A 144,179-nucleotide genomic window follows, 5' to 3' on the forward strand; every position below is an offset into this window, starting at 1 on the left:
TACACTTTGCTACATTGTAAAGTAGTGAGTGTACACCCCTAGGTGAAAATGTCCAAATTGGGCACAATTAGCCATTTTCCCTCCCTGGTGTCATGTGACTCATTAGTGTTACAAGGTCTCAGGTGTGAATGAGGAGCAGGTGTGTTAAATTTGGTGTCATCGCTCACACTCCCTCAAACTGGTCACTGGAAGTTCAACATGGCACCTCATGGCAAATAACTCTCTGAGGATCTAAAAAAAAGAATTGTTGCTCTACATAAAGATGGCCTAGGCTATAAGAAGATTGCCAAGACCCTGACACTGAGCAGCATCGGTGGCCAAGACCATACAGCGGTTTAACAGGACAGTTTCCACTTAGAACAGGCCTTGCCATGGTCGACCAAAGAAGATGAGTACACGTGCTCAGCGTCATATCCAGAGGTTGTCTTTGGGAAATAGACGTATGAGTGCTGCCAGCATTACTGCTTCTAAAGATGATGCACAAGAAAGCCTGCAAACAGTTTGCTGAAGACAAGCAGACTAAGGACATGGATTACTGGAACCATGTCCCATGGTCTGATGAGACAAAGATAATACTTTTTTGGTTCAGGTGGTGTCAAGCATGTGTGGCGGAAACCAGGTGAGGAGTACACAGACAAGTTTGACTTGCCTACAGTCAAGCATGGTGGTGGGAGTGTCATGGTCTGGGGCTGCATGAGTGCTACCGGCACTAGGGTGCTACAGTTCATTGAGGGAACCATGAATGCCAACATGTACTGCCAATGGCGACTGGGCCACAGGGCAGTATTCCAGCACGATGACGACCCCAAACACACCTCCAAGACGACCACTGCCTTCCTAAAGAAGCTGAGGGTGAAGGTGATGAACTGGCCAAGCATGTCTCCAGACCTAAACCCTATTGAGCATCTGTGGGGCATCCTCAAATGAAAGGTGGAGGAGCACAAGGTCTCTAACATCCACCAGCTCTGTGATGTCATCATGAAGGAGTGGAAGAGGACTCCAGTGACAACATGTGAAGCTCTGTTGAACTCCATGCCCAAGAGGGTTTAAGCAGTGCTGGAAAGTAATGGTGGCCACACAAAATATTGACACTTTGGGCCCAATTTGGACATTTTCACTTAGGGGTGTACTCACTTTTGTTGCCAGAGGTTTAGACATGAATGTTATTTTGTTATCAGTTATTTTGAGGGGACAGCAAATTTACACTTATACAAGCTGTACACTCACTACTTTACATTGTAGCAAAGTGTCATTTCTTCAGTGTTGTCACATGAAAAGAAATAATCAAATATTTACAAAAATGTGAGGGGTGTACTCAGAAGATACTGTATATAAAAAAAAGGTAAAAGTCTGAAAGGACCATTTTTATATTTTCCTTAAAGTGAGAATCTACTAACAAACAAACAATATACATAACAGTGAAGCATTACAATACTGTTTGCTTAATTTACGTGTAAATAGGCTTTCCTTGCCACTCATGCCACAAGATTATTTTCACAAAATAAGAACAAAAATTCTGCGACCCAAATAATATATGAGGTAATATTAACGACAACCGCGAAAATAATCTACTCTGGTTTTGTTAAACAAGCACCATTTAAGCACAAGGAACAACTTTCTCAGTATACATCACTAACAGTGGAAAAGAGACGTCCGACCTGAGGAACTAATTTTTTTTAACATAACGTCTACTCAGCTCCTGTGGGATTATGGGACAGTAAAGTGTCGATCCGCACTTCAGAATCTCACCTGAAATAGTAGATCATCTGGGTATTTCTCACTTACTGTTTTATGAATACTAAAGGATGGCACATTTATAACATTAAACCCATGGGAACCCTATGTGTATGCATGATAATTGGACCACAATTTGCCTCTGCGTTGTGCACATGCAACGAGAGAGAGGTGACTCATATATTTAACCTGCTTAAAATATTTGATTACGCAATGTGACATGTATACAGAAAGATGATGAATATAGCTTGACTAACTGAACATATAAACATACTGACTGTCATCAGCAAATGCCAATCATCTCAAAATGGCCAAATATCTTCTAATTCTTTATTTCTTTCCTTTTTAACGTCATGCCAGCTTCTACGGCTATATTCATGGCGAGAGCCAGTTTAGTTATTCAAGAGTAAAACTACAAAAGGTGTTTAAGATTAATTTTTTCTAAATACCTTAAAACTAAATTTGGATTTACTTGGTTAAAAACCTTTTCAAAAGTGTCAACAGAATAATACCGGTTCCTCAAGTGTGTAGAGGCGTTACAGTCCAGTAAGACATGTTTAACGGATAGTGGGTTCTGACAGGATGGGCACTATGGTGAATTTTCTCCAGATAGTAAAATTGGTGTGTGGGCCTCGAGTGTCCTATCTGGCATCAAATGTAAGTGGCTTGATCCCAACGATTATTAAAAAGGAATACGTGTCTTGTCCAAACAACATGACTTATTTCCCTTAATTTGTTGTTTAAACACTGATACCATTACGACTGCCATTTGTTTTTAGTGTATATGTTTAATTTTGGTTTTAAGTCTGAATGGAATAAAGCATTTTACTGGTTCTGAGGATAATGCTTCTTTGGCAGCTCCATCTGCTTGTTCATTAACAGAAATTATCAGCTAATTTATTGGCTTGACTGATTTACTGCTCGATATATTGTTGCAAACTAGTGCACTGCAGTAAAAGCTAATACTCACTGCTCCAGTTAACATGTCATACATCAAAGCTCCAAGACTCCACCAGTCAACAGCTCGATTGTGTCCGCTTCGCATGAGGATCTCTGGAGCCCTGAAACAAAGGAACATCTTACGATTTTGCAGAATTTGTGCAAATGCATGTCACAAGGTTATGACAGGAAATGTGATGTGCAAAACAGGGCATTGGCCACAAGTCACACGCCAAAGATGGACAAGGCCTGTCATGATTATTAAATAACCGTTTGATCACGGTTATTTGATCTAACCACGGTTATTTGAGATAATTATTGGGCATTCAAATTCCAATCACATTTTAATACCCAAAAAAAGGGAATTTTAAGCATATGTATTGTAGAAATGTCATGAACGGCGTGTTTTTGTGTCATTCAGTTGCACTTGAAGCGTAAATGAGCTGTACCACGGATCTCAACCAGAGCAGCTCCTGTCCGGAAGAGTGCGAATAGCCTCTTAAGTGCACTCTTCCGGGCAGGAGCTGCTCTGCTTAGTGAACACAAAGCGCCCCGGCTTCACTTACGCAGTGACGCAGAAGAAGAGACGCATGCCTACTCTATTTCTGTGGAGTGATTAAATGATGAAACAAAATGTGTAAATTATTTTTTAGATAAAAAAATATTATATAAAATATAAGTTAAAAAAAACCAACACTGTAAATGTAAAGTTGACTAAAACAAAAGTTGACAAAAAAAATAAAAATGTAAGTCTTTAAAAATATTTTTAAAATGTAAAATATTTTCCATGTCATTCATAACTTTTTAAAGCCTTAAAAGGAAATCATATATCCCCATTTTATTATTTGATTTATACATTTGAATTTAAATATGTTAAAATTACTTTAAGGTTTATGAAACACGCATGCAGAAAAAAGCATGTCTTAAGAATTAATCGTGAAAGCCATCAAACAGGCAGTTAATTGTCATAATTGCAGTTATTTGTTAGACAAATAATCATCAGCCAAATTACATAAACATGACAGCCCTAAGATGGACCATCCAGGTTTTTCTTTAAATGTAACTCACATGTACTCAATAGTGCCACAGAAAGTGTGGGTCACTGTGCCGTCATGGATAGACTCTTTACACAGTCCAAAGTCAGTCAGTTTGACATGTCCTGCAACAGGAAAAAGACAGAACAACACTAAGAAACTGAACTAAATCAATTCTACAGATTACTTGCTTTATTTTCTATAAAGTGTCCAAACCTTGGCTATTGAGCATGATGTTCTCAGGTTTGAGGTCTCTGTAGATGATGCCTTTCTGATGCAGGTGTCCGAGAGCCATTGAGATTTCAGCCAAGTAAAAGCTGCGTGTAAAAAGCCCTGAGCATCATTCTGATTATCTTCGTTCATCTCATGTTGAATGTTAGGCTTATAGTATTGCATGTGTCGGTGTTCAGATTTGTCCTTGAAAATTGTTTGAAAATTCAATAAATCACTGTATGTGATATGTAATGACCATATTTAACTATATATCTAGCTCTTCACTTAATGAAAGGAGCTGATGCAAAACACTGCAACAGTTTATATTTTAAGAGTCACAGAGTTGACCAAAACATCTTCGCTTACCAGGCCGTGTCCTCCATGAAAATCCCCTCTCTCTCAAGCTGCATGAAAAGCTCCCCACCTGCAAATTGAATATGTTTTTAACACACATGCAACAGTTAAAATAAAACACAAAGAAAGACGGGCGAATAATAAAGCTTTGCCACATTACAATTCAAAACGTAAAAAGTGAAAATGTTTTGACACATTCTATTTCAATAGAAAACAAGACATTCAAAGAAGGAATGCAAATGATCCTTTAGTAACTCCACAGCAACTGCAGGAGACTGGAAAGAATGACAAGTTATCCATCTCTAGCAGACAAAGGTTGATCTTGAATCACAAACCACTTAGGTATTCAAGGATGAGGTAAAGCTTGCCGCCTGTCTGAAAGGCATAGATCAGATCGACTATGAAAGGATGCTTGACTTCCTCCAAGATGTTCCGCTCTGCTTTAGTATGCGCTGTGTCCTTGGCATTGCGTACAATCATCGCCTAAAAGAGGTAAAACAAGGTGACTTTGAGCAGGCCTATTTACATTTCAAATGTAAATTATTTCATCCAAATTTAAGGGATTTGTTGAACCTTTTTCAAGACTTTCATGGCAAATATTTTTCCTGAAGCTGCACCGCTTACTTTCCGAACCTGGAAAACCTGCAAAGAAAATAATTTTTCCCCAAAATGTTCTTAAAAACAGTCCAGTCATGTTAAAAGAAATAGTCATTTACATCAAACCTTATTGGTTCTAGGGCTGTAACTAACGATTATTTTGATAATCGATTCATCTAACGATTATTAGAACGATTATTGCAAAGGTTAACCATTAGATCTTAACCGATTATTCAGCTTGTGTCCCGACTTAAAAGGTTGGATTAAACATGCTTACTAACAATAAAGAGGACAAAATCATATTTTAAAAATATTTATAATTGATATTCACTGAATTAATGGGAAAAACACTTTTTAATAAATTTAATTCAGTAAAGAAATTCACTGCAAAACATGCTATTGTTATCAAGTGTTTTTGTCTTGTTTTCCATTTAAAAATATCTGAAAATCCTTAAAACAAGATAGATTTACTTGAGAAGCAACATATACGATATTTAGACTTGCTTTAAAGGGTAACTAAACACCTGCTCAGAGTCTGACTCCACCCACTAGAAATATTTGAAAATGCAGGAAAAGTGGGCAGACCCCGGCGGGGATAGAGGGAACGAACCGAGTGCGGGGCTGAGCGGGGGGGGGGTCACCTGAAACTCGTAGTGACGGATTAATTGACAGCTGCTGTCAGACTCTATGTTATTATTATTCCTCACACGTTCGAGAGACGACATGTACATGAATCTGGCGTGGTGAGCTGGAACCTGCTTACGTCAGCTGTCACCGCTTACGTCAAGAAGTACCGCAACAGCCAATAGGAAAATTCAACTGCAGTAGCCACCGTTCAACCTGAAGAGGGCAGCACTCAGACGTTTTTACACCATATATTGTAGAATTAAAACACTTTATACACAAATGTCAAAAAAATTACTTGAATCAATGACCAGTACTAATAAAGCCCCATGCTTACAGATCATTAACTAAAAAAAGTTGGTTTAGGGTTTAGTTACCCTTTAAGATAATTTTTCTTAAATATACAGTAAGTGTATTTTGTATATAAGTGAATTTTTTCACTTGGTTATACTTTTGTTAGTGCAGTAAACACAAAATATACTTATATTCAAGATCTATTCTCTAAAAGCAAATCTAAAAATCGTATGTGCTGCTTCTCAGGTGAATGCATCTTTTTAAAGATTTTTAGGTATTTTAAAATATTAGCATTTTTAATATTATATTCAACATTCTTCTTCTGCAGTATAGCTGCTAAAGTAGCTATGTTATTTTAAAGGAGTTTTAGATATTTAAGATATTTATAGTGGAAAACAAGTCAAAACAAAACAAATCAAAAACGTATTTTGTTGCAGTGTATAATGGGGCGAAGACTTCCTCACCTTTCTGTTCACTTCAATCCATCACAAAAAAAAAAAAAAAAATCTCTCATTAATAAAGCTGCATATTGCCAATTTTCTTCACGATAAGAAATGCACAGTGACATATATTACGATTCAATAAGTCGCGAGCCAATACGTTATAATCTAGCCACGCTTGAGGGACGAGCGTCCCCGCGACAGAGTATGTATCATCCGGGTGCAGTTTCAATCTCTCCCCCTCAGATCGGGACATTTGCGTAATTCATAGAAGAGGCGCTGACTGCACTGAGAAATGCCAGTTTTGGAGTTTGTAGTTATTTACATGATCTGCTTTCGTATTATTTGATCTTTAATAAAGCTATAACACAATAAATTCAACTGTATTTAAGATGTAATGCCGGGGTGTTTCCTTTAAAGGGCTCCGGCTTATTCCACAATGAGAGTGCTTCTGTATTTACTTGTTTGGTATTTTTGCATTATAATTCCCTCATACTTTGCAATCTACATCACCTGAATCTGTTTGGAAAGTTTAGAGTGCATCTGGACTGTGAGCTGTGTTTTCTTCCTCTCCTCAGTCAGGCGCGATCTGCAGCGCTGCTCTCGTGCGTCATCATAAGAGTTCAATGTGATCTCATGTTACGTTAAATGAGATCAAACGACTATTCGACAACGAAAATTTTTGTCGACAATTTTTTATTGTCAACGTTGTCAATAATGTCGAATAATCATTTCAGCCCTAATTGTTCTTACACATCTTGTGACCAAACTTAATACTCCAAGTCTTCTGAAGGCATTTTACTCTAAAATCAAATCATTACATCAACAGAGCTGAAATCAAATAAGGCAGCTGGGTCAATAACATCAAACCTTATTGTATGACATTTGGTCAACCAATGCGGTTTGATGTTATCAACTTAACTGCCTTAATGTATTTTAGCACTGTTTATGGACCAAAGTAATGATTTGTGTAAATAACGACTTATATTGTGGTCTGTTCTTCATACAATGTGATTGTATGTCTTCAGAAGACTTGGAATATTTTTTACAAGTCACATCAACTAACTTCATGATACTTTTGGGTGCTTTATTATGCATGTGAGTGAAACGATCTCGAATCTAAATACTTGTAAATAGTAGATTTTTTTTGTAGAATGTACAATTTTAACAAACTAAAATGTGACCAAAATGATAAAAAACTAATAATAAAATAGAATTTGTCAAATTAATATGTACGTAACATAACTAATCCTTGAAGGTCCCCTGTATAATTAACAGCATTGGCTGAGAGAGAATTTCATTCATATGTATGCAAAATGGACATTATAAATGAAATATACCAATAAGAATCAGAGTCTAATTGAATCGGGAAAACTGTATCAATACGCAGCCCTGATTGAATTATTTCCTATTGTGTTGCACAGAAGAAAGTCAAATGGTTTGGAACGACATGAGGGTGATTAAATAATGCCAGATTGTTTTCTTTTTGGATTAAATATTCCTTTTATTGAACTACTGTTCCAGATTCTAACTATCAGTGAACACAATAACAACAATTAGCATTAAATCATACCTTTCCATAACCTCCTTTACCCAAAACACGGAGCAGCTCAAAGCACTCAGGCCGGATGTTCTCAGTGCCCTGGTTCACATTGTCCTCCGATATCTCAATCTTCTCACAATCGTCCATGTTGCTATAAGAATAAACCATAAATGACCATATGACAGTTACACAAAACCATCTGTAATAACGGTTCAGTCTTCAAACACACTAAATATACGTACAATTCAAAGCCACTGCACTGATCCATGAAGTCATTGATCTGAGCCTGCAGAACAGAAATGTTAAACGCATAATCAATCAGAGATCAATTCACTGCACAGTGTAGAACAAAGTATGCGGTGTGTAGAGATGATCAGTGCGGCACGAGATAACCTTACGAGCCAACAGTTGGCAGAAGTTCCAGTCTGAACATGAAAACTAAGGGGTCGGATTTCGCACTACTATTCCCAGAGATCCCATAACATGACATGGACCATCTATGGTATTGCAAACTTCTAATTGACTGATCCTTACAGTAAGTGTTCAGGCAATGACATCTGACCAAGCCTTTCACATTAACAAAGTATCACACTCACGGCAGCCCATAATAATACTGCAAACTAGACGCATATATAAAAGGCGTTTTAGTTATCAAGTAAAACAGAGCAGTTTCAAAGGAGACGTCGCCAAATGAATGTTGCATTGCAAAGCGAACAACAGCATGCTTCCAGCCCTTTAAACGGCCAGAGTAGCAAGCCTATAACACCATTTCCAACTTATGTCTTTAATTAGTACAAACAAGAGAGATTGTAGGCGAGAAAATTCCACTATCTATGTCACATATGTTGACTAACGGAGTATCATAATCACGAATGTCCATAAAAACTGTAAAGCAGTCGTGTTAGCCTGCTAGCATAACATACAGCAGCCTGATGCTGATTAATCGGGCCTGCACTCTGCTCTGGCAACACCCGCATGTCCGTTACCTCCTCCAGCTCATCATCGGAGACATTTTCCTCTGGCTGGTCCAGATCGATGTCGAAAACACCAGCCATCGTTAATTTCGCCGACTTGGGTCGCTTCAAACCGCGTGAGGAGCTCGCGCTTCCCGCCTCATGGACATGAACGCACTGTCGCCATGACCGGCATGCGCGACACACTGACACCCCGCGCGGAGAAATGCGGGAAAATGCTGACGCCAGACTAATGCAAACTAATGTACCTAGCTAATGTAAAAGTAAAACATTTTGTTGATAAATACATATGTAGATACATGTCTTGTTTTGTTAAATTAATATCTGGTAATCACATATGTGGATAAATCACTCTGCGAACTCAATATTTATTGTTTTCTGACACTTTTGAATATATTATAAATATGAATGGGAATATAGATATATTTACAAGGGTGCCAATATGTATGTCTACTACTGTACATACACTGGCAGACAAAAGTTTGTAATAATGTTCAGATTTTGCTCTTATGGAAAGAAATTTGTACTTTAATTCACCAAAGTGGCATTCAACTGATCACAATGTATAGTCAGGACATTAATAACGTGAAAATTACTATTACAATTTGAATTAAATGTATAACTTCTTAAACTACTTCAAAGAGTTCTCATTTAAAAATCCTCCACGTGCAGCAATAACAGCTTTGCAGATCCTTGACAATTTTTTTGCAATTTTTGACCCAATATTGACCTTAAGACACACCTGTCTATTGCATACTCAAAAACAAACACAAAGACGATGTTAAGCTTCATTTCATGAAACAAAATGATTTCAACTGTGTTTGATATAATGGCAAGGGATTTTCTAGTACCAAATTAGCAATTTATCATGATTACTCTAAGATAAGGTGTTAAGGCTGCTGGAAATGTGGCCTGTCTAGACTTGATCAAAGATAACTTTTTTCAAATAGTGATGGTGCTGATTTTTACATCAGTAATGTCCTGACTATATTTTGTGATCAGTTGAATGCCACTTTGGTGAAAATAAAGTACCAGTTTCCTTCCGAAACAGCAAAATCTGAACATTATTCCAAACTTTTGGCCGCCAGTGTATACAAAGAAATACAAGAAAACAAAATCTACAGCTATGAAGAAATACAAGATACTAAATAGAAAAATAAAGAAGGACATAAAAGACAAAACCAAATAAGGTGAGACCGAAGAGAATTAAACTGAGGAAAGGGCCCTGTCAAGTGTGCTATGAAATACCACAAATATTTTAGAGAATGGTTCTTATCTATAAAACTGTTAATATCAAAGCGGTTTCAAAACGTAACTTGTTAACATTATTTCTAAATTAATTAGATAATAAAATCACAAGATTTTTGCCATTAGGGCGGTGTAGTTCCCGCATCTACAAGCAGGTGCCAACAGGGACCTGCTAACCGGAGCCATATATGTCCTTCTTTATTTTTCTATTTAGTATCTTGTATTTCTTCATAGCTGTAGATTTTGTTTTCTTGTATTTCTTTGTATACACTGGCGGCCAAAAGTTTGGAATAATGTTCAGATTTTGCTGTTTCGGAAGGAAATTGGTACTTTATTAAACGTCTCGATGACGTATGCGGCCGACAAATGCGACCTCCGGAGGACGCAGACTTCCAAACGAGACACAGCCCAAGTATGTAGAAAACATGTGGTCAGGAATTGTTTGGTTAGCAGCAGAGCCATATAGAGATGAGCACTCACGGCCGACGCTACAGAGGCCGATCCTTCCGATGGGTGAACATTAGTAAAGCCGCGGGTCCAGACGGCATTGCGGGCCGTGTCATCAGAGCATGCGCGAACCAACTGCTGGTGTTTTTATGGACATTTTCAACCTGTCCCTCTCCCTGTCTGTTGTCCCCACATGCTTTAAAACATCCACCATTGTGCCTGTACAAAAGCAATAAAAAATCACTTGTTTAAATGACTGGCATCCTGTTGCTCTGACCCCCATCATCAGAAAATGCTTTGAGAGGCTAATCAGAGATCACATCTGCTCTGTGCTGCCCACCTCACTGGCCCATTGCAGTTTGCCTACCGCAACAACTGCTCCACTGATGATGCCATTGCATCTACAATACACACTGCTCTCTACCACCTGAAAAAAGGAACACATATATGAGAATACAGTTTGTAGACTACAGCTCAGCATTCAACACCATAGTGCCCTCCAAGCTTGATGAGAAACTCCGGGCTCTGGGCTTAAACAGCTCGCTGTGCAGCTGGATGGTTAGAATGGGCAGCAACATTTCCTCATCACTGACCTTCAACACTGGAGCCCCGCAGGGCTGTGTTCTCAGCCCACTCCTGTATTCCCTGTACACACATGACTGTGTGGCAACACATAGTTCCAATGCCATCATTAAGTTTGCTGACGATATGATGGTGGTAGGTCTGATCACTGACAATGATGAAACAGCCTACAGAGAGGAGGTGGACACTCTGACATGCTGGTGTCAAGAGCACAACCTCTCCCTCAACGTCAGTAAAACCAAGGAGCTTGTAGTGGACTTCAGGAGGAAAGACCCATCACCATTAATGGAGCACCGGTGGAGAGAGTCAGCAGCTTCAAGTTTCTCTGTGTCAACATCACTGAGGAACTCACATAGTCTGTCCACACTGAGGCCGTTGTGAAGAAGGCTCAGTGCCTCTTCTTCCTGAGACGGCTGAGGAAGATTGGAATGAACCACCACATCCTCACCTGGTTCTACACCAGTACTATAGAGAGCATCCTGACTGGCTGCATCACCGCCTGGTACGGCAATAGCACCGCCCACAACCGCAAAGCCCTGCAAAGGGTGGTGTGAACTGCCAGAAACATCATCGGAGGTGAGCTTCCCTCACAGGCAGGCGGAATCGCAGCATCAGGACCCGCACCAGCCGACTACATGACAGCTTCTTCCCCCAAGCAATCAGACTTTTGAACACTTGATCTATCACGATCAACAATCAGCACTGCACTTTATCAATCTTATTATCTCACACTGGACCATCATAATTATATTCTCAACAATACAACTACTGTATATATATTTTTTTTATATACTCTTTATTTTTACTGTATGTGTATTCTATTATTGTGTTGTGTAATTATGTGTACATTTGATATGTAAATTGTGTTTTGTAAATATGTTGTTTATTGTAATTGGTATATGTCTCATCACTGTCATGACTGCTATGTTGCTCGGAACTGCACACAAGACTTTCACCTACTGTTGCACTTGTGTATATGGTCGTGTGACAAAGTGATTTTTATTTGATTTGAGTAAACAGACCATGGTTGGGGTGAGAGGTGTCTTTGATAATGCTTCTCACCCTCCTTAGGCAGCGTTTGGGGTGAATGCCTTTGATGGAGGGTAGCTGAACACCAGTGATGTATTGGGTAGTATTCACCACCTGCTGGAGGGCCTTCTGGTCTGAGACAGTGCAGTTGACATACCAAACTGTGATGCAGTTTGTTTAGATACTTTCAATAGCGCAGCGGTAAAGTTCAGCAGGATGTTGGGGGACTGGTGAGCTTTCCTTAGCTTCCTAAGGATGTAAAGGTGCTATTGCACCTTTTTGATCAGAGTGGAAGTGTTGTAGGTACAGGAAAGATCCTCAGAGATATGGACCCCAGGAACTTGAACCTAGTCACACGCTCCACTTTGTCCCCATCAATGTACGTAGATGAGAGTGTATGTGTGGCCCTTCCTAGTCTGCCGGTATTCCACAATCAGCTCCTTGGTCTTCTGGGTGTTGAGTGTGAGATTGTTGCTGGTACACCACACTGGCAGGTGCTGTAGCTCTTCCCTGTAGGCCATCTCATTGTCGCCGCTGTTCAGGCCTACAACAGTGATGTCATCTGGAAACTTGATTATGGAGTTGGAGCCATGCTCAGGTATGCAGTCGTGGGTGAAGAGGGAGTAGAGGATTGGACTCAGCACACAGCCCTGTGGTTCACCAGTGTTCAAAGTGAGGGTGGAGGAGTTGTGGTTGCTGATCCTAAGAGACTGTGGTCTGTTGGTGAGAAAGTCTAAGGTCCAGTTGCAGAGAGAGTGGCTGATGCCAAGATCAGTGAGCTTGGAGGTCAGCTGGGATGGGATCACAGTATTGAAGGCAGAAATTTCAGAATCAATGAATAGCATCCTGACATATGTGTTGTTTTTGTCTCGAGTGAAGAACAGAGGTGATAGCATCCTCAGTTGACCTGTTGGGTTTGTAGGCTAACTGATATGGGTCCAGTGTTGGGGCAGGCATGTTTTCAGGTGGGAGATGGCCAGCCTCTTAAAATACTTAGCGATGATGAGAATAAGAGCAATGGGGCGGAAGTCGTTGAGGGCCACTGCAGCAGCATGTTTTGGTACTGGTATAATGGCGGCTGTTATGAAGCAATGGCTTGGGCCAAGGGTTGAAAATGTTGGTGAAGACTTCAGCCAGCTGTTCTGCGCTGGCCCTGAGCACTTGTCCAGGGATGTCATCAGGGCCAGCAGCTTTATGTGCATTCACTCTGCTCAGGGTGGAGCACACGTCACTGGTGGAAAATGTGAGTGGCTGATCATCAGGTGGGAGCTCAGTTTTTATGGGGTGGTTCTGTGTTTCCACGATCAAAGCAAGCATAAAATGTGTTCAGTTTGTCTGCAGAGGGTGGCATTACTGGTTGGGGAGAGGGGGGGTGGGGGTGCTGTTCACTGGTTTGTAATCTGTTAGGGCATGGATGCCTGTCCACAAGTCGGGGGTCTTGTTCTAAAATTTGTCCTCAATCCGCAGTTTGTAATTGTGTTTGGCTGCTTTAATTCACCTCTTCAGATTGGCCCTGGATAAATTGTAGGCTTTCTGGTTGCCAGATCTGAAAGCAGCATCATGTGCCTTCAGCAGGAGTCGGACTTCCTTGTTCATCCAGGGTTTCACATTTGGTATGTTTAAATTGTTTTATGGCTGGTTACCTTGTCGACTCACCTGTTGATGTGTTCCAGAACAGAATTTGTATAGTTATTAATGTCCGTGTGTGAGAACAGGTTGGCCTGAGAAGCAAACACATTCCAGTCTGTGTTCTGGAACTCATGCTGTAGTAAAGAGTCTGCTCCTTCCAGCCACATTTTTTACAATCCTCACTGGGGGTTTCACACGGTTGATGATGGGGGTGTATTTGGGGAGTAGGAACAGGGATAAGTTATCAGATTGTCCAACATGGGGGAGGGGTGGCTTTGTAGGCATCAGAGATGTTTGTAAAAACATGATCAAGAGTGTTGTCTCCTCTTGTAGGGCAAGAAAATTGTAAAGAAAAAAAAAAAAAGATTTATAGAATGTAAAAATTATGTATTTTCTTACTATGATGGGCACAGACATAGAGGCTACAAGAGTTTAAAGAAAAAAAACAAACAATAAAAACAAATACACTTTATTGTGCAACCAAAACACCATAATTATTAAGAAATTACAATTTGGTGCATAACGCGGGACTTATTAAATATACATTGCAAAATACACCTGGGACTCATATTTTGAAATCACAGAGACTATTTTACAATGCTCTGTATGCAAGTATTGACCAAGTTAAGCTTTTTAAAGCCTATATATTCAACTTAAGAAGGGTTTTGTAAATATATAGTGTATAGTTCACCAGATGATGTAAAATAAGATATAAGGTTTATTATTATTCACAAGAAATGAAGTTGGAGTTTTTTTCAGAATAAAAACTTCTTGGTTAATTATGTAGTTACAATAGTCAAGATCTAACTGATGTCCATCTAAAATGCCCATTAATGTTGACCTGAAGCGTTCCAGTAGGTGCATGATCCCTGTAAGAAAACAGACCATTTGAATCCTCTTAATGACATCTGATAAACAATGATATACAAGTAGACAATCAACTACAAGAGGCAGAGCTGTAAATCCAAAAATGTAAATTCTCTCATAATTTACTCACCCCATTCCATCCCATATGTGTAAGTCTTTCATTGTTCAGCTGAACACAAATGAAGTAAACGGCAACCAACACTTTCAAGGTCCAAACGTCACATTGATCCATGAAAGTCATACACATCTGGGATGGAATGGAGGTGAGTAAATTATGAGAGAATTTGAATTTTTAGGGGAAATATCCCTTTTAATACATGTTGTAAGTAGTGGAGATGGAGTGACAGCACTAATGGAAAGGATTCAAAAGCAAACACTTTCAGAATTTTTTTTAAAATTACATATTTTTTTTTAAACTAAAACATTGTAAAAGTAAACTTACCAAGTGTTTACCAAGCAAAAGTCATAACCCCTGACATAAAATGTTGAAACAAAAATAATGTTCCACCATAAGTGCTGCTGCTGTGCAGTGATTTGGTGAACGGGTGTTTGACATGAAAGCGGCAACAAAGTGTATTATACTGTGTAGTACCCTACTGTGTCAAAATATGAGAGCTGTGAATCTATGCAGCGAAGTGCATGACAGTTTAATCGTGACCAGAATCAGTATAATAACAGCCCTTCTTGATCATGCTACAATTTTCCTTAATGTGAATAAGTGTAATTATACATTGATTAATTTAAAATCAACTACACTAACAGACGTTTCCATTGGCCTGCCTCTATATGCCAAGAAATGCGACAGTGCGCTTTTTTAACACAAAATAACACGATTAAAGATCGATAGAAGTAAAACATTGCATAGTAATAATAACAGTAAAAAAAAAACTTACCTGAGTGGGTGTGTGAGAGCGTCCTTGTTTGTCTGCCATTTTGCCGCGATGAGGTTCAAATGGCTGCCCATCCCCCACTAGGTGAGATTCAGAGGCGCGCATGCGCACTTTGACAGATCGATTTATCTTCCAGTTTTTTTTTTTTTTTTTTTTTTTATTTGCAACAATAACAAATACAAAAACCAATACAATAATATACAATACTAAAGAGTACAGTACAGAGGGTTACATTACAAAAACAACAAAGAATATCAAGCTAGCTTAAATGATTGACACCATTGCAGAGTCTTACATGCAGTAGAGTTTTTAGAGCTCTTCAACGAATTTAGATATAAATCAAGATCTTTCTTAAAAATAAAAAAGGAAGGAGTTTTCTTTGAAAATTTACACTTGTGAATATAAAATTTGGCAAGAAAAAGTAGCAAATTAAGAACAAATTTAAAATGATAAGGGTCTAATTTCAAAGAGTCACCAAAAAACACAATTCTTTGGCTTAAATAGAAGTTCAAAGATAGATACCTTTTAACAAAGTTTGAAAAGTCAATCCAAAAAATTTTACAGTACACACATTCCAAAAATAAGTGAATAATTGTCTCATCAAATTGATGACAGAATGAGCACAAAGGAGAAATACTGTTATTAAATTTAGCAAATGTATAATTAACTGGGTAGCAATTGTGAACAATTTTAACAGAGACTTCAACCACTTTATTAGTTAAAAAGAATTTCAGCTGAAGAAACCAAAAATCTTCCCATACTATATCATTAAATTTGTTATTCCAAAAGCTTACACAAGCAGGCAAAGAAATCTGATCTCTGCTAAGAATTGAGCTGAATTTTCTTATTTGACAAGCTGTTGAGAGGACATTGATCAACAAATAAATTAGAGCTGTCAAATACAGGTGGAGAGCATAAAGGACCTTTAGGGCCAGGTCTGACTAAAGATTTCACACAATCAGGAATTGCACCAAAAACAATGGCATACTCTCTTGGGGGGACTGGAAAAGAGAATTCTTGCATAAAGTGTTCATAAGAGAGCAAGACACCCCTTTCATCTAAAAGCTGACTTACTAACAGTATATTTTTATCAAACCAATTAAAAAAAAAAAAGAGATTTATTTTTATATTTAATATTTTGGTTGTTCCAGATAAAAAATCTATGTGGAGAAAAATTATAATTATATATTAAGGACCAGCAAATTAGAGCCTGTTTATGAAAACCAGAAAGAGTTAAAGGTAATTTAGAAATGCTATAGTTGCAGCGCAATAAAAAATGCAAACCACCAACTGAATTGAAAATATGATTTGGGATAACATTCCAAAAAGATGTAGGATTGTTCAAAAAGATTTTATCCACTTAATCTTGAAAGAGTTATTAAGAGTGGAAAAGTCCACCAAGTCAAAACCACCCATTGTCCGATCAGCTATCATAACACTCTTTTTAATTAAGTGCTTTTTAGATTTCCAAACAAAGTTCAATATAATTTTGTCCAGCTTTCTACAAATCTCCACAGGAACATCCAGAGCCATTGCAGGATAGATAACCCGAGATAACCCATCTGCTTTGGAAAGCAACACTCTACCAGTTACAGACAGATCACGCTGTAACCAAGAATTAAATTTGCGTTGAATAGAGAGAATAAGAGGTTCAAAGTTAAGTTTTGATCTTTTTCCTGATCTTTACATATGATTATACCCAAGTATTTAACTTCGGATTTGACTGGAATGTCACAGACTTTAACATCAGTGGAATGTTTAATAGCTAAGAGTTCACATTTGTGAACATTAAGAAATAAGCCAGAAGCAGATGAGAAGAGATCAATTATATTTAAGGCTACAGAAACTTGATCCTTATCCTTCAAGAACAGAGTGGTGTCATCAGCCAACTGGCTTATTAATATTGATTGGTTTATAACAGAGATACCTTTCAAATTACTATTTTGAATGTGGATGGCTAATAATTGCATAGGAAGCAGAAAAAGATATGGTGATATTGGGCAGCCTTAACGGATGCCTCTTTCTATATCAAATCTGTGAGTAGTACCATGCTGTAATTTAATTGAAGCATTTGCGTTATTGTACAGAGTTTGAATTACTTTGATAAAGTTGGGGCCAAAACCAAAAATATTCAAAGATTTAAGAATAAAAGTAAACTCAACAGAATCAAAAGCTTTATAAAAATCAAGAAAAAACAAGAAACCGTCGTCAGGGATCAAATCCGAATAGTCTAAAATATCAAGAACAAGTCTAAGGTTATTAGAAATAAGTCTGTCTTTCATGAAACCTGATTGAAAGTCATCAATTATATTATCTAAAACACATTTAATTCTTTTAGCAAAAATCATGGCTAGTATTTTGTAATCATTATTTAACAAGCTTATAGGTCAGCCAATTTTCAAGTTGAGTGGGGTCCTTTTGAGGCTTAGGGATCAAATTTATAACACCCTGAGTCATGGAGCTTGGGAGAGTTCCCTTATGTAGGCTTTCTAAATACACTTGGAGAAGAAATGGAGAAAGAATATTTGAGAATTTCTTATAGAACTCTGAGGTCAGACCATCATTTCCAGGAGATTTATTTAATTTCAGCTTATCGATCGCCTCAGAAACGTCTTTAATTTGAATAGGGGCATCACACAGACTTTTTCCAATATCATCAAGTTTGGAAATACGGTCTGAGTCAAGAGAATTAAAAAATAAATCCATATTTTGTTGAAAGTGTCTAGAACGATATAGATTTTTATAAAATTCTTCACAATAATTAGAAATTTCTTTATGATCTTTTAAAACCACTCCATTTATGTTAAGACTATTTATAGAATTGAGATGATTACGCTGTTTCTCTAACTTAAAAAATAATTGGAATTTCGTTCTCCCTCTTCCATCCATCTCCTTCTTGAACGAACAAAGGCACCCTTTGCTTTACAAATATACAAGTTATCTAATGAGTTTTGAAGATCAACCAATTCTAATTTCTGGACAACTGATAAATTTTCAAAGGGGATGCAGGAGAGACAGACAATTCTTTTAACAATGTTAAGTTCCTCTAATTTGTATTGCTTGGCTTTTTGAGATCCAACTTTGGATAACATTAACCTAATATTGTATTTTAATAGTTCCCAATTAGATCCAAAATTATTTTCAGCTTGAGCTTTATTAAAAAAGAAATTAATCTTATACATTACAGCTTGACAAGTTTCCTCATCCACTAATAAAGCAGAGTTTAGTTTCCAATAAGAACTATATGTTCTTGAATGAGATAGGTTATCAAAAGTCAGAATAATAGACTTATGATCGGACAGTGGAGAAGGCAAAATTTCAACTTTGGTGACATAACCAGATAAAGAGTCAGATATTAACCAGAAATCAATCCTAGACCTCAGTGAACCAGAGCTGTTAGACCAGGTAAACTGTGAAGCATGAGGATTTTTTTCCCTCCAAATATCAGTCAGACCAAAACGGGAAATCAACTCACAGAGGCCTGATGATCCATTATAAATTCTAGGTGGTGATCTGTCCAACGAGCTGTTTATAGTTTGGTTAAAGTCTCCACCCAAAATAATACGCAAATTAGAATATTTAGATTTGAAATAGTTTAGATGCGTTTCTATTGAATTAAACAATTTTAAGTTATTTTTTGCAGAGTTAAATCCATAAATGTTACCCAGGACAAAGATACAATCATTTAAAGTAACTAATAAAAAAAGAAAATGACCTTCAGGATCAGAGATTGTCTCTATTATTTTACCCTTAAACTTGTGCTTTAAAGTTAAGACTCCTGCTGAAAGATTAGAACCATATGAAGAGAACATCTCATCGCCCCATTGTGATTTCCAAAACTTAAAATCGCTAGAATTTGCATGAGACTCTTGTATGAAACAAAAATCAGTGCTAAGAGATTTAGCATACAGAAAAATAGCTTTACGTTTGACGTCATTACGTAACCCTCTTGTGTTAATTGAACAAACAGAAAATTTAGGAAACATTAGAACAATATGAGACCAGAACTATAACAAGTGAATCAGTCCATGACATCCTATAAGTGAGAAACGAATTACCCGTAGATGTTGAGAATTTGGGATCATTCAAGGAAAAAAAAAAAAAAAAAAAAAATTATATAAGATATATATATGCATAGTAATTCCACAAATAAACCTCACAGTGACTTTTTCTATCTTTCAGTAAGCATTTTGAAGATTAAGAAATGCTACTGAAGTCAGAAACATGACAATAAAGTCAGAATAGTAGGCTACCATTAGCAACTAAAACAAAAACCAATCATTCAACGACCTTCATATCTTGCACAAGAAGTTCTTTACCATCAACGTACGCCTTTGGACCAACGAAGTAAGCGCGGTGTCCTTGCTGACGGGCTCTCTCAACAAGTGGCCAAAGTTTGTTACGCTGCACACGATCCTCGGGGGACAAGTCTTCTGCGAAGCGCAAGTGGTGCGTAGCAAGAAAAGGAGAGTTCTTTGCGGCTTTCCAGAGAGCATCCCGAAAATAACGCATTGTGAACTGAAGAATAATTCCGCGAGGTTTTTTTTCCCAGAGGGCAGAGTGTCGTCGCTCCTCACTTTTCCCAAACGGTGTACCACATCAATTAACTCGTGAGATTTACCAGCAAAAGTTGGGATAACAGCCTCGCATATATCCAGAACTTTCTGTCTGATGTTTTCTCCTGGTTGCTCAGGTAGACCGTGGAGTCGCAAATTCCATCTCCTCTTGTATCTGGAGAGATCTTGTACTCTGTTCACCAATTCACATATTCGTTTTTCGGCATTAGTCACTCGCTTATCAACTCGCTCCACACTTCCTCTTACATCTTTAATTTCTTCTGCCAAAAATTCTACTGATACCTTCACTTCCTCGATGCCTTTGTCAAGGATGTCGGCTCTTTCATTAATGACGGACTTGAGAGATGTAATTATCATCATGGCTAAAGGGGAATGCAGATCTTCTTCATCATCATTCCTGCATTTTTTGTACGATGGTTCCTTTATCGGAGATTCAAGTAGAGGAACGACTGCACCAGAGCACGAGTCGAAGTCCACAGTAATACTCGCACCGAGATCTAAAGATGAATCCATCGGTTTAGATTTGCGCTTTTTATCCTTAGTCATAGTCCAAAAATCCTTCCAGTGGTTAGTACACAATTTCTGACGAACAAAATGAAGGTGACGAGAAAGTTCAAATGTGTTAGGCCTAAGTAACGAAAATCTAAATAAGGATAGGTCTATCACGACACGAATATCCCAAAAGCAGAAATTAAAAAACAAAAATAATAACTTAACAGACCCCTAAATGATCATAAAGTACTTTCGAGTAAAGATTATAAAGTATTGAACGAGATGCACTTTAAATTACATGTTTAAAGACAATTATTCACGGACTGATTCACTCACGCTGTCAACTTCACGCCGCCATTTCTCCTGAAGGAGATCAATGCAGAGTGATTTATCTTCCAGTCTTTTAGTTATGGCTGTGACAGCAGTGACGTAATTTTGACAGCTGTTTTGCACTTTTTGATTCGTACTCGTAAGCAAGGGTTTGTGCTCGTAACTGAGCAGCTGCAAAAATAGACGTCTTGTCTGTAGAATAAACCAGTCGTAAATGTGGTGAATCGTGCTCGTAAATGAACATTTGTAAAAATAAATTTTGTGTCTGCAGACCAACCAGTTTGTAATTATTTGATCTGTACTCTCACAAACAATGCAAATGTTGTCCCTGCGAACTGCTGTGATCATACGTTTTGGAATTTGACACTCACAAAACATAAAGTTAAGAACAATGTTTCACAGTTACGCACGATCATTTAAAAAAACGCACGAGTGTTTTTTGACAGTAATTTTATTCCATAGTATGTGCCCTTTTGTAGTGTGTACATTTCTCATCAAACTGTGATAAACGTGATTAAATTAAGTATATATAAGTCTGCCATATGTTGCCACCCCTCAAAAATTCCTGAATAGTTTGCATGCATATTGGATATTATATTGGATCATCCAGTATACACACTGATGAGTCAAAACATTATGACCACCTGTTGGTCCTCCGCTTCCCAGCAGAACATTGCCCAGAGCATCACACTCCCTCCACTGGCTTGTCACCTTCCCACAGTGCATCCTAGTGCCATCACTTCCCCAGGTAAACCATGCATGCATATATACATGGCAGTCCATGTGATGTAAAAGAAAACAGGACTTGTCAAAGTCGCTCAGGTCTTTACTCCTGCCCATTTTTCCTGCATTCAGCATATTGACTACGAGAACTGATTGTTTGCTTACCATCTAATCTACCCAGACCTTGACATGTGGCCTTGTTGGGAGATGATCAATGTTTTGGCTTATCAGTGTATCATTAGTGGAAATAAATGCAAATATTTTCACATTATCTTGTTCTAACACACAATTTTAAGTCATGAAGAGCTAGAATCCCACAGAAAACATCTTGTCCAGCAGCTGTCATCTAATTTGAACAAAATCAAGGCTATTTATTGTATTTGGTCAGAAAAGGACACAGCACATCACCCTGTGAATGCTATCCCTAAAGAAAAAACTGTGGTAGCTTCAGTATTCTATGGCCATACTTCTCTGAAGCAGTGTCTGCAACATGCAAAAGATAGTGAGCAAAAATAGATGGACCATAAAGGTATCTGCAAGATTTCAACTCTGAAAATAATTTATCCTCTGAACAAAAGCTATATTTGAATTCCTGAATACCTTAATTAAAACCCAGTTGGAGCATTTCAATTTGAATTTAGGAAGGGTTGTTCACAGAACATTCCTTTAATAACTGAATATAGCCCAAATACATTTTTTGTTCTAAATTAAGGTGATTTATGATCAAAAGCAAAATGTTGCATTTGCTCTCAAATATGTTCCATTTCCACAAAAACAGGAAATAATCTATTAAATGGATCCCATCATAAACTCTCAAGTTGAACTTGATTCAATCATGGACAGTGGTTCCACATGTTTGTAATGGGTTCTTAAATGAAAATGGCCATGTAATTTCAATTTAAATACTTTAAGTAGAGGAAACCTAACTGAATCAATTAAACCCAACAAAACTGAACATGTCAGTAAATCAGATTAAACTCATTGTGATTTGCATGCTTAGCACACTGGAGGCAAGCACTACTGAGTGTAGCTTGGTCACAATATTGGTTAACGCAGCAATTTCTCTATGGATAAAGCAATATTTCAAATAATCAAGATGTAATAATTAAAATGCTTCAACCTAGGCTCAAGCTCCACTCTTCAGCATGATGGATATGAAAAATTTCAACATAACAGAAATTCTTCTAAATCTCATAAAACATTAAATGCTAACAAGTCTCCCCCTTTGTATTCATCTTGCACAAAGACACATACAATAGCAATTAACTATTGCTAGCAATATTTACTCTCCCTGTCGAGTCTCATGTAAAAGCATCTGGGAACTGGACACCAGCTGCCCAGTTTGTTAACTGAACAAAAAATATCCATGTTATCCCAATGAAAATGGAATAAGTTAAGCTGACAATACACTTTTTTTTTTTAGTTAAACTCATTAATTTAAGTTCACTTGGATACATGATTCTTTTGAGTAATATGCATGAAATAATTTTATAAAATTGACAATAATGAAAGTAAATTTTTTTAAGAGTGTACACAGAAAAGAACAAACAAACAAATTAATTACGGATTATAAATATTTTTATTCAGATGAACATTTCTGGCTGCATTTATCATGAGAACAGACATTTGTTGTGTTCTTTTATCTTTGGCACAAAATACAGATCTGGAGAAGCGCAAACGCTGATTAGGTTGACTGTGCCCAAAATTTCAGTCAGCCTATTAGACTGCTGTTGCCATGTTACATACAGCCAACACCAGTCTGATAAGCTACCTGACAGAATTGGAGACTTACAGGCTGTAGGAGTGTAGCGGAAGCCTGCTGGTACTGGTGCTAGAGGCTGTAACCTTTTGCCTCCTCACAAGCATGCCGGAGACCCCAGTTCGAATCCCACTCAGAGTGGGTCGAGCAGGTCCAGTTACAGTGGTGGTGTGACCTGGATATGTGATAGCTCTGCTGTTTGTGTAAATCTCAATCTCACTCTCCTGGCAAAAGCACGTTGGAGCCCTTGAGTCTCCTCGTTAGCTTGCCCGCTTCCTATGCCGGAGATGCTGGTTCGAATCCCGCTCAAAGCATGTGGAGCACTGCACGGTATATAGTACAGATTAAAACGAGGTGCCACTTCTGAAGACAGTGGTTCATATCAGTGAGGACTTGAGTCTGCATGTTTTCAACTGATGTAAATTGGATGAGCATAGGCTTTACAAATATCAATTCACTTAAGTCCAACATTATTTATGTACATCAATATTTGCAGTACACTATATCAACACAGAATCGTGGTTTATCTCAAAATCATTCTTTTAAACAAATTATATAGCATAGTTTTGATTTATTGCATTCCACATACCTTCTTTTCGGCTAGGTCTTCCTCTGTCTTTTGCTCTGAACATTGAGAATTCAATATTGATGAACATGTTTTGATAATTAAGAGATGAAAGTAAAGAGCAAATGTAACAGATGTATTAATCAATTTAATGTCAAACAAATTATTGTTGGAAACACAAACATTTCATTCCAAAATAAGAAAAAAGTATGGATAACTTGGTTTTAGATCAAATGTCAATGTTTGAAATTCACTAACAAATGCAAGATAATTTTTTCATTTTCTTGGGTTCAAAGTTAGTGACATTTTAGTATAAGATCTCTGGAGAATATTGTGTGCGTAGTCAATGCAATTGTTATTTACATGATGTGCAAACTATTTAGAAACCACAATGAGCCAATTGATATTGCTATCCTTTTAGAACAGTTAAAGAAATACAAAATGGCATCATATTGATTAAAAAAAAATCTATCCCTGAAAATTCCAATCACAAAACACATCCATACCAGTACGTTAGAAAATAAATAAATAAATCGATTGATTAAGAACTGTATTCACTTCAATGGAAGCATGACCTCCAATGTTGCATAAGGTATTGCAACAGTTATGACTCCACACAGCCTTTTAGCTAGACTGCTTAGTTTCTGTAAAGACAAAAATCTTGATTTTAAATAGCCGAGCACACTACAGACAAATGAAGAGGAACTTTACATAACTAAAGGATCTGAATGGACATTAACATACAGAAGCACATAGAAATCAGTGCCCATGTAGCAGTTTTAGCTTAAATATTCTGTAAGTTCCAAAACAGAGCATGAGATGTTTTTCTGTGAGTCCGTCATTTCATTTTCTCCTCAGAGTTCTTCTTCTGCTGGAGACGCTTGGCATAGCTCTGTGCCATGGAGTTAATGATGGACAGAATAAAATAGCACACCATGACAAGCACCACTTTCTCAAATACCCACGAGAGCCAGCTTTCACCCTGCACAGAAAAGGCACATTAGATTAGATTAGTAAATCGGAGAATTTTTGTGAAACTCAAAACATTTTTATAAACATAAAATGAAAATCTTCATGCAAAATAAATGCCTTGTCTTTTACATTATTAGTAATAATGGTAACGTTTTACAATAAGGTTATAAACATGTTAACATTAGTTAACATGAACGAACATTGAATAAAACTTTTACAGTATTTATAAATCTTGAATAATGTTCATTTCTACATATACAAATACATTTTTTACATTAAAAGTTGTATACGTTAACATTGATGCATTATGAATTGACAATCAAACAATGAGCAATAGTATATTAAAAAAATTAACATTAGCTAAGATTAATAAATGCAGCAAAAAATTATTCATTTATTGTACCTAAAGCATTTGTTAACATATAAAACCCTAATTGTAAAGTATTACCGACATAATAGAAAATAAATTTTTCCATGCTTCTAATCTAGGATTATTAAACATTCAAAATATATATTTTTAATTAGCTAGAAAGAGAAGACTTCAGACCATAAAATTTGCTCCCTTAATTTTAATACTAAATGAGAAGGCTTTAGTCAATGCTTACCGCTGAAGTGCCATTGCCCGCTGGGTTATGAAGCTTGGATCTCTGGGCCTCCAAGTACTCCCTAAAAGGTTTCTGAAGGGATGCTCCGACTCCAGGGATAACACTGTTCAAACCAATAAAACAAAAATGACGTGATTAGAAAAAGACTTACCAGGACCTGAAGCAGGCATCAGTACACCAGATCTATCAATGCACACAATAGCGCTCCTTGATTCAAGTGAACACTCAAGCTAAGGTGCCACAGAACACTGAGGCAGGAGCTCTCTGAACAGTCACTTATACCACCGAGGCTTCTGTAGGAACTGGTCTAAACCAATTAACGAGGAAGTGACTCAATACTGTGTCATCGCTGCAATGTAAGAAGAACCGCCCAGATTTGGTTGGGTATGAATGTCAGTAAGACAGAACCATCATGTAACACATTTCAATATGGATTATAATATTTCTGCACCACATATAAGGTGCAATTATATCTTTATTACATCAAGATCAATAAGCATGATAATAGGTTTGAAAAGAACCACAATACAAAGACTGAACATAACTACCCTCAGTATGACAGGGCTAAATAGTCACATGACTGATGACAACTCACCTCACCACAAAAAGACAACCAAAAGGCTGATGATTAAGATCAAATTCAAAGGATCTTTCCCAGACCATGTGATGAAACATGGTGAGCACATTCTTTTCATCATACTTATGAAGTGCTTTTTATGGAGCTTAATTATAAAGCTACAATTTGCATACCTCATTAAAAGATGAATTGTGATTTAATTTACAACTTAGATTGGCGTAAAATGTGCCAAGATGGAAACCACAGTTCTTTGAGTCTGCTAGATCATCTAAACTATATCAGCAACCCCTAAATCACCATGAATGGTGAGGGTTTCACAGTCTTACTAATAAGTGTGCAAACACAGTTTTCACCAACAGCAGTACAGAGGAACAGGAATGATTCTTTCTAAACGATGTTTAGAATCGAAGAAAAAATGTCTGAGGGGGAATTGCAAGCAAGCTGCCCACAGTTCAATGACCTCCACTATAGATCCTTTTCCCATTTCCTCATGCAAACATTTATACTTCGCATTACAATGTAAAAAATGACATTTCATTCTTGCTGGAGAAGATTTTCTTTAAAAGTGTATCTGGTAAAACTTTATTGTAAAGGTCCATTTACAATAGTAAATGCTTTATGTGCAGTGAACGAACAATGAACAATATCATTTTGCAGCATTTTTTTTAACCTTGGTTAATGTTAATTTATAAACATACTATTGTTCATGTTAGTTCATAATGGATTAATGTTAACATATTAATATATTTTTAACATCAAAAGTTGCATATGTAGAAATTAGTAATAACCAAAATAAACAAGTGCCAAGAAATTATTGTTCATTGTTGGTTCATGTAATAATGATCCAAAAATCCAACTAATGTTATAGAAATGTTATAGAATTTATTTAACCATTCATTTTCTGCAGCAGTTAAACCTCTAGAGCCGATTGCAAGAAACCCCTTAAGCATAAAAAAAACAACAACAACAAAAAACCTTTAGTGACACAATACAGCACAATTATGACTTTCTTAAAGGGACAGTTCACCCAAAACAAACATTCTCTCATTTACTCATCCGCATGCCATCCTAGATGTATGTAACTATTTCTTCTTCTGAACACAAAAAACATTTTAAGAAAAATATTTCAGCTCTGTAGGTCCATACAATGCAAGTAAATGGTGGTCAGAACTTTAAAGGTCTGAAGGTTTTGAAGGCATGAAAATAATCCATAAAAATCCAGTGGTTTAATCCATTCCTTCAGAAGTGATATAAGTGTGGGTAAGAAACAGATCAATATTTAAGTCCATTTTATCATAAATTCTCCTCCCTGCCCAGTAGGTGGTGATATGCACACAAATATTTTTGAAAGTGAAAGTTGATATTTACTTTAAATAGTTTCACAACCACACATATCATATCACTTCTGAAGGAATGGATTAAACCACTGTTCTATGGATTACTTTTAAATGCTGACTTTGTGCTTTTTGGACCTTCAAAGGTCTGGTCACCATTCACTTCCATTGTATGGACCTACAGAGCTGAGATTTTCATTTGTTGTCTGTAGAAGAAAGAAAGTCATACACATCTGGGATGGCATGAGGGTGAGTAAATTATTTGAATTTACATTTTTGGCAGAACTACTCCTTTAGCTTAAGCAGCTCCAGGTATTCTATATAAACAATTAACTTTGTCAATTTTTTTGTAGTGTGCTTATAATGAAAGTTCTTTTTGTTTTGTTTTATTTTTCCACTCAAGCTCTACTTTGATTTTACCCTCAATGGTTACACGATTAAGACAATGGGAATACCCAATTCTCTCTCTTTTGTTGATGTATTTCCTATTGAAACAAGGACGTTAAGGCAGGACATATTGAATCAACATTGCCATAGCCAATGGCCATTAGACATGCCACAGCCAAGAGCCATGTTTAGCTACATACTACTGTAGTCAGAAGTGGAATATGGACTAAAAGTCACAAACCTGTCATTTAGATTTCTTGTTGTCTATATTAATTAAACATTTGTTCTTGTGTAGCTAAATAGCAGTTTTAATGTCATCATTACTCAGCAAGACCAATGTGACTGAAGTTTCAAAAGCAATTAATCTCAGAATGCAAAACTACCATCATTTCAGAAGTGTTCTGTGTATTAAATCAAGATCTGAATAAATTAAATATTTATAAAATAAAAAAAGATTTGGTCTTTTATCATTTTATTTACATTTTGTGTCCAAATTCAACTCATGGCGATGTAATTACTCACCCGATCAAAGAGACCATCTGCTCCACTATGTGCTTGCTGAATGTTATGATAACAAACAGTTTCTGTAAAGAAGCAAAAAGCGAACAAACATTTTCAGACGATGAATCAGCAAAATGTTCCTCAAGGCATTGGTTGCATGCAGCAGTTTTGACTTTGATTTTGAAAGAGGTAAATTGTGTCTTAGGAGACAGTGAGACAATAACCTCCCAAAGAGATGTGTGACACCCAGTGAGATCACTGATTTGCACTCGCTCATAATGTGTCAGGTTTGATCATTTGGATGAAACAAACAGCTCTGTAGACATCACATGCTAGTGTGTCTAGAATCTGCTGAGTCAACATTCAAAACTCAAAGTAAAGTTGTGTCTTTGATGACTTGATGGTACCGACTCAATCAAAGCTATAATTGAATAATAACCTTTATGGGAATATCCCCTCTTTAGCTATGACTCACTCAGATCATAATACCATGTTCACTTTTACATTACACAATAAATAGATATTTCAGCCAAATATGAAAATTCTATCACAATTTACTCACCCTCATGTTGTTCCAAACCCATTAGACTTACTTTAATGCAACCCAAAGTGCTACAGAAGTAGTCCATGTAAATTGTGCAGCATATTCCAAGTCTTCTGAAGGCATCTGATCACTTTGTATGATGAACAGGCTAAAATTTACATTATTTACTCTCAAATCAAATTCAATCATCGATCAATTTGATCAAATCAAATATGCGACATGTCAATAACATAAATAATTGCTTCATATCTTGTGGCAAAATATCATGACACAACAACCAATGAAGTTTAATTTTATTGATGTGTTTCCCCATTTGCTCTGTATACATGAGTTGATCAATGATTTGATTTGATTGTTGTTAATCACAAAAAGTGGCCATATGGCTTCAAAAGACTTGAAGTGTCATAGGATGCACGAGTCACAATGACTACTTTTAAAACACTTTTGGCTGCTTTTTAAGGGAGTCATTATGAACTGCCATTGTATGAAAATAAGTGACTTCGACATGCTTTAAAACATCTCTTTTGTGTAAGAAAAGGAGTCATATAGGTTTGGAACTAAATGAGATTGAGACAATTTTCATTTTTGGATAAACTATTCTGTTAAACTAAATATCTGTATACCTGAATGTGCATCTTAATAAAGGCCTTTCCGATGAGAGTTGCTCCAAAGAAGGTCCAAAACGGAATCAGAAAATGACCACATGTGATTCCAGCCAGGTCAAACAAGGGATTTGGGATCTTAAGAGAGAAAATACTGGTGAGCACCAACAGAAAATATAATGGCAAATGTACTTAATTCTCAAAACTGTGTCATTTTTAATTTACTGTAAACTAGTGTAAATCACAAAGCATAAATTAGATTTTTAAAAACAAAATGAGCTAAAGACAATATAAGATATTCTACACATCATTTTATGTAAACAGGAGAAAATGTACTTACAGATGCACAGGCTAGAATTCCAAAAAATCCAACTTTTTGAACCATGTTTTGGACAGCAAGTTTTGCTCTCGATGCAAAATCCTGCAACAAATATGACAGTATAGGTTAAAAACAGAATGACAGATATATGGCTGGCATGCATACCGATCAGCCACAACATTAAAACCACCTGCCTAATATTGTGTAGGTCTCCCTCATGCTGCCAAAACAGCACCAACCCGCATCTCAGAATAGCATTCTGAGATCATATTCTTCTCATCACAATTGTACAGAGCGGTTATAAGAGTTAGCGTAGACTGTCTGGCCATTGTCTGTTGACCTCTCTCATCAACCAGGTGTTTCTGTCCACAGAACTGCTGCTCACTGGATGCTTTTTTTTGTGGCACCATTCTGAGTAAAATCTAGAGTCTGTTGTGTGTGAAAATCCCAGATCAGCAGTTACAGAAATACTCAAACCAGCCCATCTGGCACAACAATCATACATGCAATTATCTAATCAGCCAATCGCGTGGCAGCAATGCAGTGCATAAAATCATACGGGTCAGGAGCTTCAGATTATGTTCACATCAACCATCAGAATGTGGAAAAAAATTATCTCAGTAATTTGGAGCATGGTATGATTATTGGTTCCAGATGAGCTGGTTTGAGTATTTCTGTAACTGTTGATCTCCAGGAATTTTCACACACAACAGTCTCTAGAATTTACTCAGAATGATGCCAAAAAACATCCAGTGAGCAGCAGTTCTGCAGACGGAAATGCCTTGATGAGAGGTCAACTGAGAATGGTCAGACTGGTTAAAACTGACAAAGTCTACGGTAACTCAGATAAATGCTCTGTACAATTGTGGTGAGAAGAGTGTTAGAATGCTATATATATATATATATATATATATATATATATATATATATATATATATATATATATATATATATATACATATATATACACACACACATACACTCACCTAAAGGATTATTAGGAACACCTGTTCAGTTTCTCATTCATGCAATTATCTAATCAACCAATCACATGGCAGTTGCTTCAATGCATTTAGGGGTGTGGTCCTGGTCAAGACAAACTCCTGAACTCCAAACTGAATGTCAGAATGGGAAAGAAAGGTGATTTAAGCAATTTTGAGCGTGGCATGGTTGTTGGTGCCAGACGGGCTGGTCTGAGTATTTCACAATCTGCTCAGTTACTGGGATTTTCACGCACAACCATTTCTAGGGTTTACAAAGAATGGTGTGAAAAGGGAAAAACATCCAGTATGCGGCAGTCCTGTGGGCGAAAATGCCTTGTTGATGCTAGAGGTCAGAGGAGAATGGGCCGACTGATTCAAGCTGATAGAAGAGCAACTTTGCCTGAAATAACCACTCGTTACAACCGAGGTATGCAGCAAAGCATTTGTGAAGCCACAACACGCACAACCTTGAGGCGGATGGGCCACAACAGCAGAAGACCCCACCGGGTACCACTCATCTCCACTACAAATAGGAAAAAGAGGCTACAATTTGCAAGAGCTCACCAAAATTGGACAGTTGAAGAGTGGAAAAATGTTGCCTGGTCTGATGAGTCTCGATTTCTGTTGAGACATTCAGATGGTAGAGTCAGAATTTGGCGTAAACAGAATGAGAACATGGATCCATCATGCCTTGTTACCACTGTGCAGGCTGGTGGTGGTGGTGTATTGGTGTGGGGGATGTTTTCTTGGCACACTTTAGGCCCCTTAGTGCCAATTGGGCATCGTTTAAACGCCACGGCCTACCTGAGCATTGTTTCTGACCATGTCCATCCCTTTATGGCCACCATGTACCCATCCTCTGATGGCTACTTCCAGCAGGATAATGCACCATGTCACAAAGCTTGAATCATTTCAAATTGGTTTCTTGAACATGACAATGAGTTCACTGTACTAAAATGGCCCCCACAGTCACCAGATCTCAACCCAATAGAGCATCTTCGTGCCCTGGATGTGCATCCCACAAATCTCCATCAACTGCAAGATGCTATCCTATCAATATGGGCCAACATTTCTAAAGAATGCTTTCAGCACCTTGTTGAATCAATGCCACGTAGAATTAAGGCAGTTCTGAAGGCGAAAGGGGGTCAAACACAGTATTAGTATGGTGTTCCTAATAATCCTTTAGGTGAGTGTGTATAATATATATATATATATATATATATATATATATATATATATATATATATATATTGTGTTTCTGTATTATTAGAGACAGAACTACAGCAAAGATGCACAATATTCTTTCCTGTAACTCAACTGGTAAAGAATAGTGCTAGCAATGCCAAGTTCACGGGTGCACTTATTGAAAATTCACTGTAAATTTCACTGGACAAAAGTGTCTGCTAAATGCATCAAGTAAATGTTTATTAAAAAAAAGATATATTTAAATTTTCCCAGTAGAACAATTTCTAAAAGGAACACTGGTAAAGCTGCAAGTTCATTATATAGACATTTGCCTTTTTTTTTTTTTTTTTTTAAAGTGATGCTACAAATAAATAAAGATTTCCATCCTTGATATGCATAAACAACTGTCATAACTACAGGTGAAACTCGAAAAATTAGAATATCGTGCAAAAGTTCATTAATTTCAGTAATTCAACTTAAAAGGTGAAACTAATATATTATATAGACTCATTACAAGCAAAGTAAGATATTTCAAGCCTTTATTTGATATAATTTTGATGATTATGGCTTACAGCTTATGAAAACCCCAAATTCAGAATCTCAGAAAATTAGAATATTGTGAAAAGGTTCAGTATTGTAGGCTCAAAGTGTCACACTCTAATCAGCTAAACACCTGCAAAGGGTTCCTGAGCCTTTAAATGGTCTCTCAGTCTGGTTCAGTTGAATTCACAATCATGGGGAAGACTGCTGACCTGACAGTTGTGCAGAAAACCATCATTGACACCCTCCACAAGGAGGGAAAGCCTCAAAAGGTAATTGCAAAAGAAGTTGGATGTTCTCAAAGTGCTGTATCAAAGCACATTAATAGAAAGTTAAGTGGAAGGGAAAAGTGTGGAAGAAAAAGGTGCACAAGCAGCAGGGATGACCGTAGCCTGGAGAGGATTGTCAGGAAAAGGCTATTCAAATGTGTGGGGAGCTTCACAAGGAGTGGACTGAGGCTGGAGTTACTGCATCAAGAGCCACCACACACAGACGGGTCCTGGACATGGGCTTCAAATGTCAAACGTCTTACCTGGGCTAAAGAAAAAAAGAACTGGTCTGTTGCTCAGTGGTCCAAAGTCCTCTTTTCTGATGAGAGCAAATTTTGCATCTCATTTGGAAACCAAGGTCCCAGAGTCTGGAGGAAGAATGGAGAGGCACACATTCCAAGATGCTTGAAGTCCAGTGTGAAGTTTCCACAGTCTGTGTTGGTTTGGGGAGCCATGTCATCGGCTGGTGTTGGTCCACTGTGCTTTATTAAATCCAGAGTCAACGCAGCCGTCTACCGGGACATTTTAGAGCACTTCATGCTTCCTTCAGCAGACAAGCTTTATGGAGATGCTGACTTCATTTTCCAGCAGGACTTGGCACCTGCCCACACTGCCAAAAGTACCAAAACCTGGTTCAATGACCATGGTATTACTGTACTTGATTGGCCAGCAAACTCGCCTGACCTGAACCCCATAGAGAATCTATGGGGCATTGCCAAGAGAAAGATGAGAGACATGAGACCAAACAATGCAGAAGAGCTGAAGGCCGCTATTGAAGCATCTTGGTCTTCCATAACACCTCAGCAGTGCCACAGGCTGATAGCATCCATGCCACGCCGCATTGAGGCAGTAATTAATGCAAAAGGGGCCCAAACCAAGTACTGAGTACATATGCATGATTATACTTTTCAGAGGGCCGACATTTCTGTATTTAAAATCCTTTTTTTATTGATTTCATGTAATATTCTAATTTTCTGAGATTCTGAATTTGGGGTTTTCATAAGCTGTAAGCCATAATCATCAAAATTATATCAAATAAAGGCTTGAAATATCTTACTTTGCTTGTAATGAGTCTATATAATATATTAGTTTCACCTTTTAAGTTGAATTACTGAAATTAATGAACTTTTGCACGATATTCTAATTTTTCGAGTTTCACCTGTATTCTGCCACAATTATGTGGGAAAGTGAATTCAAAATTCCTCAGACTTTAAAGAACAATATACCCCAATTAAACTTCTTTGTGTAAAAGAATAGGCCATGTGGGGTCCACTTAGACACCAAGAGGTCGTGTCTGAAGGGAAGCTCTGTGTCTGAGTCACCCGCTGTTTAAAGGGTTTACTGGAAGTCAGGGGAGAGCCCTTCCAAGAAATCATGTTACCGCCTAAGTGAAACACAACAGTGGGGGCTCATGGGAATAGCACCCAGGGGCACCTCCCACTAACAGGATATAGTAACTGCTGCATCATGGGGAGCATCACTGTCAGATTTATCAAGTCATGGTCTAGCATAAGATGTGAGCTTATTTAGTGGTGAGATTAATCCAGACCTGTGCGTTCTGTGCTTGCTCCAGCATCTCTTCAAATTCCTCATAATCTTCATCATCAGGATCTGCTCCAGAGAGCCGTGCTGCCCGTGCCATGAAGTAAGGAGGCAGCTCTCCGATGGCTGTTCCTGCACCCTGCAAACACAATCATAAAAGCTTCTGATTCTAATTTAAATGCAAAATGCAAGTCTGCACAAACAAGAAGCCATTAAATTGGTGAGTAGATAAAAATAACATAAAAAAAGCTAATTTTGTAGACTAGTTATGTTCCATTTAGTTATTTAAAAAAAATGTAATGCAGGAGACCAGATACAGAAACATTTGGGTTAAATTTAGTTTTTTTGCTGCATACCAGTTCAAAGAGAGTTCTTGGCGAGTTTTGACCTGTTAATTCATATTGCACATTTTTTTGCTTTATATTGAAGCAAGTTCACCAAATGAATTTTCTATACCATCCCAGAAGTGTATAACTTTCTTTATTCTGCTAAACACTAACAAATATTTTAAGAAGAATATTTCAGCTCTGTAGTATCTTTCAATACAAGTGAATAGTGGCAAGAACTTTGAAGGTCCAAAAAGCACACAAAGGCATACAATCCATACAATGCTAGTGGTTTAATATGCCTTCGGAGGTCATATGATAGGTGTGGGTGAGAAACAGATACATTTTTAAGTCATATTTCTTTTTACTATAACGGTTCAATTTCACATTGTTGTACTTTTGTTTTTCATGATTTGCATTCTTTGTGCATATTGACTCCTACTGGCATAGTAAAAAAAGGACTCAAATATTGATTGGTTTCTCATCCACACCCATCAAATCCCTTTTGAAGATACCATTGGAGTTGTATGGACCTTCAAAATTTTGGCAACAATTCACTTATTGTATGGACCTACTTGGGTTGTTCAGATACCGAATTTTTGGATTCGGTACGAAACCAGCCCTGGTACCTCAGTATTGATACCAAATCAATACTTCAGCAACAGATAAACAGATAAACAGCCACAGATTACTGATGAAATCACACAGAAAGTGATTTGATTAAAAGAACTGCATAAAGTCTTGCAGTTGCAAATTCTGCATTTTCCATTAAACATTTTCTGAATTCCATGTTTTATGTTTTAATTAAATGTTATCATCTAAAACGGTGTTTAATCAAATAATACATACAGATTTAGTCAAATATTTTTATTTTTTTTACAATTGTTTTTTTTTTTGGGGGTAAAATAAATTGGTGCACAAAAGAGCTACACCTTATAAATGAAAAAAATCCTGCTTACCTGTGGCACAAGGTATTCATGTTCGCTCTTGTTCAGGAAGTAAAATGACTTGCGCATGCGTTTTTGCCGATTTAAGCATGATGACGTCACCAGTTACACAAAAACAAACACACACGTGCATAATGAAGCCAAAAGTATACTTTAATTTTGAAGCGAATGCTCAGCGTCTGTGTACAGTCAAACACGAGCCAGTCAAAGTTTACTCCATTTGTGCGCACATATATATGCGTTTTGCGCATGCGTGCTACGGCTGCTATGAGACGCCGGACCATTTCTCTTCAAGAGTTTAGACACAAAGTTGTCTTTAGATTCCTTCAGACAAGAGTTATACAACTACAGGTATCTCCTGACCTCCTCACATATGAGCTCTTTACGTGCATTTCTACTGTTGTTGTTGTTTTTACCTTAGTCTCCTGTTATTTATCTGCGATTATGTGTTCTAGCGTTTCTTCATGACAGCAACGGCTCAAATGTGAGTATTGCCACCTTGTGGATCCACTTATTTGTGCAACTAATTACAGGCGCACGTGCATTCTGCGCATTCAAAAACGCGCGGTTCGAAAAATCGGTCTGCACGCATTGAGTGCATGAGCACTCTGCTGATGACGAGATTTGCATCATGCGTCCTGAGCGTTCACAACTGACCGAAGGATACTTTGGCCTTCAGTGTCAGGGAAAAGTTGTAGGACACAGAAAAGGTGAGCTGCCTTTTATGTATGTGCATGAATGAGCGCGCAACTAGTGGGGTCCTCAAAAAAGATGGTTTTTGATCATCAGATTTAGTCGTTTTCTCCTGGACATGTACAACTGCTGAATTACGCCATTCAACACACAGAGGCGCAAGTGTTGTTCACTGTAGTGTGCATCATGACGCAACATTTTTATAAAAACACAAATATAACAACCAGTGTCATGTTTTCTATGAGGTGCACATTTGTGATGATGCAAGTTGATGATAGAAAAGGACAGACAGAATCATATGCAAGTTTGAAACCAGACTCTGGGGGGCGCAGGAAACAATTAGCTCGAATTCGAACCGCAGCAAACGTGCCCAGTGTGAAATCCACCTTAGAGTGTCTGATATCGACGCAGATCAAGACAAGCACAAACACCTGAAGTTAATTCAATACAGGTAATCCACTAAAATAACGGCTTGACATGTTGCGTTTGTGTTTAGATTATCATGCAACACACTGAAAAAGTGACTGATGTATGTCATCATGAAACAGAGACCCTCCACTCCAAATCTGATCACAAGTGGTCACAGAAGACGCATTTAAGTGACGTAACCTGTGATGTGTCTCATCCGACCACATGTGATCAGATCACCCAAGACGCATTGTAATACCAGGTGAAAACGGAAACATAATGAAAACATTGTGCATTACGTGCGATCTGTTTGTGAGTGACATGGAGCACAGCAGCACCTATCGTTCATTCAGAAGCATGCAAACTGCATATTATTTAATTAAATGACATCCTTCTGCTATTTAATGATAACACTAGGCCATTTTAAGCATTTAATTTGGTTAATTGTCAAATTGTCATTGGTTTCCTCTCAAAAATGTCACATACCAAAATTAGCAACAAGATGATATCGTACTCTTAAATTTTTTGGTATTGCGATATTCCATTAGTACCAGTATACTGCGCAACCCAAGGACTTACAGAGCTAAGATATTCTTCTAAAAATCTTCGTTTGTGTTCAGCAGCAGAAAGAAAGTCATCTGGGATGGCATGATGGTGAGTAAATGATAAAGAGAATTTTCATTTTTGTGTGAAATATTCCTTTAACATTAAAAGTGATTTCGTAGCATCTTTGAGGTCAGTCCTTATTCACTTATGAACAATGATTCACTCTTTTACTACAGAAGTACTCAATCCTGCTCCAGGAGATCTACCTTCCTGCAGAGTTACTCCACTCTTACAAACCTCGCCGGCATTTTCAAGTGATCTCGAAGAGCTTTTCAGTTGTGTTTGATTAGAGTTGGAATTGAACTCTGCAGGAAGTCAGATCTTGAGGAGCAGGAGAAGCTTTGGTACTTCATCGGGTAGGATTGTGCTGTGGGAAAAAAAAAAAACTTACCCACATGCAGGCCTCCAGGCGAACTTTTGACATGATGGTCCACAGTGAGATGCTCTCCTGCAGGACTTCTTCTGGACACACAATCTGAGCTGGGTAGGGCGGCTCTGGAAATTTCACAGAGCCACATTCATATGCAGCCAAGGTGACAGAGGCTATGTGTGGACCCTGGAGAAAAATCACTTCATTAAGTCTTCTTGACAAGCCACTATGAGATTAGATCCTATTATGGCTCAACAGTATTGCATTCTGACAGAGCTGATTCTATTAAAAAAAAAAAGAACAAGTAAAAATCTGAACTATTAGCCAGAATTTGCTTTCAGAAATTTCACTTATCGTTGAGCTATGAACATGTTTACAAATGCAAAGAATACCACACATCAGCTAAACATTTCATGACAATGCCAAATTGATTTATTTCTCTCAAGACAAATTTGTGTTGCCAAAGTACAAACTACCACAAACTTACTTGATCAATGCAACTGCAAATAGTTTATGACCTCAACATTGTACAATGGAAAAATCACAACACCTAATAAATGACAATTCATTTGCTAAGTGAAAACAGGCAGATATGACGGCCGCTCAATGTCTGGGAGAATCTATGTGGGAGAGGAGACTGGTCAATGTATAATGCCTAGCATTTTTAGCCTCTGATTAACATTGCTTAATCAAAGGAAGAAAAAGTGACTCAGGTGGTACCATTTAGTGGATGACTCCAGCAAAAACAATCTTAAGACAGCAGGATTATTTTATTTTATCACTTCAAAAGTTCTGTAATTGACCAAAAGCAATGAGTTTTCCAAGACTTGCTCCGGCACAAAAACAGTCACTCTCATCTTGTTTTTCTTGAGGACCCAGATTTTACATCGGACATTAAGTGGTAACCCAACACATTTCCAATATTGTTTACCATAACAAATTAAACAAAAAATGTCCATAACAATCAAACAAAAAATATATGATGTTGATTGATGCTAGCTTCTACCAAGTGACAAAATATTCTGCATCAAAATACTGTTTGAGTGGACGCACTGCCTTTGATGTCAACAACAAAGATATGGGAAGCGCTTCTCCTTTTTAAAAGATGTCATGCTTATTTATTTTGCTGTCCTAACTACGCACAATTACATGGTAAGTTGCATTTAATTTTTTTGAACTTATCCCATTTTTCTTTGCATTTTACCCAATCAGAAAATACCAATGACACATTTTTTGGCTGCGACCCAAAAGTTAAGAACCATGGCACTAAAAAGACTGTTACAAGTCTAAATATTGATTACATCGAGTCATCTTAGATACTCTGCTACTAACAACTGGGATTTTTACAGCTAGAAATGAGGTCATCCAATCAGCACCAAAGGTTTAGTCACAGAAAAGAGCTCACTGCTGTGTCACAGCAAATGTTATGATAGCCTGATACAGTGACTATTTTATCTGGTTACTCATTGCAATTTAATTTATTTCCCAGGCACTGAAACTTGACACAGGTCAAGTTACTTCTCAAACAAATTCACTCATTGGATACTGCAAAACATTTATGATGAGAACATGGCACGTCAGACAAGCATTGCTTCTTTCTATTAGTTGTTTTTACATATATTAAAGTCTGAAGTGTTGTGGGCAAATCTAGTTTTTGTCGTCTGAACATTAAAAAAGCCAAAAAAAAAAGCTTGATGTGTAAAAAAAAAATAATCTAATTCTTGTACAAAAGTCTAGTGGTGAAACATTGTGCGTGTTTGCACTTTCACATCCCATTCTTTCACAAAGCTGACCGTGGACACACAAACCGAGTGCAATGTACTCGAGCTCTCCGTGGACAAAGGGGTTGTACATCAGTGGGGTGTGATTTCACCACAGCCAGTGGAAGTGGACACTTCTGACCGCTGTCTAGCAGATCTGAGTCAGTGGAAACTGGTGAAAGGTTCCGATTACGAGATCTTCTGTGGACAAGCAATCACATGCTCTCACTCTGACACTAATAATAAACTTTTGTGGAACATTGAGCACACCAACTCTTCCCCTTATGCCTGAGGGCCCCTGAGAGTTAAACAAGGGAAATACCCAACTACTGTACTCAACTGTGGATAAACTGTTATTCTTATTGGCTACAACAACAACTATTACAACATGCGATATGTTCAAATATAGCAAAATATTAAGATTGAGCGTACAGTGAGGAAAATAAGTATTTGAACACCCTGCTATTTTGCAAGTTCTCCCACTTGGAAATCATGGAGGGGTCTGAAATTGTCATCGTAGGTGCATGTCCACTGTGAGAGACATAATCTAAAAAAAAATCCAGAAATCACAATGTATGATTTTTTAACTATTTATTTGTATGATACAGCTGCAAATAAGTATTTGAACACCTGTATATCAGCTAGAATTCTGACCCTCAAAGACCTGTTAGTCTGCCTTTAAAATGTCCACCTCCACTCCATTTATTATCCTAAATTAGATGCACCTGTTTGAGGTCGATTAGCTGCATAAAGACACCTGTCCACCCCATACAATCAGTAAGAATCCAACTACTAACATGGCCAAGACCAAAGAGCTGTCCAAAGACACTAGAGACAAAATTGTACACCTCCACAAGGCTGGAAAGGGCTACGGGGAAATTGCCAAGCAGCTTGGTGAAAAAAGGTCCACTGTTGGAGCAATCATTAGAAAATGGAAGAAGCTAAACATGACTGTCAATCTCCCTCGGACTGGGGCTCCATGCAAGATCTCACCTTGTGGGGTCTCAATGATCCTAAGAAAGGTGAGAAATCAGCCCAGAACTACACGGGAGGAGCTGGTCAATGACCTGAAAAGAGCTGGGACCACCGTTTCCAAGGTTACTGTTGGTAATACACTAAGACGTCATGGTTTGAAATCATGCATGGCACGGAAGGTTCCCCTGCTTAAACCAGCACATGTCAAGGCCCGTCTTAAGTTTGCCAATGACCATTTGGATGATCCAGAGGAGTCATGGGAGAAAGTCATGTGGTCAGATGAGACCAAAATATAACTTTTTGGTCATAATTCCACTAACCGTGTTTGGAGGAAGAAGAATGATGAGTACCTTCCCAAGAACACCATCCCTACTGTGAAGCATGTGGGTGGTAGCATCATGCTTTGTGGGTGTTTTTCTGCACATGGGACAGGGCTGACTGCACTGTATTAAGGAGAGGATGACCGGGGCCATGTATTGCGAGATTTTGGGGAACAACCTCCTTCCCTCAGTTAGAGCATTGAAGATGGGTCGAGGCTGGGTCTTCTAACATGACAATGACCCGAAACACACAGCCAGGATAACCAAGGAGTGGCTCTGTAAGAAGCATATCAAGGTTCTGGCGTGGCCTAGCCAGTCTCCAGACCTAAACCCAATAGAGAATCTTTGGAGGGAGCTCAAACTCCGTGTTTCTCAGCGACAGCCCAGAAACCTGACTGATCTAGAGAAGATCTGTGTGGAGGAGTGGGCCAAAATCCCTCCTGCAGTGTGTGCAAACGTTTGACCTCTGTAATTGCAAACAAAGGCTACTGTACCAAATATTAACATTGATCTTCTCAGGTGTTCAAATACTTATTTGCAGCTGTATCATACAAATAAATAGTTAAAAAATCATACATTGTGATTTCTGGATTTTTTTTTTTAGATTATGTCTCTCACAGTGGACATGCACCTACGATGACAATTTCAGACCCCTCCATGATTTCGAAGTGGGAGAACTTGCAAAATAGCAGGGTGTTCAAATACTTATTTTCCTCACTGTATGTGATTACCTGCGTCTGTCGTGACTCACACCAGTAATTGGCAGTAGAGGTGCAAAAACCATATATGCAAGGTATGCAATGCATAGGGGCACCATGTAAAGGGGGGGCACCAGTGGCTCACTAAAGGTGGTGCAATCGGCCTCCTCGACTCCTCCAACATCCACCCCCCCCACCCCGCTTGAAAGATACATGGGGCACAAAATTTTGATTTGCATACATGCTCGGAAATGTGTCGTACTACCCCTAGTAGTAATGCTGAAACTGTTCAGTTAACTATTTCTCAATTGTAGTATGATAATAGCCTGTGGAGTAAGAGACAATGCCGACGTTCTGACATCAGCTCAGGAAGACGCTCGCTCAACAAAAACCCACTTATAACACATAAAACACAGTGATTTGTCACCACCTATTGCCGTAATATGTAATATACAATGATACATTTACCACCACCTACTAACATAAATGTCACAATGAATTTGTTGCCACCTACTGGCGTAAATATGTAATGTCATAGATGAATGTCACCACCTACTGGGGTAAATATGTAATTTTACAAACATTAATCCGTCATCTCATACTGGCATAAATTTGTAATGTCAGAGATGCATTTGTCACCACCTACTGGTGTAAGTAAATATGTAATTTCTCAAAGTTGAATTTGTCGTCACATACTGGTGTAAATTTGTAAATGTCACAAAGATTAATCTGTCATCACCTACTGGCTAAATCAAAACCCCCTCCTCTAGCTCCATGGAGTGCTCTAACACTTTAGTTGGACCGACACAAACACAAGCAGAGTGATACAAACAGTAAAGCGTCCCAATGCTGTTGAACTGTATATCAGCACTCTTGAGACACCTCTCTAATCAGATTCACAGAATGGACAAACTGATTATTACATCTATTAAACCATTCTGACACGATATACCATGTATCATATATCATAAAGTACAAATGGAATTATTATCTAATACCATCACTTTACCATGATACTACCACAGTACTGTTAGTAAGGGCTTGCCTATCATGAACATAGTAGTCTGGTAACAAACTGGCTTGATTTTAGTCCAGTGTAAGAGTTCTCACCAGGTACAAGAGGAAAGTGTGCAGTCCAGTGCCAAGACCAACAGAAGACAAAATCCCCAGGCCAACCCAATAGGCACACCACAAGAATTTGTTCTCCAGGTACTGTACATACTGTAAACCATGAAAAAACAAATTAAGGCAATTAAGAATCACGTCAATTCACAATAACTACCTGCATGTGACTGATGTACATATTCTGGCATCACAACAAGCCCACGATAATCTGATTTTAATAACATTTCAATACATTATAACACCTCTAAAACAGAGATAAAAGCAAAGATCTCAAGAGCCCATGAGCTCACCTTCTGATGTTCTCCTTCTATTGAGTAAGCCAATGAGAAAAGGGAAAAAAGGACAAGGGTCAGAAATACCACACCTCTTCTCTGCCAAAGCCTGTAAAAAAGAAAGTACGTGTACAGTGAAAAGAGTCCTTCACAAATGCATAAACGTAAATGCAAATCAATTCAACACTAAACTGAATTTAGTGATGATATTCAAATTAGGGACGGTCCAATGAGCTGTACCGCATATTATTCAAAGTGCACTTCAAACATCTCAGCCGTTAGGACAGACATAAAGATAATCGAGAAGTATAATCGCTTACTTCCACGTCCATTCCTTGAGGGTAATGAGGGTTTCTAGGAAGAAATACTGTAATGTGATGAAAGGCCTCTTCCACAGAACTAAAGACAGACGCTCTTCTCTGTCCTGCTGCTTTCTGTCTCGAAGAGATGAATCTGTTGGTACAATCCACAATATTTTAAAAAGAGGATTAAATTATGTTTAAAAACAATCTGTCTTGTTGGTATGAGTGATAACGTATATTTGTTTACACAGCAGATGGCAGCAAAAAACAAAAGACAAAAAGCCACAATCTTTAAACAAGATTAAATATTATTTGGGCTGTCAGAGTTTACACATTAACATACAAAATTAATTACATTTGTTGAATGGTTAAATATGAAAACAATTTAACACTGTAATTGCTCCATTCTGTTCTCTGTAATTACTAAAGACATCACAACAGTCCTAAACATTAGTGGTAGATCACTCTATTAGCAATGAGGACAGGTCCGTTTCATCTACGGGATGTTTTATCTCCAAAACTGACCCTTGACCAGTTCAGCTGAGGCTTAAACAGTGGTTTGCCTGAGCGTTACTGATTAGATCAACTTTCTCATAGCTCTACAAACCTGTAGAACTGCCATTCTGCTTGTCTTTAGGTCCTAGTCTTTTCTGTGGCTGTTCACATTCTGCTCCATTTGCAGCCATCTCCCACAACTGTTTACAGCTTCAGACACCTGCAGACACAAACAAGTAAAAAAAGTTTTGTAATGATATAATAAATAAGCCTTATGTATATAATAGTCAATTAAGTCTCAGGAAGAGTGATTAGGTAAAACAAAAACACACAAAGGCCAAGCAAGCATCCCAGATCAAACTTAGCCAGCAGTGATGATGGTTTGTCTTCCCAAGAAAACCTCCAGCCGATTAGTAAATTATTTTATGGGAATAAATATGAAAAATACAGACAGTTGTGGGAGAATCTTAATGTATAAAATGTCAAACAAAACTATAAAATACCCAAGATAAACTGAAAGATTTCATGACAGAGGTACACTAACATCCAGTGTTGGGCAAGTTACTCTAAAATAGTCATTAATAACTACTGTACTAATTACTCTGTCTAAAAAGTAATTGCAATACTTAATACTGATTACTTTCTAAAACCCTTATCAATCTCAACCAGTTGAAAAATACAAGGATGGACATGAAATTGTTTTTTTAATTATTTCAAATAAATCTAATAAATTATTAATGAACTGGCCAAAGAATTTAAGGGAACAGCATTAAAATAGAGATATTATATTTTAACATTAGACATTACATTTCAATTCAAAATTCAATATTGTTTAATATAGAATTGGTCTATAAAGTATAGCATCTTCACAATTACATCAGAAGTAACAAATTACATTACTGAAAAATTAAGAGTAATCCCTTACTTTACTTTTTTCAATGAAAAAGTAATTTAATTGCATTAATTCATTACTTAGCAATGCATTACACACAACACTGCTCACAACACATTATATAATTGAGAGACAATGTACAGTAGCCATGAAAATATCACACACTCTGCTATTATGTATCATAGTAGCAATATCTTCATTTAAAAAATAAAATTTGTTTCGTTCCACCACAGGACTCTATTCACCAGTACAGGTTGTACCAGGACAGACCTTTAACTAGCACGTAAGCTAACCTAACCAAGCCCAAACTCCATGCCAGAAGATTAACCAACTGATCAAATGGCATTACAATATAAATACAGTTGAAGACATAAGTTTACATTCACCTTAGCCAAATACATTTAAACTCAGATTTTCACAATTCCTGACATTTAATCGTAGAAAACATTCCCTGTCTTAGGTCAGTTAGGATCACTACTTTATTTTAAGAATATGAAATGTCAGAATAATAGTACAGAGAATTATTTATTTCAGTTTTTATTTCTTTCATCACATTACCAGTGAGTCAGAAGTTTACATACACTTTATTATTATTTAGTAGCGTTGCCTTAAAATTGTTAACTTGGGTCAAATATTTAGGGTAACCTTCTCCAAGGTTCTACATTCTTTGTCCCCATGTGCACTTGCAAACTGTAGTCTTTCAGGTTATGTCGATATAGGACTTGTTTTACTGTGGATATAGATACTTGTCTACCTGTTTCCTCCAGCATCTTCACAAGGTCCTTTTTCTGTTGTTCTGATTTGCACCAAACTACATTAATCTCTAGGAGACAGAATGCATCTCCTTCCTGAGCGGTATGATGGCTGTGTGGTCCTATGGTGTTTATACTTGCGTACTATTGTTTGTACAGATGAATGTGGCACTTCAGGCATTTGGAAATTGCTCTGAAGGATGAACTAGACTTGTGGACGTCCACAACTTTTTTCTGAGGTCTTGGCTGATTTCTTTTTATATTTCCATGTTGGTGTTAAGTGGTTAAAAAATGTGTTTGAATGACTTCAACCTAAGTGTATGTAAACTTGTGACTTCAACTGTATATCTTTTAACACTATTTGATTAAAATCACTTTGTGTTTCCACTCAAATATAATCTTCATATCTAATAGCCCATGTGGGTGATGAATAGATGTTCTGATAATTCGTGCTACCTGCTCAGGATGTGCTATCAGCAGTAAAAACAGAGATATGTAAAGTTAAAACATGGGTAGCACATGACGGGAGGCACAGGAGAACCTGTCAGTATGTAATACAACAGCATGAAATGTGTTAAAAACCTAGGTAACACATCTTGTCAAGCAGATAATACCTATCAGGATGTGATACCAGCATAACTATCAGATGGTGTGATATGGTGCGAGGCTGTACTGTGCCCTAACCCAACCCTAAAACTATGTGAATATAGCGTTGGTAGCACATCCTGATATATTTTCAAGACACCGGCATGAATTAGCTGTCTCGGCTAAAATGGAGCCCACTATCACTGTTAAGAGATGATTTCTCTGTCGGTATCGACGACACAGTGATAGTTACACACTAAGGTAGAATATATTGTAAAGTATCACAACAACGGAAAGGTAAAGAGTGAATGGACAGTCATACCTTCAGCCACTCTTGCGTCCTGACAGCAGCAACAAGACACAACAACAGCCACAGGAAATGACTCATGTTTAACAAGTTCACTTCAGTTCTTTCAAAATAAAAGACATTGATGAGGAGGATAGATTAGTGCTATTCTGATGACTGGCGATGGAGGCCTAAAGTAGGGCACAACGGAGCTAAAGGCACACCATAAGGAAAATTCGCTTTTTTCTGGTCACAAAATGTATCAAGATCGAAAAATGTTATTTATTTTTTTAATCCCCTTTTCTCCCAATTTGGAATGCCCAATTCCCACTACTTAGTAGGTCCTCGTGGTGGTGCGGTTACTCACCTCAATCTGGGTGGTGGAGGACAAGTTTCAGTTGCCTCCGCTTCTGAGACCGTCAATCCGAGCATCTTATCACGTGGCTTGTTGTGCATGACACCGCGGAGACTCACAGCATGTGGAGCCTCATGCTACTCTGAAGATCCACGCACAATTACCACGCGCCCCATTGAGAGTGAGAACCTCTAATCACCCATGAGGAGGTTACCCCATGTGACTCTACCCTACCTTAGCAACCGGGCCAATTTGGTTGCTTAGGAGACCTGGCTGGAGTCACTCAGCACGCCCTGGATTCAAATCGTGACTGCAGGGGTGGTAGTCAGCGTCAATACTCGTTGAGTTACCCAGTCCCCCTTTTTATTGAATATTGATGGAAAAACTTAATTTGTGAGAAAATAAATATTAACGGAAGGTTCTTTTGATTAAAATTCTGTTTTTAAAAAAAGGTGGTGAGGGAGCCTTTTACCCCACATTTGAGTTGGGGGGTGGGTGTTAAAGGGATATTGTGTTGATATAGCGACAATAGTTATAGGGATAAATTAGTTAACTAACACAAATAATTTTGAGATTGCTACATCATTTTGAGTAACAAATTAAGATAATCCTCAAAATAACTACTTTCTGTTAATTTCAATAACATTTGAATTTTCTTAACATATTAAGTATTCTATAAACAAACAATTCTCCATTGTGATCAGTTATTGTGGCCCACTTTAACAAATGTTCATAACAAATCTATTCACTCCACTAAAGAAAAACTATGTGTTTTATAGGGCCTTTAACCCCTGCAACATGGAGGCATTTTATATCAAATACTATCCTTTCACTTACTGTAGTTATTTAATGACCTTGAACACAACTGAAAATGACATAAGTATTATGTCTCAAACTAATGTTAATTTCAGTGATTCTCATTAGCTACATCCATTTGCAAAATATTAAAACATTAGATCAAATTACCTCAAAATCAAACTTTAGACACCGCACGCAATGATCTCATGGATCAGGAATATGTTGCAGTGTATAGTGGCAAACAGGTGTTTAGGAAAGGACTGGTAGTTTTTGCTATTTAGTGTTTTGGAAGAAAATCAAATCAAATGTGCCTTTTAAACCCCAGGAGCCTTAAAGGGATGTTCCGGGTTCAATACAATTTGAGCTCAATCGACAGCATTTGTGGCATAATAGTAATTAACACAAAATTAATTTAGACTCGTCCCTCCTTTTCTTTTCTTTAAAAAAAAAAAAGAAGCAAAAATCTTGGTCCCTGGGAGACACTTACAATGGAAGTTAATGGGTGCCAATTTCTGAACAATAAAATAATCAGTTTCAAAAGAACTACAAGACAAACAATATGTGATTCAACATGATTTTAGTGCGATAAAAACACTTACTAACCTTTTCTGTGTAAAACTTTAGCCAATTTTACAACTTCATTACCATGACGATGTAACATCAACAAATACTAAAACGACTCTAAAAAATGTATTTAAACAAATGTACAGCTTACATGTGTTTTAACAGAACAACGAAAGCAAGTTTTTATGACATTATAAGCTTCAAATTTATGCCTTTAAACCCTCCAAAAATTGCCCCCTTTCACTTCTATTGTATCAGATTTCTTTTTTTTTTATTTGCTTTGAGAAAGAGGAATGAGTCAAAACTCATTTTTGTGGTAATCAACATTATGAACAAAAAAGCTTAACTTGTATTGAACTCTGAATATTCCTTTAAGCCCCATTATACCCTACTCTGAATTAAAGTATTAATTAATCCATCAATTAAACATACCAATTTATTTTTTAATAATTGTATAAAAGAATCATTAAATGTACCCTTTTATACTTTCTAATATTCCATGAAAACTCAGTATTGATTTTGTTTTTATTTATTCTTCATAATTATAACATGCTTTTTAATAATAGGCTGAATTTCAGATTGACATCTAAAGGACGAATTATGTATTTCTAAAGCCTGATTTACCCTCAAAGATTTATTTTTTTCCATAATAATGAAAAAAGAAATATAAAAAAAATGTCAATCAACAAACTGTCTTTACTGTGGTCTATAGGCTGCTCACTCATATTGACAGCCAAGAGAAACAAATATACACACTTTGAGCACATTATTAGGAACAATATTGCCCTAATAATATGCCAGATGTGGTCTTGTGCTGTTGTAGCCCATACACCTCAAGTATCGACATGTTCAGAGTGGTTATCTGAGTTACTGTAGCCTTTCTGTCAGCTCCAACCAGTCTGGCAATTCTCCATTGACCATATCAACAAGGTGTTTCCATCCACAGAACTGCCGCTCACTGGATGTTTTTGATTTTGGCACCATTCTGAATTAATTTTAGAAAGTGTTGTGTGTGAAAATCCCAAGAGATCAGCAGTTACAGAAACACAAACCAGCCCGTCTGGCACCAACAATCACGCCACTGTTGAAATCACTGAGATCACATTTATTTTCCCCATTCTGATGATTGATGTGAACATTTACTGAAGCACCTGACACATGATGCATTGCACTACTGCCACACGATTGTTGGATTAGATAAATCGCATGAATATGAAGGTGTACAGGTGTTGCTATTAAAGTGCTCAGTGAGTGTAGTACCATTTAAAATTAATTGAACCATTTAGGTCAAAACAGAATATATGATCCATGTTTGAGGGTAATGTAATCTGTTAAATAGATGCATAGAAAGTACTTAGATTAAATAAGGTTTCATTCGGGCATTAAAAAAAATGCATTTTGAGCTTTGCCGATAAATACATCTTCACTTGATGAGCCAAAAAATAGAAACACTGTTTATGATGATTTCCGAAGCAATCTTTTTTTAGAATGGACTTTTATTTTGACAAGTGCTTTTCCAGGATATTGATTGTGAACTAGAGTAGCTGACTTCATACAATTTTCTAGCACATTATTAAATTACGCATTGGAATTACCCAAGACATTCATGTCCATTTTCAGTGCGACTATTGAAAGACATCTATAAATCTAGTTTTGAATTCTCAACACTTTTAAAAGGCTGCTTTGTCATAGATTCAGCAAATAGATTTGACTAGTATGTGTATATTGATTTATAAATACTGAAGATTAATTTACATGCAACTCTTATGGTCTGCTTGTAACATGACTTGTGGAAAAATAAAGTGTCAGATATATAATGGAGAATGAATGAATTTCATTTTAATTTTGCCAAGTTACAATCAAGCGACCAGAATAATCACAATCCTTTAAATGTATTCCCCTATATTCTGATCAGCAGATCACACAAAACTTAGAGGATAAGCATTGGTATCCATGTATTATTCATTCGTCTGTACACTCCAAATAGTGAGCAAGAACACCACAACACCTGGCACACACAAACCTCAATACAAAGAATCGGATGAGTAAACACAGAGTCAGAACAATCTATGTATCCCTTGCTCATTTATGGAAATGGATTTACACAAGAAAGAGCACTGTTTTCAATACAAGGAAAGGTCACCTGTTACACATGGAGTGAATGAGATGTTAACAACTACAAGGTCGGTCAGGGAACCTGTTTTGGCTAAAGGATTAAAATCATTTACAATATGCATGTCTGTATGCACTTAAAATCTCCATACAGTTACATATTTGTGTAGAATATCAGATTATTACTTAGTGTTAGCTAAATGTGTGCATACGCATGGATGCATACGTTCAAATATTGTTTTAACCTTTTTCAGAATACACAATAATGAAATGCATTAAACAGACTGACAGTGTAAGCTCTTCACATACAATACATCAAAATTAAGAGATTCTACATTAGTTTCCTCTCACGACAGAGTGCAAATCAGATGCTTCACGACATATTTTAAGGTTAATTGCTCTTCTCACAACTCCACTTACATACACAACCCATGCCCCTTTAAAATTCAGCTCACAAAAAAATAAAAATAATAATAACCTTGTGATATAATTAGCCTTAAATATGGAATGTGAAATACCATACAAAATGTGGTCTGATTATTTTCTTTTGACAACACAAATAAAAATGAAGTCCTTCATTGCATTGTAAGGAACATAATTTAAAACGCATTACTTTTTTTCACTTTATATAAGCTTGTGAGTAGACCACAATACATTTCTACAGAACTTAAGGAGAGATGAATGGACAGCTGTGGGCAGGAGGGCTTTACATGCCGTAGCCAAAGCCTGGCTGTGCAGGCTGGCCGTAGCCAGGCGCTGTGGGGTAGCCATAGCCATAAGGTTGCTGTGGGGGTACTGCGACATTGGGGCCTGCAGTGAGCATTAGCTGGGGTGTGCCTGGAGAAAAAAAAAAAAAAAAAAAAACAATTTTATTAAAACACTCAAAAACGGGAGCATTAATACAAAAACACCAGGATATAGTTCAGGTTGTTCTATAGCCTTTGGATTAATGGTTAATGCTGCCTTCACACCATGTCGGAATGAGCGTAATCACAAACGTCCTTAAAAATGTTCACATCTTCATGTTGTACCTCAAATTTAAATGAAAACTATTGGTCTCATTTGAACATTGTGAAATCATGTAAAAACCAACAAAATGGTAGTGGCTTTAGTTTAAGGTAGTTAAAAGGTGCCTTTACACATATTTCTGTTTGATATGGTATTTTATTATATATAATAATAATAATTAATATATATTTGCAGATATACTTTAGGGTTAGTTTGGCTTGTGTCAGATCCTTTGAATGCTTTCGATACGTTTAAATTAGTGCTGTCAGTTGATTACATTTTTTTATTTTGTGCTGAAATTTAACACTATATATACTTATTTTCTTGTCAAAATGCATTTATTTCCAATTTAGGAAACAAAACAATATAATGCTTTATTACAATTTTCCAAACATTGCCTTTCACAAGAAATGCACTAAAATAGCACCAATTCGAGTAACAGTAAACGTTTCCCAAAGTGTAATTGGGAGTTTAACTAATTGAAAGAACTATTTCCCCATAGGCTGCATTTTCATTGTTATGGGCATTAAATCTCTTAAACTTTCATCCTCCGCAATACTCTGTTTATCTGCTGGCAGATGGTGGCTATCCGCTTTGTTACAGCAATTGTGAAGCTGTGTTCATGATTGACGTCAAGAGCGTCAACGCCTGAGCTTTGAACTCACCATGAAAAGCGCTTCCAGACAAAAAGTCTCATTCTGCGTTTTGGTGATAGCCAAGACTTGACGTGCTTCTTTGGTAATTAAAATGCACCTTACAAGTCCTATCTGGGCTTATTTTGAACATTAAATAGCGCTAAGAGCTCCCCTCTCCATAATTTTATCAATCACAGGGAAGCGCTGCCAGAGATTCTATTTACAGAGATAACCACCTCCTCGGCTCTATCATAGGAGAGTATTACAACAGTACCGCCCATAGGATGTGAATGGTACTGTCGCACTATGCTATTAATACTAAGCTTGTAGGCTGATCTTGGTAGAAGGGCTCTGACGCTGTGTCTGTTTGTGAAGTGTGCATCAGTGCAATGACCCCGGGCGGACACATTACAAAGATTCCGCCATTCACACAAGTGTTTGTGATGTATTAACAGTAAATGTGTTAATCACAATTAAGAAATTATCGCATTCAACTTTTTTTTAAATTGCATGCATTAATGCAATAATTCTGACAACTCTAATTAAATACATTTGACGGAACTGTTTGGAGGACACTAGCATCCTCTAGCATTCCAAATTGATAAAACATGGCGTGTGTTGTCAGATTGCCCTGGTACCTATTTGTACCAGGTTTTGTGAAGTTTGGAAATTGCACCGTCAAGATACTGGATAATTACTCCTAGCACTGAACCTAAACCCAACCCAAATTTGAATTTATTTAATTATAGGACCCCTTTATTATCATAAATTTATAAAATGTGACATGCGTCCTTGGACTGTCCTGGTGACAATGTGTGCCAAGGTTTGTGAAGTTTGGACATTGTACTCACAAGATATAGGCAATCAGTATTTACTGGCCAAGGCGAAAAACTTATCAGCTTATATCTGCCAAACGAATTGACAAATCAAAAATCAGAAAACATATTTTTTGCCACGGGGTCTTAAAATGATTCAGGCCAAATTTGATGCAAATTGAACACACGGCACGAGTTCGATAGTAGTTTTAAAAAAAACATTTAATTGTCAAAACATTAATAGACTACTGTCAAACATATTAATAGACTACTGTCAAACATATTAATAGACTACCTCCTAATGTCATCATGAACATGTGTATTCAATTTTATTATTCACAATAAAAACCACTGTTTGATTGGCTGTTTGCTGCCATGTTTGTTGATTTGTCCACATGATATATAAAGGACATGTCAGCAGTTGCAGCAAAGATGCACTGCACCACACCAAATTTTAACCTCCTTGATCAAAAGGTTGCAGGGTGTGCACATTTTTTTAGTTACAGCACCACCTATTAGCGGAATTCAGCTAAATGTTTTGTGCATCCTCAGAATGTATAATTGTTAATGCGTAACAAAGTTACATGCAAATGGGATTTTGTGTTTAGGAGATATAGGCCATTTAGTCCAAATGGGCCACACCCAAAATTTTTATTGGTTATATCTGCCAAATAAAAAAAAAAATCAGAAAACAACATTTGTTCAGGAAGGTCACTTGATACATGCAAAAATATGGTGTGAAATGGACAAACGGCCTGGGAGTTCGAAAAAGCAGGGTTCCCAGAATTCTTTTTAATTTTTTTATAATGAGCGACAACGTAAATGTGCTTAATCATTTCGCATGTAATTTCGCTTGCCTGAGTAGTGGGTGGGATTTGGGACCATCCCACCAAGTATGAGATCTCTGGGTCTTACAGTTTCTCCCCCCCAGATACTTTTAGGGAAGAAAAAAAATATAAGAAAAATAAGAAAATCAGTACAAATACAACAGGGTTCCAACAACTTTGGTGCTTGAACTCCCAATTAGGTACAAGTTAAATGTAGTTTAATTCTTTAACAAAGCACGTCTTGCACTCTGATCTGTCCAGCTGGAGTTGTCCTGACAGTCCCCTGCTGATTGCACATAAAAATACTTCAAGCTTCAATTGCACCGTCGGAAGTAAAATTCCATATTATGGAATTATGTACAGTCATGGGTCATGATTAATTGTGTTGTTTCTTTCACCCTCTTAAAACGTAACATAGGCAGCCAATTCACAAAATGTCTAATAAGCAATGCATGTGTCCTACCATATACAATGGGTTGTGCCTCTGTAAGCTGCTCTTCTTCTTTCCTCAAAGACTCTGAAGCATCCAATTTATCAATCTGAATGGAGAGTGAGAATGAAAGAGAAAAAAATGAGAAAAAGGTCAATACTCAGATGAAAGAGGGTAATGACTAATGGATGGGAACATTCATGGGAGATGCATAAAGCCAAGCTTAATACAAGGTACACACGCTTTCAAAGCAGGTCTTAGGGCACAAGCTCCTTGCGATTGCACTCCATACCTTATGTCAAACACTTCCCAATCAAATAAGCATTCCAATTACCTACATCACAAGGAATCAAGATCACTATGGCTTTATATGTCCTCTGTAATTCAATAAATAACAAAAGAGATGGAACTAAAAGTAGATGGTCCCCCATACAGTCAGTCAGTATCCTTTATTAACAGTGGATATGTAGAAAACAGAACCCTCTTATTCAAATTGCTTTGTTAGTAATAACTCGACAGAACTAATAAAAATGCTGTGTCAAATTTCAGAAACCTAATGGGAGGAAATTGCTAACTGGACAGGAGCTGTAAAAATAAGGAAGTCATTATGCGAATAATTCAAGCAGAAACTTACAAAAGTCTTAAAGACATCTATTTGATCTATCAAGCCCAGATTTGGCTTGACCATATATAAACTGAGGGGGCAGCATGAAGCATTTGCACCTGCCTCCACTGATCACCCTTTCTTCCTACAACATGAGGGTAAAGTAAATTACATTTGAATTTTTGGGTAAAAAAAAAAAAAAATGTTATGTTACATTTGTGTTCAGTTCTCGACACAGAGCTGATGTCAACGTCGAAAAGTTATTATGTTGTTGAACAGGCGTAAAATAGATCGGCAAGTCGAAGTTTTGTTGAAAGGGTGAATTAATCATGCCACAAGTGAAGTTTGTTATTCCTATGTTAAAAAGAGTGCAGGAGAGAAAGGCAGAGTAAAAGCGAAGGTGTGACAGGGTGAGAGATGGTTTAAATAGCCATTCACGGCTTCCAGAGGCAGGCAAAGCCAACAGCCATGTTCCCTGACTTTTCAAGGGTGCTACTAATACTGCAAAACACATGCTTGCAAAAGATCTACAGCATACAATGGTTTTCTTTGTGACCACACTTTCTCATTACTGGCTCTAGGTAGTAGCTGTAAAGCAAGTAGAGCAACCATGCACCTCTCGGTTTACAGAAAAATAAATTAAATAGTGTAAATAAAATTAATTCTGAAAATGTGGTCACTTCATTTTGCTTTCATCTCACTTTTAACTTAAATCACATTTAGCCTACATTTAAATCACATTAGCCTACATTTGAATTAGCTGATGAAGTTCAAACTATGATTTCAAATTTAGTGAAAAAATAACAACAAAGGGACCGTTCAGACCGAACACATTCTCACGCTAAAAACGCTAGCCACAGCGTAATAAATAGAACAGAACGTAGGTGTCAAGAGATTTTTTTAAAAGTTATTTTTAACTTGACACAGCATCTAAGAAACGTGGTGCTCAAGTGCAAAACAGCACAGATATATGCAAAAATGCATTCGGTGTTAATGCCCCCTAAGACCGTCTAGTCCAGGAGTTTCAAAACATTTTGATGCCAAGGACCCTCAAATTGCCCTTGTAAGTGTCCACCTTACTAAAATATAAAAGGAATCAATAAACAGTATTTTCTTGTATAAATACCCATTAAAAACAGTGTTTGATAAATAGTAAACATTACATTAGTCATGTTCTTTGTAAATAATCAGGCTTAACATTGGAAAGAAGTAAAGATAATTTTTTTAATTTAAATTAAAAATATTATGTGTTCAACACATTTGAAGGAATATTCTGGGGTAAGCTCAAATCAACAGCATTTGTGATGATTACTAAAAAATATATATATTTTGACTCGTCCCTCCTTTTCTTAAAAAAAAAATAAAAATAAAATAAAAAATCGTTACAGAGAGGCACTTGCAATGGAAGTGAATTGGGCCAGTTTCTGGAGGGTTTAAAAAAGGCAGAAATGTGAACATTTTTATTTTATTAAAGTACTTACATTATTTCTTCTGTTACAACTTGAGCTGTGAAGTGAAATCATTGTTTTTGCAAATTTACCAGAATTACAGTTTATGGAGTTACGTTGTCAACAAAATGTAAAAATTGGATATAACTTAAAACAGAAAAGGTTAGTAAGCGATTTTATCACACTACAATCAAGTTAATATATATTGTTTATGTCTTGTGGTTATACTTTTGAAATCAAGGTTTACAGATTGGCCCCCATTCACTTTCATTGTAAGTGTCTCACTAGCCATGTTTCCTCTATCCGGGCAAATGAGGGGGGGGGCTATTGAGTGCCATTTGTGTTCCCACTGTCATTTCTGGGGCTTCATTGTGCTGCCTCTGATCTTTCTCGGGGCCAATGGCCTTTGGCCTGCCAATTACCCTTGGGCCAAACAAGACCAACTGGGGAGTGAGGCGGGGTCAATGTCAAAGGCGGAGTTTTGCCAAACTTGCCAGTTTTTGTATCCAGCGCACAAAGGTAAAGGACAGGTTCGTGAAGAAAAAAAAAAAAAGACCACTCGTGACACCACGGCATTTAGAGTCGGTGAGTTGTCTACGCTAACTTATTATTCTAGATAATATGATTCCTCGTTTGAGCTTCCCACCTGCTTGGGTGAAATGGGTGGGGTGTGTGACGTTGGCACCAGGACAGTATATTAAGGGTGGCTCTTAGGGCAATGCTGCGGGACTATTTTTGTCTCTTGGCCCCGGCTGGCCAGTTGATAGCCCTGGCCTGATAGTGGAAAAGGGGCTACTGAAACCCAGATTTCTGCTTTTTTAAAAGAAACGGAGTGACAAGTAAACATTTTTTTTTCATGGTTATGCCACAAATGCTGTCGATTGAACTTAATTTGAATCGAACCTGGAATATTCCTTTGAGTTAAAGGAGTTAACTTTGACCTCCCTAAAAAACACATTGTAAAATCTTAGTTGAAAACGCCCTGGTCTAATTCACAATGATAACATTCAAGAAAATTTATTTCACTGTGAAAAGCAATTTAGTACCATTCATCAGCTAATTCCAGCTATCTATCATTTCTAGGTCTGAGGCTCACTACCACAGCATCTGGCATACGAGATGGTCAGTAATCTAGAAGAAACTCGAGGAAAGTCTAGTTAAGGTGTGTATTTAAAGCAGCAGAGTGATATGGGAGGGAAGAACTCATGCAGATTCTCCAAAGTTTCAGTCTCCCAAACTACAAGGGTTAAAGATGGAATAAGAGTGAACCTTCACCTTTTCCTTAATTGCATCAACCTGAAAGGGAATTTAAGAATGGCAGCTTAAGAAAAAAAGCAAAACTCAACAGTTCAGCATTGAAACAAAGCATGCAGAGAACAAATGCAGAAATCCCCAGAAGTGTTAAAAGATATCAACAGCAGGAAATCAGAAGATAAATGTTCTCCTCAAGTACTATTGGATAACCTGGCCTATTCTACTAACTGGTATATTAACGGACTAGTGAAATGAACAGCATATGTCTGGCCCGGCAATGTTCATGAATAAAAGGAGAAATAAAACTTTATAAAACTTAACATGCTGTGACAAAATGTGAAGAAAAATTTGTGAAATTATACAAATATAACAGAAAAAAGATGTAGACATTAACTTTTCCAAAATCAAGTAACCTCCCTACCTGGAAAGAATTTTAAGACATAGGCAGTTGTCTGTGTGTAGGCAGTAGACAGCAAGGCGGCTCACTAGGTTTTGGAAAATAGCTAAGGTGTTTCCACCAAAACTGATCTTAGAAAATCTTTTAAAATATCTACCATCCCAAAAGGTTTGCACTAGCAAACCCATCAGATACATTGGGTGGAGACTGACCTTGGTAAGGTACTCCCTCATGACCTGGATGAAGTAGGGCATGGAGAAGTCCATGAGGTTGTGCCTCCATGCGGTCTCAAGCACCACATCAGGCCTCAGCAGGTCATAGCAGGTGAAGAGACAGGCGGCAAAACACTCTTTCTTGTCCTCCAGCAAGAACCACTGCAGCAGCTCCTCAGCCAGCTCTGTGTCCTTTGACTCTGAAGCGTACTGCATTGCATCCTGCAGGAAAAACAACAGCTTTTGGTTAAAAGAGTCTTGCAAAAACTGGGCGAGATGCTCAGTTTGATGTTGCATTTGATTAGAGCTGAGACCTTGTAGAGCTTGTCGTTCTTGCAGAGCTCAACGCTCTGCTTCCAGCGGTTGTTGCCTTTGAACAGATAGGCGGCGATTCGCCTGAATTCGATGAGTTCGTGCTTCTCAAGGCTCTGAGCCAGAGATATGTTGTCGAAGTTGTCATAGGCATCGATGGATGTGCGCAGAGCCTGTGCAAAACAAGAGGAAGACATTGAATGAAAAGCTGTCAACTTGAGATTGTTTTGTAAAAACCACAGCCCATGTCCTAAATAACACTTGATGTAGACTTGTGGTCTTTGCTTGCCTGTTTAACTTTGCTTTAACCTCAGAGAAGGCAAATATCTTTTCTAGACACCTGCGTTAGATAATGTTGCAAAAAAGGCTTTTTTTGGCTGTACTTTATCTAATGATAAGATGTCCTTGAATAGCGTTTTTTTTCAGCTACTGTTTCTTTGTAGAATTAAAATTCCAAGTTAGGCCGTGGAAATTAATTTATTTAAACATGGAAAACTGAAACCAAAGATATTTCTTAATTAAAATTACTCGTAAAATGAATTGAAAAATTATATAATACCACCTCCCCAAATGCAAACATTTACCGTCTCCAACTTCCTCCACCGACCCCATTTGCTGTGACTCAACAGGTGGAAAATTACCAATACAAATAAGATCATAAAGACTTATAAATTAAAACATAACACAACCCATATAATTTACTACAACAACAGTTTGTTTACTTAACTTAGAATAAGTTTTCTATTTGTTTAAGCACAGACTATTAGGTGTAAGGCTAATAAATTCCAAAATTACTGCTTAATTATCAAGTGTAATTTCAAGTGCAAAGACCCTAGATATGCAATAGTGTCTTTTTTGTGCTTCCATAAATATTATTTTTATGATCTATATCACAGGAAATATATTTCTTGGTTTATTACAAGACAAATGATTACTTTATTTATACAAATAAATACAACATCACGTTGATAATTATCAGTATTCCACATCCGTGTACATAAACATATTATACATGCTATTTGTTACTCAAGGTGGCGCTGTTGTTTCAGTGATTGACTTGATTTTCATTTGACATTGCCATTTAATGAAGAAGCAACAAGGAAGTAAACTATAGCAAGTGTAACACATGAACAGTATTGATTTGCCTATTTTTATTTGGGTGTACAACTGAAATAAAATGTAAGTTGTGCATCTATTTAGACTCAAATAGTGCCCGATAAAATACGTTTGTTTAGCTTGTTTAGATTATGTGTCTCATGAAATTTCAGTGTGTAAAGTTATGAATCCTGTTCTATACTTGTTGGATCATCTCTGAAATATGAAAAATAAAACATAGAATATATTATATTCTATTATTTTCTAATTGTCTTAAATATTTTTTAAGTGTAAAGTGTAACATTTTACACTTTCTGGGCATTTTGTGACAGATAACATGCCGGGTCTCTAAAGACCTGAGGATTTAATAATGTTTGGCAAAATACCCATTCATTTTAAGGTTTAATCTCTTTTATCTGAGCATGAGGTGAAATGTCTCCGTAGTGTCTGGACAAACTGACAGCTAGATCACCAAGAATCTGCTAAGTTGTCATTGCTGTACGTGAAGGATTTTCTGATGAAAACTCTTTGAAGTTGTTTAAGAAGTTCCGATTTTTTTTCTTCAAATTGTAATAGTAATTTTTCATGTTATTTATGTCCTGACTATACATTGTGATCAGTTGAATGCCACTTTGGATAATAAAAGTACCAATTTCTTTCCATAAGACCAAAATCTGTACATTATTACAAACTTTTGGCCACCTGTGTATGTGCTGTTTTCTCATTATAAATCGAAGTACAGAAGATGGTATTGTGATACCAAAAAAAATTAAACTGTATCATCTTGTTGCTGACTTGGGTACCATATTACGGTATGCTGTCATTAGCAAAGTGATATAAGATCTTACAGTTTTGCGATGAAATCAATGAAAATAAAATAAACAAAACAAGGATATGGCCAAGTGTGATCATTAAACAGTAGAAGGATGTAATTTAATTAAATAATATACAGTCACATGCGCTGCATGTTACAGAATGAACACGATGTACCGCTCTGCCATCTGCTTCACACACACGCACACACATACACACGCGCACACACACGGTCTGTCAAAATAAAAGTCCTGCTTTTATATTCCAAAGAAGCAATAACACTCATAATAACAATTACATAATATTAAATTGTATTATTATTATTATCAGTAAGCAATATCACAAACACAAATGTATTCTCAGCATGTTGTGATTCAGCCACAGATTTTTTTTTCATTAATACTGTGAAGTTACATATTGTATTGCCAAAAACATATATATTTCTTTTTAGTTATTTATTTTTATATGTATCAATTTGATTAAACACAACTTGTAATTATAACATTTAATAAAAAACTTTTTATATGGAATCCAGAAAAAATTTAAATAATTTGCATCTGTGAGACTTTATGCAGTTCTTTAAATCAAGTAATTTTCTGTGAAATTTCATAGAAAATCTGAGGCTTTGTATATGTTGATTATAGTATTGATTTAGTATCAATACCGAGATACCAGGCTGGTATCGTACTGAAGCAAAAATTGGTATCGGAGCAACCCTAATTCCGCGCTATTTTATTTTTTTGCTATATTCAGATCAACATTAATTAATCATATAATTATTCAATGTTGGAGAAGAGCATATAACCTGGCATATATATCTAGATGCACAATGTAGTCAAGCACAGTTTCGGTATGTTAAAGAGATAATTCAGGTGTCAGTGTTGGGTAAATTACTTGAAAATAGTAATCCACTACAAATGACTAATTATTTCTCTAAAATTATAAATCAGTTTACTTTACTAACTACTTAAGTGAAAAAGTAATCACATAACTAAATACTTTTAAGTTATTTTCTAAAACACTTTTCCGCTCAACAAAATGAAAATAATGTATTTTTGATATTTCTTCCTTGTTCAAAGTTACACACAAGTCACACTTAGCACCTCACATTTCTCCTTCACAATGACTTGTTACATGGTAATAATTACACTTGTTACATGGTAATAATTACACTTGTTACATGGTAATAATTAATGTGTTCAACATAAGTCATATATTGGAAATAAGCATAATCCCATAATGTATTTAAAATATTCAAATATTAAAATTAAAATAACTGAAAGGTAACTGTAGTCAGGTTACAAAAATTTTAAATGTAATGCATTACTTTTACACTGGTAGTCAGTGACTGTTCGGTCCTGCCAAAGTGTATCAGATAGCAGTGGTCTGCTTAATCCAACGCTACATTGCGCTCAAAATCAGCCCGATTTATTCCAAGTCAATTTCCCTCTGTGTGCACTGGACGAGCTTCCTACCTGATAATCCTCCTCTGTGATGAAGAGATTATTTAGTGCTTCATTAACAGCCTTGTTGTTGTGGTTCTGTACAGATCTCAGGTATGGTTTCACCAACGGCAATTGCTTGACCTAAACACAGCAAACCCCCATCAAAATTAATAGAGGTTCCAAAATAATGGTTGTTTTTAATAGAGACGTAATGGTAAAGAGAGGTTTACACAGTACCTTGCTAAAGAAGTTGACAGCACGAGTGTGGTCAAGCCTTGGAGAGAGTATGATCAGCAGATCATTCAGTAACAAAGGTTTAAACTCCAGATAGAACTGGACTGCTCTGTAATACAGCTCAACATTAGCCACCTGCAATGAAAACAAAAAGTTTATTATAGTTTATATGCAACTTTAAAGTCAATATTCAATCATAATTGAAAAAGAAATAGTCTTTGCAGTCTTTTATCAAAACATAATTTACTCTGCCTCGGTAACCACCAACAACAAGGCTCCATTCTGGTATGGAACACTCCATTTTCACAATCCAATCAATTACAGATAAATAAAAACAAGTCCTGCCCTACATTTTATTTTCCACATTGGATGGTTTTACTCAAGAATACATATAATAAAAGTGAAATGGGTTGAAAATTACGTTTCATATCGACCTAATGAGGTAAAAGCATAAGATTACATAAGAATAGACCAATATTGTGAGGTGTAAAGTGCGACAATACCTTGGTTATGATGTCTTTGAACTGGCTCTCCTTCCAGGCATCTGAAGGATGGTTCATCATGGTGATGATGGCGTTGTCATACTCCTCATACTTATCATAGAGGAAGACTAGCTCTGCCCACAGGTGAGCCTGCTCAGCTGCCCTCAAAACCTACACAACGTCAATTAATTTAATTAATCATTATTGAACAATGCAGAATGCTGCATGCTGCATGTACACAGATGTACAAGAATGTGAAACGAGAGATAATGCGTTTACAATTTTTATGACACTTTGTTTGGCCTGCAAGCACATTCTAAAAATGTAAAATCAATTTACGTCAATCAATACATATTATATGCAGGCAGATATTTCATAACTCTCTGACCTTTGGTATATTGACTCTGGACCAGAAGAGCTCCAGGTGCTCCCTCATCTTCTGTGGTTTAAATTTGGAGTAGAGGATGGCCAGTTCTGTGAACATACCCATGTGGGCGCGCTCCAGCCCCAAAGCTGCCTCAAGCATGGTGATCAGCTCCTCGAAATAACCACGATCCTGATGAAGGAATCAGATATCAAATTAAATACCAGTCAGCCCTGATGGATTTTCCAAACTAAGGAGGTTCCCACACCATTTGACCAATGAATTTTCGAAACATTTCTAGTTTAATGCATTTTTCATGCACAAAAAGCACACAGGACCTGACTCTATTGTGAATAAGGCCCAGCAGAGGTATTACTTCCTTTGCCAGTTGAGGAAGGACTGCTGAGAGGATTATTGGTTGCCCCCTGCCCTCCCTTCAAGAACTGTACACTTCCAGAGTGAGGAAAAGGGCTGGAAAAATCACTCTGGACCCCACTCACCCAGCCCACTACCTTTTTAAACTGTAGAGCACTGAGCACCAGAACCGTCAGGCACAGGAACAGTTAAAACTGCCCCATTGAGCAACAATTAAATATACAGTACACAGCCTAGTCTATTTATATTTATCCAACATACCCTACCTATTCTGCCATACGTTCCCTTCCATCTGTATATAACAGATTTGTATTTGCATATTGTACATAGATGTGTGTGTGTGTGTATATATATATATATATATATATATACATACACATACATACACACGTATATGTAGTCCTATTGTGCATTTCTACATATACTTTATTTTCTATTCACATTTTATTTTTATTCTATTTTTTTTATAAAAATTGTCTTGTTGTTGTATTGTTTGTGCACTGGAAGGTCCTGTTACCAAGACATATTCCTTGTATGTGTAAGCATACATTGTAATAAAGTCGATTCAGAAAATATTTCTAAAAATAATTTTGTAGAGTTTGCACACACAGAGCAATTTCTAGCTATAAAAAACCTAGTGCCTCACCCATCAAGATTTAAAGTGGGTTGATGACATAAAGCTATGGCCTGATGTTAGTTGAGTTGCAACTGCACAAGTCAAGCTTGAACTCATTTTTAATCCTACTAACACTTAAAAATTAAGTGGTTGGTCAAGAAAATTCTGGATGATTATTAGAATGTTTCTATATCTTTCTATTACTTATAATTCTGTCATATATCTCAGACAAACCTGGTAGTAGTTGATGAGCTCTTCAAGTTCATCAGCATGAACAACGATATGCAATCCACACATCTGAGCCAAACGGAACTCCTTGCCATCAACACAGGCAAAGCAAACCTATGAGCAAAGAACATCCTTGTCAGTACTGTACCATCAATGTCAAAAACAAGAAACACAAGCATTACAGCTTTTAACAACAAAATGGGTAACCCATCACTGAAAATGCTTTTACTGAAGCATCTAATTTTATAATGGTAAAACACTAATGTGAAAATCATTTCAGGATTTGTAAACTGACCTCTTTCCAGGTTCTTGTGCTGTTCGCTTTGCGGGCCCCATCAACAGCAGCTTGATACTCCCCAAGATGCACCAGAGTGGAAGCCAGGCGGCCGAAGTTGGACACATTGTTATATAGTAGTTTAGCTGCCTCATACATCTTCTCATCATAGCATCTGTCACCAACCTAGATAGAAAAGGAGTCATAGATCTGACATGTATAACAAAACTATACATTATGGATATTACATTATTTTATATTATGTCTTGTCGTTAACTTTGTGAATTCCACTACAAGATCTAGTGTGTATGTACAATCAAACAATAACACATGGCATACATGCACATACTGCCAACATCTCTCTATGCTAAACTGAACTAGGAGACTCATACTTGTTGGATGTGTGCATTGTTTGGCCCATTGATAAACTCTTCCAGTTCAGCCAGACGGTTAGTCTTGGCCAGGGCAAAGACCAGCTCAGTCTCCACATATGATTCACGGGCCTTCTTACGGGCCATCTGAAGAAACTTGACCAAGTCCTCCCAGTTTCCTGAGGAGAATGCAAAAAAACCCACAACATTTACCTCACAACATTAAAAAAAAAATCTTTGGGGTTTTATGGGGTTTTGTGATAACCTGGGTGCTTTTTGAAATTGGTTCTCACCGCTTTGGGCCGCAGCTTGTCCCACTTCCATGTAAGCTGAGGGGTCATCAGCTTTGATGTAGGAGTCAATGGCCTCTTTCACTAGACCTTTCTGCAGTTGAGCTTTAGCCAACTGACTCCACACTGCCGGCTCATTACAGCGCTCAGCAAACTCGTAGGCCCGGTCCAGATTCCCAATGTGCTCAATAAGAACCTACAGTCAAATATAAAAGATTTAGACCATAGAAAAGGTTAAGTGAATGTAAGCTAGAAACATAATAATAATGTTTAATTTATATAGCACCTTTCCAGAGCTCAAGGACACTTCACAATAGTAACACAATAATACACAAAAAAAGAACTAGGAGGTGTGAATCTTCACTAGCCTCACGACTCGATTACGATTCAAAGGGTAACGATTAGATTATAAAACGATGCATTTTTAAGCACAAATGGAAGTTGCTGGTCCAGGATGAGATATGTATCTGCTTCTATGAGAGTACCAGTGTCAGCTTCTCCTCTCTCACCTGCACAGGTGATAGTAAAGCGGTTTAAACAGCGCAGTTGTTGCTTCAGAAATGTATCAAGCGTCCTGTAATGCTCAAATGTATCAATCTGTTTGCTCTGTAGAAGATAAAACCTTTATCATCAGGTGTGCTCAATTTTGTCTGTAATTAAATGAAAACATCAACATCTCCCAAACCGCTGCCTCGTCATTATTTTCTTCTGTGTTTTCACCCGTTGTGTGCAAATAAGTGTAATTATGTGTGCGAGCTCATCTTCCATGTTGTTTGTTAGCTTCTTATCACGAATAAACTCTCCCGTTGCTATGTGTGTGTGGGTTTGTAAAAGAATTTCGGGAACGTAGTTTCATTCGGGCACAAATGGTCATGTATTTGTGCACTTAACTCGCATCTTTGTTTCTACACGTCTTTGGCGCGCACCACTGCTCTGCTGTGATTTAAACTTAACTCAGGATCCAATTCGGATTCTTTTGAGAATTGATTCAGAAAAATTTGAGTATGAATCGCGATGCATCCCTGAAACGATTTTTTCCAACAGCTCTACAAAAACTGTCACAAAAACACAGTTCAGATAGCACAGTCACTGAGAGTGAATACATTTCACATTAAGATAAATAACAGTGAGAAAACAAAAAGGTTTTAAGTTGAGATTTAATCTCAAGAGATAGAAGAGATGCTGCAAAGAGTCTGGGAGAGTGAATTCCATATATTGGGTGCTACTATGCTGAATGACCTGCCACCCACAGTAGAGAGGCGAGATCTAGGGACAGATAGGAGTCCGGACCCAGAAGACCTAAGTGAGCGGATTGGGTTGTAGGGGAGAAGCAATTCACTAAGATAGTGAAGTGCTAGACCGTGAAGTGATTTAAAAGTAAGCAGGATTACTTTATGTTTGATGCGAAACAAAACTGGTAACCAGTGAAGTTCAAACAGGAATGGAGTAATATGAGCTTAGCGCTGGTATGTATACAAATTCTAGCAGCAGAATCTTGAATATATGGCAACCTATCAATAGAGTTAGCAGGTAAACCAATGAAGAGGGCATTGCAACAGTCAAGACTTCAGGATATAAATGCATGAACCAGTGTTTCAGCATCTTTGAGACTAATAAAGGGATGAAGGAGAGCAATGTGGCAAAGGTGAAAGGTGGCAATTTTAGATACAGATTTAATGAGCTTCAAAAGTTGATACCTACATTTTTTACAGTGTTGGATGGTTTAATGAAAGTGCCATCAATATCACAACCAAAGTCATAAGGATTTTATTTCGAAAGTGTTGGTGTTCCAATAATAATGTTCGATTTTAGGAAGTTGAAGTTATGCCATTTTAGTTGAAAGTGGACATGTCTGGAGAGTGAGAGCAGATCTACAACCTGTACATATTCGAATGTCATCATCATCCTCTATGAAAGTATGCGATCAGAGGAGAATTACCAATGCATTACAAACTTGTGGCCCCCTTGTGAATACATGTGTTCTTGCATTATTATAATGTTAACAAACCTCAATTCTCAAGAGGTTGATAAAGTTACCTTTAAAATTCTGTGTTATTATTGAGATTGTTAACTAACTAACTTGCAACTAACTAGCTATTTAGCTAGCTAGTGAACTAACTATTCTGCAACTAGGTAAAAAATGAACTAACTAGCTAGCTACCTAACTACCCAGCCACTAACAAGCTAACTAACTAGCTAGCCAACCAAGTGTTTTGCAACTAACTAGCTAAACAACAAACTATCTAATTAGCTAGCTAGCTAACTACTCTTCCACTTATTAGCTATTATGCAAAAAACAAACTAGCAAACTATTTTGCCCCTAACTAGCTAAATAACCAACTACCTAACTATTCTGCAAATAAGAAATTAACTAACTAGCTAGCTAGCTAATTAGTAATTCTGCCACTAAATATTCTCCAATTAACAAGGTAACCCACCTGCTAACTAGCTAATTTACAATTCTGCATCTAAATAATTATGCTGCCACTAACTATCCGGCCATTAACCATTCTGCAAATAACAAGCTGACTAACAAGCTTTATTTTTTTCACATACTTGCGGTAAATATGCTTTGGGACATTTGAGATGAGGAGGAAATGGTGAGACATACCTGCACTGCTGATGTGTTCACATCGAACTTCCTGAAGATGGTGAAAGCCTCCTCAAACAGCTCATTACTGATGGCGATGTTAGCGATGTCTGGGGCATCATAGTTGTCAAGGCGGTTGATGTACTCCATGACACGAGTGCGGTCAGCTTTGATGGCTGTCAGGATCAGAAGGTTCTGCAGGTTTCTGAGAAAGAATGGCAAGACAATGTTCTATTCATTCCATCATCTTCCAAATGCTTCTAGCAAGTGATATTTTCTGGAATATTCTGAAATTACCTGTGTTCACTGAAAACGGAGTTGTCCAGGACAATCTTCTCCAGAAGTTCAATGAGCTCATTGGGTAGGTCAGCTGTCATGAAAGCTTTGACTGTAACAGAGACCTCCTCAGGGTCTTGGGTCTCGGAGAGGGCGGTCTGCACAACCTGTTGTGAGGCAGAAGATCACGTTTAATCTATACGTCTAAAACACTTCACTCACATTACTAAGTCTCATAAATATTCTTCAAATCAACTATAAAATGGTTCATATTTACTTTTCTTAATGCATGTTCTAGGTCTTATTGTGCACAATTCATCAGAGCACATTGTTCCAAAGCAGCACCCACTTATAACAATTAAAATCCATTTCCAATGGTCCTGTCCAACGGTTTTTCTCATTGGATGTTCTTTGTATTTACTTGTCACATTATGGATGTAAACTTTGGGTTGGGAGTTCAGTTTTATATTGACTTTAATGGGTCACTTTCTAATTTTTACCTGGTCAATCAGAGGTCTTCTATATGGGTTGCTTTCCAGCAGCACGCTAGCCCACAGTTCAGGGTCCTTGCGACGCACAAGGTATCGGGACAGACTTTTGAAGAGGGAGTTCTCATTGCAAACCTATGAATGTGGAATGAAAACATATTAAAGCTAAATTGTTCTTTTTTTTTTTTACTGTTTCAAAACACTGAACTATCTTTTCTTCAAATACAGTTGTAAAAGTTACAAATGCTTCTCTAAAACAATAAAACCTCAGTTCATTACATGAATGAGCTCTTGGTCACACTGTCCTCTCTCATAGGCCACACAGGCCAGATGGGGGTCCCTCTTCTCACAGTACTTGCCCACCACACGGCTGTCATAGTACGGGTTCTCTCTGAGGAAACGCTCTGGGTTGTTGTTGCTGTCGATGTAGATCTTAGCCAGGGCATTATGAGTAGCAGGTTCTTCACAGCCCTCGTGGATACGTGCCTCCAACCATGGCAGGAGCAGCTTCAGTCTGTCATACACATCAAAGCTTGGTCAGTTCTGGCAAACCCAAGACTAAAAACACAATCCATTCTCTGAGCTAGCATACAACCAGATAATTACATATCTGTTGTCTCAAAAGCAGCTGAGGAAGTCAGTACACACCTGTTTCTTTTCTCCACCTCGGCCACCAGTTCGTCAGTGGAGAACTGGCCTCTCACCACCAGAATGAGATTTTTTATGACATCCTCAGAGCAGTCCACATCCAGCAGACCTCCAATCACCACAGGTAAGCGGCTAGGGTTCACCTGACACACACAAGAACAATCTATGTGAACACCAGACAGAAAACTGAGAGGATTGGTTGAGGAACATGGGAGATACAGATCAACCCTCGCTTTACCTTCTGCACATAGATTTCAATGTACTTCTGTAGGTTGTTGCGATACAGGTAGAGCACGAGGTCGTGGACAAAGTCAAAGCGATCACACACAATGATGAGGGGCAGCTGGTCAGTCAGTTTAGCTTCCTGTTCAAAACACACAGTAAATAATTAGCTTTAAATAATACAGTACACTCATTTTTATATGTAACAAGAAACTGACAATATACAGTAAGCATCTGGGTTTATTTCGCAATAATGACTGTGTATATTATGGCATTCATTATTTTTTATTTAAATTGAAATTAAGAGATTATTAATTGATACTAGCACATGAACTTCCAAATCTGACCAATCCAAATCAAGTGTTCTGGGGAGCCATGTAATAACTCTTGTTAAACTACAAAATCTTGGTTTCGTACCTTGAGGAAGTTTTTTACACGCTCCGGATCGTAGCAGTTGCTCTCTCTGCAGATTCTCTCAACTTCTTTGATTTGGCCAGTTTTGCAGGCAGCTTGAATATATTTGAAATGAACCTCAGGATCCTGGCTAAAGTTTACAATGGAGCCCAGGAAGTAGAACAGACCTGCGGAGCGCACAACCAGATACTGTTCATGAGATGCTTAAATTTATATCTAAACAGTAGTTATTCTCAATAGTATGACTATCAGTACAATCGATTCAAGAATTTACCCTCAAAGCTCTTGAAGGACTCAAAAAGCTCTGTGAGCGACTGGGTGGAGAGCTGCTCGTGATACTTGGAGGCCACCTGGACGCAGATCTGGAGGTTCTGCCTGATGTTGGCAGACAGCATGGCTCTCAGACACTCTAGAGAGTCCTCCACTGACAGCGCACCAAAGAAGTTTACCAGCCACTACAAACAGAGTAGAACACAGTAGAAATGACCTGTATAAATGCCATGTGCCTACAATCAGACCAGAGTCTCAATATATCATGTTAAATACGTTATTATTATCTATTAAGATCTGAGAGTTTTGATACATTCAAATATATCCAAATGATCCATACAGTTACAGCTGAGCAGCCAGTGGACTGTGGGTGTTACCTCTGGGTTAAGCAGGTGGGTGTGCACTACAGCCCGTTTGATATCAAATAGGTCAGTGTAGTGCTCCAGAGCTCTCTGCAGAAGACCGGCCTTCTCACACAGCTGAGCCACATGAGCCCGGTCATAGTGAGTGAACATCTGGTTGCCCAGGATGGCATCAGCCACCTAGAGAAGACAATAGAATTACAGTTCAATTCTTTAAATTGAACAAGCAAAAACAAACGAGGTATGTGGTGTTTTTAATGACGGTGTGTGTCTGAGACCTGTGGAGCATGCATCAAGTTCATCTCCAGCAGACGGGTTTGCAAAGGACCCTCAGTGGGGCGGTTGTTCTTCAGGGCATCCAAAAGGAAAGAAGTGCACTGCTGGATAAGGTTGTACTCCATAAACACATCCACAATCTATGGAATAATAATAATATATATTTTTGTACTATTATTTATTAGATAACATGTTGCATCATTAATAATTACCTGCTACTTAAATTGATTTAAATAGCCACATTATATTGTCTTAGACCTGAGTGATGTCAGCCAGAGGTTCCTCATCCTGAACGAGCATTTGAGAGAACTGCAGGCCTTGTTCTGGACTGATCCGCATCACGTTCCTCAACAGGAAGATCCAGTCTGGAGTGTAACCAACCTGCACACAGATGGCCACACATTAAAGGGATGGATCTCCAAATTGTAAAGGTCTTACATAGGATAGAGCGGAGTGTAAATATGTATTGCCTGGAAACAGATCTTAAACTCACCTTTTTTGCATACAGTACAATTTTCTGGAACTGCCCGGTCTCGGCAAAGCACTGGATAACTTTGTTGGGAACATTTGCCCTCAGATAGACACTGAGAGCAAGAGTTGGATCCACAGACTTCACTAAATCACCCAGCTCTTCAGAACACTCCAGCTGCAGGATGCAAAAACAGTCAAGATTTCGTCACAAATCATAAGCTTTAAAGAAACAAAAGTGACTGTGATATGACTTTGAATGGAGCTCAACAATAAGGACGGGCAGAGTCAGGATTTGTATGCACGTATATATACACAGGCATACCTGTGCATGTATTTGAATGGCTTGCCAACATAAATATTTTGTTTTCTGTGATGATTTGAGCATTGTATTTTGCAAATTCTTTTGATGTAAATGTAACAAATCTGGCTGACCTAAGTTTGTCGAAATTGTGAGATTGAAGCATGTTAGAACGGGTTATTACATGCTGTAATTAAAAGTTGTGCACAATCTTCTGCCGTTTTCCAGTGGACTTTTTTTTATAGTGTTGGGGTAGAGTCTTAAAAAGGATAAGTCAAGAGTCCACAACAGCTCGAGTCCGAGCCCAAATGAATCTGTTCATGAATCTGAATTCAATTTGTAACCATAAACTCAACATCAATATTTTAAGCTTGTTTTAGCATTCACAACAAAGAAAAACAGTTTGTCGGTATAAATGTAACAAAACACCTCTGTTGCATTTCATATTCACATTTTATGATTAGTTTCCTGCTGAACAGACTTCAAATTGGTTTCAGAATGAAAGCATATGCTTTAAGTGTACGAAGACAAAACTGTCCTTTTTCATTTATTTGTAGATTTTTTCCCCCTCCACTCAAACATAGACTAAAGAAATTGAAAGTTGCGTTAGTCATTACAACCAGAGTTATTATTTATAATAATAAAAAAAAATATTTCTACTTTATTTTTAATTTGTCCATTCAATTTAGCTTAGTTTTATCTAAAATTATGGGTGAAATAAATGTAATGGGGGTTGGGTAGCTCAGTGGTAAAAGACACAGGCTATCACCCCTGGGGTATGCTAGTTTGAATCCCAGTGTGTGCTGAGTGACTCCAGCCAGGTCTCCTAATCAACCAAATTGGCCCAGTTGCTAGGGAGGGTAGAGTCACATGGGGTAACCTCCTCGTGGCTGCTATAAAGTGGTTAGTTCTCGGTGGGGCACGTGGGGAGTTGAGCGTGGATGCTGTGAAGCCTCCACATGCGCTGTCTCTGTAGCATCGCGCTCAACAAGCCACGTGATAAGATGCGCGGTTTGACGGTCTCAAGACATGGAGGCAACTGGGATTCATCCGGATTGAGGCGAATCACTATGCGACCACGAGGACTTAAAAGCACATTAAGAATTGGGCGTGCCAAATTGGGAGAAAAAGGGGAAAAAAAAAATCCACAAAATAATAAATAAATAACTAATGCCTATAAAATTAAACAAGATCATATACCATTAGAATTGTATATTTATTTTACTACACTTTACAGTCCTCCTGCTGTGTTTAGGTTTGGCCCATTCTATAAAGTTAAGATACAATTTTTTTATGACAAACTCTCCATGAACTGACGTGTTGTTCTTTTCACATTATATTTAGTATGGATAACAGGGTCAATAGAGAATTCTCCACTCACTTGTGTTCTTCATTTACTTTTTTGCCATTGAAACACAAGTGCAAGATTAACAGATAACAGAGGTTGCACTACAAATATGTAATGGACTGAATTGTAAAATTTCCATGGTCCATTTCATCCGTTAAATTAATTTAAATATCCCTGATCCCTAGCACATTTGTCTTAGTCTCGATATAATCAACTTTTTCAGTTAGAAATGGCTTTGCGTAGTAAAGCGAGTCTGACAAAACATTTTTTTCCATTTAATAAATGCAGAGTTGGGGAACAAACTTTTAAAAGTGTAATTATGTTATTGATGTTTCTGGATGAAATCGGCAGAGCTCATGTGGCGATCACTTTCCCACACATACATAGAACACGGGTGTATGTGGGCGAGAGAGAAAGTACTTCGAAAGAGTGCACGCTGCTGCTCTCAGCCAGAATAATCACATGTAAGGACATATACGCATGAAAACTGATGTGCAGTATCAAATACACAGAACGTATGATAAAACTAACTGTACAGAGCACATCATTATGAAGACAAAGCCAAATCCCGGACATATAGAGGCAATTTTGACATCCCGGCCGGAAGCTTTTTCAGGTCTGAAAAAGAGGACATATCTGGGAAAAAGAGGATGTATGTTAAATTATTTGATTGCATGTTTGTTTGTCGTTACATCACAAATGCCATTGACCCGGAAGAAAATCCCATGTCCTAAAGGCTCGGGTCCGATTTAAGTCACAGTCCATTAAAATTGGACCTTGCAACACTTGCGACACTACATCATCATCAACAGCTGATCATTAGTAATCGCTTGTCATAAATTTACAATATGACATCATGATTGTGAACTGCTCTGCAACAGCTGAAAACACTCACGAGCCCCGTGTGCTTGGAGAAAATCCAACAGTGCCGCATTTTCACTTTGAAAGACTTTGTCTGTATCGTTTAAGATACTTAAGACTTTTTATGACTTTAAATTTTGGGAAACTGAACTTAAGACATTTTAAGACTTTATAAGGATCTGCGGGAACCCTGCATTACCTTCCTAATTTATTGATTTTATATAGCTTTTCTAACATTTCTGACAAGACTACAAATCTTGCTCAACTGAAAAAGCCTTTATCCACCTACACTCCCGGGTGGATAAAAGATGCTTTGCACTCCATGAAACTTTTCTTTGTTGACACAGCACGTTTTCTAAAATCTGTATCATGTGTGCACACACTACTTGTTGGATTTGGATGATTAGTCCCCACCACCGGCACAGATTATTTAGGATTCTCCACTTTCTGGACAATATGCTGTATAGAATTTGTATAGCTCACAGAACACCCTCTTATTTGGTTATTTATGGATGTATATATTTTTATAATTGTATATTGTTATGTCTAAAACTATTTACTGACACATTTATTTATTCATTAATATTTTGTCTTTGTTTTTTTCTTTGTTTCTTTTGGTTTGATTCATTCTTTTATACATTTTTATTACATAAATTATTTTGTAAATCTTTACTGTTGAGCTCTCGAGGCACCTATTATTACTACATACAGTAAGTCAAAACATTTAAGCTCAAATGGCTTTATGTTGCATAAAAGGATATTTATTTGTATGAGGATGTACCTTATCCTCCTTTAGCCATTTCTCCAGGAGCTGTTTGCGTCCCTGCTGCAGAACTGGCCTGCAAAGTTCCAATGACTCAAACTTGTTCAGCTGGCCCTGATCCAACAGAATCCCAAAGTACTGCAGCAGGGGAGAGGTCTGTCCGGGCTGGGCAGGAACACTCTGGAAACGGCGGATGGTGTCTGGGGTGCGAAGAATGCCCTGAAAGAACACAACAGCCAATCAGAAACTTCAAATTACATGCCAGACCAAGACAGACAAGGTTTTGGGTATTGTGACGCAGTCTGCTGTACCTTTGGTGCATTGGCAGCCACTTTGGCAGCCTCGGAGTAGTTGCCGCCAGCAAAAAGGTTGTTGAATTTGCGTGCGAACAGCTCCTCTGCACCTGCCAAGTTGTTGCGGACGGCCATCCTGAGGGCCAGGTCAGGATTTTGCAGCACGTTGGTGATGTAAGGAATGATGTTCTCTTCCTCCACACACACAGACAGCACCTGACAAACAATAAATAAAACAAAAAATAATGCTGGCTCTCAAACACCCCATATGTAATGGTACGGACAAACAGGTAGTCCCGGCTCAAACTCACACCATAGGTTAGGCCAGATGACAACATATTAGACCTCTCAAATAATGTTTTGAAAGAGCCAAAGTGTTTACACTATTCAGTAAGTCAACCAAACAATTGCTAAATTACAGTTGTCTCTACACATCAAACTAGTACAGGATGAAGTATTTTAGGCTACGTCCACATTAAACTGGACACATTTGAAAACAGAGTTTATTTTCATCACCACTGACGTTCATGCATTTTCCAAATGTTGCTTGTCTACACTGAAATGTATGGAAACTCTTAAATCCCCTTACCGCGCAAAGTAAAATCGGCATTCCATGTACGGTTGGAAATGCAACTGTCTTAGTGTTCAAAAAGCTCAGTCTTTGCTGTAAAAAAACGGCATCTCAGTGTGGATGGAAGGTCAAAACGTAGAGAAAAAGATGCGTTTTCAAACTAAACCTTATTAGTGTGGGCATGACCTTAACTTGAGAAAGTGTGCTGCATGTTATTTAGATCTTATCTTAGCATTAACTGAACATCCATGACATTATATCAGCCAGGACGTTTAATCGAACAATATTTGGCCATTTTAAAATGATCAACAATTGCTGATAACTATACCTGATTGGCTGATTAACAGAAATGTTAATTCTGCCTTGTGCCAGTTCCAAAAACTTCCAACAGTCTTGTTAAAGCCGAAGTGTGTAACTTTTTCTGTGTTTAAATACTTTTTCCTACCCCAGCTTAAATGAAGAGACAGCAATAAGTAAGCCATTTGTAGGTCTTCTTGAAACATTTAAACATGGTCTCTGTGGCGCTATAAAAATTCCTCTGTTTCAAGCGACCCGTCCACACAGACACAATAACACTGACTCAACAAACAGCAAGTTGGGGGAGGGACTATCAGTTTATTCGATCAGCAGAAGACAGGGGGCATATTCAGACAGCTGTTTGAAAGAAAATGTTTATTTTTGCAATTTGGTTCATTGGTGGTACAATAGGAGTTCAATAAATTCAGCAATTATGTGCACATCTTATTTGCCAACATTAAATTGTATACATCAGTTTGATATTTGTCAATGACAAACGTGTTTCTAGATGTTGTATCAGTAACGGCCACCAAAAACTTCATTACAAAAACCTGTTCTCTGTATCATTAATGCTTTTTGAAATTCTGACGTTTGTTTGGCTTCTTGACATAAACAAATCTCTCGGTGTCAAGATCAGCATATACTCTCTGCTGCATTACCACATTAGCAGTAATGTGAGCTAATCTATATTAATTAAAAACATCTTATTATGCACTGATTAGCTAAAAATGTTGTTGATATGTACCTACGTCCACCTAAATTGACCCCCAAAGGAAAACATAAATTAATGGGCCAGTATCACATTAGATGCTTAAGTCTGCAGCAAAACTGAACAGGTCATCAGTCACTGAAGCCTGAACACATCACAGACTGCAGTAAGAGGATTACAGTGACCGTCTCTCTCTACTTCTTACTGAGAGTCACACGCTGTTCTCACTGTACTTGTCGAGGGATCATCAAAGAGCGTTATTTACAGGCATTCCTTCATCCCCAGATCATGACATCCTGATGTATTACGGCCCCTATGCGAATAGATTGTATGGTTTGGGCTTGAATGAAGGCTCTGTTATATAAAGCATATTTTCAGCCTTTTTGGCAATCTTTGATATACATCTCTAATCTCAGCTACAAAAAGGGACAGGGAAATTTTTTTTCAAGCAGAGGAATGTTTATTTCAACCAGACAATCATTGTTGCCAAGTAATGATTGAAGATTTGAAGATCAGATTTCCGATTCACAAGCTCATGATTCTTTGATTTGGTTTCGATTCGATATAGATTAATATGGGAATATTTCAGTTATAATGTCTTTTTATGAGAGAAATTTTCTCCCAGCTAATGCTGCTAATTATACAGGGGACTTTCTAACTAGGGACATTATGAAAATTTTAATTTTGCTAATTATATTTTATTATTAATTGCCTAATTTGTTCTATTCGCAAGCGTTTACATCCATTTGTTTAAAACATGTGCTAAAAACGGGGACTGTCTCTTTAAGAATACCAGCATTTCTGTAAAAAGCATCTGTAAATGAACGCATATTAACAAGCGACTCAAACGGCTTTATCCTTTCTCTGCTATAAGCAATTAGCATTAAATATGTATTTTTTGTTCTTTTTGATCAACAACTGACTGTAAAGAACAGAAATGGTATTAAATGAGATATTTTTAGAGACAAATGGTGTTCATCTTTACACAAATACATTTTAATTGCATAGCGTTAAATTTGGTTGCAAACGCGAGTAATTTCCTTGCATTGTAGAAGAGGGTTGTGCACAGAGTAAAAAATAGATCTTTGGATTTAAGAATTGATATTGAGATGATTCAATTGAAGATCGTGATGCATCTTCACAGTTACATAAGTAACTAGTCTTCCGTTTCAATCCTCCTGACCACCAGAGGTAGTGCGAAGCACTAGTGGATGAACCATACCAACATAGGAATGCCACCCACCTGAGAGTACTTAAGACCACTCCTGAAGAATTGCAGAGCTCATGGCATGAGGGGCAGTGACATTCACCTTGTAGAACCTCGTAAATGTACATGGAGAAGCCCAGGTAGCGGCAGTGCATTTGTCCGACAGGGAAACTCCTCTGAAGGCTGCCCATGAAGAGGAAATAGCCCTGATGGAATGGCCGGACAAACCATCAGGCAAAGGTTTCTGGGCATTCTTGTAGGCCATAGAGATTACCTCCACAACCCAATGTGATAACTTCTGCTTTGAGATGGGTGCACCTCTCTTTACACCATCATAACAGTGGTAGCATCCATATAAAGTGTCAAGGCACATACCGGACACAAGATTTGAGCCCTTGAATCATCGGAGTCTGAAGCAGATTGAAAAGCAGCCAGGTCTATGGACTAATTAAGAAACTGCAGGAGGACTTTGAGAAGAAAAAACAGATCGGGCCGAAGGATGACCCCAGAGTCCTCCGGCAAACAACGTAGAAAAGGTACGCTAACAGACAACGCATGCAGCTCACTCGTTTAGTGGACACAATAGCCGACAGAAAAAACTTTTTAAAGGGCAACCATTTAAGCTCAGCATTCTGCAGAGGCTGATAAGGGGATGAGCACAGGAATGAAAGCACAAGCAGTAATTCCCATAAGGGGAAAAGGGGATTCTGGGCTGAACTTAAAAGGGACCTATTATGCAAAATTCATTTTTACATGGTGTTTGTACATAAATGTAAGTTGGCACTGTGGGTACACAACCACACTACAATGTTAAAAGTCCACCCACTCCTCTTTCTTATATTTCTATTAATCAAAATCCATGTGTCAAAATGAATGGTTTTTGTTTCTGCTCTAACGTGACATCACAGACTCTCCCACGACTGGTGACGGACTCCACCCTATTATCATAGATCCTCCCCTGAGTGATCTACACACAGTCTGGCATTAGAGCCACTGACGACACAGTGGACAAATGTTTGTATGTTTTGGGGCACATTTCCTTCAAAAACAAAACTTGTGTTTGTTTGTGCAAATAATTTTACACAGGACTGCTTTGTGAATGAGTGTCAATATAAAGCAGGATTTAAAAAAATAAAAAACAATTTTCAAGCATGTATCAGTAACAACCATACGTGCTCCAGCTTTATATCCTAAAGATGCAAGTATCGTATAAGTGAATGTTTGCGAATCGCCTTTCCGAAAGTGCTTGTTAGCTGATTCCATGGCTAATGCCGAATAAGTTACCATTGTCTATGATTGTATTCATGGAGACCAGACCTATGTCGGGGGTGGGGAGTAGCAGATCAATTGCACTTAAAAAGACACACGAAAACACCTTTTTTTTGACATTCTGGAGACACCTGAGACTTATATTACATCTTTTAAAAAGGGGCATAATAGATCTCCTTGCACCCTTCAGAAAACGACATACAAGCCTATGAAATCCAAGAGAACCACCACCAACTGGGACAAAATGGCAGCCGCATATACTTTCAATGTGGAGGCTTCGTCGCCTTTATCCAAACGATGCTAAAGGAAGTTCAAAACTCTCAGCACCTCACATATTGCAGGATCAAATTCCCACTCCCTGCACCATGTGGAAAAAAGGTTCCAACACCCTGCCGTGTGGAAGTAATCCTAGAACTAGAAATAGTGTTAATGACCACAGGCTCACAATACACTAGAAGAGGATCGGTACCAGAGGCAAAACCCAAAGCTACAGGCGTGCTGGTCTGGGTGCCAAATGCAGCTGTTCATCTGGGAGAGAAGATCCCTCCTGAGGGGAAGTTGCCATGGACTGCCTGCTAAAAGCTTCAGCAGCATAGGGAGCAAAGGCCTGGCACCGTGGTGCCACCAGGAGCACTCTGTGATTGTAGAGAAAGACCCTGTGCAATGTTTCCCACAACAGTGGAATAGGAGGAAACGCATAAAGCAGGCAGTTCGGCCATTTGTGAGACAATGCGTCCTGACCCAAGGGGCTGGACGCCTCTGTCTTCACAAACCTAAATCAACAATGAGTGGTCGCCTCTGATGTGAAAATAACCACCTCTGCCTCGCTGAACCCCTGCCGAATTCCATGAACTACCTCCAGATGAAGATTCCGCTCTCCCTTGTGAATTCGGCCCCTGGAGATTGCATCTCCTACATGGTTGATTGACCTTGGGAGATGAACCACTCTCAATTCAGAAAATTCAGGCAGACACGTTGTAAGCGTCTTGTCGGTGAGTTGTAGGGACTTGCGGCACTTTGTGCCACCTTGATGGTTCAGGTGGAACACTGCTGAGGTGTTGTTGGACCGAACCAAAACATGACACCCCTTCTAGGACTGGCCTGAAATACTGCAGGGCCATGTAAACCACACACAGCTCCAATAGATTGATATGGTCTGTGGACTGAGTTGGTGTCCAAAGGCCGCAGATGCCCCTCTGGTTCCATGTTGCTCCCCACCCTATAAGGGAAGCATTGGTCGTGACCACCTCACGACAGGAGGAAATGACACCCAGAGGCACCCCAGCCACCACAAACTTCACCTGAGTCCACCGCTGAAATGTGCGAACGCAGAGGTGTAGTGTCACGTTACCAAAATTTCAGTAGTCAGTACAGATACCAATTTCGATACCACAGAAAACATTTCCTAGTATGATAATGTGATATGGAACACAGCCTTTAGCCTAGTTACATTTCAGTGTAAATAATAAATTAAAAGATATGCATGTTTCCTTCAAGTGTTTCTAACACTACTTTACTTTGTTTTTGAGCAGCACCCTATTGAAATCTGTATTATTTTTGCCCCAAATCCTTTTTTTTATAATTATTTTTCCAGAAATCCATGTTTGAAAATTTGATTTTATTATCAAACTGGTGTCTAACCAAAAAATGTTCCTTAAACTTTTAACAAGTAAAACAATAGAACAACTATTTATAATTTTTAACAAACTTTTATTCAGTACAAATGCACTCTTGCTTGTGATATATTGCTTCATTTTTTATTAATACGATCATTATTCATTAATCATTATTTATTATTATTATTTCTACAGCGAGGATTTCATTTTACTATAAAGTTATGCATTTCAGGTGTTTAGCTTTTATTATGAATTATGCTTTTATTTTAATGTTTATTTTTGACTATTTTGATAGTTTAACTTCTCCAGATAAACAGTTCGCTGCATGGCCCAGTGTGATCGTTAAAGTGCAAATGCTGTGATTTAATTATACAGATTATATAGAAATAACACTTCAGAGTGGTTTAGTGCTCTGCTCGGTCATCTCTCATACAACGAGAATGATTGACTGCCGATGAGGTGGCCGAAAGCCCCTAGCATCCTCGACAACACAAGAGCTTTGAGAGGCCTGTGATTGGTGGTTAGGGAGTTCACGGTAGCGTTGTTCTGGCATCGCACAGCTATGGTGAGCCTGAGCGGTTGGTATCCTAAAGGTAGGATTATGCTGCACCTGTGTCAGCTGATGAGAAGCCTAACAATTTCACCCTCCTTTCCAGCAGTTCCGGGACATTTGTTCCAAATAGGTGACCAGGAACAATTGGGAGGTCCCTTAAGGCCTTTTTGCAGTCCTTAGGCAGCTTTGCTTGGGCAAGCCACACTTGACGACGTACTGACAGAAGTGTGGCAGTCAGGGTGCCCAGCTTATGGGTCACATGATTCATCGACAGCAGAGCCATCTGCAGGAATTGAGGAAAAGTGGGGTTGACGTTAGCTGACCCCAATGATTAGCGTATATTGCCTCGCAAAGCCTTATCAGGTGACAGCACTAAGGCTGCGACAGGTTGTTCAATTTCAGGCATGCGACCCACGTTGATAGGATCTACCTCTGCCATGGACGCGAGGGTACAAGCCCTCTTTGACCGTTACTTAGGTGCGTCAGATCCAAAAGAAGTCAAGGACCGTCTAAAAAAAGATATTGGACTAGGCGGGATGAACAGGTGGTTAATCAAGCCCTAGCTGAGCGACTGCCATCTCGAGTACAGACAGAGTGTCATCAGAAGACGATAGAGAATGTCCTGATGACTGAACTGAATCCCCACTAGAGCCACATGCCACTGATAGACCAGCAAGAGCATCCAGGGGGGAAGGGTGACCGACAGCATCATCCAACTTGACATTGTATAGAAAATGTGAATTGGAAGTGCTTGTAGACAGTATATCCAAGTCTGGGTGATGTAAGGGAAAGGGTGAGTTGTGGGGCTCTACCCCTGTTCCCAGACGAGTTTTCATCCTCTGGTGGCACTGAAAATAATTGCGCTGGAGCCACAGGCTGAAGTGAGTAAAGGAGACGTTTTAGCCATCTCCGAATAAAGGCTTGGCACCATCTTCAAAAGTAAATGCCTTTCTTTGCGTTCACAGAGATACAGCCTTTTTTCTTAGTTGGGGGGGCCCTGGCTGCCGCACAACGTTTCAGGGAACGCGAGGGGGGCCAATTCCAGAAGTTTAACTGTCGAGTTAGGGTCTAACTTTGTTAGGCCGGAGACTGCAGTGAAAACACAGGTCTGTAAGAGCCTCTAACAGGTGCTGTATCCCCAAGCAGGATGGGCAAAATTGGTGGGAAACAGATTGTGATTGAGCTCTGAGACATACAAACTCATTTACAAACAACTTCGGATAGAACCATAAGCCTACACATTTAGTAGAGCGAGAACTCAGTCGAGACAAAAACACAATGATATTCTGTCCGAAAGGATAATCAAATTTCCCCAGATAGGACCGAAGGCAAATACAGGCAGAAAGAATCTCTTACATAAAAATAATCAATTCCCTCAATTAGAACAGAAATCCCTCAGAAGAGAGGAGAAAAACAAAAAATGGAAAGAATATCCACTACACAGATAACCACAATAAACCAGCAAGAGATGTAAAAAGTTTGCAGGGAAACGCAACAACAAATGCGGTAAACACCAGCCACCAGATAACACTGAGAGGCACAGAGTGTTCCCGATGACAGAAAAATAGACAAAAAATAAACTCACAGAAACGATAAACAAAACTACAATTTGTTGAATAACCAATGGAGAGCACTGTCACAGCTTGCGAGGGGGAATAATTCACTGCTCAGTAAGCTCCACCTGACCTGAGAAATGTCCTATCTCAGTCAAGCGAGAAAGAGGTAGAGGGCTGAGCTGCTGCGTTGTATATCCTTCAGGGCTCAGCCAATGCCACCACTTGACTTTATTGGTATATTTTCTTGACCTATCTTGCTGGCGCTGCAATAATCCACCAGCGCTTAGCACCGCCTCTGGCGGTCAGGAAGAATGAAACAGAACTATCAGTTATCTGCAAAAATCTATGCCAATTCTTGTATTTCTCTGTGTTCCTCTGATAATTAAGTTTTGGAAAATGAAGCGAGGGCATGCAAAAAAAATTAAAAAGACTATGGAAATGTCCCTCGTCAGCAAATATATCGTGTCATTAACTTCATATATTATGAATAATAAGAATATATACAGTAGGCTATAATGTTGTCAAAAGTACCGGTACTTTGGTGCCTAGTCTATCCTAAAAAAAAAAAAAGTAACTATACCAGTATTTCTGCAGTACCGGTAGTACCGAGCACCGATTCTATCCAGTACCAGCTTGCAGTATGACTGAAACAAGATAGCTTTAATATGCTCACAGGCTTATTTTGAACACCTGCTCTGTTACTCCTTATACACTGAAATGGACAATTAATCAAATTTAAATTGTGACATGTCCTAGTGTGATTTATTAAACCGCTAAATGCTGCAATCTTAAAAAGTATTTAATGATCACACTGAGCTGTGTCGCAAACTGTTTATCCGGGAAAGTGACGCTTCCGGCAAAAAATTCACGTAATAATAAAAGCATGATTCAAAATAAAATCTAGATGCCTGAAATTGAATACAAATATATTACAACTGAATAGTAAAATGTTATATTCACTATAATAATAATAATAAGAAGAAGATTATTATTAATAATTAAAAATGTCACAAGACAAAAAACAAATGCAATGACATGTTGAAAATTTCTATTTTCACTAGTTAAAAGTTTCAAGAATTTATTGATAAGACACAATGTTGATTATGAAATTAAGTTAAACTTGAAATATTAACCTATAATTATTAAATAATTCAAAATAACTAAACTTGTGTGTTCAATATTACATTATCATATTAGCATATTTTTGCTGTGGCATCGAAATTAGTAACGAGAACCATGAACATTCACTGGTATTGGTACCGACTACTGAAATTTTGGTACCGTGACAACACTAATAGTCTATATAAAGCTTATTTTGGTAAATATTCAAAATAGAGCTTTTTAACAATAGAGCATTGAGCCAAGTCTCCATCACTTCAAAATAAGAGTCCCCAGTGTGTTTCAAGCTTGTTTAGTGTTAAAAGTAAAAATAAATTAATTGATTTTAAAAACTACCGGCTGATTAATCGGTTATTGGACTTTTCCACCACCTTATTTAAATGTATCGGCAAAATCCACTTTTGATCGATTCGTGGAAATGAACTGAACTTGCCAACTCTAACAGCGTTTTAGCCACTGAACGTTTAATCAGAGATACCATTTTAAAAAATGATCGCAAAATTAGTCTGCTAATATGGAAACTTGATGGCCAAATGGTATTACAATCATCTTGATATTCACTATATTGCTTATTTTTCATTATTGCCCAGCCCTAATTTGACGATACATTCGACATATCGCCGAGCCCTAGCATGGACTTACAGTCCTGTGGTTGATCAGGGAGGTCTCTATACACAAGACTTTAATGAGTAGGGGAAAACAAACGGGAGCGTAACAAAGAGCGGGGATCACGTTTCTGCTTTCTCCGTGCATATTTAATAGGACTTCGGTCTGAGCTCCAAAATAATTCATCAGCTGATGGCATTCTATTACATTAGATTAGGGAACACAAACTAGTCTGCTTTCTGATATAGAAGGAAGTACAATCTGTCATTAACTATATGGAAACACACCTCTGGCACGTCTGGAACATTCCAGTCAAATGTGCAGACCAAACAATCCTTAATCAAAAATAAAACTGCACCAATTCTGCAATAGTAGCTAAGTGTAGTCAGTACCTGTCCCTTCCGGTTAACACCAATAATTCCAGAAGTGGCTTCATGGGATGCGGTTACAAAAATGGTCTCTCCACTGATCCTGTTCATGTAGATGCAGGTGCCAGTCTCAAGGTCATACAGGTGGATATAGCCATATTTGGTGATGAGAAAGACAACATCATGCTTGGAGCTTATCTAAATGGAAAAAGAGCAAATAATACTTCAGAGAATCTTACTTGAAGGCAATTCAATGATATTTATATCTTCACTGACAAATAAAACATTTTATACAAACAACATGTATTGTAAAACAACACAAAACTGGATGATCTAGCACTTGAAATTACATTCAACTTCAGATACAGTGGGGTTACAAAATAACTGTCTCGGTCTGTGAAATTTGATATAACTATATATATAGTGAAGGTCACTAATCAAATAAGAACATTTGTGATCATCAGTTTTAGCACATACTTTTCCAAAATACTAAGAAATTGTGAAATCCATGTACAGTTTTCCATTCAACTTTTCATACTAATAATTTGTAATGAAAAGAAAAGGTTGCATTAAATAACAAAAATGATAAATCTAATAATTTCTCCAGTGGACATAGACTTCCGAACCCTACTATATTATTAATACTCATTGATGATTGAAAATGATGAGTACCTGCATAGCAACTGGAAAATCATTCTGGGCCTCTGGAGGGAAGAACACATCCACTGCTTTCTTTGGAAATGGTTGATTACCTGACGGAGGTGTTCCAACCTCAATAATGTGCAACTACAGATGTAAAATTACAAAAGTAACACCAAATTGACAGTCATTTAAATGCAAAATCATTACTACTATTCTTCTTTCCACATGGAATTTTGTTTAAAAAAATAAATCAGACCTTTCCTCCAGCTTGTCCCCGAACAGCAAAACAAAATAGTGTGGATTCCTCAGCATTCCCCTCCATTTTGAATTGAGCAAACCCAGCAGCGTGGCCTTCTATTGGCTGTGACACCTTTCTGTCCACTGAGTAAAGTTGCATTGCACCCACAACCCGGTTTTGCTGACAGAAAATTGTTTAAAAAAAAAAAATAAATTAAGGAAGGAAAAGGCCAACCAGAGTGACATTTAAAAATGAACCAATATTGTTTTTTAATGGCCGATAAAAATACAATTTTTTACACTTAGGCGAAGTGGTCAGTAATTTATATGCAAAATAATTGTTTTATTTCTACCTTTAGACATATGAATTACTACATTTTTCATCACTAACCTCTGAAGGTAAACAGTGTTTCACAAATCTAATAATGTGCATAATGAACTAAGAATTAATCCAACTCGTTTAAATGGAAATATACACTTGTCCAAGGCTGGACCTGCCAACCTAGACAGCATTTTTTTTAGCATCATAGACGCATTCGAACATCTAGTATTTTTTTAATCTAAAAATTCTGTCTAGGTATCTTCACTTTTGTAACTTATAATTTAAAAGTTAATGGGAATATAAGACAATGTACAAGTTATCTTCGAGTATGCAAAGTAATCTTGGAAAATAAATTCTTAACTACCAGTAAACAATATATTAATGAACAGATAACCAATGTGAAAAAGTGAAATATCGGTTAAAAGTATCGCTCAAACCGATTATGGGTCCATCTCTAGTGACATGCAGGTTAGAGCGTATAGCTAAGCCAATTTAAAACCAATAATTTAAGTTTTTTTTTATCTATCTATAATTTTATTTTTGGGCTTTCTGCCTTTATTTAGAGAAAAGTAAAAATAGAAGTCTGTTAATATACCTGTGCGGAAATTCCGATCAGAAGCAGCCATTTCTGTTTGGCGTCAGTGCGATAGTTAATAATTTGACAGCCTGCTAAACTGGAATGCCGGTCAAAGACTTTGATAGGCTGTGAGTCTCCTTCCATACTCCAATGATAGACGGCGTTGTCTGTCACAAGTGCTACGGTATTGAGGGAGATCCACTTCCAAAATGTAACATCTTCGGTCATGGTGTGGGCTTTCATCTTGCTCTTCATTTCAATGTTGAAAATCTGAAGGGTTTTTGCAGCTGAAATTCAGGGACAGAAGTCATTTGAATAAAACAGCATTATTTTTAGCCCAGTTTATGGATGATGTGATTTTAATTATTTAACATACAGACATCATGTGTAATGCGGATATCATGATGTGTATGTTGAATTGTAAAGTAATGACAAAAATATTAACAACATCACAAAGCACAGCAGTTACAATCCAAAAGTAACAGCTAAAAGACAAACACAGCAAACATTTACAAACATTCAAGCTGATTTTTGGTTTGCATTTAGTTTAACAATTTTTTGTGGCATTCTATAGCTACAATATACAGGTTTTATAACTAATTATACAGAAAAAGTAGAAAATATGCCCAAGAAATAAAAGGAAAATATACTTGTTCATGCTGCACTATAAATAAATAAATAAAATACAATGCAGATTCTACATTTTTAAATACAAAGTTACTATTATATGCAAAAACAAGAATCATCACCTTACCTAAAGATATGGGCTTACAATTTACCAAAACATGTATAATATATTATAATTTATATAAACGTGGACCTTTACTGGATAAATCAGCAAATATGAATTATGCAAACCTACAAAATTGCTTATACAAACCTACTATTGTTTTTATCAATATATAGAAGACCCAGAAAGTACTTCGAAACTTAAGCAACACTTAAAAATGTATGAATATCACTGTAATAGCAAAATAACAAAACTAAGTGGCATTTCTTTTAAAGAAAAAGAGCAAGCACACTTTTCAAGCAAAAAATTTCACAAAAAAAAAAAAAAAAAAAAAAAACAGATACACTTTTCAAAATGAAGACAAGAAGTATTTGGACACTTTATGGTTGTCAAAATTAGTGGAATATATCCATAGTTAATGTGATTAATTACACCTGTGGTTACTCTGCAAAGACACTACCCTTTAAAATTTAAAAATGTGAAAATGGCTTAGAAAAAACAAGTTAATTCTTAGTTTCACTTGTTTGCAGAGGCCACTTGGTTTGATAATTGTATACTGTATTTTTTCAAATTCATACATTTTAAGTATGGCTTAAGTGTCCAAATACTATATATTTAAGCAACAGTAATCTTTCTAATCTTTGCTAACCCAATGTTCAGGCTTCAATTTTGTACATCAAGCTTGTTTTAAATACTTTAAAATTCTGCATATTACTAAGAAATAAATGCATATAATACATTAAGCTGAGGCCAAAAAAAGAAATTGCTGTGCATAGGTAAATTTCTTTACAGCTTCTTTAAAGCTAGTGTTTTCTCTATAATCAATCACTGTGTACAGTTTATGTTAAAGAGGAAAAAACATATGCTATTTTAATGTAAAAAAATTAATACTTTATTGTTTTAATTAGGGGCACCATATAGACCTGACGGCATTCCGAATTTGATTGCCATCAAATGTTGATTTTTCCAAAATCACTAATTTAAAAGCAACTGGAACGTAACAATCCAGAACTGTAATATGATACAGTGTTTATTTAATCTCACTACTATCAAGGTCATATTTCACTTCACATTCTTAAAGTTGACTTGCAAGGCAACTGTCTAGATAAATTACATCTCAGCAAAAACGAGTTAAAATGACATAGTGCAACATGGAAGATCTTTGCATTGGATTACCAGTATGCTAAAACCACAAACCAAAACAAATAAAATCACTTTCACTATGAACAAAATGTATTTAATTTGAACTAAACAAGAGGAAAGCAGGCTGTTGCCATGTTACATGCATGTTACAAGACCCCAACCTCCTCCTTACATGGCTAACCTATCATTGAACATTAAAGCATTCAGATTGACCCCACATTTCACAATTAAAATCCAACAACTCTTGATAGAAGAAATTGAACTCACCGTCTGCAAACATAAGAAAGCAGTAAGAAACAAAAAAAATAAAAAGAGAACAAAAACAAGCAAGAACAGACAAAGCATTTATGACGGCAAGACATTTCCAATGAGCATTTTAAAGGCTAGTCGTAACCAAATAAATACAGCAAGAAGCTTTAAATACATAACGAGACAAGAGATGGCTATGAACATAAATTTGTTGGAAATATGTAGGGTATTTAGAATTACTAAGGTCAACACACATATGTTGCACCATACTGTCTTTAGGCTCAAATGAAAAATGCAGTCACAGCCAAATGCACTGTAGTCATGTTATATTTAGGTGGTGGGAGGGGGTTGTAGGAAAATGGCCTTATGGAAATATACATTAGAAATGTATTAATTTAACACCCAAAAATTATCATTATATTTCAAAGATTCATGCCCCCACACTTTTTGTAAATGGTAACAACACCCCTGTGTCATACCTTTAAGAGCAATGACTTTGCTCGCTGGGTTCATGATGGCACTGTCTGCAGAGATGGGCCTGCGGATGGGAGTGTTTGGATCACTCATATCAATGATCACAACCTGGGCCTGTTCACCCACCTTCTCCCGTATGCAGATGAACTTATCCGACTCCATCGTAAGGGTGCTAAACCCGATATTTGCTGGGTTTATGCCCAGATTCTGGAGCTGTCAGAGGGGAACAGGCATTACTTAAAATGAATACTGTTAGATACAGTAGTGCCATTTCATTTTTGTCACAAATTAAAATGAGGCTGTGAGGGATTGTCTTAGTCTATTCAATGGGTTCTACTTGTTTAAATTGGTGTTGATCGTTTAGCTGACAAAATTGAAAGAAGAAAAAAAAAAACCTTTCCAAAATATTTTCAGCAGACAAAACTTTTTCAGAAATGCCTCACAGCCTCGTTTTCATTCTAGTCAAAAAATGTAATATGGCGCTACTCTGAACGAAGTCTATTTGGCGTCATGAGTGGGATTTGGAAGAGCACTAAAATAATGTATACGTTTAAATACAGGTTCTAAGGTCCTATTGTGTCTGCTGACGTTTTAGGTGTTTCATGGACTTATTTATTTATGTTTTAATAATAACAGAGCTATGGGCACATTTTCACAAGCCCCATCAATCCTCCTCCCCGCTGAGATGCACCTGCGCCATATGTCAGCTGGTATACTGTAATGACTCAAGTGATATCAAGTCAGTTCAACACAACGTCTTTAGTAACGTTATTGCCAGTCGAGACACGTAGGTGTCAAACACTGACGATTTCAGCACTCGAACGTCAATTATGGACATCGTCTCAACGCTAAATATTACATGGAGTGGTGATGAAGAGGTGTACAGCGTATTAAATGAGTGATAGAAAGACATTAAATGCAGCAAAGATGTGTTTCAAGCAGTAAATATGCATTAATCTTATTTTTCACCATTTATTTAATGTCTAAATCCACAAAGTGAGTGATGAGAGAGTATGTATGCTGGTTTACAAAGCTACTGTAATCCTTTCACCGACCACTGCATCCACCTTCACAGGCTGTCTCAAAATCTAGTGATCTGTCAACATAGACAGCATTTTTTTAGCATCATAGACGCGTTCGATTCGAACATCTAGTATTCTTTGAATCTAAAACGCGTTCAATTCGAACGTTCGAAAAATGCTGTCTAGATATCGCTAGATTTTGAGACCCAGCCACAGAAATGGATGGGAGGTCATTCATTGAGCTAGCGCCAAAGCTAACGAGCACTGTCACCTTTATTCCAGCAGAGCCACCAAATATAAATACTTGACACATTTCATATGTGTTATTCTGCTGTATGAACCCACCTGCAGGTGCTCCTGAAAGCGGATAGGCAGGATTTGAGTCATGGTTTGTTCTTTCTGCTCTCAATCCTCCCGGCCGGACTCGCAATATTTCTGCCTAGCTTTAGGGAGCGACGACCTCCTCTCCACAGACACCCCCCGATTCAAAACAGATCTAATACAGGACTGCTGCTTTTATTACGCGGAGAATGCAAGTATCGTGTTTTCGTCGTGTCAAGCCAATCCGCCAGATGGTTGATGTTTTTCTCCCCTCTCTGCACGGATGGGACTCGATCAGAACCGCAATGGCGGCGGAAACAGCTCAGAGTCAGACTGACAATCCGGAAGCAGCAGCGCAGACTTTGCGGCGGAATGACATTTGCGATTTCAGCGATTTGTTCAATCAAGAGGGCGATGCGCGAAGCTCTGATTTGATCAATACGACTGATTGCGTCTTTCAAGAGATTTTATGTTTGATTTAAAAGCGAGCATGTGTCGTATGGTCGAATGAAATAAATAGTTTCATTTTTGCCACATCATTCAGGTCTTCATGTGCTGCGTACGTCAGTTCCGGGGGCGCTCAGTGTGGCGCGCTGAAATTCATGCCAGGCAGAACTCTAATATTATGTAATATTATGTACGTACGCCAAGAATTAATGACAAAAATTAATAAAAATGTTTTTTATATAAAAATAATCATTTTCTAATTATCTGTCACTTAGCAGTTATATATAATGTGAGAACCCTTTACGCAGGACTGCAAGTTCATGTTTTGTCCCCTTGTAAAAGGTTTCGTTGAAAAATTCCAAGTATAATTAACAATGTATTTAAACATTTCACTTACAAATGTGTATTACTCATTGTGACTCCAGAGTCCCTTGGATTTTAAGCCATATTCATAATCCACAGAGACCACTGAGAAGATAACCAGACAGTTTTGGCAGTAAAAAAGGATTATGTTCTGCAATCTAAGTTAATAACTTAAAAAAACACAAATTTATATATATATATATATTCTGCAGCTTCATATTTGGGCAGAACTCCTGTCCAGTTCCAGTTTCTTTGCTGCATCCTCTGCGGCCTCTGTTTAAAGTTTGTGTTACACAACAACATAAAAATAGGTTGACTCGACCTATTCAAACCCATCTGATTGTCTTTTTGCTGGCTCTTTGTTTTCCCACTGGGCCTTTTCATCATTAGTTTCTTCCACTTTCCACACTTCTCAGTTCATAGATTTCTATTTCATGCAACTTTGGCAACAGGTCCTTTACCCAATCGTAATGTATGGAGCATACTGTTCTCACATACACTCGGGAGGTGACCAACACATCGTGGAAGATGATCCAGTCCAGCTGCAATTCTTGACCAAAGAGCTGAATAAAGAGAGCCATGATTACTAGATAAACACTTCTTCAATTCAATGACATGAATGGTGTCATATTAGTAGAATTGGGCATTTGGTTAAAGGGATCACCAAAAAATACAAAATTATCTCATCATTTACTCACCCTCATACCACCTCAAATGTTTATGACTTTCTTTCTTTGGCAAAACACAAACAAATGTCTTTAGAAGAATATCTCAGCTCTGTAGGTCCATACAATTCAAGTGAATGGTGACCAGAACTTTGAAAATCCATAAGGCACATAAAGGCAGAATAAAATTAATCCATAAAACTACAGTGTTTTAATCCATGTCTTCTGAAGTGATCTAATCGATTTTGCCTGAGAACCTGAGAACAGATCAAAATGTTACCAATTTTCACTGTACATCTTGCCATTACAGTCTCTAGGCACGATCATGATTAACCCAATCGTAAATTGACACATGCACAGCATGGTAGGAAGTGTAATCAAGCTTGAAATCATGATCGCCAAGAAAACTGCTACTGTCAAGATTAATAGAGAAAAATTGGTTATATTTTGGTCTGTTCTCACCCTAAATCGATTAGATATATTCGATTAGATATCTTCAGAGTTTTATGGATTCATTTTATGCTGCCTTAATGTGCTTTATGGAGCTTCAAAGTTTTGGTCACCATTCACTTGCATTGTATGGACCTACAGAGCTGAAACATTCTTCTAAAAATCTTTGAATTCCTGCAGAAGAAAGAAAGTCATACGCATTTGGAATGACATGAGGATGAGTAAATGAGAATTTACATTTTTGGGTGAACCATCCTTTAATTCCTTTAATTCCTCGGTTTCCCAAGGGATCTGGGGAAAACAGTAAAGCTTTGACAATTGGCTTCTTGGGAATTTGACGTCTTGCTCAAAACAAGGGGTCTTCAACCATTTTCAAGGCCTATGACAGAGTAGTGTCCCCCTGTTATATTGTAAAAAAATGTCATTTAAAGCCTGACCTATAATAACGTGTATAGCATACTTACATATTTCATACTTTGTTATACTTACATTGCAGAAGCTATTAAAGTAATAATTCATATAAAGTGTTAAATACTTGTACATTACATTTAAAATTAGGTCAGTTTAATTCATCATTTAATTTTTTTTTTCTCACAAAAATTTGATTGAGATCAAATGTTAATTTGTGGACTAAAATGTTGGGCTACAGGGATGGCTGCAACCCTCCTGGGTTGTGTAATACCTTTTCTCCTATGCCTACAAAGATCTGAAGGGAATAAAGACTTGAAGAAATAGGCAAATATACGATATACGGCAAAGGAATGTGCATAGTTAGTTCATTTATCCATCCCTGCTTTGTACAAGTACCGATTGGTTTCCCTCTGCCAGTTTCACCAGTCACAATCAGAAACGTGTTTTCTCACACAACCTGAATGAGTTTATATCTGTGCTGATAAATAGTCAGGTTTCTTGATTCGTACTCATCTGTGTCTATGCTCTTTTATTATTTTGACGTTTTATTATTTTGCACTTTAACGTTGGTAAAAGGGATATTTCGGCACTCTAGGCGCTTTACAAAAGCTTATCAGAGTCGTAATAACTGGACGCTTTGTTAGAGGGCACAGCATACCTTGATATCATCTTATTTATAATTTGTTGGTTTGCTCAACTGATTTTTGAGGTTGAGATCTCTTCTTCACTCACTGCTACTAAACAGCACATTAGTGCTTTCTGCGAGATAGGATGTATTATCATAGTTACTGTTTACTGAGGGGATGTCGGGATTTTATTTGTGTTCTTGAGATGACCGTAAAAGCTGACACCTGGTTATGGTCCTGTTCACAGGGGCGTAGAATACGCGGGGGACATGTGGGCGGCCATGTTAGAATATATGACCAGCCAAATACTACTCGCTTAATCTCAGTATCTGTCCTGATATTTGACAACTCAATAATTAAAGTAATCATGGCTGACTGTGAATACTACATTTCTACAATGTCATCTGAAACTGAAACTATTGATTTTAAATGATGCTGCATCCAAGCCACTAGTGTCAGTGTAAGTCCAAGATGACACAAAGACAAAAGTTACTGAGTGCACCTTTAAAATAATAAAAAATTAAATTATAACGAACTATCTTAAATATTATTTTAAATATATAAAACCAGTTCCAGAGATTAACCTTTCCCTCCATGCTTTGCATGATTTTAATGTTTGTTAATAAATTCAGTAAGCTTACTCATCATGGATGTGAGACCAAACCTTGCGTTTCTTGAATTCAAGCAGATGGAGGGCTATATCTGAGGCCTATAAAATTAAAATGTATTTTACCTTTGGGCGGCCTGGGTAACTCAGCGAGTTTTGACGCTGACTACCACCCCTGCAGTCACGAGTTTGAATCCAGGGCATGCTGAGTGACTCCAGCCAGGTCTCCCAAGCATCCAAATTGGCCCAGTTGCTAAGGAGGGTAGAGTCACATGGGGTAACCTCCTTGTGGTCGCGATTAGTGGTTCTCGCTCTCAATGGGGCATGTGGTAATTTGTGCGTGGATCGGGAGAGTAGCATGAGGCTCCACATGCTGTGAGTCTCCGCGGTGTCATGCACAACAACCACGTGATAAGATGCTCGGACTGACTGTCTCAGAAGCAGAGGCAACTAAAACTTGTCCTCCACCACCCAGATTGAGGTGAGTAACCGCACCACCAGGAGGACCTTCTAAGTAGTGGGAATTGGGCATTCCAAATTGGGAGAAAGGGGGATAAAAAATATGTAAAATGTTGATTTAACATTTGCCTTTTTGAAAATGTACATTCATTCATTATTTATTTATTTTTATAGTATTAATAACAAGACTATAATAACTTCTTCACTACCGTGGTTAGATGTAACATGATTTCTATAAAACAAACTATGGAATTTTTGTAATTATCCATTTTGTAATAAACAGTAGGACTATACACATATGTAAAACAATAATACAAAATATAAATATTTATAAGTTGTAAAAATAATTAATTACATCCCCTCACTACCCTAATGTAGCCTATGACAAATGTAAATGAGCTGAAGTAGTGATATGATAATATTTATTATCAGTCTATTTCTGCCTACAGTAAATTCAAGGGTGGTGATGTAGAATTCTGAGCCAAACTCATTTGAGTTCTGCTTCTTGTGAATGGTTCCCACTGATTATCACAAAGCTGCGAGTTTAAGAGCTCGAGCTTTAAGCGCTTTGTGTTCGCACTGCTCTGTCATTGAGCCGTATCCACCTACAGAGCCATACAGGTGCATTAGTCGTGATTGTGCCTCTGTGTATTTGATGCAGCTAAACCGGATAATTCAGATGCGTCGCTAGACTTCAAAATCAGATGGACTGTGGTACAAATGCATACCAACCCGTATAATTGAGAATTAGCTGATATACTCCAAGTCTATGTCAATGTTTTAATGCAATCAGGAACTTGACAATAGATTTGATTATTTTGACTTATTAACGCCCCCTATTTGTAACCTAACGCCCCCTTCTGTACTAATTTTCTCACAGTGCCCCCTGGAACAGTCAGGCACAAGATCAGTTGCTTCTCTCAGGCCATTCACCTTATGAACAGTTAAATCTGCCATCAATACTCTCCATTGTGGCAATACAATCATGCGCATATTTAACTATTCATTCATATTTATATTCCATTTATATTTATTTGGTATATCCTGTCTCTTCTGCACAATACATTAAATCACCTTGCAAATTACTGTATATCTGTAAATAACATATTTGAACAACTTTATTATTGCCCTTCAGTAGTTTCCTCTTTATTTTTCTGTAGTATCTTATTTTTTATTCTTATTTCACTATTTACGTATATATGTATATTTTTTGTATTCTCTTTGCACTGGAAGCTTCTGTCACCATGACAAATTCCTTGTGTGTGTAAGCATACTTGGCAATAAAGCTCATTCTGATTCTGATTCTTTTCCCAGACACAGTTGGTGAGTAACGGAATACATGTAACGGAATTACGTATTTAAAATACAAAATATAAGTAACTGTATTCCACTACAGTTACAGTTTAAATCATTGGTCATTAGAATACAGTTACATTTAAAAAGTATTTTGATTACTGAAGAGATTACTTTGCATTTTTACTGTCATTTGTTTTTATTATATTTTATTTTATATTAGGGCTTATTCTTGATGAGAATTTCTTATATTTTCTGTAAAAATATCTAAAAATTATTAAAACTACTTAAGATATTTAGGCTTTTTTCAGAGAATGTATTTTTAACATGTGTATTTTGTCTTACTGTACTGGCAGAGTTTTTATGGTCAAAACAAGTGAAAAAATCTACCAGTGCTGAAGAAGTAATCCAAAGTATTTAGAATATATTACTGACCTTGAGTAATCTAACGGAATACATTATAAATGACATTTTACAGCATGTAATCTGTAATCTGTCGTGGAATGTATTTTAAATGTAACCCTCCAGACCCTGGCCCACACAATTAAATCACCATTGACATTTTTTTTCCAACTAGGCCTACAATAGAATGTTATGAATTATACTAGATGTTGCAAAGCGGTCTTGTATCTAAAAGTGGTCAGACTCCGGCGGGATAGAGGGAACGAACCGAGTGCGGGGCTGAGTGGGGGGGCACCTGGGCACCTGAGACTCGTAGTTACGGATTAATTGACAGCTGCTGTCAGACTCTATGTTATTATTATTCCTCACACGGTCGCAAGACGACATGTACATGAATCCGGCGTGGTGAGCTGGAACCTGCTTACGTCAGCTGTCACCGCATACGTCACGAAGTACCGCAACAGCCAATAGGAAAATTCAACTGCAGTAGCCACCGTTCAACCTGAAGAGGGCAGCACTCAGACGTTTTTACACCATATATTGTAGAATTAAAACACTTTATACACAAATGTCAAAAAAATTACTTGAATCAATGACCAGTACTAATAAAGCCCCATGCTTACAGATCATTAACTAAAAAAAGTTGGTTTAGGGTTTAGTTACCCTTTAAGGGGTTTATTTTGCATTAACAATTGGCTAACTGTACATTTTCCCACTTATTACACGAATACTAACCAAATAATATATACAGTGGCGGCTAAACGTTTGGAATAATGTTCAGATTTTGCTCTTTCTGAAGGAAATTGGTACAATGAGGTCAATGTTAGGTCAAAAATGGCAAAAAAGGAACCGCTTCCTCCTATAAACTCATCAGTCAATCATTGTTTTGAGGAATAAAGGCTATACAACGCATGAACTTTAGAAAAAACAAGACAAGAGGATACAACTAAACAAGAGGATAATACATCAGAGTCTCTAGTTTGAGAAATGGACACCTCACATGTCCTCAGCTGACAGCTTCATTGAATTCTACCCGCTCAACACCAGTTTCATGTACAACAGTAAAGAGAAGACTCAGGGGTGCAGGCCTTATGGGAAGAATTGCAAAGAAACACAGACATTGACCAACAGATAATAAGAAAAGAGTGTTATGGATCTTAAACCCCATTGAGCTTTTGCAGGATCAGCTAGAGTGTACGGTGCATGAGAAGAGCCCGACAAGACAGTCGTGTGTCATGGCATCATTTTATATTATTATTGGGTATGTACAATAGTAGTAGTATCATAGTATTCTTTCATACCTTGGAGTACGATGGGCATGTTACCGGTATAAATATGATAATCATTCGGTATATATCTGTTATGATCCCTTGTTGTCTGCCCCGTGTTTTCTGTTTCACTCATCACTGATCGCGTTCTATGTCACGTTTTCCTTGTTGTCCCGTGCCCCGTGTTTCACTCTCCTTGTATGAACTACACTTGAACTACACTTCCCGTCATTCCCGGCCCTTATCACCACCGTCACAGTGTTATTGTCCGCACCTGTTCGTTATTTTGTTATTACCGTGTCTGTCTATTTAAACCCTGCTGTTTTCCCTTTCCCCCATCGATCGTTATCGTTTCATGTTCGTGCCTATGCCAGTGTTTGCGATCTCCATTCATGTTTGTTCGAGGTATCCCTGCCCTTCGTGGATGTTTGTCAACTTGTGTTCAACCGTGTGTTAATTTGTGTTTGAGTTTACTTTTCCCATCGTGGACCTTTTATTTGTTCCAGTGTTTGTGTTCTTTCTATTGTTTATTAATAAACCGCATTTGGATCCAAACCACCCATCTGCCTCCTCCTGCTTCCCACATTCCTAACAATATCAAAACACCAGAGTATAACCAGTATTACCTTGGGTAGCGTATTTGTGAAAACTTTGATCATCACTTTTTGGACACCAGAATAATTTTTTTCAGCACTAATGAGTTTAATGGCTGATTAAGATTAATTCCCCATAAATTCTCTTAAATCCTGAATTCTGTTAAGATCCAAATATATATACATCCATCCATCCATCTTCAACCGCTTATCCGAAGTCGGGTCGCGGGGGCAGCTGCTCCAGCAGGGGGCCCCAAACTTCCCTATCCCGAGCCACATTAACCAGCTCTGACTGGGGGACCCCGAGGCGTTCCCAGGCCAGTGTGGAGATGTAATCTCTCCACCTAATCCTGGGACTTCCCCGAGGCCTCCTCCCAGCTGGACGTGCCTGAAACACCTCCCTAGGGAGGCGGCCAGGGGGCATCCTTACCAGATGCCCAAACCACCTCAACTGACTCCTTTCAACACAAAGGAGCAGCGGCTCTACTCCAAGCTCCTCACGGATGACTGAGCTCCTCACCCTATCTCTAAGGGAGAAGCCCGCCACCCTTCTGAGGAAGCCCATTTCGGCCGCTTGTACTCGTGACCTAGTTCTTTCGGTCATGATCCAGCCTTCATGACCATAGGTGAGGATAGGAACAAAAATTGACCGGTAGATCGAGAGCTTTGCCTTTCGGCTCAGCTCTCTTTTCACGACAACGGTGCGATAGAGCGAGTGCAATACCGCCCCTGCTGCCCCGACTCTCCGGCCAACCTCCCGCTCCATTGTCCCCTCACTCGTGAACAAGACAAGAGGTACTTGAACTCCTTCACTTGGGGCAATACCTCCTTATATATATACAACAAAGTATAAATATACAATTATGTGTAATAATATCTGAAAAAATCTGACTCCTCAAAAATTATTATGTTTAATAATAATGGGAGGATTTTGTAATACTGTATTACTGCAACTGAAATAAATTAACCACTGTTAGTAATATTTATGATACGGCAAGTGCGTCGAGGCAACAATAGTTTTTGAAGCATTCGTTTTTTTTCATGTAATATTCATGTCACTTAATAAATGTAGTTTTCCCCCAATGCAACAACATATAATACAAAAATGGAGTTAATGAAAAAATAACATCAGTGTTAAACATGGCTATTTAATAAGATCCATTGGTTTACAGATGATTTGAAATGAACAGTTATGTTTTATGGACTAAAACTTGTGGATTCTGTGAAATTGGATGCTGTCATCACAATCGAAAGCCTGCTGATCAGATCAATCTCCATAGATTGGATTTTTGATCTGCATATCTGCCATAGAGAAACAACACAATTATTCTTCTGCAACATTGATTGATTTGAAAAAGTGCCATAGAATAAACCTTCATATGAAATAAAAGAACAATTAAAGTATACTTACGTTTTCGTTTTTTCTGTTTTTTGCCAACATTGGTTGGAATGGAGAGTTCTGCCTGGTTGACTGAAATATTTCAAATACATATTGTTTAGGTCATTCCCAATTTCAGCCAATATCAATCTTATTTTTAAAGGTCTTACCATAGTATGGATTTGAAGTGGACTGATGACTTATAGTTGGCTCAGGAACTGGTCTGAAAGCTGATATTTTCAATATTACATTTTTTATCATTTTTAAGTAATAAAAAGTAATAATTATATATGAGTAATTATAATTAGTAATCAGAATAATAAACTGATTGAGTATTGTAATCAAGAACTACAAATTATGAGTCACCTCTCTGTTGCACACCAGAAATTTGACTTGGAGCATGTTGGTAATTTTCTTGACATAAAAAAGAGAAAAATAATAATAATTTGACCTCAGATGATAGTAAGGAATAACTTCATTTAATAGGAAGTTCAAATCATGAAAATGAAATCTAATGTTCATTGTTTTCTGTACTTGATTGACAACAGTTGAAAAATAAAGACATACCATAAAAAGTTGTATTCCCTCTGATCAGACCTTCAGAAATAAGATGAACAGACATGTTTATTCTGAAGTTTCATCTCCATTGAAGTTTTATACAGACATTATTACATTTATTCTTTAAACATTATTTATCCTTTGGTCTGTTGGAATTCCAAAAAGGAGCCTACAGTAAAAGTGCTGGATGAAACCAAGAAACGCTTAAACCAGGTATATAGATTGGCCACAACAAGTATCTGGACACTTAAAGCTGAAGTGTGTAACTTTTTCTGTGTTGAAATACTTTTTCCTATCCCAGTCTAATATGCAGAGACAACTATAAGTAAGGTATAGTATATAAGTATGCATAGGTTAATTTTCTTGAAATTGTAAACACTGTATACAAATTCCTGTTTGTTTCGAGTGACTGTCTAGACCCACCCAACAATACTGACTAGACCAATGGTGTGAGTTGGGGGGTGGGATCCTTTTGGGCGTGCATAAATTACATACTTCAGCTTTAAGCCACACTAAAAGTTCACACAGCAACCACAGGTGTAGTTCTTCACATTAACTACAGACATATTCCACTAACATTTGACAACCAGACAGTGTCCAAATGCTTTTTTTAATTATTTGTTTTACTTCATTTTGATTCTATAGCTGATACAATATTCCACTGCAGCTATGGAATATGTTTTCTTTATTGTATTTCCCCAGCTCTGGCTTATATTTTATGTTATGAATGATTACTTTAAAACCACTGGCTATTAACTAAGGCACATATTTTCAAAATGTATAAATATATCTCACCCCTTCTGTTATTGTTTCTGTGCTCACCACTTCTTGTTTTCTGTATTTCTTCTGGGGGATTATTACCTAAGAGTCAAATGGTTTTCAAAGAGGTCAAGAAACTCCACAAAATGTCACTCACTGCTTAACATCAAGTCAGGTGTGGTATACAGCTCACCTTCATTCTGTACTTCATGAACAGGATTAGATTGCGATGATCCATTTACACTGTTTCCTGTCCAAGAAAAAAAGGATTTTTATTTACCAAAGTTGCAGATTTTGTAACATGTATTTAAGTAAACAATGACAAATGAATCCTTCTTATATTGTTAAATGGAAAGAACCAATGCTCACCCCAGAACTGAGAAAAAAAGCTGAATGCAATAAAAAGGAGAATAAACAATCCAGCTCCAGCCGCAAAGTATAACCAGGGGTTTATTGGGTTTTCATTACTTTCTACAAGAAAAAAAGTGTTATTTAGATGCTCTTTATAATGACACATATTCAAAACCATAGACTGAAAATGTGTTGAATCAACAGCCATAGCGCATGAAAATAAATAGCTTCTACTCAGAAATGTATATGTTTAGAACAGTTTTAGCTTTGCTTAATTTGCATCAATGTGTACAACACAAAATATGAATTGTGTACTCAAACGATCAAGTACAGATCTGAGGTTGTGAGGAATATCCATAAACCCTTGCACTTGTATAATTTAAGCAAGTTATTTTGGTCAAAAAGAAAGTATTGGGGCAATTAATTTGTTATCAAGAATTCATAGCTCTTTTTAGTATATTGATGTTGTTTTACTGTAATTAGTTGTTTTGTGTAAAGTCACGATTAGGGTTATTAGTTTTCTCTTTGATGAAGTTGGATCCTGTTCAATCCATGGAATTTGTCCTTGCTCATGTGATTGTGTTGCTTAATGCAGCTTTATCGGCAGTTATTTGTTAAATCAATTGTTTAACGACTCACCTCATTATTTTCTTTTAAGCCAATTCAATTATGTAGAAACCATAATATTAAACTTAATTTGAAACATTGTGTTATTGATGGTTAAATCTTATCCGTGTGACATACCTTTTCAAGTAAATAAAGTTGAATGAACTGATACATTTGTGCATATCTAACAAAGGTTTTCTAGTTGTGCTGACATAAAATGACCATAATTTGATTTTACTTAAAAAGTGTGATTCAAACATACTACATACATATTTCAAGTAAATCCAACACATACATTTTTTTCAGTGTAGTTTCTGTAAATGGCATACACACTTCAATACTGTGCCTTAATATTGTTCCTTTACAAATGATATGGTAGACCGAAAGTGGGGTCCAAAAGTCTGAGACCACTTTAAAAACGTGGAATTCAAAAAGAAAACTAATAAATAACAAACATATTTAAGATTCAGTGTTAGGATAGCAAACCTGTTATAAAAAAGAACCAAAAGTAATTCACTACAAATGGCAATCAGACAATACAATTCTAAAATTGTAATCAGATTACTTAATTTACTGATTACATTAGTAATCACATCACTAATCACGGAAAAGTAACATTACTAATTAATTTAAGTTACCATCTAAAACACTTTCACAGAAAAGCTTCAACAGTTCCAAATAATGTCCATATTTCCTCCCTGTTCATTGAACACCTTTCATTTGTCACAAAATGCAAACAGATATACATATCAACATATTTTATTTTTAAAATGAATTCTAAATATAGAAATATGCATAAAAGGAGTCGCAAGTTAGATTTCGGGGCATGCTGAGTGTCTCCAGTCAGGTCTTTTAAGCAAACAAATTGGCCCAGTTGCTAGGGAGGGTAGAGTCACACGGGGTAACCTTATCATGGTCACTATAATGTGTTCTCGCTCTCAGTGTGGTGTGTTGTAAGTTGTGCATGGATCTCTGAGAGTAGTATGAGTCTCCACATGCTGGGAGTCTCCGCGGTGTCATGCACAACAAGCCATGTGATAAGATGCGCAAGCAACTGAGATTCGTTCTCCGCCACCCGGATTGAGGCGAGTCACCATGCCACCACGAGAGTGCATTGAGAATTGGGCATTCCAAATTGGGGAGAAAAGGGGAGAAAAAAAATGCGTAACTCTAGTAGAGCAATTAAAATATATGAACTGAAATTGAAAGTCAGTAACTGTAATCTGATTGCAAAAACATGAAATGTAATGCACTGTACTCAAGGGCGTACCCAAGAAATTACTTTTGGGTGGGCCTCAATAAAAATGGATGTGCCAAATTTGTTTTACCAACAGAGAGGCGTCACATTCAAACAGTTCTTTCACACTTTCAGAAATCCGATTTTATGAATTTTTTAAACTATTTCATAAATATATTTGAAGTCAAAATAATCTCTAATATTCTGGGTGGGCCTGGGTCTAATTTGTGTCAGGGTCAGGCCCACCCTTGGCTACGCCACTGACTACACTACTTTTTGTACTAAAAATGTACTTAGATTACACCCAGCACTGGACATCAACCATGTTCTTTCACTGAAGCACATGTTCTTTGGAATATACTCAGATTATGCTGGTATAATATGCTGTCAGAAAAGATGCTTACTAAAATTTTGATGCAGATAATTAAATTTGTAATGAAAAAAATATATGAATAAAATAATAGAAGCATTTTCACTAGTGGTCTCAGACTCTCAGACCGCATACATTATGTAAAACATTACACTTTCATATATTTTCCATTTAAGCACTGATCTTACCCTCAGCTGGACGGGGTGATTCTGTGATCTCCACTCTCCAGCATCTCCTGCTCAGCTCACAACAGTATGTGCCGAAATCTGAAGGTTGTAGATCATGGATGAGAATGGAAAAGTTTCCTTCATACGCGAGAATGGGAAAAACATTCACCCGTCCTTCTCTAGGATTATAAAAGTTGATATTCCCATCTTGTGTGATCCTCAGGAGACTGGACAAGTGGCTCCATTGAACTATCTCTGATGTATTTCTTGTTTTATTGTCAAAGTGACAAGGGAGAAAGACTTCAGATTTCATAGATGAATTGATTGTTATACTTGTGACAATTTCACACATGTCTTGGCAGGGGTGCAATGCTAAAAAAGGTCATAAAAAAAAAACAGATTTAATACTGTAAAACACCTGTAATAATTTATCCACTTACATATCCATAAAGGCTTACCTAAAAGCGTCTATAGATTTACATAGAATTTGAAACCATTCTTGGTACATTAGCTATAAAGGAATTTTAGGCAGAATGTTAGCTTTTGTCACCATTCACTTTCCTTGCATCTTATAATAGTGAATAGTGACTGAGGCAACATTCTGCCTAGCATCCTTTGTGTACCATAGGTTAAAAAAAAGTCATATGGGGTTGGAACAACATGAGACTGAGTAAATGATGACACACTTTTAATTTTTGAGTTTGAATTATCCCTTTAAACACGCCAACTGAAATAATAAAATAAGATGCATAGCCATATGTATAATTAAGCACACTAGAATAATGAAACAATATTACTCCCATGTTTTACTTATTATCAGGATACACGATTAATTATAACAGTTACTGAATTATAAGCCTACCATTTGAAGACACTAAAGCACCCAGAAATATCCAAATCTGTGAAATGTACATCATGCCTGTCATTCAAGTCAAAGTCAAGTTGTCAAACCGAAGACAGAAATAGAGAATGTGTAGGCTGATGTCCTTTGTGATTTCCTGTAAAAACACACACCCTCCTTTTACATTTGGCAATCTGGGGGTGCAACTTTTCAGACCAAGTGATTTGCCATTTACCTGTAATTGAAGTATGTTCTACGGCCACTTTAGTGCTGTAAATATTACCTAAAGGTAACCATTGAAAATGTGTTTTGTGTTACATGTGATCATATTAAAGGGTGAGTGTAGATGGATTCACTTCTTCATACTTATGTTTCGGGTTGCAGTCAAAGCTGGGCTACAGGTTTCCTACCATATTTACCACATCCTGTAGCAAAGTCAGAGATAGATCAACTTACATAGTTAGATGCATACAGGGGCGGATTTAGGGTCTTCATTTTGACAAGTGACTTTTGGGCCAATCCTGGACCGTAATTCCATGTGGTATGTGGGCCAAACTCACTCCCGAAATGTTGCCACATTTAACCCAAAGCTATTTTGGTATCTGGAGTAAAGCTGTTTTTATACCAGCTGTAAATAGTCAACTGCATAGTTATTTTAAGATCCACTTTGCAACAGTTCACATCATGTAAAGGCCTTGAGAATGGCTAACCACAGAGTTTCCTCCTTTGAAAAAATAACAATGGATGTTTACTTCATTGCGCCACCCTGTAGATTAAAAAATGTGAATAAATAGTTTATTATTATTATTATTTATTTAAGGTGAATATTTGATCCTGAAGAGTAGATTAATTTTCATACCTGTATGATATAATTATTGTGGCATTTGTGTGGTTTCAAACTAATCGTCAGCACCATGTTTTCCTTTAGGATTGGTTTGGCTTTAAGCAGTTAAATAGTCAGTTTTTTTTTCTTTTTCCAAGTCTTCTGTAATGGTTTTCTTTGACTTTGACATAACTATCAATATTGATGGGCCTTCGGTTTTAACACATTAACACATGATCTCTTTTCACTCAAATCTTTTTGGCGTTACCTACTGGATAGAGTAGTCAATAGCAAGAACCATGTAATGCCAACAGTTAGCTATGAGAATGTTTCCTCTGCCTGTTTGCTTTCTTTTTGTTTTAGATATACAAAACACAGATTTTTGTATCACTTCAGATGGACTCTTAAATTGTCTTAAGAATAATTGTCTCCTTGTACAAAAGGCAAAACCTGTTTCTAGCTATAAGTGGTATAAGCGGCCTCTTAGAGTTCCTCTTAAAATCCACTGCAGAGCAAGGTGATTAAAAAAAAATATATATTTATTTATTCTTTTTGTATATAGTTACTTATTGTTATTTATAGTAATTTATTGTTCATTTGTATAGTTATTTATTGGTAATTTTTTGTTCATTTAATGTAAATAAATATATATTATGTTTTGTGTAATTAATATATAAAAAATTTTGATATTCCAATATTTCAATCAATATATTCCAAGTATGGAATTTGGAAATTAGATTGAAAATCTCTTCATTATATGTAGCTACACAAAAATTTGGTTTTTAATTTCAGATTCTTCTTCAGGCTGCTCCTGTTAGGGTTTGCCACAGCGGACCATCCGTGATCTGGGTTAGGGTTGACTTGGCACAGGTTTTACACCAGATGCCCTTCCTGACACAACCCCCAGTGGCTAGGGGACTCTCACTTACACCTACAGGACAATTTAGAGCCTCCAATTCACTTAACCTGCTTTTCTTTTTTTTTTTACTTGTGGGGGAAACCAGAGCACCCAGAGAAAACCCACGTGAACATGGGGAGAACATGCAAACTCCACACAGAAAGGCCCCAGGACCATCTTGCTGTGAGGTGACAGTGCTAACCACTGAGCCACCGTGCTGCCCAGGTTTTTCAATCAGATTAATAAATGTAAAACAAATAATAATTAAAAAAAAATGCATGTAGGCTACACGTGTATAGTTATATCCTTAAAGAAAGCTTGAAATAATCATTGAATTTATGTGACTAAACATCAACTGAAGTTTTTAAACCAATCAAACAATTTATGCGAATCCTGAAAAAATAAATTGCATAACTGCACATTCTAATGATGATAACATTATAATCTCTGACAGAGACAGAGTGATTTTGTGGAATTTTTAAAAAGCCTACATTTGCAGAGAAACCATTCCCATAATACAAAATACCACTTATAACTTCTAACACACGTTCCAAGTTCACTTCCTGATGTAACATCCTCCACTGCTATACATCTGGTTCACCACCAGAGGTCAAAGTCACCGGAGTATTGACAGACTCTGATCCAAACACGTCTCTTAACTTTCTCTTGATATTAGAAGAATAAAGTTAATGTTGACACTATGAAACGAATCCAATTCAAAAGTATTGGTAAAATGCTGGGAATATGAGGCAGCCAAGCTAAGAAGAAGCCCAATCATGTGGAATAATAAATGTAGAAGTGAGCCCCACAGTAGTAGTGTCACCTATTTCTTCAAGAAATGATTAATGATAAAAATAGAGTAATAGCAAAGGATGCAATGGTTAAACAGTATCTAGAGCAGAATTACTACTCAATACTTACAGTTTTCATTGATGGCTCTAAAGATCCTGAAACAGGTCGAGCATCAGCAGCTTTAACAATTAGGAGTCTATTCAACAGAGATGGTAGCAATATTATTAGCTATCATGTGGATGGATGACGCTCGTTCAATGAATGTTGTGATATGCTCAGATTCATTCTATGCTTTATCAAGCCTTATTAGTGGGAGATCTTCAAGACAAGACATTTTCAATTAAATTCTTTTTGGTATGTATAGAGTAAATAAGTTAGGGATTATGATGTGTTTCCTGTGGGTTCCAGCACATGTGGGAGTAGATGGAAATGAGGTGGTTGATCATTTAGCAAAGCAGACATTGAAATTACCACATATAGAAATGAACATCTCATTAAGTAAAGAAGACAGACTAGCTATAAAAGGGAAATGGCAAGAAATTTGGAATGAGGAGGGAAGAGGAAGACATCTTTTTCATACTCAAAATTAAGTAGGAGGTGAAAGAGGGAATTTTGGTAGTAGAAGAAAAGACACAATCATTACCAGACTTCACCTAGGGCACACAGCTCTAAATGATTCCCTATATAGAATGAACAAACATGAGTCTGGGAATTGTAGATTATGTGGATCAGCAGAAACTGTTGAGCATGTACTAATATATTGTACTGCTTATGAAAATGAATGAGTATTTCTGTTGGAAGAGATAAGAGAAATGGGGATAGGAAATCTTACTCTTAAAACACTGCTGCTTAATGGCTTGAATCATCATAAAATGTATAGTGCATTAATGAGATACTTAAGATAGGTAGAACTGTTTAATAGGACTTAGAAGTTTATAGATTTGTTTTTTTTTTACTTTTATTTTTTTATTTTTTTATTTTCCCCCATTCCATCAATGGTCCACACTCCAGCCCAGTAGGTGGCGGGCATGCACCTATCGTTTGTTTGCCAACTGCCATAAAACACCAAAAAAAAGAAGTCGTCGTCTTACCTTTCATTGAACTGCATTTCTGAGTGTTGTTATTCTGTTTTGACTAACTGTTTTTTAATATATTGCCTGTGCTTTGGATTTCTCTTTCTGCCTGTTTGCTTTTATTGTTGGATATTTTGGACAATCAAACTTTTGCCTGTCCTCTGGTTTCTGATTGTATATTTGTCGCTCTCTGATTCTCCCATTAAACCTCTGCATATGGATCCTTATGCATGCGGTTTATGCATTGACCTTCTGCACTTTGGCCGCCCAGACTGATTGGGCTGACAAACCCCTAAAAACTTTCTACAGCAATGTACTAAGTAGATCCTTACAAGCTGAGCTGACCTATCGAGATGAAAATTTGAGCTTGGACCAATACATCAAATTATCCATTTGATTTAATAATCTCCTTTGAGCCTGGAAACCAATTTATGAACACACTCCTCTAGCTGATTTCGCAATAATTCGATAATTTTATGCACAATCTCAATCCATGCAGATTGGTCGCACGTGCCTCACCCCAGAAGAGAAACTATGCCGCAGACGTCAGGGTTTGTATCTCTATTATGGTCAAGCTGGACATCTGTTGTCTACTTGCTCTACTTGGCCCGATATATCCAGTGCGATGAGTAAATCTTTCCCTATCGATCAAGTAAACTGCCAACAACTTGTGCTAACTACTGTTATTTACAAATCCAACAAGACAGAAATTAATGCTTTGATTCAGGAGCCACTGGTAATGTTATGATCTCTAAACTTGTAAAGAAATTCCACTTACCCACTGTTTGTGTGCTTCAGCGCAAGATGGGCAGCCCCTGGGCACTGGGCCGATTCTCCACACGAAGGAAACAGTCCTATTACAAACTGGGATACTACACACTGAAAACATCAGATTTCTCATGACCTATACACCATGTAATCCTGGACTTCCCATGGCTCCCCAGGCACAATCCTTAAATTTCATGGAGGGAAGGACAGATTTTGAGGTGGAACCATAAATGTCAGTTCCGATGTCTCTACACGGTAACCCCGATCCCGTGTCGAGTCACCTGTGTGGAAGACCTGCAGAGGAACAACGATTTAGACATTCCTAATGTATACTCCAATTTCTATATTATCAACATCAAATCTATATGACAGAATTAAATCTAGCATATGATTATGGCGATGAGTTGGTCCTGTTACGTTTTGTCTGACTCCAAGAGAGTTGAGAATATCGATACATGCTAATCCAAATGTGTTATTTTCATTATATATGTGAATGTTTAAGTCACCAACAATTAATGCTCTATCTTCAGCAACTACAAGGTCTGATAAACAATTTTCAAATTCACCAAGGAAATCAGAATATGGCCCGGGTGATCCATATACTGTAGCAAGGGTAAGAGACGACATTGTTTTTTATTTATATCTATGTTTGATGGTGTAACATTAAGCATTATTAGTTCAAAAGACTTAAATTTATATCCTGTCCTCTGAGTAACACCAAACACTTCACTGTAAATTGTAGCAACACCTCCTCCTCGACCCTTCAGACGAGGCTCATCTTTATAACAATAACCTGGGGGAGTAGATTCATTTAAATTTAATATATTCATCAGGTTTAAGCCAGGTTTCAGTCAAACAGAGTGCATCCAAACTATGATCTGTAATAGTTTCATTGTCTAATTGACAATAAGCTGTATGCCAAAATAGAGAAGTGTGATTTTCATCATACCACAATCTCATTTCTGGGACACAATCTGAGTGCACAGGGGGTAGCGATGGACAACACGAAGGCTCAGGCAGTTTTGAACTGGCCACCACTCAAGTCTGTTAAGGAACTACAGCAGTTTTTGGGCTTTGCCAACTTAACACGTTTAATCTGCAACTTCAGCACCATCAATCCACCACATAATAATTGCCCACCAGAAAAGATCTTTGTCCCTAAGTCAATGCAAACCCCAGTTATGCAATGGTTTTATCTCCTAGCTTTGGACATCCAGGGATACAAGGCAACATCAAGTTGGTACAAAATACATTTTGGTGGCCAACTCTCCCTGCTGATGTTACAACTTATGTTAAGAATTGTGATAATTGTGCTATGTCCAAGTCATCCAAATAAGCACCTGCTGGATTATTACAACCACTCCAAGTGCCTCCGCATCCATGGTCTCATCTCGCTTTGGACTTCATCATGGATTTACCCATCTCCCATTTTAACCCCACCATACTTATAGTTATTGAGCGGCTCTCAAAAGCCTGTCAACTAATCCCCTCCAATCATTAGACCTGTTAAGTTAGCAAGCTAATCTTTCTAAAGACATAATGACTGAGACAACCAGTTTGTTTTTATTTAAATGATTTGTGCATATTACATAACAAATTTGGCCTTTTACATCATATGGAGTAACACATAATTGCAAAATGATTGGCAATCTGTGAACAAGGACGTTTTTCACGTATCAATTTACATATGTGGTGAAGGGGTTTTCCATGCCCTTTTATTTGATTATGCTTTTCTCTATGGTTTTGTTGATGAGTTTAATGACATTACTAACATCCCTTCTGGTTAATGATTTGGAGTAGTTTCTGGAATTCCTATATTTTTAACCAATCGGAATGTTACTCTGATGTAAATTGATCTTGCATATGTCTATAATTCCTATGTTTCTTTTTCATTTAAAGTTTTTATTTTAACAAAGACCACATCGCAAGTACAGCCAAATCATTCAGATTTGCTCTGTATAACATCAGGAAGATCATACCCTTCCTATCGGAGCATGCTACACAACTCCTTGTTCAGGCTAGACTGGACTACTGCAATGCTCTTCTTGCAGGACTTACTGCATGTACAGTCAAACCTCTGCAATTAATCCATAAAGCAGTGGGGTATTTGGTTTTAAACAAGCCCAAGAGAGCACATGTCATACCTCTCCTCATCGAACTGCACTGGTTGCCAATGGTAGCTTGCATTAAGTTGCATTGGTGCTCGCTTATAGAACAATCACTGGCTCTGCAGCCCATATCTACACCACTACTTTAAGCCAATGTGCCCTCCAGAAGCTTGCGATCGGCAAGTGAGCGGCGTACATGTTGCCATCTCAAACAGGCACAAAATCATTCTCCCCAACCTTCACTTTAACTGTTGACTTCACTTGTTCTTTTCTGTGATTATTAAAGAAGACATCTTGTGTTATCCTCAGGAGACTGGAAAAGTGGCACCACTTCACTCTCTCTGTTTTATTTCTTGTTTTATTGTCAAAGTGACAAGGGAGAACGACTCCAGATTTCAGAGAGGCAATGATTGTGATCCTTGTGACATTTTCACATCTTCCTTTGCAGGGGTCCAATGCTAAAAATGAAAAGGGATCAAAATGTGACAGATCCAATATTTTATCACTCACAGGTAGTTACAGAGATTGAACATACACAATCTATAGTGACTTGCAGTGTTGGGTAACATTGGGTAACTCGTTATAATATTGCATTACTCCTTATTGTTACGATCCCTTGTTGTCTGCCCCGTGTTTTCTGTTTCACTCATCACTGATCACGTTCCATGTCACGTCTTCCTTGTTGTCCGCCCTGTGTTTCACTGTCCTTGTATAAAAACTACATTTCCCATAATTCCCAGCCTCACTGCCAGCACTGCGTTATTGTCCACACCTGATTGTTATTTTGTCATCATCGTGTCTGTTTATTTAAACCCTGCTGTTTCTCCGTTTGGTTGTTGATCGTTTATAATGTTTTCTAGTGTTTCTTGATGTTTGTTCATGCCTGTTCATGTTTTCTCCTGAGTGTTCATTCGAGGATTAGCTTGCCCTTCGTGGATGTTATTTTGTGTTTGAGTTTGATTTTTTCCCATCGTGGACTTTTCGTTTGTTCCTGTGTTGAGGAGGACCCAACCTCACCTTCCACAATGGTGACTCTCCAGTCGTCCATGTCACGCCTGCCCCACCTGTCAGCGAGCCAACCCCCATGCCTGTCGCCGTCAACGAGCCAGCACGGCCAACTTCGTCCGCCCGGAGGAGGAAGAGAAGAAGGGCTTCCACCTCCCAGCCAACGTCTGCCACGGTCTGCGAACCAGAGTCCGCTCCTGCCCCGGTCTGCGAGCCTGAGCCCACTCCTGCCCCGGTCTGTGAGCCTGAGCCCACGCCAGCCACGGTCAGCGAGCCTGAGCCCACGCCAGCCACAGCCTGCGAGCCTGAGGCCACACCAACCACGAACAGCATTCCAGCGTTGTCAGCCTCATACGCCCGGAGGAAGGGGAGAAAGGGAAGGGTCTCTGCTCTCCAGCCTCCGTCTACTGCAGCTCCGTCCCAAGAACCCCCCGTGGCTCTGCCCTCAGCGTCCAGCGAACCCAAGCTCATGCATCCCACGGTCAACCAGCCAATGCCTGTAGCCTCAAACGTCAGTGAGCCAGTGCCTATAGCCTCAGACGTCAGTGAGCCAGTGCCTGTAGCCTCAGACGTCAGTGAGCCAGTGCCTGTAGCCTCAGACGTCAGTGAGCCAGTGCCTGTAGCCTCAGACGTCAGTGAGCCAGTGCCTGTAGCCTCAGACGTCAGTGAGCCAGTGCCTGTAGCCTCAGACGTCAGTGAGCCAGTGCCTGTAGCCTCAGACGTCAGTGAGCCAGTGCCTGTAGCCTCAGATGTCAGTGAGCCTGCGCCTGTAGCCTCGACCGTCCCTGAGCATGTGCCTGTAGCCTCGACCGTCCCTGAGCATGTGCCTGTAGCCTCGACCGTCCCTTAGCCAGCGCCAGTGACCTTGACCGTCCTAGAGCCAGCGCCAGTGGCCTTGACCGTCCCAGAGCCAACGCCAGTGGCCTTGACCGTCCCAGAGCCAGCGCCAGTGGCCATGACCGTCCAAGAGCCAGCGCCAGTAGCCATGACCATCCAAGAGCCAGCGCCAGTGGCCATGACTGTCCAAAAGCCAGCACCAGTAGCCATGACCATCCAAGAGCCATCCAGGGCTCCTCCTCTCGAGCCATCCTCCTCTTGAGCCTCTCGAGCCTCCCAGGGCTCCGCCTCTCAAGTCTCTCGAGCCTCCTAGGGCTCCGCCTCTCGAGCCTCCCAGGGCTCCGCCTCTCAAGTCTCTCAAGCCTCCCAGGGCTCCGCCTCTCAAGTCTCCCGAGCCACCCAGGGCTCAGCCTCTCAAGTCTCCCGAGCCACCCAGGGCTCAGCCTCTCAAGTCTCCCGAGCCACCCAGGGCTCCGCCTCTCGAGCCTTCCAGGGCTCCGCCTCTCGAGCCTCTCAGGGCTCCGCCCCTCGAGTCTTCCTTGGCTCCACCGCTCGAGCCTCCCAGGGCTCCGCCTCCCAGAGCCTTCCAGGTCTCCGCCTCCTGAGCCTCCTATGGCTCCGTCTTCAGAGCCTTCCCGGGCTCCGCCTCCCGAGCCTCCTACGGCTCTGGCTTCCGAGCCTCCTACGGCTCTGCCTCCAGAGCCTTCTAGGGCTCCGCCTCTAGAGCCTCCTCCGGTGCCACCTCCCTCGGCTCCACCTTCTCAGCCTCCCTCAGCTCCACCTCCGGAGCCTCCCACGGCTCCGCCCCTGAGCCTCCAGAGATTTCCATGGTTCCGCCTCCTGAGTCTCCCAAGCCTTCTACGGCTCCGCCTCCGAAGTCCTCCTTGGCTCCGCCTACCACGGCTCCGTCTCTTGAGCCACCTTCGTCTCCGCCTCCCGAGCCCCCGTCTCCAGAGCCCACCGCGGTTCCGCCTCCTGACCTACCCAAGGCCTTACCCTCAGAGTCTCCCACGGCTCTGCCTGCCTCTGCTCCACCCTCAGGGGCTTCCACGGCTCTGCCTGCCTCAGCTCCGCCCCCAGGGTCTCCTGCGGCCCTGCCTACGCCTCCTTCGGCGCCGCCACACGAGTCTTCGACTGCTCCGCCTCAGAAGTCCTCCTTGGCTCCGCATCACACAGCTCCGCCAGCTCCCCCAGTGGCCACTCCTCCTCCCAGGCTCCCTGAACCGGCCCTTGCCCTGTGGCCAGCTCCCGGGCCACCCAAACCTGTCCCTATACTGTGGCCGCCTCTCAGACCTCCTAAACCTGTCCCTGCCCGGTTGAGGCCTCCCAGGCCACCTGACCCGGTCCCCGTCTCACACCCCCATAGATTGCCCGCCTGCCCTCTCGGCCTCCCTGGTCTGCCTGTCTGCCCCTTGCGCCTCCGTGGACTGCCTGTCTGCCCTCTCGGCCTCCCTGGTCTGCCTGTTCGCCCCTTGTGCCTCCTTGGACTGTCTCTGTGTTCCTTGTGCCCCATTTGGTCTGTCTGTTCTCCCCCTGTTCTAGACCCTCTCTCCTTGGACATTTTTTTTGTTGTTTTGTTGTTTTTGTGGGTTCTTTTTTTTTGGACCGTCTGGAATCTGGTCCTTTTGAGGGGGGGTTATGTTACGATCCCTTGTTGTCTGCCCCGTGTTTTCTGTTTCACTCATCACTGATCACGTTCCATGTCACGTTTTCCTTGTTGTCCGCCCCGTGTTTCACTGTCCTTGTATAAAAACTACATTTCCCATCATTCCCGGCCCTCACTGCCAGCACTGCGTTATTGTCCACACCTTATTGTTATTTTGTCATCATCGTGTCTGTTTCTTTAAACCCTGCTGTTTCTCCGTTTGGTTGTTGATCGTTTATAATGTTTTCTAGTGTTTCTTGATGTTTGTTCATGCCTGTTCATGTTTTCTCCTGAGTGTTCGTTCGAGGATTAGCTTGCCCTTCGTGGATGTTACTTTGTGTTTGAGTTTGATTTTTTCCCATCGTGGACTTTTCGTTTGTTCCTGTGTTTGCTTATTTTGTTGTTGCAATAAAAGACCGCATTTAGATCCCAACCTCCCGTCTGCCTTCTCCTGCCTTTCCTGCAATCATAACACTTATAAAGTAAGTCACTTTTTATGGAAGTAAAGCATTACGTTTTGTGTTACTTTTTTCTCACCATCTCTCTCTCTTCTGCTGTGCATTCAATACAATACAAGAAATATGTAGAGACATTAGAGGTCATGCTAGCTACTGGACAATACTCAAAACAACATACTAAACAAACAGATATTTAGAAAGTCTACAATCATTAGGTCTTCACGTCATTTTTATAATAAATTCTCAATAACATTAATATGCATGATTTGTTTTTCCATCGACATGGCAGCCAACATGAATAATGAAGAATAACCGCTGTCTTACCTAAAGCAGCAAAGTTCAACATCTGAACCTGCATCATAATGTTTCAGTGAAGACATAAAGCAATCAAAGTCTAATTTTCTCAGCTTTCATTTCGACCCATTCATGACTTGATTCGCTAAACAGTCCGAGCTGTATGAACATTAGTAACGTTAGACGCCCAGTAATATGCCCCCTGACTGTAACCAGCTACGTTACAAAGTAACTGGCTAGCCAGCTAACATTATCCCGCTAGCTAACATTAGGGACATCAAACGCAGCTAAAATGTTTCGATTAATTTATCCGTGGTTATAAGGAGTAGCCTACAGCATTCATTTCGACCCATTCATGAATTGATCCGTTAAACAGAGTGAGCTATATGAATAAACTGTAGTAGACGACGCCCAGTAGCCTACACGCCCCTCTGACTGTAACCGCTAACATTAGGTAGATACTTTGTATACGGTTCTTTCACTAACCTCTTTCGGTGGACTTTTACCTCATTTTTGCTCTCCTCTCCGGTTCACATATGGTTTCCCAGCATCCCTCAAAGACTTCCTTGCTCTGTCCTTCCATTCATTCATGTTCGCTCTCCTTTTTTGCCGAGGTTTTGCCTTTTAATGTCCGCAGCGGACATGAAAGCAACCGGTTGTCTCCATTTTTCGTTAGTGGACATAAACGTTTTTTCCGCGTGAGAAATTTTTTAAATTTAAAATACAGAGTTTTGGTTGCCCGAACACACCCCCAAAGTGATTCTGTATACAAAGTGGCACACATACATTCAAGTCACATGGTTATCTCAATTTTAGTTTTTTTGGACTTATACGGTTGTTCGTCGCATGAACACATATGTCATCATATGCTGTGGCCATCGACAGTCAACTTAAGATGTTTTTCTGAAGTCAGGATAAAGTTCAGTGAGGAATGCCAGCCTAATATGTTCAAGGAATAAGTCTGATGAATAAATTAATATTTTTCACTTAAGTTATCTCAGTGCATGCTTGTTTTGAGCTGATCCAAGGTGTGCACATATGCCACTGGTTGATCGCATACAACTGCAAATGTGCATGTTAATACCACTTGAATGGAATAGTATAGGTTAATGCTACCAAAATGTCTTCAAAATTTATGTTTCACAAATCAAATTACTTTTTTTATTATAGAACAAAATTTTTTAATATTTTAAAGAAATTAAGAAATTTTGTCTGCATACACAAACCATGTAGTACGTTGCTCGCAGCTGCTGATCCAGAGTCAGCTTTTCTCATTCCATTTTCCCAGTTAAGGGAAGCTATATCATGGAGCAGTTTGGCTGCACATGTCTGTGAATTGAGCAAGGATTTCACCCTGTTTATCACGCCATAGCCAGTGTAAGAAAGTCAGTCTTATAATCCCTCTGCCTAAATGCGTTTACTGATTTTTTTTTAATGCAGTATTAACACATGAAACAATTGCGTTTCACTCAACCGAATGTTGAATGTTAAATGCTTTAACACAGTTCAGATGCAAACTCATCATAGAGAAGTAGTTACGGGTAGCTTTAAAATAAAGCAATTCGGATGTACAAACAGTCAGCGGTAGTTCCACGTTGTACGTATCTTTATAATCGTACCATGGCCACGGGAAGACTTCTACACATTTCTACATGAATCAGTTGTGAGAATCAAAGTATCTCTTACCCAAATGTTACATTTTGACAAAATGTTGCCTTAAGAGAACACATTTCTTAACTTTTGCTATGATTGTCATGACAATGGTAAAGTTTATGACGGCTGCTCATTTAAGATCCAGTACACAAAATATCCACAGCTGCAAATGATGGGTACAGCTGGATTCCACTGAAGTGTTCTGAATTTTTAAAACATAAATCTCAGGGTGGGCTAAAATTAATTTATGCTCTGGCCATCACTGATAAGCATGGCTCAAACTCTCTAGAACTACAATACCCATCATGCACACACATATTACAACTTTACAGAACATCTCTAGTAAGCCTCCCACTCTCTGGAACTACAATGCCCATTATGCCCCTCCTTTCCAAAAGTTTGCAGACATTTACTCCTGATTTATCACAATATGGGGAAAGGAGACGTACAAAAACAACGCGTAACCTACTTTAAAAATAACTATGGTCTATAATAAAAAATATTGCGTTAATTTACTCAAAAAGTAATCTGATTACATAACAGACGTTACTTTTTTTGCGTTACCCCCAACTGGTGACTTGTTATATAAAATAATTGTTTTATATAAATAATATAGGGCCAGGCCACCCCTGTGAAAAACTCTTGGCTCTGCCCGTTTGACAACTCTGCGCTCCCTCACCACATCAAAATTAAACTGTGTAGCATGGATAAATTGGGAAAATGTCTCTGTCGTCCATCAGCAAAACTATATATGCCCTCTCCAGACTGCACATCGTACGACAATTCATAGCATATTGTTTCCTGTGGATGTGCATTCCCTGCAGAGAAAAAACAGGGCATTCAAGGGAATTCACGGCAATCATGGGGCTATCTAACATATTATCACAGCGTGTCATCCAATATATTATCAAAGGAAATTTGCTAATTTTGTTATCATACCACAACATTTTTAATTATGAAAAGGGGCTATTTTACCCCACTACTGGGGCAAGATGACCCCCCACCTGAGGTAAGAAGCCTCCCAGGGAAAACTTGTCCTAGGTGTCATCCGATTTTTACAGAATGTATAAAATACATTCATATTACCTCAAGGGTCAAACTTTACCTTGTCACTTCAATATAAAAAAATATTTTTACTCTTAAAATCGTTTCCACAGATCAGCAATGAACAAATAGACATAAAAACATTTAATATCAACATAATAGAATGTTACAGATCACTATTTTCCAATGACAACAAATTTGATAAGTTAACCTCAAAACTGATCAGATGAAATAAATCTCACAGATGTTGTATATATACAGGGTATTGGTCATTAGAATACAGTTACATTCAAAAAGTATTTAGATTACTGAAGAGATTACTTTGCATTTTATTGTCATTTGCTTCATTGAATATTTAGTCCTTTCAGATGGAAAACATTTATACATAAAAATTATGTGATCCAAAGTGCATTTGAACAGCGGTGAAACATTTTCTTATGATGTGTTACATTCATACAAGCAGACAGAGAAGTACGTTTGAAGTAAGTTTGGAGCAGAAGAAATAGAAATAAACCTTGTGTAAATTGTCATCTTCACATTAAAATAAAATGCTATTTCTAGCCATTTTACATGCACATGTTACCAGACACAATCATATTTTTTTTTTATCAAGATCATAATTTCTTTTTTCTAGTAAGATCTTTGATATTAGGACAAAAATCATATTCTTGATAATATTTTTTGTATTGTTTTCCTGTAAAAATATATATATATATATTTTTAATTACTTACAAATTAATCATAAAATCAATCAGATGAAGATGAACCTTCGCCCCAGTCTGAGGTCCAGAGAGCTCTGGTGCAGGTTTTCATTAAGGATGTCTCTGTACATTGCTGCATTCATCTTTCCCTCGATCCTGACTAGTCTCCAAGTTCCTGCCGCTGAAAAACTTCCCCACAGCATGACGCTGCCACCACCATGCTTCACTGTAGGGATGGTATTGGCCAGGTGAGGAGCGGTGCCTGGTTTCCTCCAGACATGACGCTTGCCATTCAGGCCAAAGAGTTCAATCTTTGTTTCATCAGACCAGAGAATTTGGTTTCTCCAGGCGGGCTGTCATGTGCCTTTTACTGAATCAAGTTGAAGAAACATCTCAAGGATGATCAGTGGAAACAGGATGCACCTGAGCTCAATTTTGAGTGTCATGGCAAAGGCTGTGAATACTTATGTACATGTGATTTTTATTGTTTTTTATTTTGAATACATTTGCAAAGATTTCAAACAAACTTTTTTCACGTTGTCATTATGGGGTATTGTTTGTAGAATTTTTATGAAAATAATGAATTTAATCCATTTTGGAAAAAGGCTGTAACATAACAAAATGTGGAAAAAGTGTACTGTATATCACAAAGCATAATGTTGTAAACTTACACTCAATAATTAATAAAATTATCATATAAAAAAGTTTGCTAGATTTACGCTGCTAAAGAAGATGGAAACGTGTCATCACAGTCTGTGAAAAAGGTCTGTTGAGTGCTACGTTTTTTTTCCGAAGAGGAGAGCGTGCGCATGTATGGTTGCAAGGTTGCATAAATTATGACAGAAATATTTCCAATTTGTGCAAGTATAAATCTCTGATTGGGGTTTTGCATCTATTATCTGGCAACCCTGAGCATATTAAAAGCTTGTGGATTTGCGATAGGTCCCAATACCAGATAAATGAAATAAAAAACGTTCATGATAAATCGACCCACGGGCATTCGTTTTCCCTGGTCTGCAATTGAGGGTGCTTTAAGGTTTGTGGTGCTTAGCACCATCAAGCACATTGAGTCATCATGTTACATGTTTTTGATATCCCCTTTTTCGCTCATATTTGAAATGCCCAATGTCCAATCTCTTTAAATCCTCATGGTGGCGTAGTGGCTCGCCTCAATCCGGGTGGCGGTGGACGAATCTCAGTTGCCTCCACGTCTGAGACCGTCAATCTGCACATCCGTCACATAGTGCTTTACGCTATTCTCTGCAGAATCTATGCACAACACGCCACCCACTCCACCGAGAGCGAGAACCACATTATAGTGACCACGAGGAGGTTACCCCATGTGACTCTACCCTCCCTAGCAACCAGGCCAATTTGGTTGCTTAGGAGACCTGGTTGGAGTCACTCCGCACACCCTGGATTCAAACTTGTGATTCTTTGTGGTGGTAGTCTTCTATACTCTTTTTAATTGAAAGCAATTTTTACCTTGTATTGCCATATTTAGTAACAATTTCTCATATATATTTTTTTAACAACCACATTTATTAAATCAGTTAGTTAAATTAATTTGAGCAAATGTATTTGATCCAAGTGAATAATGCATCCTGGTCAACATCCTGGCCCATATTGAAGCAAAAGGTACATGTAGCCTTTCTTAACTATACGTTTATTTTCAGATCCAAATAAGTTATAAGAATACATACAGGAATAGCTGCATGAAGACCACACAAATAACATGACGACATTGAGAAAGCTATAGGGTAACCACAACATTTCCTCTAGACAGACTTTCCATTTGTCGCCTCACCTTTTAACCCTCATATTCTGTTGCCCTCATTATTGTTTGGCATCCCAGCACCCATAACCTGTACCCATAATGTACATAACAGTACATTAATACATTTGGTAGACATTTTTATCCAAAGAAACTTTCTCAGTATGTTCCCTGGTAACTGAACCCATGACTTTGCCTTTGCTTATACCATGCTCTATCATTTGAATGACAAGCACTTTAAAAGGTAACTTCAGTTCAAAATGTATCTTATTTTATTCAAAGACCCAATGAAAAGCTTTTTCAGTGTTGTGGTTCTCTGAAAGAAGATCGTTCTGAGGCGGATCGTTCTGAAAGTATCGATACTTCCGTTCCTGATGTTGTATCAAAAATATCGATCCTCACACAAAAATTTTGATTCTAAATCTTTTTTTTAAATTTTTTTATTAAGGACATTATTATTTGGTTAACACGAACAATAATCATAAGCTTCAAAGTGAAATAAAATGGACTATGCTATATTAGCAAACACTTGTGCAGGGTGGGAACTGTTTCTTCTTCCACTCATCTTAACTTCATAAATGCGGGGAAACACAAGCAGACAAGCGCTTGCGCCCTCACAAGACTCATTCAAACAAGAGGGATCAGCGCCTTGTAGAAGTAATGATAGAAAATCAGAGAAAACGTTTCTTGTCGTGCAGGCTATGGCATGCACAGGCATTGTATACCCTCCTATCTGTTTTAGGATTGTGCGCATGCCCACCTGAAATAAGTGATGATAGATGTGGCCGCCAGAACGATCAGGCATTTGACCCGGAACTTTTCAATCTAATAACACGATGCCGCAGCACCGTTTATTGTGTTTTATTAGTATTTAATTTTTTTGGGAAAACATTACAACGATTGACCTCTAAACGCGCACGGAGATGCATTAGGGAGCACTGCAAGACAGACAGTTCGACTGAGCTGATCAACCAATCAGAACGTTCATTTCAGACCCGATTGGATATTTACAAACCAATCATATTTCCCTTTTCAGTAAGGGGCGGGACATTTCCAGCGTCTGATACACAAGCATTTCTTAAGAAACTATCATTTGCACTGCGCATTTATTTCCCTGCTAAACTTAAATATATGTATATACATTTAAATTTACGCAATTCATCTTTGAGAAAATACTGCAAGTTATTGCGCTCCTGCTCCCCACCCCCCTCCCTTTACTGCTGTAGGTAGTGCCTTTTTCTTGTGATATCAAATAAGTTACATTTATATTTCTAAGTAGGAAAACAGTTTCAATCTAAATAAAAAAAAAAAAAATCACATAATAGTACACAAATAAAACTAATATCCATTAAATTTTATGTACGTTACATATGGTAATACAAGATAACCTGTTAACGTGAATATTACTACTCATATTAACTACAATGCTTAATAGTTTATTGCGTATTAAGAATTAGTTTATTAGATAGAATAATAATAAAGTATTAACAATTTTCATAGGAGTCTAATAAAAGGAATTTTTTTGACACCTGTTAATTTAAATACATATTGAACATGAAGTTACCGTACCATAGTTCTTAGCAGTGTAGGCCTACTCTACAGCTGGGGTGGGGAATCTTTCTTCCGTTAAGGGCAATTTGAGTATTTACGAAATTATTCACGGGACATATAATTGCTTGCAATTTCTGATTGTGGGTTAAAATTAATGTACGTATTCCGTTACATGCTCACACACCAAAAACACTAAAATATCTGTCTATTATACAATATTTTGTGTTGTAATAACACTGTTACCATTTAAAATAATTTTTAAACATTATTTGATTTATTCTGACATGCTGGTGTCAGGAGCAAAACCTCTCCCTCAACATCAGTAAGACCAAGGAGCTTGTAGTGGACTTCAGGAGGAAAGACCCATCACCATTAACGGAGCACCGGTGGAGAGAGTCAGCAGCTTCAAGTTTCTCTGTGTCAACATCACTGAGGAACTCACATAGTCTGTCCACACTGAGGCCGTTGTGAAGAAGGCTCAGTGCCTCTTTTCCTGAGACAGCTGAGGAAGTTTGGAATGAACCACCACATCCTCACCTGGTTCTACACCAGTACTGTAGAGAGCATCCTGACTGGCTGCATCACTGCCTGGTATGGCAATAGCACCGCGCACAACTGCAAAGCCCTGCAAAGGGTGGTGTGAACTGCCAGACACATCATCGGAGGTGAGCTTCCCTCCTTCCAGGACATATACACTAGGCGGTGTGTGAAAAAAGCTCGGAGGATCATCAGAGACTCCAGCCACCCGAGTCATGGGCTGTTCTCACTGCTACCATCAGGCAGGCGGTATCGCAGCATCAGGACCCGCACCAGCCGACTACGACAGCTTCTTCCCCCAAGCAGTCAGACTGTTGAACACTTGATCTCTCACGATCAACAATCAGCACTGCACTTTATTAATCTTCTTAATCTTCATCTTATTATCTCACACTGGACCATCATAATTATATTCTCAACAATACAACTACTGTATATATATATTTTTATATACTCTATTTGTTATTTTTACTGTATGTGTATTCTATTATTGTGTTGTGTAATTATGTGTACATTTGATATGTAAATTGTGTTTTGTAAATATGTTGTTTATTGTAATTGGTATATGTCTCATCACTGTCATGACTGCTATGTTGTTTGGAACTGCACACAAGACTTTCACCTACTGTTGCACTTGTGTATATGGTAGTGTGGCAATAAAGTGATTTGATTTTATATGAATAATTGTGGTAATAAACCGCTAATAATGGTTAGTACTTGGTGGAATTTGTAGATTAATTTCCTCACTTTTTTTTAAAAATATAATTACTGAGACATTTGGTTGGATTAAACTCACAGGAACGTGTTTGCATTTACAGTCTGAATATGTAAGAGATTTGAGAAGTTTAATGACTTTTAAAGCTCATATTTTGTGTTAATTACATTTTAATAACATTTGTGGTATGATGCAGTCCTGCAACTTGTACATTTCTATACTCTAACGCTGTTCTCTGTTTAGGCTATTAATTTTCCTTTTGCACTGTAATGGTTTTCTGCCATTTCTAACTCACTCATTGTACTATGTACTACTGATTGGGTTCTATTGTGTTTTATTGGCTCTGACAATAATTTGAATCTAAACTAATGTATTGAAGGAATCTGGTGGTGTAATTTCTCTGACTACATAAGCTGTCAATTTCCAATAATTTATATATGGGTTTCTAGTGCTAAATTAGTGCTATATGCTAAATATGACAAAACAGTGGGGAAAAATAATATTCTTGGTTTTGGGCTCATTATCAATTGCAGACATCCTCCCATATTTGCCACATCCTGTAACGAAGTCACTGTAAGATCAACACAGATGATTTAGGTGCATGCCCTGTTGCAAAGATTGTGAGTAAAGTGTGCAAATAAAAATAATATCCCAACTCACTTACATAGCACTCTCTAAATTTCAGTTTACTATCGGTATATTATGAAAAACACTTAAAAATATATATTTTTTTAATCTGCCACATTTGCTATATCATAACAGACATGCAAATTAGATTCACTTTAATGATTGGGGATTGCTTCCCAGTCAGAACATAATATTTTTCCATGATTGAAGCCTTAGACCGCAGTGTTATTTTCAGATCCATTTTGCAACAGTTAGCTACACGAGAACCATGCAAAGCATGTGACAGCCTTGAAAATAGCTAACCACAGTGTTTCCTCTACATGGACACTGTTATTTGTTACCAGTTAAAAACAATTACACTGGAGGTTTACTTCATAATTGCACTTTTTCTTGTCATGTGTTGATGCACATGACACGACCTCACGACCAAACTAACCTAAACCTTACTATATGAGGTTCATTTAAAGGTTGCGCTTAGCCATCAACTTAATTTTGTCCTTAACCAAAAGAATGCTGCCCTCAATGGCTTTTTTGCACTTTATATGACACTGCCTTTCTAATTTAATCTGAGGTCTAATTAGAAATAATCTGTATGGGCAAACTGTTTTATTGATGGTCACACGTTTCCACTTAATCGGTTATCGGTTCTGAAACTGGAGACAATGCCACTTACTGGTGAACAAATCTAAAAAATTATATATTTTTGCTCATGACTTTTGAATAATTTGTCCAAAAAGTGAGCTCTGTTCAGATTCTTTGGGTCATAAGGGTCACAAGGATACCATTTATTTTCATGATGAGGCATACTGTCTGTCTACCATTGCGATTTTTCAACCTTGTTTCAATGAATGTTACTATAACTATATTTTTGCCAGCTAAGTTTTACCTGTCACATTTTAAGTTTTGCCACAGTTTCCTGGTGAAATTAACACATGAGACATGACAACAACTGTGCGTTATATTCACTTTCACACAAACCACTACTACAATGGCTGATTATGACTTAATAAAAATTACATTTTCGTTCTATTACTCACACACTGCTTTGTTATGATTTACATTTAGTCATTTAGCAGACACTTTTATCCAAATGACTTACAAATTAGGAACATAGCAAGTAATTTGTCAACATTATCTGCAGTATCGTGCTGCCAAGTTCTGAAAGTGACTGGAGATGTATAGAAGCTAGCGTAGGAGAAAGGCAGGCACCTTTTTTATATGTATATATATATATATATATATATATATATATATATATATATATATATATTGGTAAATACAAGTAGATTTAGTGTGAATTGGTTAAGTGCTCATGGAACATTAATGTTTTCAGCTGGTTCATGAATGTTGAGATGTTTCCGCAGATTGTGTGGAGGTTGGAAGCTCATTCCACCACAGAGGAACAGAGAAAGTGAACTATCGTGAAATAGACTTTGTGCCTCAATGGTCAACAGACGGGCCTGCTAGGATCACAAGGATTTCTGTCTTGGCAAGGTTGAGCTAAACGTGACGTTCCTTCATCCAGGCCAAGATCTCTGAAAGGCAGGCAGAGATTCGATCAGAGACACTGGGGTCATCAGGCTGGAATGACAGGCAGAACTGGATATCATCTGCAGAGCAGTGATAGGAAAATCCATGTGCCTTAATTATCGATCAGAGTTATGAAGTGTAGATCGAAAGCACTGATCCCTGAGGAATGCCAATGGTCAGGTGGTGTGACTTGGACAGCTCTCCTGTCCTTTCTTATGATGACAAAACACTTTTACTCTTACACATAATTTGAAAAACCCTAAACTTTAACAGCCCCACCTACATTTATACACATTTGCAAGCTGACACATAAAATGAAAATGTCATAGAAGCAACACAAAATGACCTGATTGCTTCAGAATATGTGCTTTTCATGTCGCAATTGCTTTTAGAACACTATCGGAAAGGTTAAGGTGTTGTTTAGGTTATGGATGTCTGTTTTGTTTACTTCTCATTTGCTTTTAGGATAGAGTTGGTTCGGTTTAGTTAAAAGTTTTATGTTAGAGAAGTACGTTTTACTCACTAAAACCTCCATCTAACATTCACTTTCAAAACCTCATCTGATTATGACACCATTTCACTTGCTTTTGACACCCCTCGCTGGACATTTCACTGGGAAACTGCAGCAAGACACAGAGGTAGTAATGTTAAGATCCATATGCAGTTTAATAAAAGTATAACAGTACAACAAATTAGCAGATAGAAGGGAAAACAAAAGGCAGGCAAGGGTTCGGTACACAAGAAGACAGTCCAGAAAGGCAAACCAAGTCTACCTTGACCTCTGGGAGCGGGACGATTAGGGAAATTGTGGTGGAATTCAGCAATGAGAGCAGGGTCCAGAATGTCATCAGAGTTTGTACAGGAACGCTCCTCAAGGCTGTTGTCCTCCCAGTCAACAAAGTATTGGAGAGTCCGACACCGGTGTCAAGAGTCCAGGAGCTTGTGTACCCGAAAGGCCTCCTCTCAATCAATGAAGAACGGAAGGGGTCTCTGGAGGATTTGAGAGCCCTCCTCTCTCTGAGGCATCGCGGGTTTGAGCAAGGAAACAAGTGAAAGGTGGGGAAAACACTGTAATTAGCAGGGAGCTGAAGCTTGAAGGACACAGGATGGATTTGATGAAGGATTTTGAAAGGGTCAACATACCAGGGACCTAATTTCTTGCAGGAGAGCCAAAGACGAAGATCTCAGGTAGATAGCCAACGCCACAGTCCTGGAGCATAGTTGGGGCCAGATCACCGATGGAGATCGACCTGCTCACTCTGTCGATGAATAAGCATATTGTAAATGGATGTCAGCTTGATCCCAGATGGCCTCACTGCGCTGCATCCAGTCATTGACTGGAGGAACATCGGACAGCTCCCAAGACCAGGGAAAGAGTGGGGTTTGAAAACCTATGATGCACTTGAAAGGGTTGGTTCCGGTGGCTGGTTTAAACAGAGAATTTTTAGCATATTCGGATCAAGATCCAGTCGTGCCCATTAACTTGACAATAAGCCCAGAGGAATTTACCTAGGTCCTGATTAAGGCATTCAGCATGTCCACTGGATTGAGGGTGATAACCAGAGGTTAGACTCACATTGATGTTGAGCAATTTGAAGAATGCAAACCAGACTCAGAAGGTGAATTGGGGCCACGGTCGGAGACAATGTCTTCAGGTAGGCCATAAAAGAGAAAGACATACTGAAACAGGTTTTCAGCACATTCCATAGACGAGGGGAACTTGGGCAGAGGGATGAATCTACAGGCCTTGGAGAAGCGGTCCACCACAGTTAAGATGGTAGTAAAACCTTGAGAGTTGGGAAGATCCGTGATGAAATCTACTGCAATATGAGACCAAGGACATCGAAGGGCAGGTAGAGGCTGATGGAGACCAGACGGGAGCTGTCAAATAGATTTAGAGCATGCACACGCATTGCAGTTCTTTACATAGTCAGCAACCTCAGTCACTAGGTTCTCCCACCAAAACCGGTTTTGTACTAACCTGCAAGTAGCTTGAGCGCCTGGATGTCCCAAGCAGGCCGAGTCATGAATCCACTGTAGAACTCTGTTGCGTAGGGAGCTGGGAACAAAGACCCTATCTGGAGGGCAGTCTGAGGGAGTGGGTTCTAGGTTCTGAGCTTGGATGATGCCTGCCATTATGTCCCATTATACAGGAGCGACAATGAGAGTAGGTGGGATAATGGAAGTCACAGGGTTGTTGCCAGTAGTGGACCTATGAATGCGGGACAGGGCATCAGCTTTAGTGTTCTTGGAGCCAGGTCGAAAGGTGATGGTGAAATCGAACCTGGAGAAGACGAGAGACCATCGAGCTTGACGAGGATTTAAGCATTTAACAGACGGAATGTTCTCCAGGTTGCGATGATCGTTATCACCAGAAAAGGATGACAAGCTCCCTCAAGCCATTGTCTCCACTACTCGAAAGCCACCTTCATGGCTAAGAGTGCATGGTTGCCAACATCATAGTTTCTCTCAGCAGCAGATAACTTGATTGAGTAGAAGACACAGAGATGTTAATGTTATCAGAAGAGTTACGGCCCCAAATAAACCCCACCTGTTCTATATGTATACGAGATGTCATAATTTTACTTAATCGGTTAGCCAACATTTTTGACAATACTTTAATGTCTAGTTGGATCAGGGAAATTGGACAGTAAGTCTTACACACTCACTTGGATCTTTTTAAGAAGACAAATACTGTAACATCACTAATAATTTTTTGTTTATATTTGCAACCACACATAAACCAAAGCTACATGTACTCCCTAAATGCAAATAATGTTCAGTAAAGATGTATAATCTTCTTACTGCTGTGCATACTTGTGTTCTACACAATGCAGAACGCATTTATTTAATATCCAAAATTATAATTTTTTTGAGCCAATGAATGTACAACGTGTATTTTTATATTACATACCATATTCTGTATGTACCTGAATGCAAATTGTCCCTCCATTCACATTTGTGTCTTCAGAATATATTCTGAAATAATTATGAATAGTTTCAAAATAATTTAATTGAATCAAGTCAGATGTTCAGATTTCATGATTATATTTTTAGCCAAATATTCAGATACATTAACAGGCCTACACTGTCCAATGATAAAAGTAGCATTAATCAATGAATAAAAGTGGAATTCATTTGTTTCATCATAAAGTAACACATGGCTTATAAGCTAACACAAGCCATTATAAAGTAACACATGTCTAAAATAATTATTTAGCGCTAAAAGCAATTAGGATCAATGGTTTACATGTCACCTCAGCTCTTGCGCAACCTGTTTTCACTTGGCACACCCAGAGCCTCGTTTATATATTGCACACTACACATGAAAATAATTGGTCTTGGTGAAAACATCAGGTGATCTTTTGTTCAGACAGAGAGTTAAATAATGTGCAGTATTAACAAATGTGACATATCCTCATGGCTTTCAAAATTATTATAAATTTGAATTCACTTCACCATAGAGACGATGTCTGTGAGAAATGAGTTGCCTCTGAAATCTGCAGAGTGGGAGGGTTATGCATCGTGTGTTCTACATATTAAAGACCACAAGAAGCTGCTTACTGTCTCAGTGTGCTGACTTGTCTTTTTAAAAGTGTGGAATTTATTCAATTCGCAAAATGTACAGAGGACTGGTATTGATGATTGGTATGTATTTATCGACAATATTCATGATTAATTAGTATTTAACATTTATTGCCATTTTCTAAGCATTTATTTATTTGAAATTGAAAATATCTGAAAGAAGTAGAAAACAGTTTTTTAAAAGAAAGAACAAATCATTGTCCAAATGAACTGAAATTATGCTGTTAGTACCGATGTGTTCCCATTCATTATTTTCTATATTACAGTGATATGTAGTGTGACAGGGTTCAACATTCAAATATTGCCAGTGAAGAGTTTCGCAATGGGCGATAGTCTGTTTGGGCAAACAGTTATTCAGTCAACAGATGGGTTGGTAATTTATTAACTAATTATATATATATATTTTTTTAATTATAAATGTTTATCATAAGGTGATTTTTGTCACTTTGTAAATTATGTCATCATATCTCCTTTTCTAGTGTTTTTGTTCCTTCTCCAACAACTGGAATGCTTTTTAAATGCACACTAGATAAGGGATGTGTAGAAGTAGGTTCTAATGGTAAGTTTGCCACACAATCTTTGTCTGTTCATGCTAAAGATTACCCTATAAACTTTATTTCATGAAGTAGTTATGATTCCACTGAATTGCAGAATTAAACGTATCTTTTTATTACACCAATATCTTTTTTTAAAGATGATTCAAGAAAAGGCATGAGACCTATAGCATCAGTAGCGACTAGCTTGACATCAGAAGAGGAGCACATTTTGGTATGTATAAAACTCTTAAAATACAGGGATAAGGTCAATATGGCAGTTACTGGAGATGTAGGAATAGTTAACCCGAAAAATACAATTCTGTCATAATTGAATCACCTTTGTGTTGATGACTTTCTTACTTCTGTGACACAAAATATGTTAGGGACTGAAAACCTCAGTCAACGATCACTTTGTGTCTTTTTTTCACACAATAAAAGTCAATGGTGACTGAGACGGTCAATCCATGACATTCTACAGTCCCTAACATCTTTTGTGTTCCACAGAAGTAAGAAAGTTAGGCAATTTATTTATAAAAGCTTGTTTTTGAGAAAGCTATTCCAAATGAGAAGTGATGGCTGATAATCAGAAATAGTTCACAGCAGTCTTTGTGTCTGTCTCACCCAACGTTTTCACAGTAAAACCACAGAGAGTGTGGTTTCCCCTGCAAAGACGTGTCAGACAGAAATGCATCAGTTCTCAATCAGAGAACAGGAAACTGTCTTTTAGAGAACAGTAAAATGGTGGCAAAATAATTTGCTGTCCGTAACATTTAAAATAGATTAAAAATAAAGACCCCTTGCATATCTCAATTGTTCAAATACAGTCAAATAAAATAAATATTGGAGTACCACAAGAGGAATTTGTGAAATACTTCAGACTTGTTGTGAAATACTTCATGTTGCTGTGACAGTGACTGTCTGGAGGAAGTCGTTAACTTTGTTAGTCATAATGTCAAATGGTTTGTTACAGGACTTACCCAACAAAACATGTATTTGTCACAACAAATTGTGTGGTCATGTAAACACCTTAAAAGAGTTTAATTTATTGGTGTTAGGTGAAGGCTATAAAAAGTTTAAGCAAAAACCAATCAGCACATAAAGATGTTTGAACATTACTAAATTTTGCTCTACATAGCAACACCTTAAAGGGATAGTACTCAAAAATGAAAATTCTCTCATTTTCTCACCCTCATACCATCCCAGATGTGTATGACTTTCTATTCTTCTGCAGAACACAAATAAAGATATTTGTTTCAGCTCAAAAATATTTCAGCTCTGTAGGCCAATACAATGCAAGGGATTGGTGACCAAAACTTAGAAGCTCCAATAAAGCACATAATGTCAGCATAAAAGTAATCCATAAGACTCCAGTGGTTAAATCCATATTTTCTGAAGCGATCCAGTTGGTTTTGGGTGAGAACAGATCAAATGTAATTCTTTTTTCACTGTACATCTTGTCATTGCAGTCTCTAGGCACGTTCATGATTTCAAGTTCGATTACACTTCCTTGTGCTTGACGCCTGCCCAGAGCGCTAGATGGCACTATAGAAAGCGTAATCAAGCTTGAAACCATGATTGCTAAGGAGACTGCAGATGTCAAGATGTACAGTGAAAAGATAAGGCTGTCAGATTCATAGTTACAGAGACAATGTCTTTCAGATATTCAGTCGATAAACTTCCTAGGGGTCCTTAAGATTAATTATTAAAAGCTGCCAAGAAATCAAGTTTACTATGTGAAAAAACATAATATTTTTCAGTTCGATGCAAAATGCACAGCTGAACACTCCATCTTTTCTAGGGAGGGAGGGGGCCTGAAAATATTATCTTGTATAAGAAGGAAGTGGAGTCAAAAAAGTTGATATCTGCTGTATTAAATGTAGTGCTTTAGCCGAGAGGTAAAATGACATATTTGTGTGTGTGTGTGGTTTTTTCATAAGGTGTGTAAACAAGTCCGCACAAAGATCTCAGGAAGTGATAATTTGAATGGAAATTGCATGCTGATGAATCCAACAGGAAACATTCGAATTAATCCTGCTGAATTAGGTATGAGTTTGAACGATTTGTTCATGGAATTTCAGATATTTACAGATATAATCCTACTCCTAATTTTTCTAAATTCCTTTAATCCCAGTGTCAAAGCAAATTGAAGAAAATGCTGAACGCAACAGCAACAACAATAACAATCGTTATCGGAGTGGAGGGATCTATCAAGGTAAGATCACCTGAGTGAAAATGAAATAATAAAAAATTGCCTTAGTGTGACTAATTCAAAGAATATGATTGATAATGTGATAAAATATTTACATTTCTACCAATGTCATTGCCATTGGCAAAAAGTTAAACAGAGAATGAGAAGAGACTCCCATCCGAGTAGCGACACAAATGCAGACGAAGACGAGGATGATGATGGTACTAGTCTTTTTTTAAGCCTTTGTAATAAATGAATACTAGTGTTTTATTATGTGATGTAGGTGGTGTTGCATATAACAATGAATTAAATATATTAAATATAGAGGCCTGTGACAACTCTCAGGTCAGTTCAGAGGAAGCGGGAACCAGCTTACACACTTGAGGGTGATTTATTCGATGCCGTTTTTTTCACTGTAACACATAACAGCTGTTAGACATAATTTACCCCAGGTATCAATCCTTACCATTCTTACCAGTCTCTCCCGGCCTCGCTGTATACAGATGTCGCTCGGCCATGCCCACATCACCACATACCTCCATCGCCCGAGTCAGGCCAGGGAGCCATCCGGCCTATCACTTACCCCCCCACCCCCCCACCCCACCACCACAAATCCGACATGACCATCTGCGCCCCCGGCCTATGGATCACCTCAAACTTAAAAAGCTGGAGAGCTGGCTGGAGAGCTAGATTCCAACAGGTGATCCGCGCATTGGCATCCTTCATGCAATGGAGCCACTGTAATGGGGCATGCCCAAACAGATAGTACCGGAGGGTGAGGACCACACACTTAATGGCCAAACACTCCTTCTCTATCATGCTGTACTTAGTCTCCTTCAGAGAGAGTTTGCAACTAATGTCCAGCATGGAGCGCTCCTCCCTCTCCACTGCTCCCAAACTTCTGTCCGATGTATCCGTCTGCAAGATAAAAGTGAGAGTGAAGTTAGGAGAGTGCAATAATGGCCCAAATTTCAGCTTTCACCTGCGTGAACGCCTGCTGACATGGCTCCATCCACTGGACCGGATCTGGTGCCCCTTTTAAATAAGATCAGTCAGCGGGTTGGTGACAGTTGAATAATTAGGCACTTCCTCTTCCTCACCACTATGACAACTCTCAGGTTAGCTCAGGGAAAAATGAAGAAGCGGGAACCAGTTTAAACACTTGAGGGGGATTTATTCTGAGCCGCTTTTCAGCGTTGAGTCAAACAAAACTCAGTACCTCCAAAACACAAATGAAAACACTCTCTGCCACTGCAGTCCATGCCCTTGTAAGACTCAAGTCTCTCTCCCCCAACTGTGGCCCACTCTTTATCTCTCTCCAGTTCTTCACTATAACACAAAACAGCTGTTAGTGAAAATTCTCCCCAGGTGTCAATCCTTACCGTTCTTCCACTCCTGGCCTCGCTCTCCACAGACGTCGCTCAGCCACGGCCACATCACAACAAGGCCATGAAGGAATAGTTCCAACAAAAATTTAAATCCCGTCACCCTCAAGTCATTCCATACCTGTATGATTTTCTTTCTTTTGTGAAACACAAAAGTAGATGTTAGGCAGAATGCTATGGACTGACATACTTAATCACCATTCACTTTTATTGCCTCTTTCATACAATGAAAGTGAATGGTGACAGGGACTGGACATTATGTCTAACATTTCCTTTTGTGTTTTATAAAAGAAAGAAAGTCATATGGGTTTGGAAAAACACAGGTGTGAAGAAATGGTGACAGAATTGTATTTGGGGTGAACTGTTCCTTTAATTTATTCACTGATATTTAAGAATATAAGAACATTTTTTTTAGATGCTGGGACAGAGATTGCTTTTGTGCTGGATGGTTCTGGTAGCATTGACGCTCCCGACTTTGAAAGAGCCAAAGACTTTATCTACAATGTTATGATGAAAGTTTGGAAAACATGTTTCAATGTAAGTATAATGCAAAGCATTGTATGCCACTCATTCACAGCTTATTGCATTTATGATTAGTTTTTAGATCTGTTTTTATGTTATTACATATTCACGAATATGTAATATACAGTACAATATCAAATCTTTTTCAGTTACAGTACAATTCCTTAAGATTTTTAAATGAAAACCTCTTTTCAGTGTGAATTTGCAATAGTGCAATTTGGAAGTAGGATTAGGACAGAACTCTCACTGCTAGACAACGCTGAGGGCACCAAAACCTTGGAAACGGTCAAGAACATACAGCAAATTTACAATCTCACAAAGACTGCCTCTGCAATAAATCATGTGCTGTGAGTTCTGCTCCACAATATATATTGTAAAATTATAGACATTTTATAGCTTACGAGAGTACGAATAGCATATAGTATATGTTTATCATTTATGTTTATATTTACAGTACAGATATTTTCGTCCCTGAGAATGGATCAAAAAATAACTCCAGAAAAATAATAATTGTAGTGTCTGATGGAGAAATTTTGGGAGACACTATGAATCTCACAGATGTTTTGCAAAAGCCACAAATGAATGGAATCATTCGCTTTGCCATTGGTGTAAGTGACAAAAATACACAATAAATCTTATTTTTAATTATGTTTTTAAAAGATTCTCTAATAATTAACACTTGTTAATTTAATGCACACACATCTCAGCCTTAAGAACTTCATTAATCATGTTTTTGAATTTTTCATATCAGGTTAACCGGTTAATATATTACTTGTAATATATCAGTTAAAACAATTAACACAATATATAATAAAAACTATACTCTTGAAATAACATCATGTTATCTGTAGGTAGGTGATAAGGTTCTGTCTGTTCCTAAAGCAATTAAAGAGATGAAGGAAATAGCGGATCCCAATAACTTTTTCAACGTTTCCAATTATGCTGCCTTAGACAGCATTCTATCCCTACTGGAACAAAGTATAACTGAAGGAATCGAAGGTAAGAGTGTTTTTACCAAACATTACAATGTAACAAAGAAAGGCTGGGTTTCTCGAAGCACTAGGCACTCATTTACCTATCATATTTTGAGGCACTGTGCTATGGCAATAGCATCTCAATAGACAACAGCAGAAACTAACATGCAGTACAACAGCAACAACAAATAAACTGAAACAATATTCATAATAATCCGTTCTGTTTCCACCAATGCAACATTTTAAATGAAATTCCAATCAGACTAATTCCTACCCCATATCAGGTACTCAGCAAGGTGCAGGATTTAAATTCCAGCTCGCTGAAGCTGGATTCAGCACACACATACTGCATGATGTAAGCTAAATTAAATCAATCAAATTAATAGATTGGATGATTCTGTTTGCACAGATTAGCCTACAACCCAAAATCCAAAAAAGTTTGGACAGTGTGAAAAATACTAATAAAATAAAAAAAAGAGTGATTTGTAAATAATTTTCACCCTTTGCTATATTGAAAGTACTACAGCTACACATTATATGATGTTTTACCTTGTGAATTTAATTGTTTTTTGAAAATGTACAGTAATTTAAAATCAGATGATTGCAACACAATCCAAAAAAGTTGGGACAGTCGAGTGTTTTCCCCTGTGAATCATCACCATTTCTTCTAATAACACTTATTAAGCATTTGGGCACTGAAGAAACAAGTTTATTAAGTTTAGAAAGTGGAATTTCCCCCCATTCATCCATTAGGTAGATCTTCAGTTGCACAATTTTACAGGGTCTTCACTGCCGTATGGTGTGCTTCATTATGCGCCACACATTCTCAATTGGAGACAGATCAGGACTGCAGTCAGGCCAATCTAGCACTCACACTTTCGGCTCACACAGCCATGCACTTGTAATCCAGGCAGGATGTGGTTTGAAGGTCTCCTGTAGGAAAATGCCAGGACGTACCTGGAAAAGACTGTGCTGGATGGCAGTATTCGTTGCTCCATCTGTCTTCATTAATGGTGCTCTCATATGGTGCAATATTTGGGCCTGATGCTGAGAACAGCTTGGATGGTCCTTTTCCTCTTTAGCCCGGAGAACACGATGGCTGTGTTTTTCAAAAATTCTATGAACTATGGACTTCAAAGACTATTCCACTGTTCTACTTTCCATCTAAGATGAGACTGAGCCCAGAGAAGTCGGCAGTGCTTCTGGGCGGTGTTGCTGTAAGGCTTCTGCTTTGCATAGTAAAGTCTTAACTTGCATCTGTTGATGCAGCAGCGAGAGGTGTTGACTAACAAAGGTTTACTAAAGTTATCCCAAGCCCATGTTCATGATATCCATTACAAATGAATGATGTTTTTTCAGACAGTGACATCTGAGGGATCAGAGATCACGTGCATTAAGTGGTTTTCGGCATTGCCCTTTATGCATCGAAATTTGACAAGGTTCCTTGAATCTTTTAAGTTATGCAATTTAGGGGGTGTGATGTGCAAAATCCTACTAATTTGTCTTTGGGAAACATTGTTCTCAAAGTGCTGGATTATCTGTTGGCAAATTGACAAGTCTTTTCAAGGACTAGGCTTTTTTGGAGGCTGCTTATTCAGTATGCAGTACTATGATACGATTGCCTCACCTGTTTCACATCGACTTGTTATTCCAACTCGTCAAATTGTTATTAGTCTTAAATTGCCCCTGTCTCAACTTTTTTGGAGCATGTTGCAATCATCTTATTTGAAATTAATGTAAATAAAAAAAAAAAACAGTATAATAAAGGGTGAAAATAATTTACAAATCACTCCTTTTTGTATTTATTAGCATTTTTCATACTGTTCCAACTTTTTTGGAAGTGGGGTTGTATATTGTATGTATTTGTTGTGGTAATTTCTTTCTTTCTGCCTAGAAATCAGTTCTTTTTGGAGCAGTGGGAGCATATGACTGGAGTGGTGGGGTCATTTTGAAGTCTGATGACAGTGTGAAATTTTTGAATGACTCTGAGAATGAACCCAAATTTTCCTATTTAGGTGAGTGAGTCATTGTAAGCCAAACAAGTAAGCCAATGGAAATGGAATAGTATTTTTTTCCAATAAAGTTTTCACATTTGTGTCGCATTAGTTGATTAAGCAACCTAGTCTCACAGAATGAACATTACTATAAGTACATTTTTGCAAAATTTTACATGCTGCTTTCTACGTTTTGCTGAGGTTTCCAGGTGAAATTCAAACTTGAGGCGCTAAAACAACAGTGCTTTTAATTACTTTTCACACATTTCGTGTGGCTATGGCTGTTTACGAGTTTATAAAGACTTAATGTTCACTCTATTATACACACCCTGCTATGTTATTATATCAAAACACTTTTACTCTAAAGCATCATTTGAAAAACGATACATTTTAACGCTTTTATAACAGACCCACCTACATTTTCACACTTATTAAAACGCGATTAACTTCTGCGGTAGCTCTCCCGATAGAGTGTTGGACTTTGTGCTTGGAGACCAAGACTCAAGCCCAGCCAAGGATGCTCGAAACCAAACTGAAAGTGAAGCAAAAGTTCTATAGAAGAGTTTTTTTCAGTAATTGAGCTTTTCATGTCGAATTTGCGAATCGTTTAGGTTTAGGCGTAGGTTTAGGTTTAGGATGTCTGTTTTGTTCAACTCTTATATATTTCTGTGAACACTATCGTTTAGGTTTAGGTTTTGGTTTAGGGTAAGAATGTCTGTTTTGTTTACCTCCCATTTATCTTTTAAGACACTAATCATTAGGTTTAGTTTAAAGTTTTAGGTTAGGGAGGTACTTTTTACTCATTAACCATCTAATTACCACCTTAAAAACCTTGTCCATTGCAACAAAATTGAACTCACTTTTTTAACCCTGCTGAACATTCCACTGGGGAACTTTAGCCAAACAATTTATGAAGTACATAAATTTGGTTTTGTTAAAATGTTCCCAAGATCACATACATTTCATGAGATCAGATTGTGATTAACTGTTGAAGCCAATCTAACGAAGCCACTTCTACATATACTGTATTTTATATGGAAAATCATGCTCAGGTAGGCCACGTCCTCACTAATCCTCCTTTGACATTATTTTCCAAAGTATGTGGCAACAGAGGCCATTTTTTAAAGTACCAGTTTTCAGTAGATGACAATGCCATTCTAATGTGGATGAAGGGCATAAATGTAGCAAAATCAATGTGTTTTCAAATGTATTGGTATTAGTTTCTGTTAATACAAAATTTTCTTCACTTAAGTAAATGTAAGCCTGGTTAATAGACCTTATTCAGAGTAGCCGCATATTTACTTTTTGACAGGAATGTACAGTCTCATCATTAAGCTGTACTGTTGATCGTCCAGCTGATGAAACATTGAAAAACATTTTTTCTAAAATGGTTTAATATATAAAAATCTCCAAAAAACAAGAGTTGTGAAAATTAAATATGATCTAAAACCTTTATGCAGTTTCATACATTGCATGCCATTGAAGAGACATCTAAACCTTACAGCAGGGGTGTCAAACATACAGACCGCGGGCCGAATCCAGCCCGCCAAGGAGTCATCTCCAGCCCGTGAGAAGATTTGCGTCAAGTGATGTTTGAAAACATTCTTGTTTATTTAGCCTGTAACTTGGGTGAGATGTCCTCTATATACTATTATTTGAATAGATACAGCAGAACAGCTAAACATTAAAATTTGTGGTGTTGCATGTAGATATGTTATAGCTTGCATGATCAGTGGAATTTCATTTAATAATACGGGACATTCAGCACTCGCAGTCACGTGTATCAGCGAACACAAGGGTGACACAAGTTCCATGGCCACACATTCCCACAGTGAATTGTCTCTCATACAGAAATACTGACAACATGGACAGATCAATGGATAAATATTACATTTTAGCATCACACAGAGTTTGCAGTCTGAATGTAATGTGGTGACATAAAAAAAAAGAGTGCACTGTGAAATAACACCAAATCAACGCTCTTTTCTATTGCATTGTGTTCACTGGCTGTACTCAACAACAAACACAGTGACTGGTTCAGTCAGATTCGTGACTAAATGACACTCATGAGCCAGCACTTTTAAAACAGTGATTCACCAGCTCACGAGTTCTTGTTTTGAATCAGTTTGACAAACCCTTAATTGAATGAACTTACTCAGAGGGGCTGAAATATGTGATTTTCGGCAAGTTGCTCTCAGTCATGTCGAAATATTTTGTGTACAAAGTTGATTATATGTGATAACATTTTGTTAAAGATAATTATTTTAATTAGGGCTGTTAATTGATTAAAATTTGTAATCGAATTAATTACATGGTGTCCCGATTAATTAATTGTGATTAATCGCATTTAATCACATATACAAATATATGCTGAGAAAGCCCCTCATACAACAATAAATCAATATATAATGATGAAATAATTATATATAGTTATCTTTAAATATTAAAAAATTATATATATATATATATAATTTTAGATATATAAGAAATAAAAAATATTCAGATAATTAAAATGCATTACATTCTTGTGGCATAAGATTAGACAATACAAAAGTGGATTTAGAATACAATGTATTGTTTACTACCATATTATTGATCATAAGTCAATCATTGGCTTTCAGTTCACAGCAATCCATTTCACAAGTGAATTTGTCAATCAGTTGGAGATTTATTATGAGGGCTTGTTTAAGGACCCGTCAATGTACACCTTCTTCAGACGTCTCTGGTGTGTTGCGTCAGTAACATACATTTTTAGGTCACTGTGTCAAGTTAAATATAGTTTAATACTTAGAACACATCTTGAGATCCCTTAGTTCGGATTTGCGCTCCATCAAGTGTTTTAAACGCAAGAACGTAACGCATGTTTGTGTTGTGTGTCTGCTGGATGGTTGTTTTGTTCACTGTATGTGTTACCACACAGCTGAAGTTTCACTTACTGCCCTCTGGAGTAAACAGGTTGTACTACAAGCTTGCATTTCTCAGGAATCTTCCTTATTATGGATCGGGGGCATTGCAATTAATTGCGTTCATTTTCTTAAAACGTTATTTTTGATCAAATTAATCACACTGAATTAACGCGTTACTATGTGTGTATATATGTATGTATGTATTATATATGTATATATGTATATATATATATATATATATATATATATATATATATATATATATATATATATATATATATATCATTTATAAATTTAAACTTGGCCCCCAAGCAATGGCGCTTTGTCCAGTCAGACCCAAGACCAAAAATGAGTTTGACCCCCCTGCCTTACAGCCTAGTTTTAATTCCCATCAAAAATCAAATGGGGTCTATGTTTCTCTTTGAATCTCTTTGAAGTTGAATCTCCTTTCTGATTACAGGTTACAGTGTGGCCTCTGCTCGTTTACCCACTAAAACTGTCTATATATCTGGTGCACCACGGTATAACTTGACAGGTGGAGTATTTATATTTGAAGGGTCTGAAAATTATGTTCTCCAGGGTGATCAGGTATGAAGTATTTGCTGACAAATACCATTTATATTAACAAATCATACTCTTTTCAAAAGCATATTCTAAAAGTAACCCAATAGCTTTGTAAACAGAGGCCTTGATTAATCTCTTGTAGCTCACAATCAGTTACAAACCACATATAATGGATTTTTCATAGGTTGGATCTTACTTCGGATCAGTTATTTGTGCCTTGGACATTGACATGAATGGATACATTGATTATCTGTTAGTTGGGGCACCACATTTCCATCAAAATGGGGAAGAAGGCAAGGTGCTGGTGTACAAACTGAATCAGGTAAGATCTTACACTCCATTCAGATTAATTTTATGGGAATGATATGTGTGGGACAATATGAAAACAAGCCTTATATCTCATTACATCCCAAAGCAGGAAAGGTTTGAGAGTGTGGACAGGGAGTTGCGGGGTGATGCAGGACAGACCTTTGCTAGGTTTGGTGCTGCCATAGCTTCCATAGGAGATATTGATGGGAACAAGTACAATGACGTTGCAGTGGGTGCTCCTCTAGAAACAGATTCCTCAGGAAGCATTTACATTTACAATGGATTTAAAGCTGGTCTTCAGTTTTCACAAGTGAGTTTCAGTATACCTTTTTTTTTTTTTGGAGGATTCAAGTTCTTTACTTGAGGATCTTTGAGACAAAAGTAATAAAAGATAATCATTGGAACCATTTTTAAAGCAGGGTTTCACTTTTACTTTAGAAAGTCATAACTCTTACATGACAAGATATTTTTAGAAAATGCAAGACAATGAAAAAGACAAACAAGTGATTATTTGAAGCATTATTTGCATTCTATGTATATTGGATTCAGAAGATAGATGCTTGTGATCATGTAGTTTAATGTGAATGTGAAGTGTTTTCAAATGTTAATTGTTGCTTACTCCCCAGAAAGTTTCACCCTCACATTTTGGAGTAAACCTTAAGTATTTTGGTCAGTCAGTAAGTACCATAGGCCTACCTGAAACGACATGGATCAAGCCTTGCATTGCAGTTGGAAGTCAAGGAGTAGTGACAGTTTTTGAGTGAGTAAATAATAGCAGACTAGGTGGATGCATTTCTCTGCATAGTCTAGTAATATATTTCTTTAATATGCTCTATTGGGATGGAGGAACCTTTCCTTAGATGTTCAATCATCTTTACACAATTTTTTAGGACCATACCTGTCGTGATAATCAAACCAACTATCACAATTGAGCCGGATGAGATTCCTCTCACTGAACAGATGATTGAAATACCAAGAAAGTTTATCATAAAGTTATCTGTGTGCTTTAGCACCGTAAAAGGGCAATTAAGGAAAAGTAAGTGTTTTTTCTTCTTCAGAGAGTTCATATATTTGGATTCAAAACTATCCTTCTCAATTTTTTAACCACTTTTCACTTTCTGCCCTTTAAGATGAAAATCTTCCTATTCAGTTCCAAATTGACTTGGATTCTGGTGTAAACAAAAAGCGCCTCGTCGCTGATGGCAGTGATCTTATACAGTCCACCTTATCACTGACATCAGATGCAGAGTGCATTGAACCTATCGACCTAAAATATTTGGTTTGAATTTCTTTTTTTTAACTTTTTTCTTGCTTATACTTATATATATATATTATACTGATACACTCACCGGCCACTTTATTAGGCACACCTGTACATCTACACATTCATGCGCTTATCTAATCAGACAATCGTGTGGCAGCAGTGTAAAGTAAAAAATCATGCAGATATGGGTCAGGTAATGCTCACATCAACTGTCAGAATGGGGAAAATATGTGATCTCAGTGATTTGGACAGTAGCATGATTGTTGGTTCCAGACGGGCTGGTTTGAGTATTTCTGTAACTGCTGATCTCCTGGGATATTCAGGCACAACAGTCTCTAGAGTGTAAAGAGAATGGTGCGAAAAACAAAAAACATCCAGTGAGCTGCAGTTCTGCTGATGGAAACGCCTTGTTGATGAAAGAGGTCAAAAGAGAATGGCCAGACTGGTTAGAGCTAAAAGAAAAGATCCGGTAACTCAGATAACCACTCTGTATAATTGTAGTGTGCCGAATAGCATCTCAGAATGCACAAAACGTCAAACCTTGAGGCGGATGGGCTACAACAGCAGAAGACCATGTAGGGTTCCACTTCTGTCAGCCAAGAACAGAAAACTAAGGCTACAGTGGGCCTACCATTTGTGTTCCTCGGCAGAAATCCAGATTTTTAGACCAGAGGATGTTTTTCCCATCGTCTACTGTCCAGATTTGGCAAGCCTGTGCCCACTGCAGATTCAGTTTCCTGTTCTAAGCAGAAAGTAGTGGTACCCTGAGGGGGTCTTCAGCTGCTTTAGCCAATCTGCCTCAATGTTCGACATGTTCTACGTTCAGAAATGCTTTTCTGCATAGCACTGTTGTAATGTGTGGTTTTTTGTGTTACTGTCACCTACCATTCTCCTCTGAACTCTGTCATTAACAAGCAGTTTTCGCCCACAGAATTGCTGCTTGCTGGATGTTTTTTTGTTTTTGGCACCATTCTCAGTAAACACTAGAGACTGTTGTGTGTGAAAATCCCAGGAGATCAACAGTTAAAGAAATAATCAAAACCAGCCCATCTGACACCAACAATCATGCCACAGTCGAAATCACTGAGATCAAATTTTTTCTCTCCATTCTGATGGTTGATGTGGACATTAACTGAAGCACCTGACCCGTATCTGTGTGATTGTTGGCATTGTACTGCTACCACACAATTGGATGATTAGATCACAGCATGAATAATTAGATGTACAGGCGTACCTAATAAAGAGTCCAGTGAGTGCAGATTATAGTACAATATAGTATATAGATTATACTTATTCTTAAATTATTTAATTGCTGTGTCCCTTTCTTTGATTTATTACTGAGAGGCACTGTGTCTTCCTTTCAGGGTTGTTATGACTGTTTTTCATCTATTAAAATCAAGTTACATTTTTCATTGGCCCCAAACTCCAATGGATCCCATTTGCGAATTCTCGATGTATTTACTCCAACAGAGGCTGTAAAAGAGGTAATAAAATATATCTTTTTTAGAATTTGTTCATAATATTGAATATTTAAGCACTTCCTCAGCTGTAACTTCATATTCCTTATCCATATTGTGCACTTTTTCATTAAATCACTTTCTGTAATAACATATTTTTACATTCAAAATAGAACAGATGGTAATCTATATTTTGACCATTTTTTTGTTATTTGTTAGATTGCCTTTAAAAAGGAATGCAAGAATGAAGTGTGTAAGCCAAGTATTTCATTATCTGATTCAAAGATTAGGTGAGTATGATAATACAATTAAATACATTTAAAATTTTACAAGGTGCTGTTAGGGGCCATATGTGGCATATTTATATTACAATGCCATGGGCAAATTTCAGAAAATGTGAAATATGTTTTGATATTTTTGTAACTGAAACAATAATTTATATTGCAGCGAGAATATGATTATAATTGGAGAAACTCAAAGCTTGAATATCATTTTCAATCTTACAAACACAGAAGACCCATCCTATTTGACAATCCTAACTTTGACCTACCCAAACATACTCAACCAAAAGGTAAAGAAAAACTTAATCTTGTATCAAAGAAGAGCAAAAGCCAATGACACATGCTCTAAAGCATCCTGTAGATATCTGTAAACCTGGTATGGCTTTTGTTTCTCACTTACAGAAAACAGAAGGTGCTCCCTGTCCAGTAAAGAATGAGAATCAGATACAGTGTCATCTTCAACACCCCGTTTTTCGCAAATATTCACAGGTTTTAATCTGTCACACATCTTTGAAACACCAGTTTTCCTCTCTTATTTGATCCATTAAGTCATTATTGTTATTTTATATAATTTGTGTGCTATATGTATTCACTGTTTATTTAAATTAGCTTTTTTTCAGTTTTTTATGTGCCATGTATGGTCACATTTTTGTGTAATGTCAGCAGAGTCTACCTCCAAAAATGTCAATATTCACTCTGCCATTGTTAGTTGTGTTCTGTACATATGGCAAATAATATTTGATTTGATTTATTGTTTTTGTACATCTTCCAGACCAGCCTCTTCATCTCTTGGCAGCTCAATGACACTAAATCTGAGCTAAATAATTCTGAGATTATCGCTAATTTAACCAGGTAAGAGCTGCTGACTCACTTATTTCCTGTTTTTTTTTTTTTTTGCATTAACTTTTACACATACATAAATGAATAGTTATTTTGAAAAATATGTTTATAATCATGTACACTCACAAAAAAAGCTGTTTAATGCATGTTGAGCTCACATGACCAGCTGAATAATTCTCATTACTTATCTCGGTAATCCCTCACTTTTGCTTGTGGAATAAATTAATTCTACCTGTTCTTATAGAAATACGCTAATACAACTTTTTTTTTTTTTTTTGCAATCTTTTTTTCTGTGGCTCATTTGACTTATCTCAGCAATTTTCTGGTGAAACACTAGAGGTGCTACAACAACAAATCACAAGTAAAATGGGAGATAAACGGTACATAAACGGTACAAAAGTACTTTTCACACTGTTCTGAACACAATGGCGATCTTAAGACATCCAAAAGCTTTTACTATAAAACATGATTTGAAAGATGATACATTTTAATGCTTGCATAAACAACTATATATATGACTAGGCTTGGTGTCTATACCTTTTCCAATCATCGATAATCAGAAGATTTTCCAGATGATTATCGATATATATTGGGATTTTTTTTCAGATGTAAATAGGGATACCCCTTTTCTAATAGTCTTTGTGTTTTCAAACATATTTCTCAACACAACTTTGGTAAAGTGTGTGTGGCAGGGTTAATTAAAGGGGGTGTGTGACATGGTGTGTTAAAAATCAAAATAATTATTTTTAAGGTACACACTCACCGTTGCTCGCCATCTCAACAGGTTGCTCTAAAATCTGCAGCGCAACAGAGCATAACTTGCATAGTTTTCCATTAAATTTGACCCAAATAAAAGGACAATGATTATTTATTCATCAGTAGATGATATATTGTGTATATGCATCTTTCATATAGCCAACAAAATGTATTTTCAATTACAACTATGTATGTGGTTTGACAGCTTGAATGAAACCTCTTCAAACATACATACAGACAGATTTCATAGTAATTTCTAATCGTTCAGTTTGCGCAGTTAAACCAGTTTCATACACTAACCTGCAAACTCATCAACATCTCTTTGTTCATTCTTGAAGAACTACAAAAACCT

At 37.8% G+C, this 144,179-nt stretch overlaps 5 protein-coding genes across 7 annotated transcripts in view; 1 reads left to right on the top strand and 4 right to left on the bottom strand.

Annotated features, from left to right (window-relative positions):
• Positions 1-8,936, bottom strand: part of LOC127629630 (ribosomal protein S6 kinase beta-1-like) — a 17,776-nt gene extending 8,840 nt beyond the window's left edge. The window contains exons 1-9 of the mRNA XM_052106752.1: positions 8,759-8,936; positions 8,015-8,058; positions 7,803-7,923; positions 4,848-4,916; positions 4,610-4,757; positions 4,287-4,344; positions 3,924-4,024; positions 3,742-3,832; positions 2,705-2,795 (exon numbers count right to left, since the gene is read on the bottom strand). Coding sequence (XP_051962712.1) covers positions 2,705-2,795; positions 3,742-3,832; positions 3,924-4,024; positions 4,287-4,344; positions 4,610-4,757; positions 4,848-4,916; positions 7,803-7,923; positions 8,015-8,058; positions 8,759-8,827 — 792 coding nt within the window. The 5' untranslated portion in view covers positions 8,828-8,936. The remainder of the gene's footprint in view (positions 1-2,704; positions 2,796-3,741; positions 3,833-3,923; positions 4,025-4,286; positions 4,345-4,609; positions 4,758-4,847; positions 4,917-7,802; positions 7,924-8,014; positions 8,059-8,758) is intronic.
• A 15,060-nt stretch (positions 8,937-23,996) lies between these two features.
• LOC127629631 (vacuole membrane protein 1-like) lies at positions 23,997-46,144 on the bottom strand. Its single transcript, XM_052106753.1, has 12 exons — positions 46,093-46,144; positions 43,654-43,761; positions 43,065-43,197; positions 42,763-42,853; positions 42,458-42,568; positions 37,616-37,780; positions 34,252-34,383; positions 29,747-29,827; positions 29,428-29,544; positions 28,282-28,343; positions 25,462-25,564; positions 23,997-24,866 (listed from the first exon to the last, which is right to left on the bottom strand). Exons 2-12 carry the CDS (start codon positions 43,730-43,732, stop codon positions 24,723-24,725), a joined length of 1,218 nt encoding a protein of 405 aa, XP_051962713.1. The 5' UTR covers positions 43,733-43,761; positions 46,093-46,144; the 3' UTR covers positions 23,997-24,722.
• Positions 46,145-49,592: 3,448 nt separating this feature from the next.
• On the bottom strand, positions 49,593-90,145 carry LOC127629761 (clathrin heavy chain 1). 2 transcript variants are annotated; one of them, XM_052106988.1, is made up of 33 exons: positions 89,607-90,145; positions 88,245-88,452; positions 85,662-85,930; positions 84,764-84,925; positions 84,538-84,651; positions 83,890-84,063; positions 74,013-74,210; positions 73,720-73,920; positions 70,454-70,606; positions 70,219-70,341; positions 69,963-70,100; positions 69,700-69,864; positions 69,327-69,507; positions 69,056-69,219; positions 68,655-68,780; positions 68,417-68,559; positions 68,048-68,282; positions 67,781-67,903; positions 67,302-67,447; positions 67,026-67,209; positions 64,418-64,610; positions 64,146-64,303; positions 63,775-63,939; positions 63,486-63,593; positions 62,285-62,452; positions 61,918-62,067; positions 61,418-61,549; positions 61,211-61,321; positions 57,830-58,000; positions 57,516-57,737; positions 56,928-56,948; positions 53,634-53,709; positions 49,593-50,722 (listed from the first exon to the last, which is right to left on the bottom strand). In XM_052106988.1, exons 1-33 carry the CDS (start codon positions 89,646-89,648, stop codon positions 50,592-50,594), a joined length of 5,055 nt encoding a protein of 1,684 aa, XP_051962948.1. In that variant the 5' UTR covers positions 89,649-90,145; the 3' UTR covers positions 49,593-50,591. The 2 variants fall into 2 exon arrangements, with proteins under 2 accessions (XP_051962948.1, XP_051962949.1); XM_052106989.1 differs by lacking the exon at positions 56,928-56,948.
• An 8,168-nt stretch (positions 90,146-98,313) lies between these two features.
• LOC127630267 (uncharacterized) lies at positions 98,314-103,556 on the bottom strand. The gene is made up of 10 exons (XM_052107758.1): positions 103,455-103,556; positions 102,614-102,964; positions 100,231-100,332; positions 100,055-100,111; positions 99,898-99,963; positions 99,112-99,141; positions 98,911-98,958; positions 98,715-98,774; positions 98,578-98,637; positions 98,314-98,468 (listed from the first exon to the last, which is right to left on the bottom strand). Exons 1-10 carry the CDS (start codon positions 103,516-103,518, stop codon positions 98,434-98,436), a joined length of 873 nt encoding a protein of 290 aa, XP_051963718.1. The 5' UTR covers positions 103,519-103,556; the 3' UTR covers positions 98,314-98,433.
• A 24,070-nt stretch (positions 103,557-127,626) lies between these two features.
• itgae.2 (integrin, alpha E, tandem duplicate 2) overlaps positions 127,627-144,179 on the top strand; it is a 20,538-nt gene continuing 3,985 nt past the window's right edge. The window contains exons 1-24 of one of the 2 annotated variants that reach the window (XM_052107297.1): positions 127,627-127,914; positions 128,118-128,220; positions 128,331-128,410; positions 128,546-128,619; positions 130,325-130,430; positions 130,519-130,599; positions 130,725-130,796; positions 132,376-132,497; positions 132,678-132,829; positions 132,937-133,090; positions 133,334-133,481; positions 133,741-133,811; positions 135,351-135,471; positions 138,817-138,944; positions 139,105-139,242; positions 139,336-139,539; positions 139,856-139,989; positions 140,120-140,265; positions 140,360-140,508; positions 141,858-141,977; positions 142,170-142,240; positions 142,398-142,521; positions 142,634-142,720; positions 143,004-143,083. In XM_052107297.1, the coding sequence (XP_051963257.1) occupies positions 127,887-127,914; positions 128,118-128,220; positions 128,331-128,410; positions 128,546-128,619; positions 130,325-130,430; positions 130,519-130,599; positions 130,725-130,796; positions 132,376-132,497; positions 132,678-132,829; positions 132,937-133,090; positions 133,334-133,481; positions 133,741-133,811; positions 135,351-135,471; positions 138,817-138,944; positions 139,105-139,242; positions 139,336-139,539; positions 139,856-139,989; positions 140,120-140,265; positions 140,360-140,508; positions 141,858-141,977; positions 142,170-142,240; positions 142,398-142,521; positions 142,634-142,720; positions 143,004-143,083 (2,693 nt within the window). In that variant the 5' untranslated portion in view covers positions 127,627-127,886. The remainder of the gene's footprint in view (positions 127,915-128,117; positions 128,221-128,330; positions 128,411-128,545; positions 128,620-130,324; positions 130,431-130,518; positions 130,600-130,724; positions 130,797-132,375; positions 132,498-132,677; positions 132,830-132,936; positions 133,091-133,333; positions 133,482-133,740; positions 133,812-135,350; positions 135,472-138,816; positions 138,945-139,104; positions 139,243-139,335; positions 139,540-139,855; positions 139,990-140,119; positions 140,266-140,359; positions 140,509-141,857; positions 141,978-142,169; positions 142,241-142,397; positions 142,522-142,633; positions 142,721-143,003; positions 143,084-144,179) is intronic. The other variant, XM_052107298.1, reaches the window with a different exon arrangement.

The sequence above is a fragment of the Xyrauchen texanus genome, chromosome 36 (assembly GCF_025860055.1).
Source record: "Xyrauchen texanus isolate HMW12.3.18 chromosome 36, RBS_HiC_50CHRs, whole genome shotgun sequence".
Lineage (NCBI taxonomy): Eukaryota > Metazoa > Chordata > Actinopteri > Cypriniformes > Catostomidae > Xyrauchen > Xyrauchen texanus.

Coding starts and splice junctions, on each gene's coding strand:
- LOC127629631 (XM_052106753.1), bottom strand. CDS start 43,732: ATGGCTGCAAATGGAGCAGAATGTGAACAGCCACAGAAAAGACTAGGA. Junction 42,854..43,064: donor CTCAAGGAATGGACGTGGAA/GTAAGCGATTAT, acceptor TCTTTTTTACAG/GCTTTGGCAGAGAAGAGGTG. Junction 34,384..37,615: donor GCCTGGAGGCCTGCATGTGG/GTAAGTTTTTTT, acceptor TTGTGTTTGCAG/GGTGCAGGAACAGCCATCGG.
- LOC127629761 (XM_052106988.1), bottom strand. CDS start 89,648: ATGACTCAAATCCTGCCTATCCGCTTTCAGGAGCACCTGCAG. Junction 64,304..64,417: donor ACAAGCTGCGGCCCAAAGCG/GTGAGAACCAAT, acceptor CATTCTCCTCAG/GAAACTGGGAGGACTTGGTC. Junction 53,710..56,927: donor TTGATGCAATTAAGGAAAAG/GTGAAGGTTCAC, acceptor CTCTCCATTCAG/ATTGATAAATTGGATGCTTC.
- LOC127630267 (XM_052107758.1), bottom strand. CDS start 103,518: ATGACAGGCATGATGTACATTTCACAGATTTGGATATTTCTGGGTGCT. Junction 102,965..103,454: donor TGCTTTAGTGTCTTCAAATG/GTAGGCTTATAA, acceptor GACCTTTTTTAG/CATTGCACCCCTGCCAAGAC. Junction 98,469..98,577: donor AAAACAGAAAAAACGAAAAC/GTAAGTATACTT, acceptor TCTCTATGGCAG/ATATGCAGATCAAAAATCCA.